Below are 144179 nucleotides of genomic sequence, written 5' to 3' on the forward strand. Positions count from 1 at the left end.
ACGGACGCCAGTGTTGCCTTTGTTCGGGCTATTTCCACGACCTCTGGCATTTTGTGAATGGGGGACCCTGTCACCCCTTTCCCTACCGATAACCACTTGGAAGTTCTCCACCAGGGCTCTGGTGGACGGGAGCTGTTCCTACCTTTCGAAGCGTCGCTCCATAACTCTCTTTTGGGGGCGTCCTGCCACGGGTGATCCGGTGCCTCAGCCGCTCCTGCATCGCCACCGTCCTGGTCTGCATGACCCAGTCTGCCTTTCCTTCCATCCTTCTACTCAGGGCTCTCTTCTGCGGACTGCTTTTCCATCCTTACCTGTGGTGTTGTTTCCTCCATCTCGTGAGGCCCGGTGGTTGGATTCATGGGGGCGTAACATCTTCGATTCATCCAATGCTGCTTTGCGGGCGCTCAACACTCTTTGTGTGTTGGCAGGGCTACCTCTAGCCTGTGGGATTCTGTGGAGTCCCTTCTTTTTCATGTCTCCCATGAGGGTGCCCGTGATGGGGGGCGTGGCTTGGATGCCGATGCAGACGGCAGCGTGAGGGCTGAGCTCCGCTAGGGAACCCCGCACTTATCCTGAAATATTGGTCCCTCGACCCCCCCAGGCAGCAACTAGGGACGGGAAAGTGGCGGGGAGCTGACCCAGAGTGTTTCCGCCTCACAAGACGGCGAAACCCGGGATTTCTGAGAGGCTTCCTGGTCCGCGTTGATCACTGACGGAGCCCTTAAAATGGCAGCGCCAAACTAACGGGAGGCTCCTGGGCTGCACTACTGGAGCCGCGGACGGCCGTCTTGGGATGTGCTGCAGGGTGGATCCCCTCTAGGAGCGGAGCGACACAGGCGGCAAGAAGAAAAGGACAGCTGCAGCGCAGGGGATGACCCGCATCGGCTGGAGACCCAGGGCCAGGATAGCGGGGGGCCCCCGGGCTGTCCAACTTGAGCTGCGACCTGCTGCCTTGATCTGTGCCGAGGAGTGGATCGCCCCTGGACGTGGAGCGGTATTGGTGGCGGAACGAGATCGGCGATTGTGGCGCGGAAGCGGCTTGCGTCGGCTGGCGCTTCGGGCCGGCCGCGGCTGGGATCAGCACCGCGGAGGGCTCGAGAGCTCAAACTGAGGGTGCGGAAGTCCTAGCCCCTCCTTGGGAGCAGTCCAATGCATCGGAGGACATTGAGGCGGCGGTTGAGGCCCGAGAGCCACCTGAGGGACGTGAGCTGGTTGGCCCTGTGCAGGTGAGTGGAGGGCGGTGGCTGCTGGGGCTGCGGGCCGCGGAGGCGGCAGGGTGGCCCTAGGGCACCGTAGGCCGCGAACCGGGGCGGGGACCGAGGCTGGCGACCTGGGCCTCTTGCCGACCTCCAGAGAAAGGTGAACGCGGCTGGCACTGGCGTAGCCTGGCCAGGAGAAACTTGGGAGCCTGCCCAGCGAAGGTGGGGACATACTGGGTGGCCTTAAGTGTCGACGGAGGGGAGGCCTGTTTTCCAGGAGGGACTGAGCACACACCTACTGTGAGGACCTATGCTCGGATCGCGTTTGAGGAGGAGAAACATTCGCTGGGGGCTGTGACGGCGTACCTGGACGGGTCTGCGGCGACCTGGACCTGGAGCCACTGCAACAATGGGGATTTGATGAGAAGCCACGTGTCGCCGCGTTTGAGTTGGTGAGAGAGGCACGAATCTTATGCTCAGGAGAACATTGGATTGAGCATTCCTGCTGCTTTTGCCCTGACGAAGCCCACGCAGAAGGTGCAGTGGCCTGAAGGTACTAACTAGTGGCGTTGATAGAGGGGGGCAGAGGGGGCAGCTGCCGCGCAACTTTATTTCTAATTAGATCGTATTAGGATCTATAGTATCTATCCTCTCTCCTACAATGGATAGAACCAAGGCAGCAGAGGAACTTTTTGATAATTTTGCGAAAGGAATGTCAACACACACAGCATCCACTAGTGGTGGTCAACCACGTAAGGAAGGGCTTAAAGAGAAATTCCTTAAGCTTGAGAGACTCAAAAAACAAGAGAACTCCAGGTGGTGGGACGGCACCACCCTCAAACAATACATGAGGTTAAAACGTATTCCTAGGAGGCCCAGAACCCAAATCTTCCCCACATATGACGACCTGGACACAGACTTGATGGGCAAATGAGAAGAGGCTCTGACCATTAACTCCATGACCCTCATGGATATACTTATCAAGAGTGCCGAACGCAAGACCATTAAACTTCAAACAGAAATCGCTGTGCTAGAGCAAGAAATTAAAGATCTCAATCTCCCTGAGGCCACCGTCAAGAATTATACTATCCTTGACGAGATCCTTCTCAAACACCAGTCTGAGATCAAAAATAGGAAGGCAAGACAGCTCAAGAGAGACGAAACAGATTATAAAGAGCGTAGAATCTTCACTTATGCTCAAAAATACTACGCCATGATACCTAATCTCTCACGTACAGATAGGAACCGTAAGACGGTTACCGAAGCCAGTTCCATCTCCTCCAGCACTACCTCGCTGAGCGTTACAAGTGCTAGCGAATCAGAAAATGAGAATGCAGACAGCGCAGCACAGGGTAGTTCTGCTTTTTTACTTGAGGTACAACGAATAAGGAAGGGCAACAGGGGGGCAACCCCCAAGAGACAAATCAGAGCCAAAACCCGCAGGGGCAGGAGGGCAAAACACAGAGGACTATCGGAGGAAATTGAGATCGGGAACGACAAAGAACTGATCTCGGTAGACTCAGAAGTTCAAGTAATTAACCTTTCCTCTCTAGTCCTTACCCCTGATATGACCTCTCTACTGAGCAAGGGCCTTAATTTCAACCCCTTTGCTACAGAAGATATTTGTAAGACTAAAATGTATCTCTTTAAATTTGTCACGAACTTGAAACTAAAAAAACACTTTTCCTGTATTGACAAGACGAGCAAAGTAACCAGTAATATTCCTGTATCTGTTGAACCTGATGCTTTATCAATAAAAGATATACAAGCAACACATTTGCTTTTGTCTATGACTGATCTAGAAGAAACACCTTATGACATGGACAGGCTTCTTGACGAACTGAACATCGAATCACACTTTAGCATTGCCAGCGGGCTAAAATCTAAATCCAAATGGATCCTTAACCTCCCCGGCGGCAATGCTATAGACAATTTTCACAAACACATTCTGGTGGACCTGAACAAACTGAACACCAAACATTGCAAACGTGCGTTTAAATATAGAGACAACCTCACACAGGGGGAAAGCTCGGCACTCGCAACGCTGGCTAACAACCAAGATATAATCATAAGAGAAGCGGACAAGGGGGGGGAATGTCGTGGTTATGGATGTGCTAGATTGCCACGAAGAAATCTCCAACCAACTCAGTGATCATACCTGTTATGAAAAACTGTCACATAACCCTATAGGACCACTTACCTTAGAAATCAATGGCAAAATACTTATCTGGAAACAGTCAGGTTTACTCAACAACGACGAATACCTCTATTTGAAAGTCTTCAGGCCATCTTGCCCTTGGCTATATACCTTGCCTAAAGTCCACAAACACCTCCCATATCCACCGGGGAGGCCTATTGTGTCTGGCATGGGGTACTCACAGAGAGGTTGGCTGAATATGTAGACCTCTTTCTGGGCCCTCTCGTACCCAATTTACCATCGCACATACAGGACACAAAGCATATTCTTAGTACACTAGCAGACATACAGTGGCAACCAGGTACCATTCTAGCAACCATGGATGTAGTTTCACTCTACACTAGCATTAACTCTACACTGGGCATTCAAGCGGTAAACAAATTGCTCTACAATAGACCGGCCTCCATGTGGTAACATACCAATATGCTTATGACCATGATGGAACTTATCCTTAACAATACTTTTTTCATCTTTGAACGCATCTGGTATCGGCAAAAGAGGGGAGTGGCAATGGGGTCGAAATTTTCGCCTTTATTTGCCAATCTCTTCTTGGGCGCATTAGAGGCAGACCTCATTTGGGGACCCAAGGAGGCACAATATATCGACTCCATATTTTTTGGGGTCGATATATAGATGACTGCATTCTACTCTGGTCGGGCACCCAAGAACTCCTACAGGACTTTTTCAAACACTTGAATACCAATACTTGGGAAATGAGTTTCACCATGGAACATAGCACAACACACATAGAGTTCTTGGATGTAGAATTATATGTTGCACATGACACGCTGCACAGCAAACTCTTCAGAAAACAACTGCCTGTAATGCAGTTCTTCATACATCCAGCTCGCACCCACCGCACCAGATACGCTCCATACCATATGGGGAATTCATTAGGACTAGACGGAATTGTAGTGAAGAGGTAGAATTCTAAAGATGTCTAGGTAACATGAAGGGCAGATTTTCAAAGAGAGGGTATTCTGAGGCTACAATACAGACGGCACAGAACAAACTGACAAAGGTCAAACGAGCGGACACCTTAAGAACAGTGGAGGCAAAAAAACCCGCTGACAACTGTATACGCCCGATCACTGACTATAATTCCATGCATCACGCAATTCGAAAAAGCCTCACTAAACACTGGAATATCTTGAAATCAGACAAAACAATCAGTGAATATATTCCAGAGTCACCACAGATCACATTCAGAAAAGGTAAAACATTGAGAAACAGGTTGAGCCCCACAATTCCACATAACACCAGCACGAGCACCTGGATGACCCAACATAGTGTGGGTTTCTTTAAATGTGAGTTCTTCTCAATATGCAGGTGGGCAAAACATGGAACCAGAAATGTCAGTGGCACGAATGGAGACTAGTTCACCATTAAACAGAATGTGAACTGCACATCCAAATTTGTAGTCTATGTAATCGAATGCTCCTGTGGCAAATACTACGTGGGCAGCACCATAAGAGCATTAAAAGAAAGAATTGCTGAACATATGAGGGCCATACAAAAACAGGACCCCAAATATCCCGTGGCACTACATGTGGCAGCATGCCATGCACAGGAAGATGACATTAGGGTACGGTTCTTTGGGATCGAAACAGACGCAAACAGCGTCAGGGGAGGTAAACGGGAACTAAACCTACGACGCAAGGAAGCAATGTGGATAATGCGCTTGCGGTCTGTTGAACAGGGTCTCAATTACGATCACAAACTTCAATATTTCTTGGGGGATTGAAGCATGACTACAAATAAGATTATGAATCCAGTGTGACCACCATTATGCTTCATCACTTTTCTGTAATTGATAACTGTACATGTGCTCCTTTGTACTGCACCACACACCATGTTTTGTCATTTTGAGTTTCAATATAATTTGCTGCTGGGACATAATGAATGTAAAACACGCCAAATTTTTCATACAAAAATGAGTTCCATTAACTCCTGGCCAATTAGGGTATATGATTGACCTTTGTGCCTAACTATGTAATTTGTTATTTATAACTGATTTTATATGTCCATGAGTTTGAGCAACGCGCTTTCCTTACTTTACCCCGGAACAGACACACACTGTCACAGGATATGTGACCAACCTTTGTTCCTCACCATGCAACGTGTCATATGCAACAGATTTTATGTGCTTATGAAGTGTCAAACATTGGCTCATTTTGCTTTCCGAACTTAGTGATATTCGATTGCAATCTGTAAATGTATTACAAAAACATGCATATGATGGATTACGTTTCAAGCACGAGTTGTGATTTAATATACACGTGTTTGCGCGATGCATTCTTTTTATGGTACCCCGAAACCGACACTCACTGTCACGGTAAGCGCACAATCTGGGTGCCGTTTTTTGAAAATTTCTTTGCAATCGTCTGCACAGATTATGGCAGGTTACATATGCACCCTTAACCTTTACTTCTGCCTATTGATACTCATTTTTCCTTTTATACCATGGATCCGTACCATTTCCACTCAAACGCTCTTGGTATGGTCTTTCTTTCTTCCCTTGAAACAGAAGAGGTTTCTGTCTTTCGATCCCGAGGGCAGCGCTCTAGTCTTTCAACTATGGGCGTACCCACTAATACTTAAGCTTCTCCTATTTCCGGTCACGTGTCCACCATTTGGAACACGGCGACCCTGAAGGATTACTCTAAGCTCACTCCTAACATACCAAGTAAGTCCCCACACGGTGTATTTTAACAAATCGCATACCGATCATGCAGGAACTCTTTCCCTGAATAGCGAGAACGAACTATAATACTCATGGGTATCTCTACTACAGAACAAACGCCCCCACTGGAGGTTATCCGCCACCAGTCGGATGGTCAGCAACATATCCCGGGCATACCACGTAGAGACCCCACCATAAGAGGTAATTACGACCCGCATTCAACTTTTTTGTGGCAACAAAAGATCTCCACCTTTTAAGACAGTCTACTTTCAGACTGATGTACTACCACACACCAAGGGAGTGTACACTTACATGGTCACATTCCCCTTTTTGTCAGTACGAACTCTACTGTGAATCGCCTCCGATACCGCTTATCCTCGCGGTATCATCACAGCATGAATACTAAACGCAGAACCTACATTAACACAAGGGTACGTCATCCAACTAAACTATCTGGCTCTTACTCGGCCACCTCTGTTTTGAAACGTTTGAACAACTCTTTATTCAAACCACTCCTCTCACTCCCTGTTGTTTACTCTTTATTCTTGCTCCATAGCAACCTCTTTACAAGAGTTTCCTCTCAATTGGTCACGGGCCCCGCCAGGGCGGAATTATCACCGTGGGAGCGGTGAGCCCATTTTTAACCTCTACACCGTCCTTTTGACAAACTTTTCTGGCACTCATTTTGTCTTTGTCCACTCTTCGACCCCTTTTTTATTCTTGACCCCTGTCTCCTTTTCTTTCTTGTTTTTCTTTCTCTTACGAACAGACCTTTCCCTTTTCGGTTCACATACCGCAGGTATGGCTTTTTAAAACTACATTTTTCTTACCAAGCATGAGCACTGATAGGCACCTTAGAAACGTATGATGTTCCGTCACGTTTATGCACTTCGCTGTACACCTGGTGGTGCATCTCTACTCAGATGCATCAGCAGATAGTATAGGTCCCCTTCTTTATCTGTTCCACCAAATTTCATCTGTGCATACGGGAATAAATGAGGGAAACACAAAGTTTTCGATTAGACAACAATCTCAATACTACACCCGATGTCCGTCCAAACCGGGTGACACTTATGTTTTTGACCAAGGACACGAATGGATGTTTTGTAAACACACCATCTGTATAACATCATATCAAATGTTCCACTGTATACTTTTTGTATCCTTCCCAGCCCTGAGGAGTCGCGAACACACTATTCCTAACGCGACGAAACACGTGTCAGCAGGTTGTGGAACCAATAAAAAAAACTCCAAGTATTATAGCGACAAGAACTTACAAATTTTGATTACTACTGTTGCCTTTGGCGTATTTGAAATTTGTCTTTATGATTTAGACATAACTGCAAAGAAAAATTTCAAGTGTGTTCATTTATGAATTTGATAGAGGCAGTATCAGCAGAGGAAGAGAAGAGCAGCTGATAGATACTCTAGTTGAGACTTCTTCCCTGGGGACTGGTCTTCATAACCACCTGATAATTACCGTGTGATCCAGCGCTGTAGGCCCTTCGAGTGAGTTCTGGTAACCGTCAATATGGTAAGCCCCGCGGGAAGAAGGAGGAAGATCACCAACCCTCTGACACCAAGTCCCCACTCCAAGCTAAACAGGACACACGCGAACTGTCAGAAGCACCTGGGCTGGAACGACAACTTAATAAGATCCTATCTGCCATTGCAGACTCTCGCACTGCCCTGCAGCAGGACATTGCCCAGGTGGCGACGGGTCTTGGCCTTCTGCGGGCGGATCACTCGAAGATGTCGGACAGGGTAAAGCGCGTGGAGGAAGTAGTCCAAGAGCTTGCGCCTTCACAGACTGCACTGGCTGCAACGGTGAGAAGCGCCCTGGACCAGATTGCAGCTCTGGAGAAGCGTGCTGAGGATGCAGAAGTGAGAAACAGGCGGAACAACATTTGAGTGGTGGGTTTGCCTGAAGAAACAGAGGGATCAGACATGGTACGCTACTTGGAAGACTGGTTGAGAACGGTGGTGGCTCCTGAGGGCTTGTCTGCCTTCTACACTCTTGAACGGGCGCACTGAGTCTCTGCGTGGCCTCCACAGCAGGGCCCCCCGGCCCGTGGTGGCATGCCTGTTGCACTTTAGGGATAGAGACTTGCTTCTTCAAAAGGCTCGCACGGAGGGCCCGTTCCAGGTCGGAAATAGTACGGTCACTCTGTTCCCAGATTATTCCTTCTAAACTCAGCGGCGCCGTGCGTCCTTCCAGTCAGTCAAGAAAGAACTGCGAGCAGAGGGGATCCTATACTCCCTGTTATTCCCGGCCAAACTGCACATAATTCTGGATGCGAAAACCTACTTCCAGGATACACCGGAGGATGCATGGACATGGCTGTAATCTTATGGAGCTGGCAAGGATGGTCTAGAATGGGAAGCACGAGAACTTGCTGGAGAATCTCAGCTCTGTAGGTCACAGCGAATAAGGCGCCGTCGCCGGGGATTGCAGAAACCGTCGACTTCACAAACAGAGTTGGAGCACAGCGGAGCATTAGAAGCGGTGTCGGCGATATCTGGAGATTTGCTGATGACTTCGCCAAGAGGCTCAGATCTGGAGAATGACAAGGACCGATCGGAGGCGGACTCTTCTGCGTCAGATAGTGTGCATTTGCCGCTGGTCACACCGGGAATGGTGGATGGGGGCGTGGATGAGTAGAATCTGTATTACATGTGGGTGTGGGGGGGTCGGTTGCGACTGGATGTGGAAAGGTGAATATTGTTGTGGGCTCCCTAGGATACTACCTAGATATACAGAACGACGGGACCCAGGGCCGGGCTTTTTAATGGCATAGCAGAACACTGCCCTGGTAGTTGAGGAGCATGGAATTATGCATGGGGGAACTGGGAAGGATGTGTCTCTGGGGGGCTCCCGGGGCGGTAACTGGGTGCTGTACTGAATAATTGCAGTTTACTTGCTAGGCTCTTTCCAACCCCCACCGGATGTTCCCCAGTTAGTCAGCCTTAGCACTTTTTGAGGCAATTGTTGGGCTGGTTTGGATGGGATTCACTACGTTAGTGCTGTTCTTGGGGGTGGGACGGGATTGTTGGGCGAGGGGGATGTCTTGAATGGGGGATGGCACTCGCCGGCGCATCTAGGGGGGAACAGAGAGTTCCTGTGTTTTTTGCATCTGTACTATGGGTCCATTACCTGATGTAAAATGTGTGACTTGGAATGTGAGGGGATTGCACTCCATGCAGCGCAAAATAAATTCCATTTCTACTTGGTTTACAGGGGCGTGCAGATAGCACTTCTGCAGGAGACACACTTGACTAGTGCAGAGGGGTTGGCGCTGCAGCGTAGATGGCGAGGGCAGCTTTGTTACACCACTTATTCAGCTTTCGCGTGAGGGGTGTTGATTTGCGTTCGAGCCGGGGTCCCCTTTCAGATGACTGATCAACTGATAAACTCTTGCTGGGCAGGAGGTAACCCGCTGCAGTGTTTATGCCCTAGTGTAGAGCAGGTACCCTTCTTTGCGCACTTGTCTGACGCCCTGGCGGTTTATTTCACAAACCCAGTATTGATAGGTGGGGATTTTAACTCCATCGCGGATGTGGCCATGGATAGATCCCACCCTCCGTCACCTACAGCCCCAATTCATAAATTAGCAAAGATCAGAGCCCAATGGCAAGATCACTGGGGTTTTGTGGATGCTTGGCGAGCGCAACACCCTGTTGAACGGGATTACTCTTATTTCTCGGCTTTACACGATTTACATGTGCAGCTCGACGCGGTTTTGTGTAGTCCTGGTCTGGCCACTATGGTAGCTGGTAGCGAATATTTATCGCGTACCATCTCGGATCACAATCCACTGCTGGGGAGCTTCTGTTGGGCTATGGAGCGCCTTACTATCCCGACCTGGAGATTACGCCCTGAGTTGCTGGAAGATCCGGCCTTCCGCGCCGAACTGGGAATGGGAATTGAGCAACACTTTGTTGAGAATGAAGGCACGGCTACGACAGCTGCCTTGGAATGGGACGCCTTCAATGTGGTGATTCGTGGGCTTTGTATTGCTAAATGGGTGGGAGTGTGGAAGCTGCTAATGCAAGAAATTGAAGCTGCAGGGAAAGCCCTTAGGGAGGCCGAGCGTGCCCACTCCGCTAACTCTGAGGCGAGGGACACGGTTCGGACCTTGAAGGAAGCAGTGGCAGCGGTTGTGGAGCGCTTGAGGTGCTTTGACCACAGAGCTTATCTGGCCCGTGCGCATGCTGAAATGGAGAAGGCGGGCACCTTGCTGGCATGGTTGGCCAACCCCATCCCTATATGCGTTCCCATTTTGGCGCTGACCTCCTCATCGAGGCGATTGAACACACACAACACAAGATAAATGCCCGATTTTGTTCCTTTTATGCTGACCTATATACTAGCTAAGCTGGGGAAACGGACATACAGGCGTTCTTGGAGGACTTGGAGCTGCCTACCTTGGATGCGGTACAAAAGGGGGAGGAAACTTTGGAACTCACTGGATATATACTTCAAAACCCATAAACCTCCATGATTACCCATACCCTGTACTGCTTTGCCGTATCGTGGTGTCTCACCTTACTTCTCACATCTTATATCGTGTATTTTCCCCTTTACCTCTTACACCTATCCTTTGCTCTCTCTCTCTATTCTGCTCTTTTTCCTCCTATCTACTTCATTTCCTTTCATTTCCTATTGAATTCTATCATCTCAGGTGCCTGGCATAGAAAGGCTTCACGGCTGATTGCCACAATTCCATAGAGACCGTCTCCCATCGCCATGAACACCAACGAGGGACCCATAGCCTCTCTATGCGGATATTCACGCTATATCCTCTTTGAATACTGTATAATGACACGTACTGATCATATGTACATGGCTACTTCTGATTTGTATGCTACGAATCCCTGAAATTTCCAATAAAAGATTTTGAAATCCAAAAGGGGGTGGCGATGGACAGAGCATCTGAACCAATCAAACACTCACACCCAGTCAAAAGATCTGGGTTTGATCCATCACCGTTCTTTAGCCCACTCTGCCACCCCAGTTCAGACATGGCTATATGCAAATCAGTCTGACCCTGTGCCTCATGGGAACAGTCCAGCTCGAACTGCCAAGCCATGCCTTCCCTGGACCGGAAACAAGCTTCCAAGAACCGGTTTCTGGCATTACAGCCGTCTTCAGCCCGGCTTGCTTGAATCCAGTGGCAAAGTGAGCAAGGGACTCACGTCTGAGCATACTCTGCCACACTTATGGCGGCCAAAGCGGTACAAAAGGGGGTGGCGATGGACAGAGCATCTGAACCAATCAAACACTCACACCCAGTCAAAAGATCTGGGTTTGATCACTTGGCCACTGGATTCAAGATAGCCTGGCTGATGAGGATTATGAATCCGAAAGCGGTCCCAGGATGCTGGTTTCCGGTCCAGGGAAGACATGGCTTGGCAGTTCGGGCAGGACTGTTCCCATGAGGCACAGGGTCAGACTGATTTGCATATAGCCATGTCTGAACTGGGGTGGCTGAGTGAGCTAAAGAATGGTGATGGATTAAACCCAGATCAGTTGACTGGGGGTGAGTATTTGATTTGTTCAAACGCTCCTTCCATCATCCCCTTTTATATTACCTTGGATGCGGAACAGGCGGATTCCCTCGGCCAAGATATCACGATTGCTGAAATCCGATGCGCCATTAAACAGTTGGCGCGCAACAAAACTCTGGGTATTGATGGGCTACCCATTGAGTTTTACTCGGCTTTTGATGTCCTGGCTCCTAGGTTACTGTTGGTGAACAGAGAGGCCAAACAGCTGGGAGTACTGCCGACCTCAACTAGAGAGGCCATCTTCATCCCTCTCCTTCAACCGGGAAAAACCCTTACGGACCCGTACGCGTATCGCCCATTATCTATGCTCACCACTGACTATAAGATTCTGAGTCGTGTGCTGGCTACTCGACTCCTTCATTAATACACAGAAAGAGAAGACCAGGTCTAAGGTGGTGTGCTGCCCTGACCAGTGAACGAGGGTCACAGGTACATGTGTTTCATTGAGTCACACTGGGCCAGACAATTCCCATCAGACCACCCCTGTGGCGGCATTTCATCATATGGGGATAAGTGGTCGCTCCATGCACCGCCCATATCTTAGCGTGGCGGTGCGACAGTGGAGAGCGGCACACTGAGCCACAGTCATGCTCCAAGAAAAAGAAATAGTGAGATAAGTGCAGTGCTCTAGAAAAAATGTGCTAACTAAAATTGACTACCTAAACTAGGGAAAGTACCTATAGAGGTTGGCGTAGGTGTCAAGATTAAAAACACGCCTAGTAGTGGATGAGTGAAACTACATATTGGCGCTGTGTAGAGTGGTCAACTAGTTTCAGCTTAGCGGAGTATTACTCCAGCTTTCATCAGGACCTTATGGTAATAAGCTACTGCGACAAGGTGTGTTAAGTGTACAGAAGAAATGGTAGGGTACATGCATTTACGCTGAAGGCAGTAATATATCTCCCCACAGCTTGGAACTTCAATGTCCACAGGAGACAGAAAGGGAATCTTCTTCCTGTCTGGAAAATACAAAACATACCATGTGACCCATTGCACACATAAAAACCAACTCACCCCACAAACACCATCAAAACAAAGCACACCTGCAGGAACAATTTGCGTTCCGCACAATACATAAGCATACTAGCTTCATCACATGGAGGCATTTCCTCCTAGTGATACTCACCCAGCTTTGTGTGGGTGAAAGCCCCACCTCGCCCGGCAACCGCTCGGGAGAATGAGGCCCCGCTCTGATGTGTAGAAAAAGGACACAATTAGCATGCGATACTTATGTGTCCAACCTAATAGTTACACGTACAACCCAATAGACGTATGATAGACTGCCCTCTGAACTGCCATAAAACACCCCCATCCCTAAACTGACACTGATTACTCAAGTTAGGAACCTTGGCCTAGGGGAGAGGATAATATCCATGCCACAGACGACCATATGTGTCACCATATATAATACTAGGACTGCGTGTCACATGGTATATAGCAGCAAACAGTTTGCAGGAAACACATTGCTATAGCTAGCCAAAAAAGACCCAAGTCTGAGCGAATTGGTTAACTACTTCATATAGGGCAGTATTGCTATCACATCCTCACTGGACTTACCTATCCGTCGGTACCCGTTACTCTGTGTCGAGCGGAAGGGAAGGCACCGAGGGAAACGCCTACTCCGTTTAAGTGTCGGGGCTTGTTGACTGTGCAGCCAATAGTGGCCATCCCCTTCAGAGTAAGCAAAACTTGTTTGAAATAAAATGCAAGTGTGATCACCTGTGTGAGCTGAAGTCGCGCAGCGGACCTCACATAGGCGCCGGACTCAGTGAGCCTGGTGCTAATCTTACCGCGCATGCGCAGAAGACATCAGGCGAAGTCAGAATGATACTACACACTCGCGCGTGCGCCTAGATATTACGGAGCGCTTCACATAATAGAATTTATAAATGTATAAATCAGCCCGTGTCAGTGCACCTTTAATAAGTTTTTAGAAAAAATGGAAAGGAGGGGGAAGGGAAGATGGTAGCAGGCAGGCAGAGGGAGTCGCACACAAATGAATTGGGTGAGCTGATGATGTAAACAAAGAGTTTACAACTTGAATATACAGACCCGCAACTGAAAAGTTGCTCTAAATACTGAAAAACAAACTGTGAGGAGGGTCAAAGGGGAAATGATTTAAAGACCTGTCAACTCATGCCCCTATAGTCAGAATTAATACACAGAAGGAGAAGACCAGGTCTAAGGTGGTGTGCTGCCCTGACCAGTGAACGAGGGTCACAGGTACATGTGTTTCATTGAGTCACACTGGGCCAGACAATTCCCATCAGACCACCCCTGTGGCGGCATTTCATCATATGGGGATAAGTGGTCGCTCCATGCACCGCCCATATCTTAGCGTGGCGGTGCGACAGTGGAGAGCGGCACACTGAGCCACAGTCATGCTCCAAGAAAAAGAAATAGTGAGATAAGTGCAGTGCTCTAGAAAAAATGTGCTAACTAAAAATGACTACCTAAACTAGGGAAAGTACCTATAGAGGTTGGCGTAGGTGTCAAGATTAAAAACACGCCTAGTAGTGGATGAGTGAAACTACATATTGGCGCTGTGTAGAGTGGTCAACTAGTTTCAGCTTAGCGGAGTATTACTCCAGCTTTCATCAGGACCTTATGGTAATAAGCTACTGCGACAAGGTGTGTTAAGTGTACAGAAGAAATGGTAGGGTACATGCATTTACGCTGAAGGCAGTAATATATCTCCCCACAGCTTGGAACTTCAATGTCCACAGGAGACAGAAAGGGAATCTTCTTCCTGTCTGGAAAATACAAAACATACCATGTGACCCATTGCACACATGAAACCAACTCACCCCACAAACACCATCAAAACAAAGCACACCTGCAGGAACAATTTGCGTTCCGCACAATACATAAGCATACTAGCTTCATCACATGGAGGCATTTCCTCCTAGTGATACTCACCCAGCTTTGTGTGGGTGAAAGCCCCACCTCGCCCGGCAACCGCTCGGGAGAATGAGGCCCCGCTCTGATGTGTAGAAAAAGGACACAATTAGCATGCGATACTTATGTGTCCAACCTAATAGTTACACGTACAACCCAATAGACGTATGATAGACTGCCCTCTGAACTGCCATAAAACACCCCCATCCCTAAACTGACACTGATTACTCAAGTTAGGAACCTTGGCCTAGGGGAGAGGATAATATCCATGCCACAGACGACCATATGTGTCACCATATATAATACTAGGACTGCGTGTCACATGGTATATAGCAGCAAACAGTTTGCAGGAAACACATTGCTATAGCTAGCCAAAAAAGACCCAAGTCTGAGCGAATTGGTTAACTACTTCATATAGGGCAGTATTGCTATCACATCCTCACTGGACTTACCTATCCGTCGGTACCCGTTACTCTGTGTCGAGCGGAAGGGAAGGCACCGAGGGAAACGCCTACTCCGTTTAAGTGTCGGGGCTTGTTGACTGTGCAGCCAATAGTGGCCATCCCCTTCAGAGTAAGCAAAACTTGTTTGAAATAAAATGCAAGTGTGATCACCTGTGTGAGCTGAAGTCGCGCAGCGGACCTCACATAGGCGCCGGACTCAGTGAGCCTGGTGCTAATCTTACCGCGCATGCGCAGAAGACATCAGGCGAAGTCAGAATGATACTACACACTCGCGCGTGCGCCTAGCTATTACGGAGCGCTTCACATAATAGAATTTATAAATGTATAAATCAGCCCGTGTCAGTGCACCTTTAATAAGTTTTTAGAAAAAATGGAAAGGAGGGGGAAGGGAAGATGGTAGCAGGCAGGCAGAGGGAGTCGCACACAAATGAATTGGGTGAGCTGATGATGTAAACAAAGAGTTTACAACTTGAATATACAGACCCGCAACTGAAAAGTTGCTCTAAATACCGAAAAACAAACTGTGAGGAGGGTCAAAGGGGAAATGATTTAAAGACCTGTCAACTCATGCCCCTATAGTCAGAATTAATACACAGAAAGAGAAGACCAGGTCTAAGGTGGTGTGCTGCCCTGACCAGTGAACGAGGGTCACAGGTACATGTGTTTCATTGAGTCACACTGGGCCAGACAATTCCCATCAGACCACCCCTGTGGCAGCATTTCATCATATGGGGATAAGTGGTCGCTCCATGCACCGCCCATATCTTAGCGTGGCGGTGCGACAGTGGAGAGCGGCACACTGAGCCACAGTCATGCTCCAAGAAAAAGAAATAGTGAGATAAGTGCAGTGCTCTAGAAAAAATTTGCTAACTAAAATTGACTACCTAAACTAGGGAAAGTACCTATAGAGGTTGGCGTAGGTGTCAAGATTAAAAACACGCCTAGTAGTGGATGAGTGAAACTACATATTGGCGCTGTGTAGAGTGGTCAACTAGTTTCAGCTTAGCGGAGTATTACTCCAGCTTTCATCAGGACCTTATGGTAATAAGCTACTGCGACAAGGTGTGTTAAGTGTACAGAAGAAATGGTAGGGTCTTTTTTGGCTAGCTATAGCAATGTGTTTCCTGCAAACTGTTTGCTGCTATATACCATGTGACACGCAGTCCTAGTATTATATATGGTGACACATATGGTCGTCTGTGGCATGGATATTATCCACTCCCCTAGGCCAAGGTTCCTAACTTGAGTAATCAGTGTCAGTTTAGGGATGGGGGTGTTTTATGGCAGTTCAGAGGGCAGTCTATCCTACGTCTATTGGGTTGTACGTGTAACTATTAGGTTGGACACATAAGTATCGCATGCTAATTGTGTCCTTTTTCTACACATCAGAGCGGGGCCTCATTCTCCCGAGCGGTTGCCGGGCGAGGTGGGGCTTTCACCCACACAAAGCTGGGTGAGTATCACTAGGAGGAAATGCCTCCATGTGATGAAGCTAGTATGCTTATGTATTGTGCGGAACGCAAATTGTTCCTGCAGGTGTGCTTTGTTTTGATGGTGTTTGTGGGGTGAGTTGGTTTCATGTGTGCAATGGGTCACATGGTATGTTTTGTATTTTCCAGACAGGAAGAAGATTCCCTTTCTGTCTCCTGTGGACATTGAAGTTCCAAGCTGTGGGGAGATATATTACTGCCTTCAGCGTAAATGCATGTACCCTACCATTTCTTCTGTACACTTAACACACCTTGTCGCAGTAGCTTATTACCATAAGGTCCTGATGAAAGCTGGAGTAATACTCCGCTAAGCTGAAACTAGTTGACCACTCTACACAGCGCCAATATGTAGTTTCACTCATCCACTACTAGGCGTGTTTTTAATCTTGACACCTACGCCAACCTCTATAGGTACTTTCCCTAGTTTAGGTAGTCAATTTTAGTTAGCACATTTTTTCTAGAGCACTGCACTTATCTCACTATTTCTTTTTCTTGGAGCATGACTGTGGCTCAGTGTGCCGCTCTCCACTGTCGCACCGCCACGCTAAGATATAAGCGGTGCATGGAGCGACCACTTATCCCCATATGATGAAATGCCGCCACAGGGGTGGTCTGATGGGAATTGTCTGGCCCAGTGAGACTCAATGAAACACATGTACCTGTGACCCTCGTTCACTGGTCAGGGCAGCACACCACCTTAGACCTGGTCTTCTCTTTCTGTGTATTAATTCTGACTATAGGGGCATGAGTTGACAGGTCTTTAAATCATTTCCCCTTTGACCCTCCTCACAGTTTGTTTTTCAGTATTTAGAGCAACTTTTCAGTTGCGGGTCTGTATATTCAAGTTGTAAACTCTTTGTTTACATCATCAGCTCACCCAATTCATTTGTGTGCGACTCCCTCTGCCTGCCTGCTACCATCTTCCCTTCCCCCTCCTTTCCATTTTTTCTAAAAACTTATTAAAGGTGCACTGACACGGGCTGATTTATACATTTATAAATTCTATTATGTGAAGCGCTCCGTAATAGCTAGGCGCACGCGCGAGTGTGTAGTATCATTCTGACTTCGCCTGATGTCTTCTGCGCATGCGCGGTAAGATTAGCACCAGGCTCACTGAGTCCGGCGCCTATGTGAGGTCCGCTGCGCGACTTCAGCTCACACAGGTGATCACACTTGCATTTTATTTCAAACAAGTTTTGCTTACTCTGAAGGGGATGGCCACTATTGGCTGCACAGTCAACAAGCCCCGACACTTAAACGGAGTAGGCGTTTCCCTCGGTGCCTTCCCTTCCGCTCGACACAGAGTAACGGGTACCGACGGATAGGTAAGTCCAGTGAGGATGTGATAGCAATACTGCCCTATATGAAGTAGTTAACCAATTCGCTCAGACTTGGGTCTTTTTTGGCTAGCTATAGCAATGTGTTTCCTGCAAACTGTTTGCTGCTATATACCATGTGACACGCAGTCCTAGTATTATATATGGTGACACATATGGTCGTCTGTGGCATGGATATTATCCTCTCCCCTAGGCCAAGGTTCCTAACTTGAGTAATCAGTGTCAGTTTAGGGATGGGGGTGTTTTATGGCAGTTCAGAGGGCAGTCTATCATACGTCTATTGGGTTGTACGTGTAACTATTAGGTTGGACACATAAGTATCGCATGCTAATTGTGTCCTTTTTCTACACATCAGAGCGGGGCCTCATTCTCCCGAGCGGTTGCCGGGCGAGGTGGGGCTTTCACCCACACAAAGCTGGGTGAGTATCACTAGGAGGAAATGCCTCCATGTGATGAAGCTAGTATGCTTATGTATTGTGCGGAACGCAAATTGTTCCTGCAGGTGTGCTTTGTTTTGATGGTGTTTGTGGGGTGAGTTGGTTTCATGTGTGCAATGGGTCACATGGTATGTGTTGTATTTTCCAGACAGGAAGAAGATTCCCTTTCTGTCTCCTGTGGACATTGAAGTTCCAAGCTGTGGGGAGATATATTACTGCCTTCAGCGTAAATGCATGTACTCTACCATTTCTTCTGTACACTTAACACACCTTGTCGCAGTAGCTTATTACCATAAGGTCCTGATGAAAGCTGGAGTAATACTCCGCTAAGCTGAAACTAGTTGACCACTCTACACAGCGCCAATATGTAGTTTCACTCATCCACTACTAGGCGTGTTTTTAATCTTGACACCTACGCCAACCTCTATAGGTACTTTCCCTAGTTTAGGTAGTCAATTTTAGTTAGCACATTTTTTCTAGAGCTCGGCACTTATCTCACTATTTCTTTTTCTTGGTGCATGACTGTGGCTCAGTGTGCCGCTCTCCACTGTCGCACCGCCACGCTAAGATATGGGCGGTGCATGGAGCGACCACTTATCCCCATATGATGAAATGCCGCCACAGGGGTGGTCTGATGGGAATTGTCTGGCCCAGTGTGACTCAATGAAACACATGTACCTGTGACCCTCGTTCACTGGTCAGGGCAGCACACCACCTTAGACCTGGTCTTCTCTTTCTGTGTATTAATTCTGACTATAGGGGCATGAGTTGACAGGTCTTTAAATCATTTCCCCTTTGACCCTCCTCACAGTTTGTTTTTCAGTATTTAGAGCAACTTTTCAGTTGCGGGTCTGTATATTCAAGTTGTAAACTCTTTGTTTACATCATCAGCTCACCCAATTCATTTGTGTGCAACTCCCTCTGCCTGCCTGCTACCATCTTCCCTTCCCCCTCCTTTCCATTTTTTCTAAAAACTTATTAAAGGTGCACTGACACGGGCTGATTTATACATTTATAAATTCTATTATGTGAAGCGCTCCGTAATAGCTAGGCGCACGCGCGAGTGTGTAATATCATTCTGACTTCGCCTGATGTCTTCTGCGCATGCGCGGTAAGATTAGCACCAGGCTCACTGAATCCGGCGCCTATGTGAGGTCCGCTGCGCGACTTCAGCTCACACAGGTGATCACACTTGCATTTTATTTCAAACAAGTTTTGCTTACTCTGAAGGGGATGGCCACTATTGGCTGCACAGTCAACAAGCCCCGACACTTAAACGGAGTAGGCGTTTCCCTCGGTGCCTTCCCTTCCGCTCGACACAGAGTAACGGGTACCGACGGATAGGTAAGTCCAGTGAGGATGTGATAGCAATACTGCCCTATATGAAGTAGTTAACCAATTCGCTCAGACTTGGGTCTTTTTTGGCTAGCTATAGCAATGTGTTTCCTGCAAACTGTTTGCTGCTATATACCATGTGACACGCAGTCCTAGTATTATATATGGTGACACATATGGTCGTCTGTGGCATGGATATTATCCTCTCCCCTAGGCCAAGGTTCCTAACTTGAGTAATCAGTGTCAGTTTAGGGATGGGGGTGTTTTATGGCAGTTCAGAGGGCAGTCTATCATACGTCTATTGGGTTGTACGTGTAACTATTAGGTTGGACACATAAGTATCGCATGCTAATTGTGTCCTTTTTCTACACATCAGAGCGGGGCCTCATTCTCCCGAGCGGTTGCCGGGCGAGGTGGGGCTTTCACCCACACAAAGCTGGGTGAGTATCACTAGGAGGAAATGCCTCCATGTGATGAAGCTAGTATGCTTATGTATTGTGCGGAACGCAAATTGTTCCTGCAGGTGTGCTTTGTTTTGATGGTGTTTGTGGGGTGAGTTGGTTTCATGTGTGCAATGGGTCACATGGTATGTTTTGTATTTTCCAGACAGGAAGAAGATTCCCTTTCTGTCTCCTGTGGACATTGAAGTTCCAAGCTGTGGGGAGATATATTACTGCCTTCAGCGTAAATGCATGTACCCTACCATTTCTTCTGTACACTTAACACACCTTGTCGCAGTAGCTTATTACCATCAGGTCCTGATGAAAGCTGGAGTAATACTCCGCTAAGCTGAAACTAGTTGACCACTCTACACAGCGCCAATATGTAATTTCACTCATCCACTACTAGGCGTGTTTTTAATCTTGACACCTACGCCAACCTCTATAGGTACTTTCCCTAGTTTAGGTAGTCAATTTTAGTTAGCACATTTTTTCTAGAGCTCGGCACTTATCTCACTATTTCTTTTTCTTGGTGCATGACTGTGGCTCAGTGTGCCGCTCTCCACTGTCGCACCGCCACGCTAAGATATGGGCGGTGCATGGAGCGACCACTTATCCCCATATGATGAAATGCCGCCACAGGGGTGGTCTGATGGGAATTGTCTGGCCCAGTGTGACTCAATGAAACACATGTACCTGTGACCCTCGTTCACTGGTCAGGGCAGCACACCACCTTAGACCTGGTCTTCTCTTTCTGTGTATTAATTCTGACTATAGGGGCATGAGTTGACAGGTCTTTAAATCATTTCCCCTTTGACCCTCCTCACAGTTTGTTTTTCAGTATTTAGAGCAACTTTTCAGTTGCGGGTCTGTATATTCAAGTTGTAAACTCTTTGTTTACATCATCAGCTCACCCAATTCATTTGTGTGCGACTCCCTCTGCCTGCCTGCTACCATCTTATCTTCCCCCTCCTTTCCATTTTTTCTAAAAACTTATTAAAGGTGCACTGACACGGGCTGATTTATACATTTATAAATTCTATTATGTGAAGCGCTCCGTAATAGCTAGGCGCACGCACGAGTGTGTAGTATCATTCTGACTTCGCCTGATGTCTTCTGCGCATGCGCGGTAAGATTAGCACCAGGCTCACTGAGTCCGGCGCCTATGTGAGGTCCGCTGCGCGACTTCAGCTCACACAGGTGATCACACTTGCATTTTATTTCAAACAAGTTTTGCTTACTCTGAAGGGGATGGCCACTATTGGCTGCACAGTCAACAAGCCCCGACACTTAAACGGAGTAGGCGTTTCCCTCGGTGCCTTCCCTTCCGCTCGACACAGAGTAACGGGTACCGACGGATAGGTAAGTCCAGTGAGGATGTGATAGCAATACTGCCCTATATGAAGTAGTTAACCAATTCGCTCAGACTTGGGTCTTTTTTGGCTAGCTATAGCAATGTGTTTCCTGCAAACTGTTTGCTGCTATATACCATGTGACACGCAGTCCTAGTATTATATATGGTGACACATATGGTCGTCTGTGGCATGGATATTATCCTCTCCCCTAGGCCAAGGTTCCTAACTTGAGTAATCAGTGTCAGTTTAGGGATGGGGGTGTTTTATGGCAGTTCAGAGGGCAGTCTATCATACGTCTATTGGGTTGTACGTGTAACTATTAGGTTGGACACATAAGTATCGCATGCTAATTGTGTCCTTTTTCTACACATCAGAGCGGGGCCTCATTCTCCCGAGCGGTTGCCGGGCGAGGTGGGGCTTTCACCCACACAAAGCTGGGTGAGTATCACTAGGAGGAAATGCCTCCATGTGATGAAGCTAGTATGCTTATGTATTGTGCGGAACGCAAATTGTTCCTGCAGGTGTGCTTTGTTTTGATGGTGTTTGTGGGGTGAGTTGGTTTCATGTGTGCAATGGGTCAAATGGTATGTTTTGTATTTTCCAGACAGGAAGAAGATTCCCTTTCTGTCTCCTGTGGACATTGAAGTTCCAAGCTGTGGGGAGATATATTACTGCCTTCAGCGTAAATGCATGTACCCTACCATTTCTTCTGTACACTTAACACACCTTGTCGCAGTAGCTTATTACCATAAGGTCCTGATGAAAGCTGGAGTAATACTCCGCTAAGCTGAAACTAGTTGACCACTCTACACAGCGCCAATATGTAGTTTCACTCATCCACTACTAGGCGTGTTTTTAATCTTGACACCTACGCCAACCTCTATAGGTACTTTCCCTAGTTTGGGTAGTCAATTTTAGTTAGCACATTTTTTCTAGAGCACTGCACTTATCTCACTATTTCTTTTTCTTGGAGCATGACTGTGGCTCAGTGTGCTGCTCTCCACTGTCGCACCGCCACGCTAAGATATGGGCGGTGCATGGAGCGACCACTTATCCCCATATGATGAAATGCCGCCACAGGGGTGGTCTGATGGGAATTGTCTGGCCCAGTGTGACTCAATGAAACACATGTACCTGTGACCCTCGTTCACTGGTCAGGGCAGCACACCACCTTAGACCTGGTCTTCTCTTTCTGTGTATTAATTCTGACTATAGGGGCATGAGTTGACAGGTCTTTAAATCATTTCCCCTTTGACCCTCCTCACAGTTTGTTTTTCAGTATTTAGAGCAACTTTTCAGTTGCGGGTCTGTATATTCAAGTTGTAAACTCTTTGTTTACATCATCAGCTCACCCAATTCATTTGTGTGCGACTCCCTCTGCCTGCCTGCTACCATCTTCCCTTCCCCCTCCTTTCCATTTTTTCTAAAAACTTATTAAAGGTGCACTGACACGGGCTGATTTATACATTTATAAATTCTATTATGTGAAGCGCTCCGTAATATCTAGGCGCACGCGCGAGTGTGTAGTATCATCTGACTTCGCCTGATGTCTTCTGCGCATGCGCGGTAAGATTAGCACCAGGCTCACTGAGTCCGGCGCCTATGTGAGGTCCGCTGCGCGACTTCAGCTCACACAGGTGATCACACTTGCATTTTATTTCAAACAATTTTTGCTTACTCTGAAGGGGATGGCCACTATTGGCTGCACAGTCAACAAGCCCCGACACTTAAACGGAGTAGGCGTTTCCCTCGGTGCCTTCCCTTCCGCTCGACACAGAGTAACGGGTACCGACGGATAGGTAAGTCCAGTGAGGATGTGATAGCAATACTGCCCTATATGAAGTAGTTAACCAATTCGCTCAGACTTGGGTCTTTTTTGGCTAGCTATAGCAATGTGTTTCCTGCAAACTGTTTGCTGCTATATACCATGTGACACGCAGTCCTAGTATTATATATGGTGACACATATGGTCGTCTGTGGCATGGATATTATCCTCTCCCCTAGGCCAAGGTTCCTAACTTGAGTAATCAGTGTCAGTTTAGGGATGGGGGTGTTTTATGGCAGTTCAGAGGGCAGTCTATCATACGTCTATTGGGTTGTACGTGTAACTATTAGGTTGGACACATAAGTATCGCATGCTAATTGTGTCCTTTTTCTACACATCAGAGCGGGGCCTCATTCTCCCGAGCGGTTGCCGGGCGAGGTGGGGCTTTCACCCACACAAAGCTGGGTGAGTATCACTAGGAGGAAATGCCTCCATGTGATGAAGCTAGTATGCTTATGTATTGTGCGGAACGCAAATTGTTCCTGCAGGTGTGCTTTGTTTTGATGGTGTTTGTGGGGTGAGTTGGTTTCATGTGTGCAATGGGTCAAATGGTATGTTTTGTATTTTCCAGACAGGAAGAAGATTCCCTTTCTGTCTCCTGTGGACATTGAAGTTCCAAGCTGTGGGGAGATATATTACTGCCTTCAGCGTAAATGCATGTACCCTACCATTTCTTCTGTACACTTAACACACCTTGTCGCAGTAGCTTATTACCATAAGGTCCTGATGAAAGCTGGAGTAATACTCCGCTAAGCTGAAACTAGTTGACCACTCTACACAGCGCCAATATGTAGTTTCACTCATCCACTACTAGGCGTGTTTTTAATCTTGACACCTACGCCAACCTCTATAGGTACTTTCCCTAGTTTGGGTAGTCAATTTTAGTTAGCAAATTTTTTCTAGAGCACTGCACTTATCTCACTATTTCTTTTTCTTGGAGCATGACTGTGGCTCAGTGTGCTGCTCTCCACTGTCGCACCGCCACGCTAAGATATGGGCGGTGCATGGAGCGACCACTTATCCCCATATGATGAAATGCCGCCACAGGGGTGGTCTGATGGGAATTGTCTGGCCCAGTGTGACTCAATGAAACACATGTACCTGTGACCCTCGTTCACTGGTCAGGGCAGCACACCACCTTAGACCTGGTCTTCTCTTTCTGTGTATTAATTCTGACTATAGGGGCATGAGTTGACAGGTCTTTAAATCATTTCCCCTTTGACCCTCCTCACAGTTTGTTTTTCAGTATTTAGAGCAACTTTTCAGTTGCGGGTCTGTATATTCAAGTTGTAAACTCTTTGTTTACATCATCAGCTCACCCAATTCATTTGTGTGCGACTCCCTCTGCCTGCCTGCTACCATCTTCCCTTCCCCCTCCTTTCCATTTTTTCTAAAAACTTATTAAAGGTGCACTGACACGGGCTGATTTATACATTTATAAATTCTATTATGTGAAGCGCTCCGTAATATCTAGGCGCACGCGCGAGTGTGTAGTATCATCTGACTTCGCCTGATGTCTTCTGCGCATGCGCGGTAAGATTAGCACCAGGCTCACTGAGTCCGGCGCCTATGTGAGGTCCGCTGCGCGACTTCAGCTCACACAGGTGATCACACTTGCATTTTATTTCAAACAATTTTTGCTTACTCTGAAGGGGATGGCCACTATTGGCTGCACAGTCAACAAGCCCCGACACTTAAACGGAGTAGGCGTTTCCCTCGGTGCCTTCCCTTCCGCTCGACACAGAGTAACGGGTACCGACGGATAGGTAAGTCCAGTGAGGATGTGATAGCAATACTGCCCTATATGAAGTAGTTAACCAATTCGCTCAGACTTGGGTCTTTTTTGGCTAGCTATAGCAATGTGTTTCCTGCAAACTGTTTGCTGCTATATACCATGTGACACGCAGTCCTAGTATTATATATGGTGACACATATGGTCGTCTGTGGCATGGATATTATCCTCTCCCCTAGGCCAAGGTTCCTAACTTGAGTAATCAGTGTCAGTTTAGGGATGGGGGTGTTTTATGGCAGTTCAGAGGGCAGTCTATCATACGTCTATTGGGTTGTACGTGTAACTATTAGGTTGGACACATAAGTATCGCATGCTAATTGTGTCCTTTTTCTACACATCAGAGCGGGGCCTCATTCTCCCGAGCGGTTGCCGGGCGAGGTGGGGCTTTCACCCACACAAAGCTGGGTGAGTATCACTAGGAGGAAATGCCTCCATGTGATGAAGCTAGTATGCTTATGTATTGTGCGGAACGCAAATTGTTCCTGCAGGTGTGCTTTGTTTTGATGGTGTTTGTGGGGTGAGTTGGTTTCATGTGTGCAATGGGTCACATGGTATGTTTTGTATTTTCCAGACAGGAAGAAGATTCCCTTTCTGTCTCCTGTGGACATTGAAGTTCCAAGCTGTGGGGAGATATATTACTGCCTTCAGCGTAAATGCATGTACCCTACCATTTCTTCTGTACACTTAACACACCTTGTCGCAGTAGCTTATTACCATAAGGTCCTGATGAAAGCTGGAGTAATACTCCGCTAAGCTGAAACTAGTTGACCACTCTACACAGCGCCAATATGTAGTTTCACTCATCCACTACTAGGCGTGTTTTTAATCTTGACACCTACGCCAACCTCTATAGGTACTTTCCCTAGTTTAGGTAGTCAATTTTAGTTAGCACATTTTTTTCTAGAACACTGCACTTATCTCACTATTTCTTTTTCTTGGAGCATGACTGTGGCTCAGTGTGCCGCTCTCCACTGTCGCACCGCCACGCTAAGATATGGGCGGTGCATGGAGCGACCACTTATCCCCATATGATGAAATGCCGCCACAGGGGTGGTCTGATGGGAATTGTCTGGCCCAGTGTGACTCAATGAAACACATGTACCTGTGACCCTCGTTCACTGGTCAGGGCAGCACACCACCTTAGACCTGGTCTTCTCTTTCTGTGTATTAATTCTGACTATAGGGGCATGAGTTGACAGGTCTTTAAATCATTTCCCCTTTGACCCTCCTCACAGTTTGTTTTTCAGTACTCGACTCCTTCCCCTTATGACGCGTTTGGTTCATCCTGATCAGGCTGGCTTCATCCCTACTCCCAACACTGCTGGCAGTATACGCAGGCTGATACGCATATTGGGCGGGGACCATGGCGAGAATAGTCAGGCAACAGTCCTCTCGGTGGACATTGCAAAAGCATTCGGTAGTTTGGAGTGGCCTTATTTGTTTTCAGTCATGAGAGCCTTCGGGCTTGGAGAAGGGTATGTCCATTGGACTGAAATGTTATACTCCTCGGCAAGCGCTAGGGTGAGGGTTGGTAGGGTCATCTCCTCCTCATACCCAGTGGGGCATGACACTAGGTAGGGCTGCCCACTTTCCCTGTTGCTATTTGCCCTTGCCATAGAGTCACTGGCCACACGGGCTAGACTGGGGCGGGTGTTCCAAGGCCTGGGGCTTTGTGGCTGGACACATTATATCTCGCTGTATGCGGACGACCTCTTGCTGTTCTTGAGGGATGCTGGAGGGGCTTTGGAGCGGACGCGTGCCCTACTCCTCCGATTCGGGGATATATCTGGTCTATGAGTCAACTGGGCAAAGACTTGCGTCTTTCCAGTAATCCAAGCGTGCGACCCGCCTGCACCTCTGCCTGACGTGGCGTGGGAGCCCAGGTGCCTCCCCTATTTAGGGACGCATGTCTACCATACCCAGGACGATTTGCTTGAAGGTAATATAGGCAGAGCAATAAGGGGACTTAAGGGCAGCATGCAGTTCTGGGGAACTTTGCCATTGTCGGTGGCGGGCCGAGTGGCACTGTTGAAAATGGTGGCGCTTCCTCGGCTGCTATATTTTTTCCGAACCTTGCCTATACGAATACCCGTCGCATTATTTCGGCAGCTCCGCTCTGTGGTGGGTAGCTTTATCTGGGGGACGGGGAGGCGTCGGGTGGCATTGGTTACTTTGATGCACCCACGAGCTGAGGGGGGACTCGCAGTCCCCGATTTTGAGTTATATTATCTGACTGCACAGTTCCAGGGCCTTACCCAGGCAGTGGTGCAGGAATTTAGAGGGCTGTAGCGAGACTTCGAACCAGATGTGCCGCGACATGTACTGTCATTTGTGGTTCTACAACAAAAACTACAGGCTGATGGGCTATCGGTTGAGGAATGCGCTCTGAGACATTGTTGGAAACGATACCCAGAGATACCACTGGGCATGTTTACGGCCCTACCACATGGTGGAGATTGATCTGCCCTTGCGGAGTGGGAGACATTGGGGTTACAGGTGGTAGGGGACTTGTTTGAAGATGGCGTGATATTGCCCCATAACGCTCTGCAGGAGAGTTTTGGGCTTCTGCGAGGCCATTTCTTATTACATGCGGCTCTAGTTGCTGCCATCAAAAACACTGGGGCACCGGTCTTTTAGAGCCACCGGTAAGTGAGGCGTGTTAATACGTAGTGATGGCAGCGGGCACTTATAAAGCGGACACCTGCTTATATAAACGCATGCTTGGAGAGGGGCTGACACCGCTGCAGAGGCTACGCGATCAGTGGGCGGCAGATATGGATAGAGAGATACCCGACTCGACCTGGTCGCACATACTTAAAAGGGCATGGAAGGGCACTAGAAATGCCAGATTCCAATTGATCCAAATTTTTATTCTGCACAGGGCAGATCTTACACCGGCAAAAAGCAACCAATATTTCCATGTAGATACAGCACAATGCCCCCGATGTAGGTTGAGGGACGCAGACCTACTGAACATGCTGTGGGATTGTCCACAACTGGGAGGATATAAATACTTTACTCTGTAGTATAACGGAGCGACAGCTTACTCCGGATAAGGGAACCTCTTTGTTACATTGGTTTCCACATACTAAAAAAACTAATTTGACGAGTAAGTTCTTGGACTTAGGATTGTTGCTCACCAAGAGAGAAATCACGTCCCACTGGAAAGCCGCGGCGGGGCCCAGCTACCTCAGATGGAAGGCTGCACTACTTATGTGGGCAGACAGCGAGAGCACAGTTCACCTACAACAGGCCCACAGATCCCACAACGACAAGGTGTTAGAGGCGGCGCGAGCATGGGAGGCCCTAGTCAAAGAGCTGAAGGCGGCGGATATAGATTCTGATTGAGAGATGAGTGCTCTAACTGGGGATGAGGACCTGTAGAATAATTGCCCAGACGACAATGAGAAAAGCGCGGGAGGTGTTTCCCCACTTCTGTAATAGTCAAAATATTTGATAATGCTGTAAATATGATAACATGTATGGACACAATAGATAAGACTTGCCATTCTGTTACACTCAGCTTTAGAGATGACGTGCCAGCGGGAGGGTGGGTACGGGGAGGGTGAGTTGAGGGTGGGAATGTGAATGGATCCGATGCATGAAGCATTATGGCATAGATGTACGATTTTACATAGTTATCCTGATACTGTTATGATCACCAATGACGACAGGTGAATCCGTGAAAATTGGGTCAGTTTTTTGTCAGTTAGCCTATCTTGACTGTAAAATCAAGTGTCACATAATTGTTCAACTATCTTGGAATGCCATGCTTTCTGTAGATATGATCAGCCATCTTTATGTCTGTTGTTTGGGTTTGAAATCAATAAAAAGATCTTTAAAAAAAAAAAAAATGAGGGTGCCCTCGCTGATCTACGACACCATGTGTTGAATGGTCGAGAGCTGGCCACGTTTATTCTCTGTGTGGCCTTGGATGTTGCTGATGCTCTCGGCCGGGCTATGGCCAGTTCTGTGGCTCTCCATTGCCATGCTTGGCTGCGTGATGCTGTTTTTCCTGAGAATATTAGGGAGCGTCTGGTTGACCTGCCCTTTGATGGGGTCCTTTTGTTTAACACTCATGCGGACTCTGCCATTCAGCATCTCCTTGCGGGGTTCCACCCTCCTCCCCCTCCGTAGGCTGGCTTGTTGATCCTCAGTGCTTGATGGGAGGTGTTATCCCACCTGCTTCCTGGAATCTGGTGTTTGGAGTGGCCGTTTGTATGTTCTGTGTGGCTTGTCGTGCCTTAGGGGTCCCTTGGTGGGCCCCTCTCTTCTGTTGGCTGCTGGTTGAGCCCTTTTGTCAAGTGTGTATTTTTTGGCCGATTGCTAAGCCGTCTGTGGTTCCTACCACAGGTCTTATGTTCTTGTTCTCTGATGCTGGATTTTTTTCCCTAAGAGTGGTTCCCATGTTTTCTTTGGGACGTGTCATACCCTAAGTGGGGTACTTATAGCTGTTGTATAGTCTGTCCTGGGAGGGTGCCGATTCTGGCATGGCTGTATACCGCTGGTGCAGTTTCTTTGACCTTGTCTGGGCGCAGCTTGCGTTGCACCAGGTTCTGTCATTCTCAGTATCTGCTGCATCGCTGGACCAGCATTGGCATGCCGTGCTGTGGTGTTTCCGACCCCTTTTTTGCCCGCCGTTTCGGCCTGGTCCTCAGTCTGGTGTTCCAGGGGGGATGGGATTCCTGGTATTTTCCTATGTTCTGGCTGATGGCGTGTCCGTCCTACGTATTTCTCCTCTTCTCTTCTGGTTGGTCCCACTTCTTTTTGTGGGTTGGTTTATGTACAGGATGGTCTCCTTTTACGGGTTGTTCTGGATATCCCTGGCCTTTGCCTTCTTCTTGTGCTCGGCTTGCTCTGGGCACTCGGTTTCATGGTACTTGCCAGCTGCCGGCTGCGCCCACCTGCTCTTTCTGGTCCACGGCCGGGGGCCTTGGCGTAGGCCCTTGTGCTCCTGCCTCTTGTTCTGCTGGAGCCTTGTGAAGCAACGTCCTTCTTCTCATGCCTGCCTTTCTTCACTGTGGAGCCGTTTCTGCTTGGTCTGCTGGCCCGAGGCTGTGGCCAGTTCAGCTTTCCCCTTCACTGTGTGTGTGTTTTCCTGTGGGGGGCTTTGCCTCCATTTCTACCTCTTCTCCTTGGAACCTTGGGGTGATCTTTCTTCCCTGCTACTCCCCTGCCGTTGTCTGTCCCTCCGGGGGTTTCTGGCGGATGCCCCTGGTACCTTGGCTGGGCTTAGGGTGTCCTGGCCTCCCTTCACCTCGTCCTTGCTTCCTTCTGCTTGGTGGGGGCTGGGCCGCCCTTCTTGTCCCCATTACACATCCCCTGCTGGGGTGCTGTGTTTCTCCCTACTGGGATGCTCTCTCGCAGGCCCTCCTCCTTCTGGGTATGGCTGGGGTATCTATTCTATGTTAAGGAATCTGCGGCTAGTAGTCTCTATCAGATGTATGAGTTACTTACCTTCGGTAACGATGTATCTGGTAGAGACAATGTTAGCCGCAAATTCCTTCACAACCCGCCCTTCCTTCCCGGTCTGCGAGGACCTCCAGCTTAGTCTTCTGTACTTGCCTGCCTCTGGGTGGTTTTGCCTTCTGCGAGTGCCCTCCTTCACTTCCTCCCTAATGGGACACTTCGTTCTGTTTGTTTGATCAACTCCTTCCTTTCTGGTGATTTTTTGGTGCGTTCCTGGGTACTTCTGCGTCCCCACACACTGGTCTTCCACTGTGGGGCCTACTCACGCTCTTCCCCTTTTCATTGCTTAAAATTCTACTCCTATGTAGTCCTCTGAGTTGTGGTCTCTTGGCTGCGCCTCTGCCCATATCTCTTAAAGGGGATGCGCCTCCCCTTGCTGGGGTTGTCTGGGGATGCTTGTTGTTACTCTTCTGGCCTTGTTGTCCTTCACTGTTTATGGACTGTGATCGCAGGTCTCTTCGTCTGCTGTGACATTTTTACATACTTTTCTGCCCTCCACCCTGATTGACAACCTCGCGAACCTCAGCCTCAAACAACTCGTCACTGCACCCATCCACGCCGCCGGCCACAAGCTGGACTCCGTCTTCTCCACAGGCACCCACGTCGCCATCGACCACACCACCGAACTCCATTGGACTGACCACCGCTGCATTCATTTCACCTTCAAGAAACCAACCACGCACTACCGAACCCAACAGCTGCCTCGCGGCTGCTGGAGCAAAGTCACCGAAGACCGGCTGATCACCACCCTCGACCAGAACCCACCCACCGACCCCACCAACCCAGACGCCGCAGCCCGCAACCTCAGACAGTGGATCGATGACTGCGCCAACACCCTCGCCCGCTCAAGAAACCCTCCAACAGCCACGCCAGCAAGAGAGCCACCTGGTTCACCGACGAGCTCCAGACCTCCAAACGCACATGCCGGAAACTGGAGAAAATATGGCTCCACGAACGCACACCAGACAACCTCGCAGCCCACAAGGATGCCACCCGCAGACATCACCACCTCATCAGATTAGCCAAGAGATCCTCCTTCAAAGACCGCTTGGACAACAACGCACACGACAGCAAAGAGCACTTCAGCATCGTAAAGGAACTCTCCAACCCCAGCGCCAACCCCAACGACATCCCGCCCTCCTCACAAGAATTGTGCGACTCACTAGCCATGTTCTTCCACCGCAAGATCACAGACATCCACGACAGCTTCAGCACCACAACTACGCCAGACTCCACCTCCCCTGCGAACACCACCAGCGCCTTCCGCCTGACCTCCTGGTCCAACGTCAACGACGACGAGACACGCAAGGTCATGAACTCCATCCACTCAGGATCTCTGTCAGACCGTTCCCACACCACATATTAAACAAAGCAGACGCAGCCACCGCACCCCAACTACGGAAGGTCATCAACATCTCCTTCGAAACCGCGACATTCCCGGAGAGCTGGAAGCACGCCGAAATCAACACCCTCCTCAAGAAGCCCAAGGCGGACCCCAAGGACCTCAAGAACTTCCGGCCGATCTCCCTGCTCCCGTTTCCGGCAAAGGTAATGGAGAAAATCGTCAACAGGCAATTGGCCCGGCACCTGGAATACAACATCATCTTGGACCTTTCCCAGTCCGGATTCAGACGGAACCACAGCACTGAGACAGCCCTCATCGCCACCATAGACGACATCAGGCACCAACTAGACAACGGCGAAACATCAGCCCTCATTCTCCAGGACCTGTCGGCCGCCTTCGACACGGTCTGCCATCACACTCTAAGGACACGCCTCCTAAAAGCTGGAATCCAAGAGAAGGCCCTTGACTGGACCACGTACTTCCTCTCCGGCAGAACCCAGAGTGTCCGCCTCTCACCCTTCCGATCCGAAGCCACCGACATCATCTGCGGTGTCCCCCAGGGCTCATCCCTCAGCCCGACACTGTTCAACATCTACATGACCCCCCTCGCACAAGTGGCCCACCAACACGACCTCAACATCATCTCCTACGCTGACGACACCCAGCTCATCCTCTCCCTCACCAAGGACCCACACACCACCAAACCCAACTTCCACGAGAGAATGAAGGCTGTCGCCGACTGGATGAGGAGCAACCGTCTGAAGCTGAGCTCAGACAAGACGGAGGTAATCATCCTCGGACCCACCCCCTCATCCTGGGATGACTCTTGGTGGCCGACTACACTGGGAACAGCACCAACACCCACCTACCATGCACGCAACCTAGGATTCATCCTCGACTCCTCCCTCTCCATGGCTAAGCAGGTCAACGCCGTCTCCTACTCCTGCTACAACACCCTCCGCATGCTCCACAGGATCTACAAGTGGATTCCGACAGAAACAAGAAGAACGGTGACAGAAGCCCTTATCAGCAGCAGACTGGACTACGGCAATGCACTCTACGCAGGAATCCCAGTCAAACACCTACAGCGACTACAACACATCCAAAACACCTCTGCCCGATTAATCGTCAACGTCCCCCGCCACAGCCACATCAGGCCCCCACCTGAGAGACCTACACTGGCTCCCCGTCGACAAGAGGATCACCTTCAAGCTCCTCACCCACGCACATAAAGCACTCCACAATGCCGGACCAGCCTACCTTAACAGCAGACTCCGCTCTACAACCCCACGCGCCAGCTCCGCTCCGCCAGCCTCACCCTCGCCGCTGTCCCCCGCATCCAACGAACGACCTCCGGTGGCAGATCCTTCTCCTACCTCACCGCCAAGACCTGGAACACCCTCCCTACCCACATACGGCAGACCCAAGACCTACTCACCTTCAGAAGACTCCTCAAGACCTGGCTCTTCGAGCAGTAGCAGCACCCCCTCCCCTCAGCACCTTGAGACCCTCACGGGTAAGTAGCGCGCTCTACAAGTACTCTGATTGATTGATTGCCCTCAGGGAGGATGTTGTATTTGCTATCAGGGTTGCTTCGCAGTAGCTGAGCTCTACTCTTCCCTTCTATGACTATTAGGTGCCACAGTGCCTGGCACTCTCCCGAATGGTGCTGTTCCTCACCATTTGCTTTTTTCTTTCTGTTTATCTGTATTTTTCGTACACTGGTCCTATACTCTCCACAGTTTTGTTTGTGATGGCTCCAGGTTGTAACGCAGAAAAGTTTTCCGAAAAAAACTGACGTCAGCGCGCCGGGGTGGGGCTTATGTGACCTCGCTTATGTTACACCTGCGGACGACGTCAGGGCAGAGTCACGTGGTACCACCCCCCAGCGCGCAGAGATGCTGTGGCAAAAAGCATTTTCTGGATCTAGTCTTACGCCTGGGGATAATTCTACGTTAAGGAATTTGCGGCTAGAATCGTCTCTACCAGATACATCGTTACCGAAGGTAAGTAACTCGTACGTTAGGAGTATTCTTGGATTGTTGTTTGGTAAAAAGGGTCAGTGCTGGAGCTTGTCTTAAGTATGGATCCAATGTGTTTGCTTAGCCCTTGCATTGATTTGCCAGTTTGTCAGTGAAATCTTTAGCAACGGGATGACTCCTTCTAGGCTATTTGGTTTACGAAAATCATTGAGAATTTTATAGATTTCTTTATTACCACATTTATCATTTTGAATTCTGTCTGAATAGTATCTATTCTTCACTTTTATGATAGCTGACTTGTATAATCTGTTAATTTTCTGTAAGCGAAGTTTGTCTTAATAGGCGTTTGTTCTGGGCCAGGCACGTTGCAGCTGTTGTTTTATCTCTTTATTTCTCCAAGTTGCTTGTTATCTTTTGTTCTTTTGTTGTTTTTTTAGTGGTATCACGATATTAAAAGCTTCCTGTAGCCCCTCATAGTTTTTAACAGAATGTATTGTTTCTAGATCTGACCTGGATGTTAGTTGTGTTTCTAAGTGTTCCAAATTGAGTTTGTTCTACAGTCGCCAGGTGGATGTATTTAAGGTGGTTTAGCTGCGTCGCTTAGTGTTGGTTTATGTTGGGAAGCAAGCAAATGGTAGACTGACCATGTGACCGGAGTTATTGTTTGAAAGGTAACTAGTTCAGTATTAGCAAAATTGACATTTAGGATATGTTCAGCGATGTGTGGGTTTGTGGAGAATCTGATGCAGGTTCAGTGTGTCTAGGCCAGCGATGACTGTTTTTGGATGGGGCATATTGGGTTTATCAAAACAAATGTTAAGGTCACCCAGAATGCATAGGTTGGAGTGTAGTCATTAGGTTTGAAACTGTGTCTGGAAGTATGTCTGGGAATGTTGCATTGCTAGGTGGAGGTGTTTAAAGGAGCAGGAAGTTACAGGAGGAAGACGGTGTAGGTTTGAATCTGGTGAAAATGGTTTACAATCTTTTATGGAGAAGTCGTCAACTTTAGTGATATGTAGTGTGTGACTGAAGACAACAGCTAGGCCACCTCAGTTTTGCCTAAACGATTTTCGGTGATCGTTTAATAGCCTAAAGGAACGGCTTCATGCAGAACTGGAGCAATATCATCTCCCAACCATGATTCAATTATGAATAGTATGTCTGATTTTGCATCAGGTAGACGGTTGTGGATGAGATGTTTGTTTTTAGAGAGCGATTTAGCATTTATTAGTACACAGTTTAGAGAATGTGCTTTAGCAATAGTGTGACTTTGTTTTGTAGAAGAGTGAGCAGTATTTTTTGGGCTTGTAGCAGGTGTGTCCCTAGAATTGGTATTAGGTATAGGAGGATAGCAATCGTGAATCTATTCTGGATCGTGTTCCTCGTCCAGCAGGCTAAGAAGGCATTTTGATGGGTATGCGCGTGTAGGTGGTGGAGACGGTGTTTGAGAGTGAGTTGTTGTGTTGTTTTGTGGTGTAACCTTGTAGTGCAGTAGACATGGAGTTATGAGGTGTGGCACGTTGCCTATTTTGTTTGCATCTGTTTAGGCGGAAGGTGTATGAGTTAGGGGTATAGGTGCAGCATACTTATGGCTCTTCACAGTGACGTCACTGGCTTACTGGTGAGGGAAGAGATAGCCATGAGGCGGGGGGGATCAGTGGCACCTTCCCTCCTTGATTGATCCTACGCCTGTATGTGAGGATACTGAAGGCTCCATATTCATTATGTCCGTGACTATGTAAGAGGTGTGTTCTGAATCGGGTCTCCTCCCACTGCAGATCGCTGGGGAATGTATTAACGGCAAACCTAAATGTAGTGTACCGATCCGTATACAAATACTGCTGTTCTGATGAATGTAACATAACTATCATGCTTTCTTGAAGTGTTATTGCTGTAACTGTCATGTATCTCTGTTGACCGCAACTAATAAAGGTTTAAATAAAAAAAAAACATAGGTGCAGCATATGGGCCATGTAATAAGGTTCTAAATTGTCCAATGGATAAGAGGTGGTTAAGAGTTGCTGTGTTGCCATATATGTGTTAGTTGTGGTAGAAGAAAGAAAGCTCGGCATTGGAGTTTGTTTATTTGTGTTCTTTGAAAGGCAGGTGTGTTTGTAATGGTAAGTGTTAGACCTGTCTGGTTTTTTTGCGTAGTCCCTCCAATTTATTATTTATTTTGTCCCCTTTTTGCCCTCATACCCTTAATAATTTTTGTCCACTGACTTTTTAAAGGTGTTGGCCAAGGGGATAGGTGTTCTTTTGTCCCTCATAGTTTTTCACCTTAGGCCCAGAGGCCTGTTCTGTCAGGAAACTGCTGTAATTCACAAAATGGTGGGCCTTAACTGTTTCCAACTGCCACATCTTAGACAGCCCCATAGGATAACCTTAGGCCTTCCAGAACGTTCTGGACCCTACTGGACCCTGGGTGGATTGTCTATAAAAGGGCAGGGGGTCAGGAAGCCATTTTGTGTTGACCAGAGAGTGGAGGAGTGAGGCAGTGGTGAGAGGAGGAGGACGCACTGGGAGCAGTTAGTTTGTCCTTGTGACAGACAACCACTACAGGGAGACGTTCCCCCTTCAACCCCTGACCAATCCCTCCCAACCGCCTTCTTCTACTGCCAAGATCGATCTATCTGCGGTGGAAGGCCCCCCCCCCCTCTAATCCCTGGCCCCATTGATCCCTGTCGGGACGCTCCTGCTGAGAGACTTCACCCTATTCCCCCATTGGCGGAGCTTTGCCTACCAGCGTTGTGGAGGAAGTGAATCCAAGCCGGGTGCTGTATTTCCCCGCAGCTGTGAGGGGGAGGCGAGTGTCTGCGAAGCCTTTGTGGCCCTGAGAAGTGAGCGTTCCGCTCTGACAGGGCCTTCTGTGAAGCCAGGTGAGAGGAGAGACTGCGGGCATAGGAGCGGTGACAGGCGGCGCCAGGCGGGAACACTAGTCCCTCGCGCCCGCGCTGCCCCGCTCCGTGACTGAGGAAGCAGAGCCGGTGACGCGAGGCCTGCGGGAGGCGGGGCCGACAGAGGAGTGTGTCTCAGAGGCGAGTCGCCTCGGTGTACAAGCGGCCTGAGACGCGTGTTGGAAGCGTCAGGGAGACGCGCAGGCCCAGTGAGAGGAGGCGGACCCCTGTGTAGCGTCTCGGAGGGGAGCGGAGAGCTGCTCTTCTGCCCTCCTTCTTTGCCGCTAAGGGAGCCCTCGCCTAGCGCTGTGACGAGGTAGCGTGGCTGCACTGAGGGGATCGGCGGAGAAAGCAAGCCGCCCTCCAGGAGCTCCTCCTTCGATCCTTTTGTTCCTCTCTTTCCCCAGCAGTACTGTTCAGCTGAGAGGGGACCCTCAACGAAGTAAGGAGAGTGGGGGTGTGGGAAACCAGAGAGCAGGGAGTCTCTACTGTCAGCATAGAGTCTCTGACACAGGAGGGGATTTCAAGAAGCCTCACAGATTGCCATTAGGGATTACAGGCTACAGGAATCTAAGGAGCTTTGTAATAAGGTGTCAGAGGAGTGATCCTAGCCAATCTACTGGGTGCCATCTTTGGGATTGACTGCTTGGAAGAAACCTACCTTGTGTTTGATCTTGCCAGGGTGCCCCTAGCGTAACTGAAGTTATAGATCTTCCCCACTCTAGTTAATTGCTCAGGAGTTGTACCCTCTTTACTGTAAAGTGTATGGAGCAGCAGGGTATACGTGGAGGAAGTCTTCAGTGTGCAGTTGTTCTGCTTCCCCCTCTTTATTGAACTGTAATGTCATGAAATTGTAGAACATAGAAGGTCTATTGTGATTCCTAATGAAGCTGAACATGTATTGAAATTGTGACTTCTACTGAAATTGAATATGTATTGAATTGAACTGTTGATGCCAGTAATGTATTGATTTGGTAATCTGGAAAGTAACAACATCTATTCTCAAAATAAGCTGTAAAATACTAAACTGCATTTCTGAACCAGAGAACAGAATATATATTATTTTTATAAAGCAGTACTTATTTTCCTATACTTTGGTGTAGTGTTGTTTTTGTGTGCTATTGCGTGGATTTATTATTGGGTGGTTTGCAACCTTCACACTGTGCCTCTAGAATTGCATGCCTTACCCCTAGGCCAGGCTACCCTAGGTGACCTGACATCCCAGGTTCTAACATTTGGTGCCTAGCGGTGGGATTCTGACTTGGTTGCAGCTACTCATTAGTAATTCAACGCAATACACTGACCTACACCAGGAGTTTTCTCCTTGCGGCCCTCCTAATTTGAATTTTGTTTTTCCAAATTTATTTCTGGTGGTGGGTGGAGGTTAACCTCAGGTCACTTCTTGGTTTTCTCCTGTGTGTTAATTTTATTCCATAAGTGAAAGATGGAGTTGAATTTTAAAGAGCTAGAATCCAATACTGTGGCCCAACTCAGAGAATGGTGTCAGCAACAAGGGGTATTCTTTAACAAAGGTGCCAAGAGAGGCGAGTTGCTGACAAGCATAAGGGCATGGGTGGAAGCTCATTTAAGGGAAGAACCAGATACCGAAGAGAGTGACGGGGACACTGTCCTTGAGATTGCAATGTTGAACCAAGCTGGAAGGGGGAATCTGCTGACAGGTCCCAGGACACCTTCGAGGGAGGGCAGCAGCGTCTCAGACAGGGGTTTAACTGACGCCGAGCTAGAAGATAGGAGGGAGGAGAGGAGAATGAAGTTGGAATTAGCTAGGATGGAGATGGAAAGGGAGGAAAGGAGGTTAGCCCATGAGCGAACCATCAAAGAGATGGACCTACAAGCCTTAATACAAAGGCCTCCCAATCCAGATAATGGTGGCAGCGAAAATAAAGTGAACACCAGGGAACCCAGACCCTATTTACCCAAAGATGTCATCGCTAGTTACACCCCAGGCGATGACATTGCCAAATGGCTGGCCGCCTACGAAGTTTCTCTAAGGGCTCACGGGATCTTAGAAACTCACTGGGGAGGTGGGCTGTATAAATACATGCCACCTGCTGGCAGAGACACCTTGTTGGCTCTGGAGCAGGATGAGCAAACCCACTACCCTACAATGAAGGTGGCACTGGTGAAAAAGTTTGGACTTACCCCTGAAAGGTACAGACAGAAATTCAGGGGAAGTCACAAACTGAGTACCCAGAATTGGGTAGACTTTTTAGACTACGCCAAGAAAGCTTTGGAGGGTTGGGTCAAGGGCAGCGAGGTGAAAGATTATGAGGGGCTGTACAATCTATTTTTGAAAGAACACCTCCTCGAGAAATGTTTTCCCGAGTTGCGCCAACACCTGGTGGATAGCAAGCTGACCAATCCCCGGAAGCTTGCAGAGGAGGCGGATACTTGGGTAAGTACCCGGGTGTCCTCAAAGGGGACAGGAGGGGATTCTCAAAAAGCCGGACAGGGCGCCCCCCAGAAGAAGGAGGGGGGAGATAAAAAGAAGGAGTTCTCCAAAGGTCCCCAAAATAATTTCCAAGGTAAGGGAGCAGGTTTCACCCCTAGGGCAAACCCGCCCCGAAACCCTAATCCTGGCCAAAGCCAGCAGCCAAGGGTTCTCCACTGTTTTGAATGCGGGGGTGTTGGACATTATAAGGGAGATGTCAGATGCCCAAAGAGACCACCCCCTCCCACCGGAGGAAAGTCACCGGGAGTAGCTAGTGTAGCGCTCGGGGAGGAGTTGCCCTTAGATAAGGGGGGTGAGTGGGCGGGTGTCACCTTAGTGTCCCTGGGAGAACGTGAGATGGTTCCAAAGATCCAGGTGCCCCCAAATACTACAAAGTATGGGCAATGGGTTACCATCAATGGCCAAAGAGGGGAGGCTCTGAGAGATACAGGAGCCAGTATGACTAAGGTGAGAAGTCAACTGGTGTCTCCAGAGCAGGTGATTCCCAATGTACTCCACCCCGCCGCGATGGCTGACGGCAGAATGGGCCACTATCCAGTGGCTGAGGTTCCCTTTGAGTGGGAGGGGGTTGCAGGTTCACTTCGAGTTGCCGTAAGCCCTGCCGTGCCAGTCGATTGTCTGTTGGGGAATGACATTGAGCACAACACTTGGAGAGAGGTGGAATACCGGACGCATTCTGCGATGCTGGGTACACCTGACTGGGCCTGTGTAAGCACACGGTCTGCGACTGCCCGGAGAGGGAGTTCGCCTGGGTTGGAGCCTGGAACAATGGCCCAACCCGCTGCTAAAAAGGGACAGACCCGGAGACAGGAAGAGCCTGCTCCGGCTTCCACGCCCCATGTGACAGATCGGCCACCTGCGGTGGTGGACCAGGAGTCCGTGGAAGGGGAAGTAGACTCTCTGGAGGATTTACCCATCCTGTCATGACTGGTGCTGCATATGGGCATCGGCTCCATTGTTAGATTGTTTTCTGCATGGTGGGTGAGGAAGATAAAAAAGAGCATAGAAAAGGATCAGTGAATGACCATGGAAAAGGTGAAAAAGAAAAGAACATATTCAACAACCAGAGGCTTCCAGGGAGGAAGATGAGAGCATGTGAATCTACAGCCCTTCCTGCCATGAACAAATGCTTTGAGGAAAAGTAACTTTCTGTTTGTGACATGTATAGTTGTTGATACGCATGCTCTGCATAGACTGCAAAGCAATACTCGCCTATGTGGTGGTTAGCCAGAGGATGTTGCAGAGGACTGAAAATGTTTGTAGCACAGCATAGCCAACCTTTGCTTGTTTGCTTACTAACACGTCCACACAGTAGTGTCTAGTAAATATTTGTGAAGTAGACCATGTAGCTGCTTTACATATGCCACTTATGGGGATATTGGCAAGGAAGGCCATAGAAGCCTCCTTGTAAGTAGAGTGCAATCTGGGCAGGAATTTGCTTTTTGTCCTTGGTGTAGCAAGTATGAATATGCTTGACAAGCCATCTGGCTATGCCCCCTTTGGTCTGAAGTAAGCGACTAAAAGTTACTCAGTTTTATGAAAGGGCTTGGTTTTACATGAGAACACACTCGACATCTACAGTCTGGATGGCCCTCTCTGCCGCAGAGTCTGGCTGTGGGAAGAAAACCAGTAGTTCAATGGTTTGATTAAGATGGAAGGGGGATACCCCATACCCGCTTAGGTAGACACTTTGGGGTGATCATAAGGACAACTGTCATATGAACATGGAAGAAGGGTTCCTCCAGGGTAAGAGCTTGGAGTTCGCTCGCACACCTTAAAGATGTGGTAGCAACCAAAAAGGCAACATTCCAAGACAATAACTGCAGAGGGGACTGGTTTAACCACATGCGTGCGACGCATTTTCCCGCGGTGCGCTGAAGTTTTTAAAAACCCGCGGTTCATGACGAGCTCAGCTTGTCATGAGCGTACGAGAGGTGTACCTCATGACGAGCTGAGCTCGTCATGAGCGTCGAAGGGGTTAAAAGGAGGGTCCATGAGTCGAGTATGTACTATATTGAGGTTCCAGGCCGGGGTCGGCGGTACCTTGGGTGGGATAACACATTTAAGACCTTCTATGAAAGTTTTGATGATGGGGACTCTGAACAAGGAAAACGCTCTCTATTTTGCAAGTAAGCAGTGACTGCAGACAGATAAGGGCTTCGTATGGAAGTGTAGGCAAGGCCCAATGTCTGAAGTTGAACAAAGTAGCAAACTATGCCTTGGACCGCCGGTTTGAGTGGATCTATTTGATTTAAAAGGAAGCAGTTGGCAAACCTTTTCCACTTTCCCCCATAGCAGGCCCTAGTGGTGGGTCTTCAGTGCCCTTTAAGGATATACATTCTGCTGGCAGATTAAGGTAACAGAGTTCTAGAACCTCAGGAGCCAGATCTCGAGATTGAACTGCCTGGGGTTCGGATGCCTGATGGCGCCTTGGTTCTGTGTGAATACATCTGGTCTATTGGCCAGTTTCATGGTGAACTACTGACAAGTCTAGAAGGGTCGAGAACCAGGGTTGTCTGGCTTACATGGGAGCCACCAGGATGAGGGTGAGTGATGTTTGACAAAGCTTTTGTACCAGGTGTGGAAGAAGTGTGAGAGGCGCAAAAGTGTAGGCAAATATCCCTGACCAGTTCATCCACAGAGCATTGCCAATGGACTGTGTGTGTGGAAACCTGGAGGCGAAGCTTGAGCATTTTGAGCAGTTGTAAATAACATCAGGAAACACCCAGTGAAAGAAGTACAGGAGTAGGACTGGAAGGCAATTTGCTAGGGGATGTATCTGGTGGTGAAGTGCCCAACGCCAAGTGCCCCATTGCTGCTGGGAGTGTGTGCCTACCTTTTATTGAAGGTAACATGTGGGTTTTATGTTGTCAGTCCAGAAGGTCTTGAGTTGTAGCTGGGTGGGCAGCTGCTCTAAGTAATTGATGTGGAAGCCCTGCTGGTTGGGTGCTCACATGCAGAGGACGGTCATAGTCTGCAGATCCACCCCCCACCCTGTAGAACAGAGGTCTTCAAACTTTTGATTCCGAGACCCCCTTGTAAAACCTTTTTAGGCTTAAGGACCCCCTTCCAACAAATGTTTCTAGAAACTGGTACTCCTCATCATCAACAACTATCGACAACCATAAATGTGCCTGTTAGACCTCATCACATCCATCATTCATCCACCCACCTTTTCACACATCCATCATTCATCCATGCAACCTTTTATCCATCCATACATCCATCCACCCTTTCATCCTTCCATCCATACATCCATCATCCATCCACCCTTTCATCCGTACATCCATCCTTCATCCATCCACCCTTTCATCCTTCCATCCATACATCCATCCATCCTTCATCCATCCACCCTTTCATCCTTCCATCCATCCATACATCCATCCTTCACCCATCCACCCTTTCATCCTTACATCCATCCTTTACCCATCCACCCTTCCATCCATCCATCCATCCATCATTCTTCCACCCACCTTTTCACATATCCATCCATCATTCATCCATGCAACCTTTTATCCATCCATACATTGATCCTTCATCCATCCACCCTTTCATCCTTCCATCCATACATCCATCCTTCATCCATCCACCCTTTCATTCTTCCATCTATACATCCATCCTTCATCCATCCACCCTTTCATCCATACATCCACCCTTTCATCCATACAACCATCCTTCATCCATCCACCCTTTCATCCTTCCATCCATACATCCATCCTTCATCCATCCATCCTTTCATTCTTCCATCTATACATCCATCCTTCATTCATCCATACATCCATCCTTCATCCATCCACCCTTTCATCCTTCCATCCATACATCCATCCTTCATCCATCCACCCTTTCATCCTTCCATCCATCCATCATCCATCCATCCATCATCCATCCACCCTTTCATCCTTCCATCCATCCATCCATCCTCCCTTTCATCCTTACATCCATCCTTTACCCATCCACCCTTCCATCCATCCATCCATCATTCATCCACCCACCTTTTCACACATCCATCCATCATTCATGCAACCTTTTATCCATCCATACATCCTTCATCCATCCACCCTTTCATCCTTTCATCCATCCTTCATCCATCCACCCTTTCATCCATCCATCCTTCACCCATCTACCGTTTCATCCTTCCTTCCAGCCATCCATTCATCCTTCATCCATCCACCCATCCATCCATCCATCCATCCACTCATCATTCATCCACCCACCTTTTCACATATCCATCCATCCTTCATCCATCCACCCTTTCATCCTTACATCCATACATTCATCCTTCATCCTTCCACCCTTTCATCCATCCATTCACCCATCATTCATCCACCCACCTTTTCATACATCCATCCATCATGATCCATGCAACCTTTTATCCATCCATCCTTCATCCATCCACCTTTCCATCCATTCATCCACCCACCTTTTCTGTGCCTCTGGGGGAGCGGAGGCGGGAGGGGGTCAGTATCTCTCTTCGTCTTCTTCCTCTCTCATGGGAGGGCATCTCTATGCCTCACTGCTGGGGGCTGACAGGCTGTAACAACATCTCACCTGAAGAACAGACTCTCGGGCACATTTCTCCTGCACAGGCGCCAAGTATGAGGGTTCGTGCTTTGTGCTTTACAGGCAGGACCCACAGCTCCAGGCATGCAACGTTAATTGAACTCAAAGTGCTACACCCTCCTCCCCCAGCCACCCTCCCCTGCCCCCCATCCCTTCCCCTCCTCGTGTATGTGAGCCGGGCTTGAACACCTTCAGGGACACACACACACAAAGCCCCACCAGAGTACTTCACAGGTCTTTAAAAGACCTTTTACTTGTTAATGAGACTTTGTTGTTTTTCACCCCTCGGTGTGAATTAGGCCTCCGCCTTGAGCACCCTCAATCAGCCCGACGCCACTAAGGCAAACTGACAATTTGCGACCCCCTTCCCAGGACTCCACGACCCCCCTGGGGGTCGGGCCCCACAGATTGAAGACCCCTGCTGTAGAACATCTGCAGTGATGGTCACCTGCAGAACTGGCTCTAGAAAGGGCTTGTGCTGCAACAGGTTGTTTTTTGCTGTTTCCCCCCCACTGCAGCGAATGATGGTGCCTGCCCGTGTCAACACTGGGTCCTCCCAACGACCCTCAATTTCTGGCCATTGTGCTGCTAGGCACTCTTGAAGAGGACGCATGGTAACATCCTGCAAGGGGGCTACTGCAATACGAAAGGGCTCCATGCCAAGAAGGCGCCTGTCTGTTCTGACCAATAAATGGTAATCGGGCTGACAAAGAGGCAGTAACAGTTGGACAGATCGTGCCCGTGCTTGGCTAGGTTCAGCGTTCCTGATGACTGTTGAGAACAGCGCCCAGGAAAGGCTGGACCTGGAGGGGCTGAGGGGGAAACTTGACTGTGTTGATAGTGAAGCCTAGATTGTTTTGAGGGTCTGCGGTGGTCGGAGTGTGTGAAAGACAATGTTGTCTGATTGCACTCTTGATTTGCCAGTCATCCAATTAAGGGACAATGTGGATGTTGTTCCACCTGAGATGTGTGACTACCAGGACAAGGCATTGTGTAAATACCCTGGGGCCATAATAACCCTAAAGGTCAGCACCTTGAGTTAATAATGCTGGCCACTTACCATAAACCACAAAGCGCGGCGGTGAGCAGGTTAGATGGTTATGAGGAAGCATTTCCATGTCCTTCAGATCGACAGCGGTCAGGAAGTTGCCTTATTGCAGCAGAGCGATGACATCATGTATAGCGACCATATGGAAATGTTCAGACAGGATGTATTTGTTGAGTGGCCTCAGGTAGAGTATGGGCCTCAGAGTTCTTCCTATTTTGGGTATGAGGAAGTAGAGGGAGTACATTGCCTTGCCGTGCTGGTGGGTTGACACAGTTTCTGTTGTTCCTTTGAGAATGAGCACCTGCATGTCTTCTTGGAGGCACTGATGTTCTGCAGAGAGGGTGTGTTTGCGGGGTCAGATGTTTGGTGGGGATACAGGGGAGCTCTAGACAGTAGCCCTGTTGTAGGATGGAGAGGACTCACTGGTCAGAGGCGAGTCTTTCAAACTGCAGGAGAATCCCCAGGTATGTCCCCCGACAGGTGTAATGCAACAGGGGAAAGAAAAACAGTCACTGCTTTACTGGGGCAGCCCCGCCAGATGCAACCTCTTTGCCTCCGGCCCTAGTGTGGTTACCCCTGTAGTCCCTCCGAGAGTAACCCCATATTAGTTACTGCTAGTAACTAGACCTGGTGAGGTGGTTTTAGTACCCCCCACCCCCTTCCTCTATTAAGAGATGGGAAAGGAGCCTCAGGGAGAGGGTTTCTGGAGAGCCCCCATTACAATGACTGTCTTAGTATCTTTTTTAAAACCTGATCCAACTGTGGCAGACATCCAAAGCCAAGCGTGGTACCTAATAAGGATGCTCAAGTTGATCCCTCAAGTCGCAGTACCAGCTGCGTCAAGGGTGCAGTGGATGGTGGGGTTTGAAATAATCTTCCCCTCTGGGACCAGATCATGGCCATGCTGCCTGTATTGGTCAGGAGGGTGGAGACGTTCCTCCATGTCGATCCCGAAGGCTTGGTCTTAGTGAGAGAGCAAGCCGATTACATTTGTAATCCTCCATTGTGTTGCAAATTGCGCCGCGACCCTCTTGCCTGCTGCATCAATATTCTTGTTTTCCCTAGTGGGGTGGAGTGCCACCAGTTCCCCAAGGAATTTGATGGAAGCTGTCCACACAAGTTGGGGAGGAGTAGCTTTATATTTATTACCAGCCCTTTGTGTGATGATCCTAGCTCTGACGGGCGCCTTAAGAGTGTCTGATGCAGCTGAGCATGGGCATGAAACGACAGGGTGCACCTCATGGTGGGCAGTGTCTCAACCAGGAAATCTTTCTGGACAGTTTGTAGATCAACTTTGTGGAAGATGGAAGCTCTATGCATTACCGTGCAATACAGGTAGCATTGTCAGGAGGGGAGGGATTGGTAGGATAGAGACCAGGATATGCGTCCTTGACATTATCATCATCATCATCCTACAGTCTCCCCTACTGTCAAGGACTTAAGGGGCCTCATAGTGGGCTGTGCCCTCCATAAGACGAATGCGGAGAACCCTCTTGGGAAGGGGGTGCAGGTGGCACACATGGTGGTGGTAACGGGGGATGGAGGAGGAGAAGGTTGATGAGGAGGGACAGTGGGACGAGTTGACTTGTGCTGCTGTCCTGATGTTTTACGCTTGGGAGGAGGTCTGTCTCCAAGGCAAACTGCACCTTGAAAGGGAGTTTCCGGTTTCTTCGAAGGTGATTGCCTGACAGAGATCTTCCCAGGCTGTGGGTGGATATACAGTGTGATCTTCCCACAGCTGTGGTTGTGCAATACAACTTTCTAAGGCATGCAACCATATCTGTCCTACTTTTTGTCAAACCATGAGAAATTCTTATTAAAAAGATTCAGTTTTAATACTTTCTTTCGTTTAGTCTCTTTTCCGGAAACCCATAACTGGTCCCGCAACCTGTTGAACTGTCCATGCGATGGAATTTCTCCACAGACAACGATCCATGTCACCCTGTTCTGTAAATATTATAAATCTCCACGCAAATCCTGGATTATTCCACTTCTCCGATCCAGCGGCCATAGACAGTGTCATTCTGCATTTCTTTTTTTGCAGTCCTTGAATACCCCACACGAAGCCAAACTCATAGCGACCTTCCTCAAAGCAACCATCACAATACGCCAAAAACTTTTAAACTAACTAGAAATATCTAAACTGTAAATTTTTTACCCTGTTCTCTTTTTTAAATTTACGCTTGTGTTGTAAACTGTTTTACTATGTACTTTTTATGATTATACAATTGATAATCGAATAAAAGTTATTGAATGAATGGATATACAGTGCCTCTTTTGGTGTGACTCCAGCTCCTTCTGGGGCACCTGGAGTATCAGATGCACCAAATCCTTGGAACTCTTAAGTGATGGGGAGTGCTTGTCCGAGAAGGACTCCACGTCGAAGGACTCTTCTGGCACCAAGCTGGGCTTCAGGGCCAATTGAGGTTCCATATAGGATCTGAATGGAGTTTCATTGCTGAATCAGTGCAGGCATCGATGGAGTTGTCAGGGCCAAGGGTGGTCAAGGCTTTTAAGACATCTTCAGTGGAGCGAGCATTATCGTCTTCGAGTCCCTTTGTCGGTGTAAAGAGTGATCTGCAGGCAGTGAGGGAACTGGGACATGTTGATGGGTCTCTGGGCTCAGAGCCTGCCCCTTCCCCCTGCTTGGGGAGGTACTCACCCTTTGCAGGGTGACAGTGCAAATAGAAGGTGGGAGGCAGTATTCACCGTCAAATACTTCAAGACCTGCTGAGCCTCTATTCATCTGCTCCTTCATCTTTGAATCAGACTCTGAGCTGGGTTCAGAGCTTAACCATTGAATCTGGGCTGCGGATGGACCACCACTGATTCCACCTCGATCTCCTGCTCCATGAAGAAGTCGGAGTATCATCAATTCTCCTGGCACTGCATTTTTTTAGTGTGCAAGTCTCTGATTACGCCTGTATTTGGGAATCTTCTTGGAGCGGAAGGCTTTTTCTAGCCAACTGAGGAGGAACGGCCAAAGGAGTCCAAACACCATGAGGTGTCAATATAGAGCTTGATCAGTAAAACGTCTGATTGAGAAAAACAATCTAACAATGGAGCCGATGCCCATTACCAGTCATAGGAGCAGGTCCTATACCTTGTGACGCGAAAGACTGCTGTTGTAATGTACCTTTTACTCAATGCACTCTCCCGACATAAGTTCTCTCCTTTTCTGCTCAGCCTATGATGAGGTCAGATAGAATGTTGATTGTGTTTGGATTGGAAGAGTGAATCAGTTGGTGTGAATGGGCTGAGCAGTGAAGAGCCTGCCCCTTACTTGTAATATCTTATACCTGTAACTAAGAAGTGATCCTGTGAATAAAGCTGAGAACTTATCTACATCTTCGCAACAATGGAGAGAGAGAGGGATAATAATAATGACAGGCACTATGTGAGGTGGGAACTCCTGGTCCCCCAATTAATATGAAAAAACAATAGAGGAGTAACCCCTCGTAGGTAGAGAGAAATAACTCTCTAACAATGAGCACAAAAGCTCTGGTCAGCACATTTTGCCCCAACCTGTTGCTGGATAATGCATATCCTTATAGAAAACCCCTCACTCACCAACCTGGTTGGTGACATGCTTCATCATCGGGGTCCCACCCCATAGGCCGAGTGCCTACAGGGTGTGCTGCGACACCTGATTACAGTGGAGCTGGTTTCGTTTTTTAACAGAAACCCTAGAATTAAGCCTCAGCAAAACGAGCGCTGTTCGCCCGAGATCTCAATACATCGTTACCATAGCGATGTACACAATGACTCATTTGGGCAAGTCCTTTTACAGTGTTTACCAAAACATCATGAGTGGCTATCACTAGATCACGTGCTCAACACACGTGACCCGGCCACGCCCAACTAGGAAGTGCTCACATTACCGGCAAGATTCAGGTACCGGAGACACTCCACGGGGCACGCCGAGCAAGAACCAAGTAGGTTTTTCGGTCTGATGAACAGAAGCGACAAGTAAGTACACTTGATGGATCGTAATGCGGTAATGATTTACCGCATTTTTCTCTTGAGGCAATACTCGATTGTCAGCGCTCAATGACCACAGAGCCGACACTAGATACATGTTTTTCTACCTACAGGAGACGGAATCCTGTCAACTTGGTAACGCTGGTGCCCATGAAGCGATAGTTCCGCTTCTAAGCGTAAGCACTAAAAAACTAGCCGCCTCCATGCAATCGAGACGGTTTCTTGCACGACTGCTCACAAATGTTTGGCAGCCGTTCACATCGCAGCACGCTAATAGGTCACTCTCCCATTTACCGACCCCTGATTTTCACATATTCCAGACGCCAAAACCATATCGACACCTCTCATTTTGGCGCCTGCCCTTCGATTGAAAGGCACTACCCGGCAACTTATCACTGTAGTTCTGTTGCCACCCACGCAATAGATATGTTCTACTCACGATATTGATATGCTGGCATGATTCCACATGTGGATGTTACGATTGTGCTACTGACCATGAACATATGTGTTATATGTGGTATAATCCAATTTGTCTACCCCAGTGTGTGACCCCTTCCTGTTCTTTGTTTCACTGTCTTTTCACAGGTTTTTTTCAAAAGAGAAAAACGCACCTTTTTTCACGAGATCACTATTTATGGTCTCTAAATTGAACTAGGGCAGGACGCTCCTTAGCGTGGGTGGACCACCCAGTTCAAATCACCACGGTCCTGACGAAAACCCTTGAATCCATGTATGGGTTGAAACATGTAGACCTTTTTAAACAATAGTTTTGTATATTCACATTCACATAGCACACTCTCGCTATTTTTATATATTTTAATACGACTTTTGACACCAAAGCCTTCCTAATTAGGCAAAGGTGCCACACTTTAATTTTACTAAGGGTTCAAGCACTCAAGAATAAAATACTTGAAGTGAGTAGTGTTGGCCCTTTTTAAACACAATTTTGATAGTCTTGAACACATAAAAAACGAAACCAGCTCCACTGTAATCAGGTGTCGCAGCACACCCTGTAGGCACTCGGCCTATGGGGTGGGACCCCGATGATGAAGCATGTCACCAACCAGGTTGGTGAGTGAGGGGTCTTCTATAACTTATCTACATCGCCTGGTCTACGCAACCTTCTTCCTTGTAACACTGGCGACGATAGAAAGAACCTGCGTGAGCTACCTTGGATGGACTTGTACTTAAGAAACTGAAGAAGCGCATATAAAAGAAGCAAGCTGTCAGTCCAGAAGCCCCACCAGTGACCTGTAGACCGGTCGGCCCCGTCGTGGAACTGCCAGTGCCTGCTGGACTTGGGTGAGTGTCTCCATCATTGGAGTTCCCCAAACCTCTACTAGTTTATCAGATAACAGCCTTGAGGAGGTTTTCCTATGTCAGAAAAGTGATGTCTACATATTCATCACCTTGGACTGGTCAGCCCTTACCTGAGCCTGCCAGTTCCTGCTGTTAATTCTGTTGGAGGTTATTGTGCTGGTCTTTTTCTCCAAACAATTTGTGTGGATTTGCTTACTGCGTCACGTTGTTGGATGGATCTTTATGCACAAGAGGAGTGTCATGATATCATGTGCCACCTGTGTTGAATTGTGCCAAGCTTAACTCTGAAGTTACTGTGGTGGAGAACTCACACCAGAATATTTCATTCTGTGAGCTGTTTGATCTTGTACACTATCCAATTCGTACTGGCTGACCATTGGCATTTGGACTGCACCACTAAGTTGCTGTAAGTTTAAGTTATTAGTGGAACTGTTTGGGCATTGTTTTTTTTTGTTAGCACAAATTTGGACAAGTTTGAGCAATTGACAGTTTGACAGAGATTCCTGCTATTTGAAAATACACAAAACAACAGAGGGAAAATGCCAATACTGATGTTTTTATTTAGCAGAAACTTTTTTTTTCCAAAGTACAAACAACAGTTCAATACCCGGAGGGGCTATTCAATAGCTCTTTATTCAAAAATTATTCAAAAATGAGCACAATTTATACTTTACTGCGCCATTTCGGGTTATATCCTTATCAAACAGTGAAAACAGGCCGTGTTGGGTCTACCTTTGTGATCCTGGTGCCTAACCAATTGGCTCTAGGACTTGCACCTATACACTCATCTAGTGCTAAAAGTTTGTTTGACAATCAATTATCAAGAAGTGAAATAATAGCAGTGTATTGTTTGCAACTTTTAGGAATTGTCCAATAATCTGATAGTAGACCCGACAATTTCCAACTGGCTCACTTATTTCCAGTTTGTGTGTTTTTTATGGATGTGTGAATGAAAGTGGATTGAACGTGATATGCCTGAAGAGTGATGATATAGTTGAAGTCTTTTTATTGTCTTTTGTGTCCTAATTTTCACTGTTTGATAAGAATATAACCCGAAATGGCACAGTAAAGTATAAATTGTGCTTATTTTTGAATAAAGAGCTATTGAATAGCCCCTCCGGGTATTGAACTGTTTGTACTTTGGAAAAAAGTTTCTGCTAAATGAAAACATCAGTACTGGCATTTTCCCTACGTTGTTTTGCTTTCAAGGCTCAGCCTTACTGATTAGAGCCAGCCCTATTCGTTATTAGAATTTGAAAATACACAGCACGCGATCCTACCTGCTGTGCCTCGAGCGCCGCTGTGATGCCTTCATTGGATTCTTTCTTCTGACGTGATTGTATCCAGTTTGTGACTGCCTGAAGGCGCTTTGCTGCCCTGACATGCCGAGAGCCACCCGGCACGACGTGCGCTGCGTGCCGCCATCTTGTGGTGGGCAGCCTTCCTTTCTCTTTCTCCTGTATGTTTACCGCCAACCACGGTGTGTTTTCATTCTTGCCGCAATAAAAAAATAAATAAGGAGAAATGTTTTGGAGAAAGAAAGGTTTTGGCATGGCGGATTCCGGGACTACACAAGGAGTAAGCTATCTCCGTTATTTGAACAACGCAAGGTCTTTTGGTGAAGCGTGACAGACTGTTGGCGTAAAGGAAAAGACTTCTATTCTTTTATTGCACATACAGTGCAGAGAGGTTCAAAAGTTGCACTCGTAAGTCTGTATGTTCTATTGCCTCATCTATGGTATTTTCAACCACAAATTGTGTGATCCTGGGCACATTCGAGATTCATTGGGCATTTTACGGGGAGTTTGTGCCTCGGTTGCTGCAAACCCTGGACTTTGCTGGCATATGGTGTGCCATTAAGAAGGACTACATGACTAGGAATTTCGGGTGAGTGATCGCTCACCAGAGTAATAGACTTTCTTTTCTTTATTTTATTAATGTGATGTTTCTTTCTGGTTTGTATTTGAGTGTTTGCAGTATCTCTCACTTGTGTCTTTTCTGGGCGTAGGGTATGGGGTGGTGAGTGCACATTAGATGATGTGTTCTTTGTTATGTGAGTTATGACTGTACGCTAGATTTTCTATTTTTTCATGTGTTTATCAGTTTGTTTTGGGTTCAAAGATACCCTAGATTGACGTGGGTTTAAGGATACCCATAGTATGTGCGAGAGTGTTTTGAGGTTTAAGGTTACCCTAGATTGTCATGGGTTAGAATTACCTATAATGTTTGTTTTGGGTTTATAGTTACCCAAAGGACATTTCGAGTGTGTTCTGGGTTAAGGGATACCCTGGTTTGATTTTATGTCTTTGGACTGTGCAATTTTGGTTGTGCACGTTGGGTTTGGTGATTCTCATAATAGGTATGCTTTGGGTTTAAGCAGAGCTATGATACGTTTGCTTTGGGTTAAGGGATACCTATATAAAGTATTTTGGGGTTTTATTACCCGGTCTTGGTTTGGGTTGTGTCTTATTCCATTTATTTGGGGTAGACCTGTTCTGTCATTGGTTTGTGCAGTTGAGGGTTGTAGATCCCTGTTCTGCCACAGTTTTGTGCCTTAGTTTGTGGTGCATTGGCTACTCATTATTGTACCCACAGTTTGGGGCGTGAGTTATGTGGATAGTATCCACTGGTTTTGAAGGATGTTTTTATTTAATTTGCATTTGTTGTTATGATCATTATAAAGGGGAGATGGGTGTAGTATCTTAGTTATCTCATGCATCTTCCTTTGCCCTCATTTGTATGTTTGGCAACTTTCATGCATTTGTTGTTATGATCATTATAGCAAGGGGTGATGTATAATTTTGTTATTATTGCATCCTCCTTTGCTGGAACGTGTGTTTTCTCATCTTCACACATGTTGATTGTTTTCCATCACTATAAAGAGGGGAGATGTGTTGTAATGTACCTTTTACTCAATGCACTCTCCCTACAGAAGATCTCTCCTTTGCTGCTCAGCCTAGGATGAGGTCAGATAGAATGTGGATTGTGTTTGGATTGTAAGAGTGAATCAGTTGGTGTGAATGGGCTGAGCAGTGAAGAGCCTGCTCCTGGTGGGGCACTTTAAAGGATCTTACTTGTAATATCTTATAACTGTAACTAAGAAGTGATCCTGTGAATAAAGCTGAGAACTTATCTACATCACCTGGTCTACGCAACCTTCTTCCTTGTAACAACTGCTTTGAACAAAACAAGTTGCACACACCCAATCCCAACACTAGATGGCTAAAGGAAGTGTTGCTACATCAACAGATGTCCAAATATATAGATAGATATTCAAAGTTTGTCAACATAAATTTTTGAAAACTGACAGATTTTCACCAAATTACATAAATCATTCTTTCTGCACTTGCTGTAATTCTGTTTAGCTGTTTTGGTTGTAGCGCTTTTACAAATATGGAAGTTGCATGCGGAAACTGCATTTTGGGACACCGTCCCCCCTTTTCTTAGCCCCCAATTAATCACCCGGGGTAGAAAACACTTTTTTGGAAACTTTTTAAGAAGACTCGTCAAACGATGCCAAACTTATTAGCAAACCAAAAGTAATTTCCAATAGAAATATAGTCCCAACTACAACTACCCAGACAGCCACTGGCAGGCAGTAAGGGGTGAAGGCGGGGGAAGGGGATATGTGAAGGCAGAGGGGGAGGAAAGAAGGCGGGGGCGAATGAAGGAACAGAGATATATTATGTCCATGAAAAAAAAGTTAGGTCCATCAAACCATGTACCTGTGCAGATACAAATTATATACAATGCTTAGGGCTCTCTGAAAAGATCACAACATATTAAAACATTCGGTTTATAAAATGCAATGGTTTAAGAGTATAAAAATACGTCTAGAAAAGGAACAATTGATGCGATCCTCTGGGCGCCAGCGCTCGTCGGCTCTCGTTTTCCAACAGGACAGCTCCTAGAAGCCCAGATATGCGTTAACAGCCATAGGAATGTGTTGGCTAGAGTTTTAACATACGTTAACATTTCTGGCGGGTTTCATGAAAACAGACATTCTTCATAAACAGTTTGCTAGTGGCTGCTGTAAAAACATCATCTGTTATTTTAAGTATTTTTAGGATGAATGAAAACAATAAAAAATGACATATTTTAATCCGGAGTTGAAAAATGCACTTTCCTGCGCCAGTTAATAAACCTAACACCAGAAATACAAGCTTGCCGCCAAACATACAACGCTCAAATACGTATAAGGGTTTGGAAAAACACAAACCATTGCCAAGGTCGCTCAAGAAGGGGACAAGAGCACATTGTCCAGTCTCTGCTTCTTTCATCACAAAAATCCAAAATGGTCTGTAAACTAATCTGCACAACATGTTCTCCAAGTGGTCTCTTAAAATTATGCATGCTCTCACTGCAGACAGTCCAAGGGAAGCAGCAATACATTTATTTAAAACCTCTCTGTAAGAGCCATATGTATCTAAAGGACCCTGCGAGCAATTCTTGATCCAAAAAGCGATCCAATAAACTTTTCAAAGTCATGGAACGTCCAATAGCAGCAAATCATGATATGTATATACAGATGTGCAAATTCATCGCGTGAAGAAAACGCATTGCAAACAACCCTGGTTGGGGACAGCACACAGTTTTCATGAAGTATCTCAAAACCTGCCCACTAAGGACTTGTACAACTAGGGATGGTGAGGCTGTTGCTATGGACACCATTGTGCTGTATCATCCTGGTGGTTGCATTTGGAACCCTAGCCAACCTGGAAGAGTTTGGTCAGCCTGACTCTTTAAAAATGCCAATTGACACATTTGGCTACAGTGGTCATTCAAGCCCATGCACATTGCAGTGATGCCCCCATTACGACGAGTTCCATTTCACACCATTTTGCTGACCCACAGAGCCGATGAAATTGATGGACGTGATCAGATGCATGCCGATAGGGGCCATTGACCAAAATGTGAGCCATTTGATTGGAGAGGATCATATGGCTAAGACCCTACAAATTCTGCGATGCTCTCACAGTTTATCAAAATGGCCGCGGCCCTGCAAGATCTGTGCCGTTGGGGAATGGGGGAAGGCCGAAAAATGGTGGCAAGAGGAGTACGTCTCCTGGGTGGCTTGTCCAGACATCGAAGACACTCTTGTTGGGTGGTACTGCCTGCAGCATGCTGTCCAAATCCATTGGCGCAGGAGGTCGATGGCTCTGCTGCCCAGCGCTTCGATGTGCAGGCATTACCCCCCAGTAGGCAGCTGGCTTGTAGGAGTAATGAGGTAAACCAGGCAGGCTGGAGAACTGAAAGAAAGGGTGAGCGCTTGGTGGGGCAACAGCGTTGGGTGGCACACACTTGGTGTAGGAAGTCGGCAGCTCCCATGGCATAAGGGGGGCACTTTTGGGAGACTGTGATGGAGCTTGGTCATCTGTGTCCTCAGAGTCGGATCTGGAGCTGCTGCTGACCCCGTTCTCCACCCGGGGGCGCTTTGTGGGCCTCTTGCGAGGCTGCATTTGCTGCCTAATGTTCCTGGACTCCTTCTCGTCATCGGAGACGGAGCTAATGGAGGAGATGGTGGACAGGCTGGATGAGGATGAGAAAGTTCTAGGGTCCACCGGTGTGCTGTAGGTATAGCTAAGGCTGCAAGATGGCCGCCAGGAAAGAGACGGCGAGTAAAGGTACTGGGTAGGGATCCAGACACGGTCATTGGTGCTGAAGCCATTTCCGGTGGGCGTATACTGCTGTGAATCCGTCGACTGGGGGCTGCTCTCAGGTGCAGGAGATTTCCCTGGAATACTCATGCCTTCCAAGCCCTGCAGCAGGGAATCGATCATGAAGGAGTTATTGGTCTTCCCAACAGTGACAGGCGGGTGGTCATTTTCAACCGAACAAGGGGGTAGGCCAGGCAGAGCTTCATGTTGTTGAGTCAGTCCTTCCAAGTTGTACCTCTCCCCATGGAGGATGTAGGGTGCAAGGTCATCGACTAGGATGGTGCAGCCCTGGCGAGCAATGGCGGTGTTCTGCAGCTTGAGGGCTTCCAGCGGGATACGGGAGACATCCACCGCCCAGAAGTTCCCCTTCAACTGGGGTTTCCCTGGATCCTTCAGCACCTGGAGGAGACCAAAGACAGGCAATTAAAGAGGGAGGAAAAGTACACAAATCATGAATCAGTTCTCCTATAGAAAGGTTGATGCTGCAACCCAATGTAGAGACCTTTGTGTCTTAATGGAAGTCTGGTTTGCTTCATAGAACATTCTTGCAAACAGTAGGAGAGTATGTGTGAATATTTAGTTGTAGGATCACCTTTCCTACAGTGTGAATAGGAGATGAATGCCGGGGGTGTAATGTTTTACACAGTTAATGCGAGCTGTAGGCCTTTGAAGACGCGACATATATATCCCACTGAAGGAAAGGTGAGAGAAGCATTGGGCGCAACGGAGCCACCTGGTGAATGATGTCAAAATTGGTACCAAAACCCCAGCTGACGTCAAAAAAGGAAGCATTCTAGAACGCCTACTGTTGGCCGCGCAGGACTGGGAGGAGAGAACTGGGTTTCTTCTGCACTGGTTGGCCACTTTAGTGGAGATTCACAGCTACGATTGGTGAACTTTCCATGACATCAAAGATAAGAAAGGAGTGAATTGTTCAGCATTAGCAGCGATCCGACCAGACCTCAGAAGTGTTAGTAGGCGCTTGTAGGTACTGTCCATGGGCCAACTGTACAGTGCTCTGGCTGAGCCAGGCCGGACATCGGTGGCAGGGTGATCTGAGCCATCCTTCGGGAGGTACCTTTAGAAAGGGACATCCTCCCCCTTTGGAGGGAGGGAGGGAGGGGGCTGGGGGGAGAAGATTCAAGCTACTTGAAGACAGTGTAAGTTTTATGGACTGTGGGCCCTGTAAATAGGAAAGATGAGAATCTAAGTGACAGGGCGCAGAGCAAACAAATGAACGTCTTACATTGATTTCCCCCCAACCTTTCCAAACCTACATCATTCAACACAGGAGCACTTAAGAGAAAGTTTCAGGAAGGGACAGGGAATGACCCTAGAAAGGAGCGCGGTGTAGTGTTGCGAAGTCCACCATCCGAATACAGAGCAGAGATGGCTGCTGGGTTACGCAGCACGGATGTCTCCCCCATCCAGTCACCAGGGCCTGGCCTTCAAGACAATTCCTAAATACAATTACATAATGTACAATATCACAAATTTGTCTGTGTGTTAGGAATGCTATTATATATGTGACGTCCATGTGTTTTATTAACAGATGTACACTGTGATATCACACATGATGCAATCTGGTTGCCTTTTTAAAACAGGGAAATGTTACATTTAAGAATCAGTACGCGAAATTCTGGACTAACATTTAATATATTTATATATTTAGGAAGGTTGGGATATAGTAAAATACATTCTGGTCCATCAAAAATATATTCTGCCTCTAGAACTGCGAGATGTTGAAGCTTTTACCTGCAAGGTACAGCAAACAAGGGACCCTGCTTTCAAATAGAATGCCCAGGCTTCGCTGAGCTGTTAGAAGAGGTTTTCTAAGCAAAGGGTAAGGGTGAAGCACTTCAGTGTTATTTTTCATTATTGTTATGTTGTACATGCCTCATGTTATGTTGCACAACCTTTTATTCCCACGTAGGGTGATCCCTCTCTCAAGTGGGAAGAATGGCGTGAATATTTTGAGAACTACATTTCTACCTTTGACAATGACGATCTTACTCCAGAAAGGAAGACGAAAATATTACTTTAGTGTTTAGGAGCACAAGTAATGAAAATTTACAATCATATCAACAAGAAACCCAGACCGGCATATTAAAGTGATGTACACACCAAAGCACTTGAAGATTTGTCTAAATACTTTAAACCTACAGTGTGAGCATCTGTTGATAGATTAAAAGTTTTCATCGCTAACAAGGAACTGAAGAATCTGTTGAGGATTTTGTTGTTGCACTAAAAATTTGCATTATCGTGTCGTTTTGGCACACTACATGATGAATTTATCCGTGATGCGGGCTGCAAATCGCAACATTCAAGTGAAATTGTGGGTGAAAGGTGAATCATCTCTTCAAGAAGTCATTGACATTGTCAAAGGTGCAGAGTTGACAGGAAGATGTGCCAAAGCAGTCTTGTTGGAAGAAAAAAACAAAACCTGTGTTGAGGAACAGCCGACGGTCACTAGAGTCAGGAACTCGTGACACAAAAATCTAATTAGGATACGAATTCTCAGAAGAAGGATTTTTGTCCCAAAACTAAATTAGCAAAAGACGGGAAATGTTTTAGGTGTGGTAGCAAGTTTCACCTAGCAAATGATAAGAAATGCCCTGCACTTAAACAAAAGTGTTCTAAATGTGGTATTACAGGACATTTTTTAAAAAAATGTGTCAAAGTAAACCAAAAAGAAATGCAAACATGACATTTGTTGTACCAGAAGACTATGATGATATATATTCTTCTGATGAGGATGACGTGAACCTATTTGTTTTACAAGTTGATGAACACATGCTAAATGTGAATGGTAAAAGTAAGAAACCAATGTGTGATTTAAATCTCCGGGGTATTGAAATCTCCATAGTAGCAGACTCTGGTTCACCGTAGACCATTATTAACAAAAATGGGTAGGAACATTTTTACCCGTCATAGGAAAACATTTAGTCAATCCTGACATCTCTCTCAAGATGTTCACAGTTAAACCCATGGATGTTTCAGGATACAGGGAACTGTGCTTTCAATTCAAAGACAGCCAAATGTTGAGTTAATTGTATGTTTCTGCTGTTGGTCCTTCAGTACTTGGTTGGATGGACCAAGGAAAATTGGGCATCATTTTGGATCCTAATAGCCCAGATCCTGTGCTATCCTTACAATCCGAGGATGAATATAAGAACATCATTGTTAAAAAGTATCCCAGATTTTTTTCAGATAACATTAGAAAATTAAAAGTTTTCCATCACAAAATTCAACAACAACAAAAAATGAGGTTCTATGTATTCGTAAGTCCAGGAATATTGCTTTGTCCATTAAAAGTGAAGTTGAAGCTGAGCTTTGCAAATTAAAGGACATATGGCATAATTGAACCTGTTGAATCAGCAGAATGGGTCGCACCCTTAGTCGTTGTTAAAAAAACCTAATAGCAAACTTCGCTTATGTGTGGACCTCCACAATCACAATAAAAATACCAAAATCATTTAGATGTCACACACTAATGGCATCAAGTGTTTTTCCACTATCGATCTCACTACAGCATATCATCCGGTCGCACTACACCCCGACAGTAGGTGCCTCACTACATTTGTGACACTATTTGGTCGCTTTAGATTTAAAAGAGTACTTTTTCAGTTGGTCTCCACGGCGGCTATGTTGCAAAGATTAATGCAGATACTTTTTAAAGATGAACCCAATCTTTTAATTTTTCAGGTTGACATTATGGTCATGGGCGCTAACAGAGTTGAACATGATGCCAAACCAGCCAGAGTTCTAGGTATCCTCGAAAACAATGGTCTCGCTGCTGATATTCGTGAATGAAAATTTTCTGACACCAGCGTCACATATTTAGGAGACAAGATTTGTGGGAAGGGCATCAAAACAATAAGAGAACTGCTGTCTGCCATAAGAGAAGTTCCCTCCCCCAAAAATAAAAATGACGTTAGAGCCTTCTTAGGTCTCCTGGAGTTTTTTGCTAATTTGTGCAAGATTTCTCCACTAAAAAACTTTCATTTTAAGACAACTTATAAAACAAAAGAATAAGTCTGAATGGTCTATTGCTTGTGAAGAAGCCTTTACTAGGATTAAGAACGACATTTGCGATGCACCACCTTTTCAGGGGTTTAATCCTTCCTTACATAGCATTGTTACCACAGATGCCAGTGGTAGAGGTCTTGGAGCGGTTCTTAGTCAACCAATGAGATGGGAAACAATAGAAGCATTGCATTTGCCTCTCGCTCTATTAAACCCACCGAAGAAATGGGATAGAGCATGAGGCTCTTGCATGCGCATGGGACTTGGAACTTTCTGGCAATACATATGGGGGTACCGTGTCACGCTTAGAAGTAATCCTAAGACTCTTGTCAAGGTCCTCACCACCAAGGGACTACAAAGTGCTTCACCTCGCCTTGCACGAATATCTGTCAAAATGATGGATTTCAATTATGAGTTACAATACGTTCCAGGTGTCAAAAACACTGATGCTGACCGTAAGTCATTTGCCTCTGCCTGATGTGGACGAATCTACCTCAGATATTGAGTAACACTGTGTAGCAAACATATTAGAAGAAATACCCTGCATTTCCCAGTCAGATTGGTTGTTAGCCCAGGTGGCTGATACCATTTTATGTGAAGTGAGAGGGCATTTAAAAGATGGCTGGCCCATTAAAAAAAACATTCCCACTCACTTACATACTTTCTGAGAGTTAAGACATGAACTGTCATGTGAAGGAGGCCTCATCCTAAGAAATGGAAATGTCATACCCCCTGCTTGCCTTTGGTCTAAACTCCTCGAAATTTGCCACAGAGGGCATTTGAAAAACTAAAACTAGAGTCAAAAATTCCTACTGGTGGCCAGGATTAGATCTTGAAATAGAAGAAAAGTAAGAAATTGCTCAGCTTGTGAGAATTCTGACGAATGCCAATGCACTTTTAGACCACCTTTACAACATCTTTCCAGCCCCAGCATGCCTTGGACTAGATTAGGTATGAACATTTGTGGCCCCATTTGGGAGAACGGTGAATAGTTGTTTTTCATCGTTCTAGTAGTTGATCACTTATTCAAAGGCCTGAAGTAGAGGTTGTACATAAAACTGATACCAAGACCATCATTATTTTTAAGAGAAAGTTTACCCAAGTGCATTGTGACTGACAATGGTCCCCAATTTGCCTCTGATGATTTCAAGAGATTCATGATGGATAATGGTATCACTCAGAAAACCACCTCTCTGTACCACCCGGCTGGTAAAGGTGAAGTTAAGAGATTTACCTGAGTCTTAAAAGGCATTATCCAACTTGCCAAACACAATGACCTTTCTTGGAGGAAAGAATTGATGCACAACTATGGGCTTTCTGAGTTAAACCATCTGAGTCTACAGGCTCGTCCACAGAAGGGGTCCACAGAAGGGGTTAAGGAAAAATTGTTACACTCTCAATTTACTAGCAAGAAGTATTACGATTCCAGACATGGTTGTAAACCTGTTAGAATTCGCATAGATGACAAAGTTAGAGTAGAAAAAAGTGGTTTTGTCAAAAAGAGACAGAGTCACTTTTCACAACCATTTGTAGTTAAGAAAAATTTCTGCAATTTGGCTCTCTTAAGTGACGGAAAGATTTGGCATTTTTCGTTCTTATCCTTGTGCAGAGAAGAAAAGATGGTGGTTCAACAGCAAACCGGTTCCGAGTATCACAGGCCCACTACCTCCCTTAAATACGATTGGCTTTTGGATTGTGACACCAGTGGGGATTGTAACCTTGATGAAACTATAGGCCGATCTTCAAGTAGAATGGTTGTTCAGAGTGGTGATGTTGTTCAGAATGAGAAAAGTGGTAATTCTCTCAGTAAGGAGAGACTGAAGATGAGACACTAAGTGACCCCGTCACCAGTAGAGAAAATAATATACAAAACAAAGAAGATGTTAATGCTGAACAAGGATGTTCCTTTCACAATGATCCACACGGGAGGGGAGTAGCACCAAGGGAACCAGTTGTGCGCAGACACCGTACAAAAGACAGATTACCCGCAAGGTTGTGAGATTTTGTGTGTGAATAACCTCCCCTTTTTAGGTCTTGGCCTGCGTAGGCTGCGCTTGCGCAGTCTCGCCAGCGAGATCTTATGTTTTTCAGAGTGGGGCTGGAACATGCCCCTCTTCTCCATTGGCTGGCTTCCTAAACGGAAGCCAGCCATTGGAGGAGAGGGGCACCTGTCCATTTAAGCCCAGTCTTTTTGGGATTCGGGGCTGTGTTTTTAATTTCTTCCTCTCCTCTTCCCATTGGCTGGAATTTTACATTCCAGCCAATGGGAAGAGGAGAGAAAGAAAAACACGCCCCGAATCCGAAAATGACGGGGCGTTTCTTCGAGGCATTTCTGCTTCACGTCAGAGAAACATGGTGGTGTTCATGGCGTGGTCCGCTTTCCTGCCGGAGCTCACAGTGCTGGCTTTGGGGGCAAGGGAGCTGAATTTATAAAAGAAATGTAGGGGATTCGGAAAGTGTGGGAAGCATTGGAAATACACCGGTTATTGAATGGTGGCGGTGCCATTGTCGCTTTTATATGCAGTGCTGGAATCGGCCTTAATTCTGTACAAAGAAAAAAGAATGAGCCTCATCACCTGCAGCTGCTCTCCCGTGGCCTGGGAAGGGCGTTTGCCACCGCCGCTGCGCACGCAGAAGTTTCAGAGACTGCGACGAGCAGGATTCAGCAGCTCCGAGGATTGTGCGAGCGCCGGTGCGGACACGACGCCGGGGCTGCCCGCCGGAGAGGCTCCCCTGCTGCAGCCGCAGAGTTCAGGGCGCAAGTAAGCAGTACCCGGGGCGCCTTCTCGAGCCAGTGTCCCGGTAGAAGCTTCTCCAGTAATTATTTGTATAATCCAGTAAGTAGCCTCTTGCTGTTGTTAAAGGGATCCTCTGGCTGGGTGGGTGGGTTGGGGCTCAGTCAAGCTGGGGGTTCGTATTTGGAGTTGGTTCTTGTTTTATTGTTGGGCGTGTTTTCCTGGTACGGTTTGGTTGAGGTAGTTGTGGGTCTGGATAGGAACTGAGAGGCGATCTAACCGGAAACGTCCCGCTAGTGATAACTTGGTATAAGTGGTTATAATTAAGGCTGCTGTGTTTCTGACAGACGAGGGGCTCAAGGATGAGCCTTATTTCGTGAGATCTCCGTTTCACCTAATCTCTGGTATGTGGCGATATATTTTATTTTAAGGTCAATTGAACATAGCAAACAGGGCACACTAGTCGGGAGGTTGACGGACCCACGCGCCCACTATTTTTGGAAAGAGGGCTATGTTCCCCTTAGACCGAGGCTGAGCGGCGACACTTTAGCCCCAGCACTGCGGCTGTTTGTATTTCCAAAATGTGTTTGTGTATAACCGGACCTCGGGATGTTATTAAACCTCTGTCCTTCCGGCAAGAATGCTCCAACAGTGAGTTATGTTCTGTCTCTGTGGCTGTGTGTGGCTCTGTGTGTGTGGCTCTCTGTGTGTGTGTGTGTGTGTGGCTCTGTGTGTGTGTGTGCGTGTGTGTGTGCGTGTGTGTGTGGCTGTGTGTGTGTGTGTCTCTGTGTGTGTGTGTGTGGCTGTGTGTGTGTGTGTGTGTGTATTACACATGGTTATTGTATGGTCCACCAGCTCATATTCTCCCCTGTTTTTTTCCTCATTCTCTCTCCAATCCTCTTCCCCACTATTCCTTCCTTACTTACTTCTCATCCACCCACTCTATTGCATTGCACTTTTTTCTGTTGATAAAAAGGAGATGTGTTATGTTGTACATGTCTCGTGTTATGTTGCACATGCCTTGCGCTGTCTCCCTGGCCGCGAGCACATGCCCAAGGTTCTAGAGCTGGACGGCGGTTGGGAGGACAGTTGAGGTGTATTTCTTGTACCGAGAGGACACGCATCCCAGTGTCAGGGCATTTACTGAATAAAGACTATTAATCTTACCTGCTATGCCTCATTGGTCTTTACAATTTTCTAAATGTAAGCAAGGTTACGCTTGGATACCAGTTAAATCGAGCAAAAGAAATACCCCCCTCCACCCAATTGAATGAGATCTGTTATTCACAGACATTACGCCATAACTGCTGAATTACCTTGCACCCTGAAACAGGGGCTGCCTTTTGTGCACTAAAAATGACCAAAACGTGATATATATATATATATATAATATCATATCACACACACACACACACAATCCTTTAAAATCATACAAAAACCAGCCACCCTGTACACATCGCCTACTATCTACAGATCATGTCCCACCATCACATAATTTACAGGACAGTGAACATAATCTGAAGGCACGTCCTCCCTAGAAGAGGCCTGTTGCATAGTAATCTGTACTGCCTACAACTGCACATTGGCATACCTCGCTCCTACAATATATTCTGGTCCCACCACAAATTTAACACGCCTGGAATGCAAGATGCCCATTACAAGCTCACTTACACCAAGCAGGCGCCATCGCACCAAGATGCTCATCTTCTAATTTGCATTGCACCGATAAACTAGCATCGTACCCTGTGGGACCGTATCTCAGATCTGGTTGCAAGAAGCAATCAAAAACAACAATTGATGGACAGAATGCTGAACAATTTCATACATTCACCACAGTACAGAGATCTGGCCTAAATCCATCGTTTTGTTGCTCTCCACACCACCCCACGTCAGACATGCAAGAAGCAATCACAGACTTATATCCCAACTGATCCATTCCGATCAGCCGATCTCAGGTTCATAAAACTCATTTGGGATCCTGATACTACTGGTATTTACTACACTTTGAAGGTGAAAAGCCGTGGCGCTATGAGAAGTCCATAGATTTTTATTACCAAACTCCACAAACACAACCCCCCCATCTCTACCAGTCAAGACAGTAGGTACTGGCTGCACATGGCATTCAGTCTTCAACTCAGATTTTCCATGCCAACGTCAAGTCCACCAGTCTTACCTTTCGGAAGCAGTCGTTGGAGGATAAGTTGTGCCTGATTGAGTCTTTCCAACCCTGGTAGTCTCCTTTAAATAAAGGGAAGAGGGTGCTGATCTCTTTCAGTATCTGGAAAACAAAAATATATTAAAAAACACACTTTAAAAGGCTGACCGGTGACTACAAACCTGGGTGAGCAGAGCTTTTTGTGGTTATGTAAAAAGCTGGAATACCACCTAATAGTCTCATCTTACAGTATTCGTTAACTATAAGCTCACAACTAGAGTGGAGCTATTTTTCCTGTGTGAATCTCTCTTGTTTTAACTGCTTATCTGTATGAGCAGCGCCGCGTATGATAATCTATCAGTGTGATAGCTTCTACACCCATCGCCCTCATAAGCGACACTTTTGAGCTAGCAGAATCCGGTCTGGTGTTATTGGCACACCCACAGTCCATTATTTGAAGCTCACACACCAACAAATACAGAAAGATTTTGTGGCCCTCCTGATGAAGGCACTCACAGTGGCAAAACGCGCGTAGAGAACATTCATCTTCCAGCCACCTCACATTACTTGTCGATTATAAAGATTGTTATGGATTAGGTGTATGTATATGTATTAATGTGTTTCTTCGATTTTAGACCAATTCTGGTTTTGTAATATCAAATAACAATTATATTGCACCTAAATCATGATGCATCAAAATGTTGCTTCGTCTTTTTCATGTCAATTTTTATTTTAAAAAAATGAATAAAATAATGTTCCGATATGTTTTAAAGTAGTTATATTACTTCCACACTGAGTTCTTGGAATCATGTTGTTCATGTTGATGATTTATTGAAATAGTCTAAACCCCTAGGAATTTTGCTTTCTATTCGGTTTGCAAGGCTGACAGGTGATGGTGTTTGTGTGTTAGCCTCACATTCAGAGTCAAGAGTTCACTTCTTCCATCATTTCTGCAACAATGTAACCTGGTTATACAAGCAGGGAGGGAAAGAATACAGTGTGGAGAAGGCAGGGGTTTAGAAGAAACATAGCGGCCATTCTGTAACCGTACCAGCCAGAAGGCGACCCAACACCCGATGAGCAGGCAGTACTTCGATGCAGTGGCATTAAACAGACTCATGGTGCCCTTTAGATTGTTGAAACTGCAGCCCTGTCCTAAGTCAGCAATGCTCTGGTCCAGCCAAACTCATGGTTCTCCCGCTCCGTTTAGAGTCACTTACCATTTACAGACGTACACCCTCTGCTGGCTCCAGAGCCACCGGGTCACATAGATGGCCACCCTCAGATTAGATCTTAGATTTCTGTGCCCCTGACTTATATGTTTTACATGGCAGCCCAAAGTAAAAGAATCACTCAATAACCACCACATGCATGGACAAAACTGGTGTTGGCCCATTCTTTTTTTTGGTATTCAAGTACAAACTCATGCTTTGGAAATTTGTTCTTAAAAAACAAAGCATGTTCTTGTTTGGCAGCCTAAAACATGGTGGACGCTCAAAGCTGCAGTCTCTTCAGCAGCGCCAACATAAGGGCAGGTTCAGTGGAGGCGCACAGATTCCCGTCTACCTCACAGGGAACTCGAAATACAGTGGACAGTACCCCACCAATGAAAGGATGGTCACAGCCTCTCTGCGGGGTCTAAAAGACATATTAACAAGACCAAGATGCTGGTTGTAAAATGGTGCTGGAGACTACGTCCACCACACCAGCGAAATGTGGACAGTAGGCGACAGAACTGGCAAGGTGACTTGCACAATGGGCCCGTCTGTGTTACACTGTGGGGTTTCATGGAAACATTGTACTCATATCAAAACGGCCTTTTGACACCGACACCAGGGTAGGAGTCGGAACTTTGAGAGTGGAATGACCAAAGAAACAGGTTTTAAATGGGCTACAATACCTCAAGTGATGTGCAATGTCCCACATTAACAGTGGGATATAGTTACAAAATTATTTTTAAAAACACAACACATTTTAAACCGTCCCTGAGTGACTATAAACAATAGAAACATCCCAACTCTCCAACCTTAGATCTTTCATAGATTCACATGGTCGAATACTCCCCATCATCAGGGTGGGGATATTTGGAAGTCAGTTGTACTTGGGCAGTGTCCCATATGCTCAAGCAACACCGAAACAACCATGTGGTGAAGGGGCTCCGAGCCCAAGCTTCCCACCGAGTCAGAGCTGTGCTGATTTTCTCCCCAAGTCATGCTGACAGAAAGGGAATCCTCAGAGCTGTGCTTTTTTCCTCGTTCCAGCACTTGACTAAATTTTTTGTGTTCTTCTTTGACACTTGGGCTCCCCCTAGCACCGTCTAACAAGGTAACCAGCTTCCTAACCTCTTTCCATCTGGTTGGCTGTGCCTGTTTCTTAGCTCATGTGCAACACAAGTTCAGACACAGTTATATGCAAATCAGTCTGACCCTGTGCCTCATGGAACTGCCAAGCCATGTCTTTCCTGGGCCAGAAGCAAGCATCCTGGGACCAGTTTCAGGCTAGCAACCCTCATCAGCCAGGCTAGCTTGAATCCAGTGGCAACGTGAGCAACGGACCCACTTCTGGGCATACCCTGCCAACTTAGGGTGAACAAATCAAACACAAGGAGATGATGGATGGAGCACTGAAACTTTTCAGACACTCGCCAGAGACTTCCTCAACCCATGCCAAAGCTGCGAGGCAAGGAAGATGTACCATGATCAACCCCATGAAGGCAAAGAGGTGCTCAATTTCCCAAAATGACAATAGCGAGACTCTTAACAGCAGAGCAGCAGAGACCTCATGTATCTCCAGTGGGTTGTTGCCAGGTGTAAATTCATCGGACGGTGTGGCTCTTCCTAAAGACGGTAAATTAAGGCTGGAGCAGGTCTAAGCCTCATCTTTTGATTCTTTTATTTTTTATTTCAACAATCTTTTATTAGCAAGTTATATATATATATATATATATATATATATATATATACACACACATATATATACACACAGTACAGTGATAGCATTGCCTCGCGGACTCCGTAAGAGTTACAACGGGCTTGGCGGGCTTCAAGTTGGAGCATATATCACAAGATCGGTAGTGTAGGCACATTGTAAAATCTTGTTGCACCCTTGTTGAAAAAGAAGGTGAGTGAGAGATGAAGAGAAGAGGGTGAAAAGGAGAAAGAAGTGGAGATAGAGATGAGTTATCGCATGGTTGTGCTGTGCCATGCACAGGTGGTCAGTGGTGAAGTGGAGACTCCTATAGGACCATCTCATGGAGGTTTGTACGTACCCATATGTATGTCTAGGGATGACCACATTTCGCCTCTCGCTGTGTGGTTGGGCGCATGTGTTGCCGCTATGTTGTCGGCCCCTCTTAGAAAGGTGATCCAGTTGACCCATCCCTTGAAAGTGGCCTTCCCTGTGTTTTTCCAGTTTGCTAGAATTGTTTTGACTGCTGCCGTGAGGAGGAGGTCTATCAGGTGTCTGTCCTCTTTTGAGTGGAGGTCTGGGGCCATGAAGGCCATCACTAGTCCTACAAAGCGTGGCTGTATGTCCCTCCCCACTGCCTTTGTGATGAAATCTGTGATTTTGGCCCAAAAGGCCCTGACTCAAGTACAGTGGAAGATTAGGTGCGCACGGTCTCCTCTCTCTTTTTTGCAGTTCCAGCAGGTGTCGCTCTCTCTAACCCCTACCTCTGCAAGTCTGGCTGGCGTCCAGTAGGCTTTGTGTAGCAGCCATTATTTTGTCTGTGCTTGACTCTTACTCTGAAACCCTCTGTGTCTCTCCCCGTGTAGATAGATAATCTTTAAAGAAGGAAATTTAAAAAAATAAATAAAAAAAAATTCGAAGACCAGCATAGGCACTTCACAGCATCTCCTTGGCCTGCCACTTATAAGATGCCATCTAAATCAATGATTAAACTCATCAAAAACTGCAGGCAAGCCCTTGCACCAGTCCTCTAAGAAGCAGTCCAAGTCCACTGAGACTCATCAATAACTACACTGTCTATGCCTGCCAGCAAGCATGCTTGGTGATAACAAGATCACCATCCTGGGCACCGAAGTCATACCTTGAGCATAGACTATAGCCTCATTGACTATCACTGCGTCTTTGATGGTGACAACTGCCTAAACTCGGTCAACTTTGCTGATTAGCCAGAAACCGGTCCCAGGATGCTTATTTCCAGTCCAGGGAAGACATAGCTTGGCAGTTCGGGCTGGACTGTTCCCATGAGGCACAGGGTCAGACTGATTTGCATAAGGCCATGTCTGAACTGGGGTGGCGGAGTGAGCTAAAGAAAGATGATGGACTAAACCCAGATCAGTTGACTGGGGGTGAGTGTTTGATTTGCTCCAACGCTCCGTCCATCATCCCCTTTGGTATCGCTTTGTTCGCCCTAAGTTGGCAGGGTATGCCCAGACGTGCGTCCCTTGCTCACTTTGTCACTGGATTCAAACTATCCTGGCTGATGACGGCTAATTAGCCAGAAACAGTCCCAGGATGCTGGTTTTCGGTCCAGGGAAGACATGGCTTTGCAGTTCGGGCTGGACTGTTCCCATGAGGCACAGGGTCAGACTGATTTGCATATGGCCATGTCTGAACTGGGGTGGCGGAGTGAGCTAAAGAATGATAATGGATTAAACCCAAATCAGTTGACTGGGGATGAGTGCTTGCATTGTTCAACACTCCGTCCATCACCCCCTTTGGTTTTGCTCAACTCAGTCAACGGCCATAGTTGAAGGCACCTTCATTGACGGCTATTTTTCCAGTGAAACCTGAGTCGTTAGGCCTATAGAATGTCCTTCAGAAAAACTCTCACCCCAATAAAGCCAGCAGCTAGGCTTCCTTCGCCTGGCTCAGAGGGCAAAGACATCAGCGAACTGAACAGATATCATGAAGGGCCCATCTTAGGATCAGAATGCTCCAAGGCAACGATGATGGAGACACCCTGATGTACAGACTGCTACTGCTCCACAGAGACATGGGTGCTCCCTCAGAGAAACAGTGCAATGTAGAGACACAAAGAGAGCTCCACAGAGCAGATACCTCATTTGACGGTAGCGACAGCGGCGGCTCCTCTGCTATGGAGAAGGAGCATCGCCCCACTGCTTTTGAGCAGTGTAAAGTGAAGTAAATATAAAATGATAATAACTTTGAGTTATCATTTTAGGTTTCCTTTGCGGGTGGGTTGGCGGGGCTCAGAGCAGGGGATGAGTGGTTAGCCCTCTCCTAAGTGCACAGTGACTGTTTGGTTGGCCTTCTCAGGCCGCCCAAACCAGTCATGCGCACTTCCCTGTTTTCCATGCAGGCTGCATTACAGCCGGTGTGGACAACATGTCCAGGCCCCCATTCCCTGGTTGAGCATTGCACAAAAACGCTCAAAACCAATTACAATGCTGCATTGCAGCGTTATGATTGGTCTGGGGAGCCTGGCTGTTCTTCATGTCACATGATGAGAGCAGAGATGCAGGACCCAGTGGATGGATGAATATATATGTCCTATTGCGCAACCCCCTTTGCAAGTGAGAGAAAGGAAAGTAAACACCAATCCCCGTGTCAAAAACATAAGCAGCAATTTGTCAGAGGGCATGACCTGTGCCCTCGAAGCCCAGCAAATGTGGCAAGATAAAAGCAAAAATGTAAAGTGATTTTTGTTGTTCTTGCATTTTCTGAACCCCGAACTTTATTTTTGGGGTGCTGCCCCCCCCCCCCCAGCGCTCATGCCCAGTGTGCGTAGGTTAAGTCTACTCCCCCCCCCCCCCCTCCATTAACACGCGGCAGCCCCCCTCTCTTTGCTGTCACGTTAGTGTTAGAGGGTCTCCTGCCCTCTCTTCTATGAGCCTCCGTCACGCTGCCCCCGCTTCTCCCTCGGTTACTGAAGTTACTTTCCAGGCCTCAGTGCCGGTCACGGTCTCGTCGAGCTCGGCGGCTCACTCTGCTCTGCTTGTGCCCTTCAGCACACACCGCTCTGCGCAGCTCTCACATTCCATTCCACGGGCCTCACTTTCTTGACTCCTGGCTGTCTCGTCAGCCCCTCTCTGTGACCGGGACCCCGCGGGGAGCTTCTGCTGCTGATACCGCCGTCTCCAGAGCCTGTAATCTCGCCTGTCAGATCCGAGCTCACCCCCTTATCACCACCTTTGAACGGCGGAATTAAGTCGAGCCGTGTGATCCTTGACACAATGGCCGGCCCAGGATCCAATCCCGCTAAGACTCTTAGAAGATGCACCTCGGGCCTGAGCCGCCGCCGCCCCCCGCTGCGCCCCGCAAGAGGGGATTAAAAGGGACGCTTCAAGCGCGGCGAGGAGGTGAAGCGAGGCGGCAACTTCCATCCTCTGGACTCCGCAGCAAAGGCGCAACCCCCTCTGCTACCTCGGGGCGGGATGGAAAACCCCACAGCGTCACCCGGGGCAGAAGCACCCGAGTCTACAGAGGGGAGCGAGGTACAGAGGGGAGAAGGGTGAAGGGTGTTGTACAGCAGAGTCTATAGAAAGGAGCTGGGTGTAGTACACACCCGAGTCTACGCATGAGCTGGGTGTTGTACACACCCGAGTCTGCAGAGAGGACCTGGGTGTTGTACACACCCGAGTCTACAGAGAGGAGCTGGGTGTTGTACACACCCGAGTCTACAGAGAGGAGCTGGGTGCTGTACACACCCGAGTCTACAGAGAGGAGCTGGGTGCTGTACACACCCGTACACACCCGAGTCTACAGAGGGGAGCTGGGTGCTGTACACACCCGAGTCTACAGAGAGGAGCTGGGTGCTGTACACACCCGTACACACCCGAGTCTACAGAGGGGAGCTGGGTGCTGTACACACCCGAGTCTACAGAGGGGAGCTGGGTGCTGTACACACCCGAGTCTACAGAGGGGAGCTGGGTGCTGTACACACCCGAGTCTACAGAGGGGAGCTGGGTGCTGTACACACCAGAGTCTACAAGGGATGAGCTGGGTGCTGTTTACACCAGAGTCTACAGAGGGGAGCTGGGTGCTGTACACACCAGAGTCTACAGAGGGGAGCTGGGTGCTGTACACACCCGAGTCTACAGAGGGGAGCTGGGTGCTGTACACACCCGAGTCTAAAGAGAGGAGCTGGGTGCTGTACACACCCGAGTCGACAGAGAGGAGCTGGGTGCTGTACACACCCGAGTTTACAGAGAGGAGCTGGGTGCTGAAAACACCCGAGTCTACAGAGAGGAGCTGGGTGCTGTACACACCCGAGACTACAAGGGATGAACTGGGTGCTGTACACACCTGAGTCTGCAGTGAGGAGCTGGGTGCTGTACACACCTGAGTCTGCAGAGAGGAGCTGGGTGTTGTACACACCTGAGTGTACAGAGGGGAGCTGGGTGCTGTACACACCCGAGTTTACAGAGAGGAGCTGGGTGCTGAAAACACCCGAGTCTACAGAGAGGATCTGGGTGCTGTACACACCCGAGTCTACAAGGGATGAACTGGGTGCTGTACACACCTGAGTCTGCAGAGAGGAGCTGGGTGCTGTACACACCTGAGTCTGCAGAGAGGAGCTGGGTGCTGTACACACCTGAGTGTACAGAGGGGAGCTGGGTGCTGTACAGCTGAGTCTACAGAGAGGAGCTGGTTGCTGTACAGCTGAGTCTACAGAGAGGAGCTGGGTGCTGTACACACCCGAGTCTACAGAGGGGAGCTGGGTGCTGTACACACCCGTACACACCCGAGTCTACAGAGGGGAGCTGGGTGCTGTACACACCAGAGTCTACAGAGGGGAGCTGGGTGCTGTACACACCCGAGTCTACAGAGAGGAGCTGGGTGCTGTAAACATCCAAGTCTACAGGGAGGAGCTGGGTGCTGTAAACATCCGAGTTTACAGAGAGGAGCTGGGTGCTGTACACACCAGAGTCTACAGAGGGGAGCTGGGTGCTGTACACACCCGAGTCTACAGAGAGGAGCTGGGTGCTGTAAACATCCAAGTCTACAGGGAGGAGCTGGGTGCTGTAAACATCCGAGTTTACAGAGAGGAGCTGGGTGCTGAAAACACCCGAGTCTACAGAGAGGAGCTGGGTGCTATACACACACGAGTCTGTAGAGAGGAGCTGGGTGCTGTACACACCTGAGTCTGCAGTGAGGAGCTGGGTGCTGTACACACCTGAGTCTGCAGAGAGGAGCTGGGTGTTGTACACACCTGAGTGTACAGAGGGGAGCTGGGTGCTGTACACACCCGAGTTTACAGAGAGGAGCTGGGTGCTGAAAACACCCGAGTCTACAGAGAGGATCTGGGTGCTGTTTACACCAGAGTCTACAGAGGGGAGCTGGGTGCTGTACACACCAGAGTCTACAGAGGGGAGCTGGGTGCTGTACACACCCGAGTCTACAGAGGGGAGCTGGGTGCTGTACACACCCGAGTCTAAAGAGAGGAGCTGGGTGCTGTACACACCCGAGTCGACAGAGAGGAGCTGGGTGCTGTACACACCCGAGTTTACAGAGAGGAGCTGGGTGCTGAAAACACCCGAGTCTACAGAGAGGAGCTGGGTGCTGTACACACCCGAGACTACAAGGGATGAACTGGGTGCTGTACACACCTGAGTCTGCAGTGAGGAGCTGGGTGCTGTACACACCTGAGTCTGCAGAGAGGAGCTGGGTGTTGTACACACCTGAGTGTACAGAGGGGAGCTGGGTGCTGTACACACCCGAGTTTACAGAGAGGAGCTGGGTGCTGAAAACACCCGAGTCTACAGAGAGGATCTGGGTGCTGTACACACCCGAGTCTACAAGGGATGAACTGGGTGCTGTACACACCTGAGTCTGCAGAGAGGAGCTGGGTGCTGTACACACCTGAGTCTGCAGAGAGGAGCTGGGTGCTGTACACACCTGAGTGTACAGAGGGGAGCTGGGTGCTGTACAGCTGAGTCTACAGAGAGGAGCTGGTTGCTGTACAGCTGAGTCTACAGAGAGGAGCTGGGTGCTGTACACACCCGAGTCTACAGAGGGGAGCTGGGTGCTGTACACACCCGTACACACCCGAGTCTACAGAGGGGAGCTGGGTGCTGTACACACCAGAGTCTACAGAGGGGAGCTGGGTGCTGTACACACCCGAGTCTACAGAGAGGAGCTGGGTGCTGTAAACATCCAAGTCTACAGGGAGGAGCTGGGTGCTGTAAACATCCGAGTTTACAGAGAGGAGCTGGGTGCTGTACACACCAGAGTCTACAGAGGGGAGCTGGGTGCTGTACACACCCGAGTCTACAGAGAGGAGCTGGGTGCTGTAAACATCCAAGTCTACAGGGAGGAGCTGGGTGCTGTAAACATCCGAGTTTACAGAGAGGAGCTGGGTGCTGTACACACCCGAGTCTACAGAGGAGCTGGGTGCTGTACACACCCGAGTCTACAAGGGATGAGCTGGGCGCTGTACACACCCGAGTCTGCAGAGAGGAGATGGTTGCTGTACACACACACACGAGTCTACAGAGAGGAGCTGGGTGCTGTAAACACCCGAGTCTACAGAGAGGAGCTGGGTGCTATACACACACGAGTCTGTAGAGAGGAGCTGGGTGCTGTACACACCTGAGTCTACAGAGGAGCTGGGTGCTGTAAACACCCGAGTCTACAGAGAGGAGCTGGGTGCTATACACACCCGAGTCTACAGAGAGGAGCTGGGTGCTGTACACACACACACACGAGTCTACAGAGAGGAGCTGGGTGCTGTAAACACCCGAGTCTACAGAGAGGAGCTGGGTGCTATACACACCCGAGTCTGTAGAGAGGAGCTGGGTGCTGTACACACACACACACACACACACACACACACGAGTCTACAGAGAGGAGCTGGGTGCTGTAAACACCCGAGTCTACAGAGATGAACTGGGTGCTATACACACCCGAGTCTGTAGAGAGGAGCTGGGTGCTGTACACACACACAAGTCTACAGAGAGGAGCTGGGTGCTATACACACCCGAGCTTGCCACCCGGTAGCACCACCAACTGATCCGAGCCACCAAGAAAACTGCATACAAGGACCGGCTGGACAACAACGCACACAACTGCAAGGAACTCTTCAACATCGTGAAAGAGCTCTCCAACCCCAACGCCGGAAACAACGACATCACCCCATCGCAAGACCTCTGCAACTCCCTCGCCTCCTTGTTGTGGAAGTAGATCGCGGACATACACAACAGCTTAAGCATCCAACCGACGCACGCCACGACCGCAGCAACGCCACCCACCACCACCCTCCGCGCCTGGACTCCGATCAGCACCGAAGACACCGTCCGCACAATGAACTCCGTCCACTCCGGATCTCCGACCGACCCCTACCCTCACCACGTCTTCAACAAGGCCGACGCTGTCATCGCACCCCACCTGCGGGACATTATCAACACCTCCTTCGACACCGCCACCTTCCCTAAGAGCTGGAAGCACGCCGAGCTCAGCGCCCTACTCAAGAAACCTACAGCGGACCCCACCGAACTCAAGAATTACCGCCCCATCTCGCTCCTCCCGTTCCCGGCCAAAGTCATCGAGGAGACAGTCAACAAACAGCTGGCCGCCTTCCTCGAGTCAAATGGATCCCTCGACCCCTCACAGTCTGGCTTCCGAGCCAACCACAGCACCGAGACCGCCCTCGTCGCTGCCACCGATGACATCCGAGCCCTGATGGACAACGGAGAAACAGCGGCACTCATCCTCCTAGACCTCTCCGCGGCATTCGACACTGTCTGCCACCGCACCCTAGTGCAGCGCCTCAGCATGGTCGGAATCCAGGAGAAGGCACTGGAATGGATCACCTCCTTCCTCGACGGAAGAACACAGAGAGTCCGCCTACCACCGTACAAGTCAGAGGCCACCGAAGTCATCTGCGGCGTCCCTCAAGGATCCTCGCTGAGTCCCACCCTCTTCAACGTCTACATGAGCCCCCTCGCGGCCATCGCACGCCAACACAACCTCAACATAATCTCCTACGCCGACGACACCCAGCTGATCCTCTCCCTGACCAACGACCCCGCCGCCGCCAGAGCCAACCTGCACGAAGGGATGAAAGATGTAGCCGAGTGGATGACGACCAGCCGCCTGAAACTGAACTCAGACAAGACGGAGGTCCTCATCCTGGGCTCCTCGCCCTCCGCCTGGGACGACTCCTGGTGGCCCCCCGCCCTGGGCACCGCACCCAAACCGACGGACCACGCACGCAACCTGGGCTTCATCCTGGACTCCTCCCTCTCCATGACCAGACAAGTCAACGCCGTCTCCTCGTCATGCTTCAACATCCTGCGCATGCTACGGAAGATCTTCTGGTGGATCCCCACCAAGACCAGGAAGACTGTCACCCAGGCCCTCGTCACCAGCCGACTGGACTACGGCAACGCCCTCTACGCCGGAACCACCGCCAAGCTCCAGAAGAGACTCCAGCGGATCCAGAACGCCTCAGCCAGACTCATCCTCGACATCCCACGAAACAGCCACATCTCCGGACATCTGAGAGACCTGCATTGGCTCCCCGTCAACAAAAGAATCACCTTCCGTCTCCTCACCCACGCACACAAAGCCCTACACGATCAAGGCCCGAGCTACCTCAACAACCGAATCAACTTCTACGCTCCCAAACGCCACCTCCGATCAACCAGCCACGCCCTCGCCGCCGTCCCCCGCATCCGAAGAGCGACAACAGGAGGAAGGTCCTTCTCCTACCTGGCCGCCAAGACCTGGAACTCCCTCCCGACCGACCTGCGCCTGACCCAAGACCACCTCTCCTTCAGGAAGAAGCTCAAGACCTGGCTGTTCGAGCAGTAACGGCACCCCCCCCCCCCCAAGCGCCTTGAGACCCTACGGGTGAGTAGCGCGCTCTATAAATGTCTTTGATTGATTGAGTCTGTAGAGAGGAGCTGGGTGCTCTACACACACACACACGAGTCTACAGAGAGGAGCTGGGTGCTGTACACACCAATCTACGAGAGTAATATTCTTTGTTTCCAGGAGACCTGGCAGAGGAACCTGGGCACATTAGTGGGTATAAGAATTATTATACTGCATCGGTACATGGGAGATCCAAAGGAGGGCTAACCATGTATGTATCAAACTATATGAACATGAATAGGATAACCCTGGCAATCTCTGATACCCACTACCAACGTACTATCATTGAAACAAACATCACTGTACAGTCATGATGTATTTTTATAATAATGCCCTGCCGGACCACATTTTGGATATCTTGAAGAAAATGAGTATAGATCTTAATGTATTAAATCGATCCGTAAAAGACACAATAGTTCTTTGGGGTGGAGACTTTAATAGTGGGTTGTGTGCATTTAAAGGGGGGGGGGGGAATTGTGGTATACTATCCGATGACAACAAGAACTACACCCACCTCCCACAGTCAAACTATGGGGATTGTTTAAATGAGATCCTGTTTAGGTTTGATTTATGCTTGGCTAACGATTTATGTACTCCCTCGGTGCCTTTTGATTTTACGTTTAATGAGAGAGGTGTGAAATCAATTATTGATTATATAAGAATCTCAAATAGACATCTAACTTAACTTAAAGGCTTTAAAACACAAGAATGCTTTAAGTGACCACTTCCCCTGAGTGTAGCCATTCAACTGCCAAGAAAGGCGATAAAGACCATGGGCAAGTCCACACGCTCGTTGAATAAAATGAGTGGGTATGCCCTTCGGTGGTCGATGGGGGACCCAGTAGAATTCACTAAGAATATAGGGCCGGATGTATCAAAGGGTTTTGCCCATTCTGTGTCTATGGGGAAATGTGTTGATACACATGGCCCATAGTGTGTAAGCCTCAATCAGCCTTTATAGCCGGTCTAGATGAGGCCACCGCTCATCCGGAAGTTTTAGAAGCCTATGCACTGATCACTAGAGGAATTAAGGAGGACATAACAATGGAAAATAAAAAAGGAACATAAGAGGCCCCAAGGATGGTTTAATTCTAGATGCACGAAAGCATGCACGAAGCTGAAGCATGCTCTACAAAAAACAACAAGAAATAGTGGCGAGATAAAAGAGTGAAAATGGGAATACAGGCAGGCCTTGAAAGAGCGCATGGTGGAAGCGGGGGGGGGGCGGAGCATGGGCAGCCCTACATGAAGCTACATTGGCCAGAGATAACACTGCCTTTTGGCAAGCGGTCAATGCTCCCTTCCTGGTACCTGAGGATACCCCCACTATGGAAATCGCCATTGGAGAAGACAAATAGGTGTAACACTACTCACACATGTACAAATCCACACAAGACCAGCTAGATTTTGTTGAAAATCAGCCAGCCCAGGGATCAACTGCTCTAAGTGTGTACCCAATAGATCGCCACGTCACTTTAGATGAGGTAAACACTGCAATTAAGTCTAGCAAGGGTGGTAAAGCACCTGGCCCGGACGGTGTGCCTTGGATCTATTTAAAGCCAATTTGCTATGGGCACCATTCCTGACCCTTGTTGCTCTTCAGGGTTCACTACATGATGTTCAGAATCACTCCTGGTACCGATCTTCGAGAAAGGGGATCGACAGAACCCTGTTATCGGCCAATATCACTCCTTGATTCTCTGATCAAGGTGGTGGGGTGCATAGTACTTAACAGACTTCAGGATTGGTACGAGGACAATAACTTTATCAGAGTTGCAGTTTTGTTTACGGGCTGGCCTGGGTATGGCCAAGCAGGGATTCAACCTAAATTTGTTAATCAGAAAGTTTGTAGTGGCCAAACAGGGCAGACTATATCTGACCTTCGTTGACCTAAATGCAGCTTTCGATTGCGTAGAACATGATAAATGATGGACCATACTGGCCAATGTGGCGTGGAAGTCCCACTCCTACATATTCTGAGACAACTATATTCAAACATGAGAGCTAGGGCACGCTATGAAGTAAAAGGCGAATGTACGGCTTCATTCACAGTAGAGAAGGGGGTAAGACAGGGTTGTATCCTGGCACCTTTCTTATTTGCGCTTTACACCAATGGATTGGAAAAAGCATTGGTGGATCAGTACCAGGACTTGCCACAAATTGCCAGCCGCCCTATACTGGCCCTCCTCCAAGCTTATGACGCAGTCTCGATGTCACTCACACAATTGGGGCTCCAATGGTTGTTAACGTATTTCACCGTATATATGCAGAAGTTGGGTCTCTGAGTAAACATTTCAAAGACATTTATTATGAAGTGTGGTAGAGGGAGCACTAAGTGCAGAGACATATACATAGACAATAAAAAGATAGAACCCACAAAGACATTTCCATATTTAGGCATCCTTTTCGATCACAGGGACCATGGTACCAGACAGGTAAATCCAGGAAGCTTTTATTCCTGAATTCTACAGCTGCCCTAGCAAAAGTTGCAAGAAAACTGGGAAAAAGACCTCCTGAGGAATTTCTAAGCATATATAGGGCAAAATGCATTACCACCACCATATACGCGGTGGCTTTATGCGGATATACTGATGTCCAGCCCCCACAGATGGTGGAGAATGCCTTTCTAAGATTTGTTCTAGTCGTCCCAGGTAGTTCTCCCACATATATATGCCACGAAGAGTTGGGGTTACCCTATGTAACTGATTTAATAAAATACAACCAGTTCTTCTATGGCACAGAATATGGACCAACATGAAAACCATCTTTAACAGGGACTTCATAGGAGACTGTATTAAGCTTGATACCATGGCTCAAATATATAATATATTTTATGCACAATTTAGGAAATCCAGAACACTATGAGGACCCAAGCTCTACACTCTTACTAGAAAAGGATTTTAAAAGAGCGTATGACTCTTTTAAAGGCAATCGCATTTTCTGCAGAAATAGGTAGGCCAACAGTCCAGTCTAATCAATAGATACTGACTACATACCATATGCAGCCATACCTAAAAAAATAAGAAAAGAAAAGTAAGAAAACATTTTTGGGAAGGTATACACTATACAGGATAGATTTGTCCTGACCCGATTAACATCTTTTCCTGCAATGGATGACTGGTCAAAAACGAAAAGTAAATATCCACGTGATGACGTGTCAGTGCAGTCCACAATACACGTGGTACTTTTTTTTTTTTTAATTCTACTCAGTAAAAAGAAAGAGGTGAATTTTACCAATTTTAAATATATTTGGTTTTAGACAATGTCGTCAAGCATCGTTGTTTTTGCAATTTTTAAACAATGAGGGTTTTACCAGGCTTATAGCAGGATTTTTTAAGGAATGTAATTGGAGGCAGAAAAACTAGGATATACATTTTAATTATAAATGTTTTTAGGACAACTGTATAAGATTAGCAGTCTGATTAGATAATTGTATTTGTAAACATGTTTTATTAGATATGAAATATACAGGACAGATACTTGATTTTATTGCTACTGCTTTTATGATTTTTTGTAAATAAAAAAATAAAGCATATTGAATTGAAACCTTTGGTGTTGATGGAGAGAACATTTGAAGTACTCACTCATTAAATAATAAAATGCAACAAGTGACTTCCTAGTGTGACAGATATGGCTAAGATCTATTAAGAGTGTTTTCTCTTTTTTTTTTTTTTTAAACAGGGGAACCCTTCATCACAGAGGAATGGCTCAATTTTCGTGGTAAAGTAAATGCAAAGTTGCTAATGCACACGTACAAGTACAAACCTGAAGCTGATAAGTGTAGCGAACTACCGCTTGAAGAAAATCCAAAAGGATAGAAAAGCCATAATCCCTACGTTTTTAAAATCTGCCCTCTTCCCTCTCCTACACCATACTTCTAAAGGTCCCGCTAAAAATCAGTTTCCTCACCCATCATAAGTTCAATACAATAAATTGCTCCAATACGAAACAGCCATATCATGACTGGAAAACAGAATTACCACATAAATAAATCCGTAAATTTGGTAAAATCAGTTATACCATGTAAACAAGACGAATCGGCTCAGAAAACCCACAATTATAAGCAGATAACAAATTAATTAGATCAACACAAACTCCCTCTATGTATATCTCAAGAAGGCATACATGCCAACTGGCACATCAGGAAAAACTGCTTCGTCAATAACTAATGTGGAAGCAATCCAGCATTACCAAAAGGATGAATTCTTACTTGTGGGTTACAAAGAATATGAAATCAGAGACATCATCAACAGCTCATCAACTCAAGGCACAAACAGTCCTTAGTCAAGTGGCCTTATCAGATTCTGGAATGCTGGTAAAAAAAGTCTAAAATACTGGGAGCTCATGAAACACTAGATTTCCCCGCAAACTCCCCCCCCACCATTGTGCACAACCCTAAATCTGGAGGGATCCACTAAATAAACCAGGAAATTGAAACCCTTCAACTTATTCCGAAGGGACAGAGAACCCTTTCACCTTGAACTGGTCCCTGTACATGAGTCTACGAAATGTCTTTTTTTGCACTTTACCAGACAACATTTTTCTATGTTTTCCTCATACCAGATAAAATGTGTTCCACACTGACATCGCAATGGCTTAAAGATCGCATATCTGGGAAACGTTCCTGAATTTGTTTGTCTGATGGTATCCTGAACATTCTTTTGATGTGTGGGGTGCAGGGATCCAAGCTTTCAGTTGTTCTTACCATCTTCCACCCCAAAGGCAGGCCAAACATTCTACGGTTGTCTCTCCTATTGGGATCTTCCAGATCATCAATCTCTCTCCAAGTCAGTAGACTTAGCAGTAGATCGATACCAATATATTTTCAGTTACTGATTAGTCATCTGATCTATATGCATGAGGTCTTTGCTAATTTTCGTAACACGTACTAGATGGTGGAGAGCTGCAGGTTTCTATAGCAACAAATCCATATTTACGCCCTGCCCAAGATGATAGAATCGGGGCTGGGAGGCCAGCTTGGATTCCTTCGAGGCTTGCCTTGGATTTTTTGGATTAAGCTATGGTCAGACGCTTGAGACTGTTGCAAGCAATGCCTTTTTATTGCTGTATTTAGGCATTGAGTGGTGTAGTGTTGGTAAGTTACTGTATTGAGCATTGGAACGCTGTAGCATGAACCCTTTACCACAGTCCACACACTGGTAAGACTCAACCAAGGACAACAGTAAAGTGGTCATATGCAGCGCAATATTGTGGAACAAGCTCAGTTTCCTCATCCCCTCCCTCTGAAGTAGGGATGGCCAGCTCAGGCACAGTTCCCTGGCTGATAACCATAAAACCAGCTATGGGGTCCTGACGTGCTGTGGTGCCATGGGTTTTGCTTAGAGATGTTGCCTGACCACCACCTTGGAAGAAGAACTCTTTTGCACGATTGATAGGGCGGTCTATTGAGGTGTCGTGGATGGGCATGTCAGGTTAGTGCCAACATCACTCACTACATTTCTACAAAAGAGGCTTCCATGTCCGTGGGAACAGATCAGTATGTCGGTATTCCACTTTGGGAGACACGAACACAGTGGAGCAGCTAGGCAGTCCTCTTCTTGGGTACAGATAACACCTATCCACCTAAAAACTGAACTGAATGTCTGTCGGACCCCATGTAGAAGTCCTCTTCTCTACCGTCGCCAGACCCCATCTTTAAATCAATGTCTCTGCTGTCCGTCGGACCCCTTCTTTTGTACTCTGGATCCATCATGGGTGTTCCAGTGAACCGCTCCATCCCCTCATGCCCTAATGGGAAGAGAGGATTCTCACAGTAAACATGCCTGTGGTCATTATGGCACTGAATCAGCAGAACGTAAAACAACTTAAATTCTCCCAAGCCTCTGATTCTAGATGTGCATGGGACTGTTTCCCATTTTTGAAATACGGCATGTACCTAGATATCTTTCTGGTGGAACTTGCCAAGCAACAGCCCCTGAAATCAGGAACCCCCATTATGTTGGAAGTTCCATACCCATAATAGAAACAATTGTCGCTCACACCTGGGGTAGGATAGAAGTGACAATTCTCAAACATCTGTGCTTGTTCCCTCCTTTCACAGGATTTGAATTGAATGGAGGTCTGCATTACGTCTTTGACATAAACCAACATATCAGAGCATACCTGGGGATTAGCTTCTTGTTAAGTGAAAGCTTTGGGGTCCAGGGTACTTGTGGGGTCGTAGTAACTCAGACCGGCTAGCCATCATAATCTCTCAACCCTTTCGATTATATATCTGAGCAATCACCATAAAGCCATATTGAATACATGCCTCTAGAATGACCCAGAGGCAAAAAGACAGTACAGTGCATCCATTAAAGCATATTACAGGCTATTATGTAAGTCTAGGGCTGATTATTTTGCCTTTAAAATCATGGATAGTAATAACCCCTCAAAGACAATCTTCTCTCTTCTTAAAGACTTGAAGATGTCCAACTCAGGAGATAAACCACCAGTCACTTCAAATATCCAGTGCGATGAGTTGGCTATCTATTTCATTAACAAGGTAGAGAATATAAAAAAAAAAAAAAAACAACAATGAGTGGTAAAGCAAAGGACAATGACAGGTCGAAGGACATTGTGAACTGTAAGGAAGGGATTACCCCCCTGGCTCCTTCATTGCTCTCTTTTCCTTTACTATCCCAGTCAGAGATGGAGATCTTATGCAATAAACTTAAAACTGGTTCTCCAGCAGACCCTATGAAACCTGATCAAATCTGTAAATTTCAGAAACATTTCCTTCCGACATATGGTGAACTGATTAATCTATCCTTGGCTATGGCAACAGTACCGGGCACATGGAAGCATGCCAAAGTTGTGCCACTGCTGAAGAAACCTTCTTGGGGTGTATCCAACCCAGAAAATTACCACCCCCATTTCTCGTCTCCTGTTTTTGGCTAAAGCAACTGAATTTTATGTCAATTCCACCAAGCCGAAATTTATAGAGTCAGATGAGATATTGGACACCTCTCAGAATGGTTTTAGATCACTCATAGCACTGAATCCGCCTTATTGACAGTTACAGAAAATCTACAGAACTTGTTCAATGAGTAAAAGACTGTAGCCTTAATTCTTCTCGATCTTCGCACCCCGGTTGACACGGTATGTCATGAGATCCTGCTACGTTGCTTGCAGGAGATATGGGTTAGTGGTGCTGTATTTGCCTGGATTGCATCATTTTTGGATGGCAGATCATTTCAGGTTACTGCACCCCCTTACTTCTCACGGAAGTTCGCGGTTCAGCATGGTGTTCCACAGCGATAAGCACAGAGTCCCGCGCTCTTTAATATTTACATCAAAACTCTTGCGGTGGTGGCGAAAAGCGGAGGACTGTCATTAGTATCTTATGCTGATGACACTCAGCTGGTTATTTCCTTTATTAACAAATCCGATCACAAATTAATTAAATTTCACAAATTAATTAAATTTCAGGATGATATGCTGGCTATAGCGGATTGGATGTCAGCGTTTGCAGAGGGTACAAAATGCAGCAGCACGCACTCTCTTTGCGCTCCCCAAGTCTTGCTAGTTTCAAAACTCATCTCCAAATTACACCGGTTGCCAAGAGAATTCATTTCAAGACCCTATGCATTTTGCCCACAAAATTTTCATCCACCAAGCACCCCATATTATATCTGACCTGCTCCACCATAGAGCTATTGGCATTGCAAATGTCATTTTTTTCCATGTATTTTTTTTTTCAAACTGATAAATATATGGTATTGTCATTTACAATGGAATAGGTAAGCATTAGAGAGTAGTGGAGAGTAATAGCTTAATCTCTCGCAAATGCGAGACCTATTGCATTTGCACCCACAGACACACACAGAGCCCCACACACACACACAGAGCCCCACACACACTAGCCCTAAAGTAATTGAAGTGAAGTGCTGATCTTCTATACCTAGTTTTGTTATTTGTTTTATATCTCGAATTGACGTAAATGCACTTTGTATTGTCAGAACTGTCTCCAGCTAAGACCAATCAACTGTTTTACATGATTATATTCTTTCACATGCACAATCAGGGGGGCAGAGGCAAGAAAAACCGAGCACAATCAGGGAGGCAGAGGCAAGAAAACCGAGCACAATCAGGGAACAGAGGCAAGAAAAACGAGCACAATCAGGGGGCAGAAGGCAAGAAAAATTAGCACAATCAGGGGGGCAGAGGCAAGAAAAACCGAGCACAATCAGGGAGGCAGAGGCAAGAAAACCGAGCACAACCAGGGAACAGAGGCAAGAAAAACAAGCACAACCAGGGGGCAGAGACAATAAAAGCGAGTGCAACAGGGGAACAGAGGCAAGAAAAGCGAGCACAACCAGGGAACAGAGGCAAGAAAAACCAGCACAGCCAGGGAACAGAGGCAAGAAAAGCGAGCACAACCAGGGAACAGAGGCGAGAAAAACAATCACAGTCAGGAGGCAGAAGGCAAGAAAACGGGCACAATCAGGGAACAGAGGCAAGAAAAACGAGCACAACCAGGGAACAGAGGCTAGGAGCCTATCAAGTGTTCTCGTATGTTGAAATCAAGCATTCATTCTCGATTATGTCTGCACCCAAGCATCCTTTTACTCCTTAGGCTGAGGCTACCAATTCGGTCAATTGCTCGGTCTTCCATTTTGCTCACAGAACTGAAAAGCCTGAGGCAGAAGAATTGACATTGGCACCTTACCTCACCAATGACTGGCGTTATTTTGTCTTAGAGACCATTTGCTCCTACGTTTGTATGCCAGGATGCGTTTAGCCTGAAAAACGATTTCTCACATTTTAGACATTGAATTTTATGACTCCTTGTCAAAAAAAATGGCACTCTGCACTCTACTACAACAACCTTCAGTGTATCCACAAAGGAAGAGAATCCGAGACGAAGCTGGTAAGGTCCAGTGACCGCATTATTTAGATTGGAGTGTAGGAAAGAAAGGACACGTTGGCAATAAAAACTGCCATGACTGGGCTCCCACTGCAGCCTGAGGTCACCGAGGCTCGAGACCTCGTCCTAATGAGTGGGACGTCCAATTTAAATTCATTACGCCATTGTCAGGCGGGGCTTCAAGGCCGCCTCCATTTTGAAATGTGGAAGCTTTGCAACCGGGCAAAACCGGCTTACTTTTTAAAGTACTTTGAAATAAAAAACTCCAGAGTTTAACGCGACGTTTTTTAGAATCCTAAAACACACAAAGACGTTCGGCGCTCTGTGAAACCGGCTGAATGCGTGTCAAGGCTGCAATTGCGTGGCCTTGTATGTGCTTCGAGTCATATTCGTCTGCCGCCAGAAGTATGAATAATTATCATAAAGAATACCTTAAAGCAGGCTTATCAAAATAAATACAGCGCGCTCAATGGTCACACAGTCTCAAGCTGTCTCAGAAGCGATAAGGAACAAGCGCTGGCCATTTGCTCTAAGCCCCGTCCTTTGGGGGTGTGTTTTTCTTTCTCCCCACTTCTCCATTGGCTGGAGGAGAGGAGAGAAAGAAACGGAAAAAACACGCCCCTCAATCCGAAAAGGACAGGGCGTAAATTTACAAACAAACCTCTTCTTCAATGGCTGGCCACCGTTTAGGCAGCCAGCCAATGGAGAAGAGGGGCGGGTTTAAGCCCCACTACTAGAAACATAAGAACTCGCAGGCGCAGCCTACGCTAGCCGAGACCTAATAAAATCTCACCAGCGAGACTGCGCAAGCACAGCCCACACTAGCCGAGACCTAAAAAGTAAAACAAAGTCTGGGTTTTACTTCTTATACTTTGTCTAAAAAGCCATACTGATCCTCAGGAAGGAGCTATTTATGCCAAAAAGTTTTTTCCTGACCGTTGGTACAAGATAGGCAAGAAATCATCTGACAGTTGCTTTAATTTCTGAGCTAAAGCATTTTTTAACTAAGTTACATTAAACTGATTCTAATTGTTTTTCCCAACAAATGTCTGCTTTTTAGGTCTCGCCTGTCGATGCGCATGCGCATCGAGCAAGCGAGAGTATTGGGACTTATCCACTCTTTATCCACTGCAAGGAATCGTGGCGATTCCTTGCAGTGCCCGTGACTTTTAAGCTCAATGCGCATGCGCATTGAGCTTAAAAGCGCGTGCACGTCCGTCTTGGTTTACCCGCTCCGCCCCCTCCCCTTCCCGCCGTGTCGCATTTCTCCTCCCCCCTCCCCTCTCTTCCCTCCGTCTTGTTTGTTATTTTACCCGCTCCGCCCCCTCCCCTTCCCGCCGTGTCGCATTTCTCCTCCCCCCTCCCCTCTCTTCCCTCCGTCTTGTTTGTTATTTTACCCGCTCCGCCCCCTCCCCTTCCCGCCGTGTCGCATTTCTCCTACTTCTACCGTGAGGTGAGTACGATTTGTTTCATGCTTCTACACGGAGGCACTGCTACTTTTACTTATGGCATAGGCGGGCTGACGTGTTATAACGATTGCCGTTTGCTACTGAACACCGTCAAAGTCGCTCCAAACGTGTCCTGTGTGGGTCACAACAAGACACTTTCATGAGCGTGTGTTTTCTGCTTTGCATGCTGGTTAAATTAGGCAGTCGGCTTTAGCAAGCGCATGCAGCCTTTTAACTTTTCCTGAGGGCTCATTCTTGTTCTGTGTTCCCATGATGGGCTCCCGAGATCCGCCTGGACCTGCCAGTGTTGTAATGCCGCGTCGGTCTTGGTTGCATCGACGTGCGGTGTGTGTGTGCGCGCAGCTGACGTCACTGGTCCTGGGCCTCCTGCACTGGCAGCGTAATGTCGCCACCCGCAAGGGAGGCACCGTGCAGCTGTTGGCATGGTGCCGCGAACCTCACTGAAAGCGTTAAATACTGCGCATGTCTAGTGGTGCTCATTCAAAAGGATACGTTGCAAGCATACTAGAGTTAAGCGCTTCTTTCGGTTTTTTCGTTTTCCTCAGCACGAAGAAGAAACGTGCTTTTAGGGAGCATTAACCTTTTATGAAACCTAGATGCTTTATTATGTATGTGACTTTGCGACTTTCTTGGCCGCTAGCTGATCAGACTTTATTTTCAGTGGCATTGGCCTACTGTACGTCACCCAGCCCACTTTTTAACATCTACACCGCCGGCGGTGCGTGTAAGTAAAGAGGAGTTAACATTCAGGGCATGTCATCTCACTCTGAGCGGTGCATTGGAGTTCTGTCACTGTGAGTTGAACCCCGTGACGTGTGGGGTTTCAAATGGAACCAATTTTCCCTGCAACAGCACGAATCCTTTCAGTAGGGTTTCCCTTTATCGGATATTTAAAAACGCCTGCTGTGACGGCGTATAGAATGTATTTAATGAGCTGAGAGGTTTATTAATAGATCTTCGGAGTGAGACCATTATTTCTAATTAGTTATTAACCTTTAAATCCTTTATAAGGCAGGTGACCTAATACATTTCACGTCTCATTCGCTGTTCAAGTAATGTGTTTTTAGAGTTGCCGATCTGTGCTACCCCGATGAGGATGTTTGCAGAACCTCATGTGCTAATTTTCACTTTGTTAAACGCTTTCCATCTACGCTATTTCCTGTTCTAATTTCCTGTAATTACTAGCACCCTCACCCTCACTCACCCTCACACTCACCCTCACTCACCCTCACTCACCCTCACTCACCCTCACTCTCACTCACCCTCACTCACCCTCACCCACCCTCACCCTCACTCACCCTCACCCACCCTCACCCACCCTCACCCTCACTCACCCTCACTCACCCTCACTCACCCACCCTCACTCTCACACGGTGCAATAGGTCTCGGAGCATTTGAGTTAGAGCTTTTAGAAATGTTTATGGCTTTTTTTTTTTAATTCTTTAGCATTGGCTACAGGAAACAAAAATGCTAAAGATTTACAAAAAAAACCATAAACAATTCTAAAAGCACTAACTCTAATGCTGCGAGACCTATTGCATTTCCAATGCTTGTTATGGTGTGCTAAAGTTTGCACGAGATTCCTCGTGCCTACAAACATCCCACCTCTTTTATTTATTTATTCATGTGATAAAGCAACACACGAAGGACTCAGTTGCCAATGTGGGCGTGTATGTGGGATATGACTCTTTAATAGGAGAGTCATTACATCGGGTGTCTTCACAACGAGGTTGTTACAACGACCGTATGGTTGCCACGCAATGCCATTACTACGCGTCATTACATCGACTTGCAGTAGATGGCGACGTAACATTAGGAATGTATAATTTACTATTCCATTCCCAGCCTACGCAACAGCAGAGAAGGTGTTGGAATAGTAAACTATACTATTCCTTATGTTAGAGCGCCATCTACTGCAAGGCGGTGTGAATGTGTAATGGATATTGTTACAATGCCTCATTGAAGGTAGTAAGCGCTATATATACATACAATTACCGTAGGAAGAACATGAGGTAAGTGGGTGGCAGTGCTGGCTTTAACTTTGGTGTCGCCCTGTGCAACAGTGTCTTTTGGCGACCCTCGCCCCAAGTTAGCGCCTGGTGCGGTGGCACGCATCGCACCGCCCTAGAGCTGGCCCTGGTGGGTGGTGTAGATTAGGCAATGGGTTAATGCGCCTGCGGCTGATTTTAACGTGCCGCCAGCTCCGCATTTCATTCGCCCAGGGTCTGCAATTGAAACATCGCGCTCTTTCAAAAAGCAGAATATTACTGTGGGCCAAACCTCGAGGTGGGGTCAGGGAGGGGCCTTAAAATCAAAAATAAGTAATGGCCACCCCGAGGCCATTTACCCTTCCTGACTACCCCTCCAACCCCAATTCCACACAGCAATTACCAAACCTGATCTATTAGAGTTGAAGGGGGGGGGGGAGGGGGGTATTCTGCACCACAATGGGCGCCGCTCACCTTGTACTTCAGAGACAAAGACAGAGCCAGGCGATGAGATGGGCGGGCTGGGGCCGGCTCCAGACACCTTCCTATGGGCACTGAGGACATGTCTGTGGCGTGTGATGGAGGGGCCGGCTCCAGACACCGCCCTATTGGCACGGAGGACATGTCTGTGGCGTGTGATGGGCGGGCTGGGGCCGGCTCCAGACACCGTCCTATGGGCACTGAGGACATGTCTGTGGCGTGTGATGGAGGGGCTGGGGCCAGCTCCAGGGACCGTCCTATGGGCACTGAAGACATGTCAGTGGCATGTGATGGGCGGGCTGGGGTCGGCTCCAGACACCGTCCTATGGGCACTGAGGACATGTCTGTGGCATGTGACGGGCGGGCTGGGGCTGGGGTCAGACACCGTCCTATGGGCACTGAGGACATGTCTGTGGCATGTGATGGAGGGGCTGGGGCGGGCTCCAGACACCGCCCTATTGGCACTGAGGACATGTCTGTGGCGTGTGATGGGCGGGCTGGGGCCGGCTCCAGACACCGTCCTATGGGCACTGAAGACATGTCTGTGGCGTGTGATGGAGGGGCTGGGTTCAGACACCGCCCTATGGGCACTGAGGACATGTCTGTGGCGTGTGATGGAGGGGCTGGGGCTGGCTCCAGACACCGCCCTATGGGCACTGAGGACATGTCTGTGGCGTGTGATGGAGGGGCTGGGGCGGGCTCCAGACACCGTCCTATGGGCACTGAGGACATGTCTGTGGCGTGTGATGGAGGGGCTGGGGCGGGCTCCAGACACCGTCCTATGGGCACTGAAGACATGTCTGTGGCGTGTGATGGAAGGGCTGGGGTCAGACACCGTCCTTTGGGCACTGAGGACATGTCTGTGGCATGTGATGGAGGGGCTGGGTTCAGACACAGTCCTATGGGCACTGAAGACATGTCTGTGGCATGTGATGGGGGGCTGGCTCCAGACACCGCCCTATGGGCACTGAAGACATGTCTGTGGCATGTGATGGAGGGGCTGGGGCGGGCTCCAGACACCGCCCTATGGGCACTGAAAACATGTCTGAGGCGTGTGATGGAGGGGGCACAGACCGTCCTATGGGCACTGAAGACAGGTTTGTGACAATCGAGGGTGGGTCAAGAACCCCAGGATGTGCTTCAAACATGCTTTCATATTTTGAGCTACAATCCATTAAACCTCCTCTCATGCACAAGTAGTTGGGACAGAGACACGGCTTCCTAGTGAAAAGACGGGGGGGGGGGGGGTTGGGAGGAGGCGAAAATATTCAATTAAGACTGAAGAGGAAGGGGAAAGCTGGGGTCCCTGAGATTAAAGCGAGCAAATGAGCAGAGGACCACACGTGCAGGCGGATCGCCGTTCGCCAGAGCTGCCAAGTGATGCCATGGCATGATGTCACGCGACACCCCCTGCCCCTTTTGGCTTTTACCCAACAGCATTCTCGGACTTGAAAGCCCATGTCGACCATGAAATACAAAAGGGCTGTAAACTTAGCTTATGAGTGACAGTGAAACTACAAGTCCCAGAATGCAAAGTTGACTGAAAGCCCGACTGTTGTTTTTTTTGCATATTTACATAGCGCGAACTCGACCCAAAGGTATTGGAGCGGTTTACATGAGCACCGTATTTACATTACACATTCAGGCCGCGACCCCGAGGCTCCAACCCTGTCTCCAGGACCAAAGTCGGCAGTTTTAATGTGTCACATCGTAGGTGGCAGTTATGTAGCCCCCAATTCTAGGTTTGCTTGTTATCGATTCTAGAAGTCTGTAGGGGTTGCAAGGACCCGCTTTATCAAGCAGTTGCCGGGCAGCACAGCCGTGAGCTAGTCCTACGTCACGAGAGTGACGTTAGGTCACAGGCACCACGCATGCGAGCCACTATGGATCCATACTCGGCGCAAGGAAAGGAAAACTACAGGTCCCAGCATGCTCTGTAAGGCTTCCGTTTGTGTTAATACATGTAATGCCTCATTCCATATTTCAATCTGTGTTGTGCCTAAACCAGAGACTCATTCGCCACAGTTACAATGTTCGTTGCCAGCTCCACATCTTAACATGAAGAGCGGCGCTGAAATGAGGAGCGCATTCTTCGTCAGAAAGGGTTCACGTTCAAGGGATAGACAGTAACCCCGAGGCCTGGCGGGCCCGGGGCAGAGGAGCTGTGTGAACCAACTCCCCCGTACATAGGGGCACGGACTTGCTTCCAAATAGGTGCCATTAAAGGGTGTCTTGGAAAAGATAAGGTTGTGTTAAAAAGTGGGATGTGTTGGGTAGCAGAAGCGCTGCGAATGGGTTCAGGCTCTGCATTGTGATCTGTGAGGCCCAAGGGGGGTGGGGGGGAAGGGTGTAGTGTATGGACACGGAATCCTTTTGCACAATTAACTTTGGGCCGATTTGCAAGCCCCTTGTGTCACTTTTAACGCGGGGAAAGTGACGCAAAAGTGGCGCAAGGAGCTTGTAAATCGGCCCCTCTGTGTCTTGGGATGAGAGGGGTGCATCGCTACAATCACAAGGGCACTGTTAACAGTACTTGGCTTTCGCGTCACAACAGGATTCTGGGAGTTATAGTTTATGTAGACTGGCCTGAAAAGAAGCGTTTCCTAAAGAAAAGCGGAGTCCTGATGACAGTGCCCTGGAAGGGGTGAGAGCGGGTCATGGCAGCCTGTGTGACCCCGGAAGCGGGGGTTGGCGGTGTTAGCATGCAGTGAGCCCGGTGGAGGGGGCACCTTACCTGGGACAGCGTCAGCCTCTTCTCCGGGGAGTTCCGGATCACCAGCGCGATCATGGCCAGGTAGGAGTAGGGGGGCTTGGCGTGGCGCCGGTAGTTCTTCTTCCGTTTGACCTTCTCCTTCTGGGCCTGCTCCCCCCGGGCGGGGTCCCCTTCCGCCCCGGAGCCCCCTCTCCCCGGGGTCTCCTTCTCGGAGTCCATGACCTCTACTGGGGCCTGGTCCACTCCATTGCACATGGGGTGGGGGGAGCCCCCGACCTCTGGGGGCAAGGGGTGTCCAGGGTAGGGCCCCTTGGGCGCGCCCGAGTCCCTGCCCTGGGCTGCCACTGGCCCCATGATGCCCGGGGGCTGCTGGGGCCCGGGCGTACTTCTGGGCCCAGGAAACTAAAGTCCCGATTCGTCCAGGGTGCCAGGGGCCGGTGCCGCAGCTTGTTCCAGGGTGCTAGGTTAGTCCCAAGGTGTTGCGCCTCTCATGGCTTCAAGGCGCTATCCATCTGCTACGCTTTGGTGCTGGGTTACTGATTGGTCCAGGGTGTTTTGTCTTTGCTTGACCCCATGCTGCTGGCTTCATGGCGCTACCTTCCGCTACGGCTTTATCCAGGGTGCGGTGCCTCTGCAGGTCCCGGGGCTGCTGGCTTCATGGCGCTAGCCGTTTGCTCCAAGGTGAGTGGCCACAACGTGGTGTGCGGCCCGAATTCCCTGCTGGGTCGAAGGGATGCTAGTAAACGCTGCTGCTTAGTCCAGGCCTGAGCCCTTGCTGCTGGAGCCAGGCCTCTGCTGCTCCATGTTGCTGGGGCGCTTGATAGCGCTGCTGCTGAGCCCTTGCTGCTGGCGTTAAGCTAGGCTTCAGCTGCTGCTAGTCCGGGTTGCCTGGCCCCTACTATGCTTGGCCTCTCGGTCGTCCCGGCTGCTCCAGACCTGTTCCAGGTCCGGCCTCTCCGAAAGTTGGGTCGCGCTTGCTAAGGATGATGGGATATGTTGAAGGAAGCCCCCCCTCATGCTTCTGCACCCCCAGGGCTTTGTTATGCTGATGACCCCACAACTGGAATCATAGATTGGTGGCACGCAGGGGTGGGGGCTTGTTGGATAAACAAGGCCTTTGGCTCTGGAAAGCGCCCCGTGATGGCCAGGTTAAGCGCTGGGCATCAAGCGCCTTGATTGGAGGAGGGGGCGTCGAGGCAGGGGGTGGGGCAGCCCAGCCAGGGATGGAGACAGATGCTCTCTAGACCTGTCTGTGGACAGGGCAAACACCAAGGGAAACAACACACACTGTTTGTGTCGAGGTAGAACAACACGAAAATAAAGGCAAACAAAGGGTGCAGGCGGCAGATTACACCACAAATCCGGGATCTGGGGGGGGGGATTTACCCAGGGATTTGGGAAGGGGGTGCAAAGACATGAAGGGGTGCCCTGCAGGGGGTCGCCATCTTGTTTGTGCTGGCATTAGCTCGACCTTCTCTGAGTAGAAAAGACTCTGCCTCTTATCAGGAGTCAGTCTCGGCGTGGGGGCGCCTGGAAACCCTCCCTGGAAGAAAGAACCCCTGGGTGGGGGCGGCGAGGAGGCATAGAAACCTGGCCCAAATGGAGAGGGGGGTCAAGAAACCTCTGAATCGATCTGCAATAATCCGGCTAATTAGTCGTTCCAATGCAGGGAAACTTTTGTTTTCTGACCTACTTTTATTTGCCACATCGGTGCATTCTGGGACTTGTATTTTATTCAAAGTCATTAGAGCTTCACACATGCGTGTAATGAGATGTGAAAGGAAGGTCAGGGACCGGGCAACAGCGACCTCGTGACGTGGAATTAGCCTACAGTGCCCTGAAACCCTTGCAAAAACGTAGGCACTATCCTAAACAAAATGAGTAAGTATGCTGCCGGACATACTTATCAGCAGTGATCTAATATTGAAATAATGCCCCCTGCACACCACACACAAAATGTCATACATTGCATGTTACATTTTCAAAATGCAGTGTATAAAATCCCGTATAGCACAGCGAACCGTGAAACATGGCAATATTTCATGGTTCACTGCGCAACACTGCTTCCAACTTCGTAATGACAGGCCTCAAACCACTTTACAGGGGGTTTCCGTTACCTGTGCTTCTCGAATTATGCGGCACAGAGGACCAAATAACCCTGCAAACGCCCTACAAAAAACAGGCAGAAGTAAAAAAAAAAAAAAAAGCTGTGTTTATTATTTAATTCGTGGCTTGTAAAATACAGTAAAGGCCGGGCAAGTCGCAGGAGGAAAATGCAGCGATTCGGCCCCCAGAGCCAGCAGCTGTCACCCCTAAATCCTGAACAAATGGGCGCTGCGTTATCTGGAAAAGGCGACAGCTCTCGAGAAATGTCACACTGCAGCGTGGAGGGTGGCCGGCGAGAGGGGGGTGCTGACGGGGATGACTGATGGAGTGAAGGGAAGAGAAGAGGCGGGAATTAATTATACCCCCTCCTGCAGTTTACTGTCCTTCCTAAAATTACAATTTTCGAGAACCACACTTTACAATGCTCATTTACAATAAACCTTATGTCAGCATTTAAAATGGATGGCTGATCCAATTGAGCTCTTCATCCTTCAAAAGTCGATACACTGGCACTAAGTAATTCAATACCGTAACAACCATTAAATAAAGCGCTTAGAAAAAAACAAATTCAGGTCCAAATCGGTGTATAAACCACATGTTTATATTGTTTGTGGTTACCTTTCTTCAAGTAACTGCTGTGTGTAATATCTTACTAACTGGCACCAGGTCGTGACATAGCGGTGACATGTATATGTTTAAATTACCGTAGGTCGTCTTGGTTGGTCAATTGAGGAGCCCCAAAGCCTGGTGTCGCACCTTATACAAGCCCCGTTTTTTACCCAGCAGCATGCTGTGATTCTTATGTCATACTTCTAGTTGTGAAGAGAAAACTACGAGTCCCAGAATGCTGTTTGCTAATAGCCAATAATGTCGGGTGGTGTTACAGCAGACCGCTGAGTGCCTCATGTTGTGACAGATGTGATTAAGATCCCGAGGGAGCCGCGGGCCGTGGAGGGAGTTACGGTGGGGCAGGGAGGCGGGGAGGGGGCGGGGCAGGGTGGAAAGGGCTAAAAACCGGCACCTGGATAATTACAGGTAAGTAAACAATTTGATTAATAAAACGAATTTCGTAGGGCGCACTGCATCGCATTTTGCGATGCAGTGCGCGCTGCGAGGGCCCCATGTCCTACCATCGTTCCTCAAAACATTATTTTGAGAGCGTAGCACATGCCAGACTGGCTTTGAGCAGGTGCTGCGATCCAAGGGCTGACCTTTGACCTTTTAAGTTCAACTGAGATGTTCATGTCCAGCAACATTTTCAGCATTGTTAGAACAATAGCATGAATAGCAAAACAAATTACTATTAAGGGAAAACTATTGTTGAAATTATTCTGGTCAGAGGGTTTGTTGCTATGAATATATATATTTATTGGGGCAGATTTATGAAGGCCTTGCGCCGCCGGTGCGTCACTTTTTCCCATGTTAAAAATGACGCACCGGCGGCGCAAGGCCTTCATAAATCTGCACCATTGTTTTAAAGATCATCTTCTGGCATATTCGGGTAACATCCGCGCACACGTGTTTCACCCCCTAATGCACAATACGCCTGGGTAGGGCGACCAGATGACTCCCTGCGAGCGTGACACATCTTTGCATTTCGATTTAGCATATCAGTGCATCCTGGGAGTTGTAGTCTTTGATAATTTTCATTGAGCCAATTGGACCAACATGGTCATGATTACATGGAAAAACAAGCATTGGAAATGCAATAGGTCTCGCACCATTAGAGTTAGTGCTTTTAGAATTGTTTATGGTTTTTTTTTGTAAATGTTTAGCATTTTTGTTTCCTGTAGCCAATGCTAAAGAATTACAAATAAAAAAAGCCATAAACATTTCTTAAAGCTCTAACTGAAATGGTCTGAGACCTAGTGCACTGTGTGAGGGTGAGGGGTTGAGGATGAGTGAGGGTGAGAGTGGGTGAGGGTGAGTGAGGGTGAGGGGTTGAGGGTGAGTGAGGGTGAGGGGTTGAGGGTGAGTGAGAGTGAGGGTGAGTGAGGGTGAGTGAGGGTGAGTGAGGGTGAGGGGTTGAGGGTGAGTGAGGGTGAGGGGTTGAGGTTGAGGGTGAGGTGTTGAGGGTGAGTGAGGGTGAGGGTGAGTGAGGGTGAGGGTGAGTGAGGTGTTGAGGGTGAGTGAGGGTGAGGGTGAGTTAGGGTGAGGGGTTGAGGGTGAGTGAGAGTAGTTGAGGCTGAGTGAGGGTGAGTGAGGGGTTGAGGGTGAAGGTTTGAGGGTGAGGGTGAGCACACAAGCTTAGGAGTATGTCTTAGCACAACTTGCCCTCACCAATCACCTTTCACTTCTCAGGGCCTATGGACTTTCAAGGCTACAGATAGCATCTGCCATGTGCCTTAGAGGAACATTTATGTTTTAAAAATGTATTTGACAAATAATTATCGATCCATAGTTCAGCGCCGGCGAGATTATGCATTTTTGATATTTTTTGTTGCTGCACAGGCACTCGTGAGCATCATCTTTACCAGACTATACTATGGGTGGGCCGAGAGTTAGGCAGTCCAGGATCTGGGTGTTGCCATTTTAGAATGGCCCCTTACTTGCCAACTGATGGAGAATTGTTGGGTGGTCTCACTACTACTCGCTGATCTTGTAATTCATGCTCTAATACAAATGAACACTAAATAGCTTTTTATTCACCATCTCAGCAAGAGGCCAACAATTGAATAAGCAGAGTGTGAACCCTTCAGTGAACAGCACCAGTGTAAGTTGTGGATGACTTGAGGATTGTCGCTCATATTTTAACAGATTCGTAACTATTTCACATACATCTTTTTAGTACGAAAGATTCGCTGTTTTTTATTTTCTCATCTCTGATGCATTTTACTTGTTTCTTTTCATTCCTGCATAAACCATAGAGCCAACTCGGCACAAACGTGTTATAATGTGGTCAGAGGGAGGGGCACTAGATGACGAGATGTGGACTACCGCCACATTATGCAAGCTTGCCAGAGCCTCTGTGCCTTGTGGTAAACTACAGCTGTTCTTGAAGTGCTCAGAGCTGCTTCTTCATTCAACGTAAGCCATCGCTTCACTCCAATGAGAGCATCTGAGCATCCTGAAATTGACGTCCTTTGCATAATAAAAGTGTTTACATACCTCAAGCTTCTTTCTCTAGGATTCTTTCTGTAGGATTTCCTTCTGTTTCCTGCTCAATGGTTTCTTCAATGAAATGTTCTTAATTGCTTGTTTCTTTGCTGATTTTTTGGAGAGCAGAACTAGAGCACAGCTTGTAGCTACTCCTTTCAGTCTTTCGTCATATTTCAGTTACTGGTGCGTGTACTGCATCATTGAGGCACACGGCCCTGGTGCTGGGTGTGCAGGGTCGATTTTTACATTGACACAAACATGGGAAATAAGTGGTGCAAATTGAAATTATACTGTTTTCGTGCATGCTATTTAAAAAACAAAAATACGCTATTCCCTCAAAGTTATTACCAGCAAAATAACGAGAGTGTAGTTTGCACAAAGCTCTAAAATAGCACTGGAAACAAAGACAACAAGTGAAAGCAAGTTGCGGTAAAGCGGGTTTGGGCTTTCATTTAATGTTATTCCCGAAATGTGCTCCAGGCAACACGTTAATCTCTTTGTACGTCGTGTTTGTGCTGCATATTTGGAGGCTTGACAATAACATGCTAGTTGGGGCTGAGCAACACCAAAATGGTTAAAGGGACTGTAAGAAGGGACGGTGCAAGGAAAACAAACTGCGAGGGGCGGAAGGAAGGAGACAATGTAAAAAAAATTCAAATGAAAAGAAGCGAGACGGGTCAATTACATGTTCCCTCCAAGCGCAATGCCGCTGCCAGCAGCGGCAGAGCAAGAAAGTCAGCACAAACAAACGGTGCGAAGAGGTGGCTCAACATATAACGATGCCGACTTTGGAGAAGGAGAACAGGGTTCGAGCCTCAGCGTGGGCGGCATCATTAATTATAAATTAAATAAACTGAGATCTCCTGCATATTAAATATAAATAAATAAACAGCGTGCGTGGGGTGAGGGCAGGAAGCTGCCAGCTATTTAAAAAACAAAAATACGCTATTCCCTCAAAGTTATTACCAGCAAAATAACGAGAGTGTAGTTTGCACAAAGCTCTAAAATAGCACTGGAAACAAAGACAACAAGTGAAAGCAAGTTGCGGTAAAGCGTGTTTGGGCTTTCATTTAATGTTATTCCCGAAATGTGCTCCAGGCAACACGTTAATCTCTTTGTACGTCGTGTTTGTGCTGCATATTTGGAGGCTTGACAATAACATGCTAGTTGGGGCTGAGCAACACCAAAATGGTTAAAGGGACTGTAAGAAGGGACGGTGCAAGGAAAACAAACTGCGAGGGGCAGAAGGAAGGAGACAATGTAAAAAAAATTCAAATGAAAAGAAGCGAGACGGGTCAATTACATGTTCCCTCCAAGCGCAATGCCGCTGCCAGCAGCGGCAGAGCAAGAAAGTCAGCACAAACAAACGGTGCGAAGAGGTGGCTCAACATATAACGATGCCGACTTTGGAGAAGGAGAACAGGGTTCGAGCCTCAGCGTGGGCGGCATCATTAATTATAAATTAAATAAACTGAGATCTCCTGCATATTAAATATAAATAAATAAACAGCGTGCGTGGGGTGAGGGCAGGAAGCTGCCAGATATGGAAATACCAGCATCAAAGAAAACAAGACGGAGGGAAGAGAGGGGAGAGGGGAGGGGGGAGGAGAAATGCGACACGGCGGGAAGGGGCAGGCAGGATGACTCAGGGGAGGGGGCGGAGCGGGGCAGAGCGGCATGTGGGTGTGAAGAAGCCGGGTCTTTGAAGTGAAGCTAAGCTTCACTTCAAAGGTGTCGGAGGAATGCGGGCGGCTGTGCACGCGCTTTTAAGCTCAATGCACATGCGCATTGAGCTTAAAAGTCACGGGCACTGCAAGGAATCGCCACGATTCCTTGCAAGTTAGATAAAGAGTAGATGAGCCCCTATAGTCTCGCTTGCTCGATGCGCATGCGCATCGACAGGCGAGACCTAACAAAGAGCAGGAATGGAAAAGTGTCTCCTGCGATGTAGCCTTCTGGTCACCCGAATATGGTATTTTTTAAGGCTTAAATATAGTAGTGATCTGCTCGGTCACGTGAGAGCCCGGGGCAGGAAGTCGTCCAGTCGGTAAGGGTGGAGAGCTTCTGCAACCTAGCTGGTCGATCAGTTCTTGATCTGCTGAATGCCTCGCCTGGTGGCACATTCTCCCACTGAGCTATCTTTCTGGTTTGGGAGTATGAGCATTTTTCATGCAGTTTTAAGCAAAGCATGCTTCCCTCAGCTGTTAGGCTTGGTCTGCCAAGGCCATATGTTGCGGAAATATGGAAACGAAATTTACGTCCATGGGATGCAGCATTCACGCCTAAATGTACCGCCTCGTCAGGGGTTGGTATTTTTTTTTATTTATTTAATGCATTTTTATAAAGCGCGGACTTTACCCGAAGGTGTCAGAGCACTGTACAATAGAACCAGTTAAAGAAGAAAGAAAAGAACGGACCGAATTTAGTGAAAAGTTAATGTTTACTCTAGACATCAAGTCATAAGCATAGCTTCAGGGGAGGGATTCAAGAGAAGCTATTTACAATCAATCACTCGGGACTTGTATAGCGGTTAATTACCCGTGAGGATATCCAGGCGCTTTAATTCAGGAACGTGTTTGGCCGGTTGATAGCCGAAAAGCTGTTTATGGCACTTTCAGTCGGACATTTAATATTTTAGCGAACTATATGTTAAAAGTGAAACTACAAGTAATAAATAAATAAATAAACAAGTCACAGAACTCAACTTGCTGCTGGCTAAAAGCCAGGCCGAGGTTGTCACGCATCACTAGTCAGCCATATAGTGGAATTCTGCGACTGTCCCGATTGTAGATGTGAGGTGCTCCAATTCTGGCTTTCCAGCTTATGTGCCTCTTTACAAACTGGTTATTGGGGTTTAGCTTTTTAAATGTATATATTGTGTTATGCAGCGCCAACTTCGCTCGAGGGCAGGGCACTTTACAAGAGAACCTCACCATGTTTCCACATTCTCATGGGCCGGAAGGCTACGTTTTAGTAGCAACTAGTGCAGGATGCGACCGTAAAAATGTGTCTCATCCCCATATCGAGTTGGCCTGTGCGGTAGGTCCTAGTGACATGTGGGTGTGGCGTAGGGGCCAGAGCAGCAGCCATTGGAGCTGGGAAACCAGGTTCAAGTCTCGTTGGCTCAACATCTTGTGATTCTGGGCAAATCACTTAATCTCCTCCTGTATACCAAACATTAATGTGTCCATGTTTAACGAACCCGGTGCTCATGGAAAGCTGTCAGTACCTTCGGGTCGAATTCGCGTTATATAAAAATGCGCCAAAGTTTGGGTCCTATTTGGGCCACTATGTCCCATTGGACCGGAAATGGGTAGGCTGCACGCGCTTATCTGCCATTAAATCCTGGTTTCTGTAAATCCGGGTGAGCCCCCCTCCGATTCGCGGGGACGCAGATACTATTGCCCAGTAAGTGCCCCGCTATCAGGGTAAGTGGCTGCCCCCTGGGGGCGGGCGGGGGCTCTTCCAGCCCCTTTTGTCCCCGCACAGCCAGAGGGTGCGGCGGGAAGAGCTGATAATGGGGCAGTGGAAGCGGCTTCAGCGGCCAGAAGAGGCCCATCGGGTGACAACGACTCTGACCGCGGGTGGCCCGGGGGCAGGGCAGGCCCTGGGGTCCATGGTGGCGGGGGCAGGGCAGACCGTGGGGGCAACCGGTGAGGGCTCTCGAAAACATCCAATGTGCGCAGAAGATGGCCGCACGTGGGAAGCTGCGTATTTTCCCCTATCGGTGTGTTTTAGGCGCTATGACCAAATCACTGACTTTGATTGTCTCCCACGCAACACACACACTCACTTTCCTCTCATTCTCTCGCTCTCTTTCTTCTCTCTCTTTAACTTTAAATCGTCGTCTTATTTTCTTCCTCGCTCGCTCCTACCCTCTTTTTCTTTCTTCTTCTATATCTTTGCATCTTTCTCCCCCTTCTCTTTTTGTATCTTACTCCATCCTCTTCCCTTTATATTACACTTGCTCTATTCCTTCCTTTTCTCTGTTTCACACTTTCTCTTCATTTTGTCCTCTATATTTTTCTTCGCTCGCATTCGTTTTTTTCTCTTTGCTTGTATTTCACTTTCTCCATTTTACTCTTTCTTCGCTCTCTATTTCACACTCTCTCGCCTTTAACATCGAGCTCTATATATCCCTTGTTCTTTTTCACCAATTCTTTTTGCATGTCGCGCTAGTTTTCTCTCTCTCGTCACCTCTACTTTCTACCTCTTTGTTTCTCTCTCTGGCCTTCTCTGTTTAACCCACCCAGGCCTCCGTTGCTCTCCATCTAAGCCTCTCTCTTCCAACATTTTAAATCGTGCGTCTATGCAGTATCTTCCCCACGGGCGCATCGCCAGGCAGGAGGCAGCACGCGCCTCCCGGAACCCGAGGACGTCTCGTGACCATCTCTTTGCCTCATCATGATATAGTTGTCATCCATTTGCTTACAACAGGTTTCCTGGAAATACCATATATTTCCAAATCTTCCTTAAATAAGATGGTATCCGCCTAGGCGCTGTATTGAACTGCTTTGAAATTACATTTATGTAGCGCTTGGCACCCCTGACGAGACGCGGAAGCGCTATATTTTGTGTTAAGTAAAAAATGAAGCACGTGCTGTGCTGATCAGTGTTGGTCAAGGTGGGTTAATGGCAGCCGGTGTATGACAGGTCTCTGTTTCAAACACCGATGTCGTTGTCCAGGTATATCCACCCAGTGGGCACAGCCGGGGGGGGGGGGGGGGGGGGACGGGGGGGCTTAGCTTGGCTCTGCGGCTGGGTTCTCTCTTACATTCTCAGGTGCAACATGAAACCAGAGGAAACCGTACATTGTGGCACGGGTACCAGCTGTCCTTAATCAAGTGTGCCCCCCTACATGCAACAATTCACTGTTGCCACACTACCCTCTCGAAAAATATTTCGGAGTAAAAAACAGAGCACAGTGGTCCGATTTCTGCCCCTGTAATATAGATTTGCCCGCATTTAATGCACACACGAGTGAACTTTTCTCACTGACATCTGTGGGTACGTGCAGTTCCTTCCTCCATATGCAATCACCTCACGTGCAATATTGTATATATTTTATTTCACGTGTTATTGGGGTATCTGCCTATTAGGAAACAACTGATTCATAAAATGATAATTTATTTTTCACTAAAACATTTTAAGTGTATTAATGAGAAGAACTACTTAACAGATATAAAACACTTTATGTGAGATCTAGGCAAACACAGGCGCAGAACAAAACTCTCAGCAACACCCAGGCTTCAGAAAAGGTCATACCTGTTTTGGAGAAAATCACTCCATCCCTAAAGGTTGCACTTTCTTCCTCAGTCCCATATCGGTTATTTTCCCTTGTCTCTGTTCCTCTGTTTCATTTCTCCTGTTCCTCCTGAAGGCTTCGAGTTAATCTTACAGAGTGCATAAAGTGCTGGGCAAACACTCAGCATAGCTTAATTAAAAACAAACACACTCTCACTCAATCACTCTCTCCTCTCTCTCTCTCTCTCTCTCTCTCTCTCTTCTCCCTCTCTCCCTCCATTTTCCCTCTCCCTCTCACACCCGCATTCTTTCTCTTTCTCTTCTTCCCTCTTTCTCTGTTTCACCCTACCTCCTCTCTTTCCCTCTTCCCTCTCTTCTTCTTCCCTCTCTCTCGCCCTCTTCCCCCTCTCTGTCTCTCTTCTCCTTCTCTCCAACTCCCCCTCTCTCGTTCCCTACCTCTCTCCTCACTCTCCCCCTCTTCCCGCTCTCTCCCCCTCCTCTCTCTCCCCCTCCTCTCTCTCCCCCTCCTCTCTCTCCCCCTCCTCTCTCTCCCCCCTCTTCACCCTCCCTCTTTATCTTTCTCTCCCTCTTCCTGTGCTCTCTCTTCATCTTCTCTCTCCCCCCCTCTTCCCTCTCTTTCCCTCTTCCCTCTCTCTTTCCCTTTTCCCTCTCTCTTTCCCTCTCTCCTCTCTCTCTACCCTCTTCCCTCTCTCCCACTCCCTTTCTCTCCCTCTTCCCCCTCTCCCTCTCCCCCTCTATCTTGTACTCCCCTCTCTCTCCCTCTTCCCTCTCTTTCTTCTTCACTCTCTCTCTCCCTCTTCCCTCTCTCTCTCTCCCTCTTCCCTCTCTTTCTTCTTCCCTCTCTCTCTCGCTCTCTTCCCCTCTCTCGCTCTCCCTCCTCCCTCTCTTTCTTCTTCCCTCTCTCTCTCGCTCTCTTCCCCTCTCTCGCTCTCCCTCTTCCCTCTCTTTCTTCTTCCCTCTCTCTCTCGCTCTCTTCCCTGTCTCCCACTCCCTCTCTCTCCCACTTCTTTCTCTCTCTCTCCGTTTCTCCTCCGTCTTCTTTCTCACTCTCTCCCCTCTCCCCTCTCTCCTTCCCTTCCTCTCCCTTTCTTCTTTCTCTCCTTCCCTCCCTCTCTCTCTCCCAATATACAAAGAAGCATATGGACTGCACCGAGGTAGGCAGAAACAATAGAAGTAGAGGCGACCTGAAGCCTACAATGAGTGATAAAAGGGCCGAGAGAGACCCTGATAGCTGCCCCGCATATCTCCAGAAGCGAAACTCCTTGATATTCAGACCACGAGACAGCCTTCCCACATGACCCTGACCCGGAAAAAAGAAGGAGAAATCGAAAGGACTTGTAGGTCAAGCAAATTACAAATGTTACCACCCACTAAGGTGGAAATGGAGGATTCACTGCCCTGAAGGTCCAGTTCACAAGCATCGAGCAAATAATTCGTTTAACTGAACGATTGAGCTCTGGAAATCTGAACCGCCCCTCCCAGGTTCAAGAACTGAAGCCTAGCCCAGCTGGGTCTGCACCATGAGAAGGAAATGTGAGAAGCACGTTTTCCTTTCATCTAACCAATCCAAGATGGCTGAAAGGAAGTGTTGAGGAGAGCTTCCTTCCGGACAGGTATATTAAGCTGAAACCTGTGGAAGGCAGAGTGCTGTAACACTTTCTGAGTATTTTCCCTTGCTTTCATCACCTGCTTATTTCGTTCCCCTTTTTTCCCCAGCAGTTTCCAGAACTTTCTGCCTCCTTGGTCTCCAGCCGGTCCTTCAGTCAGGGTCTTCCTGGATCTTCTCGGCCCTGATCATCTTCATTCTGAGAGGTTTTTCTGCCACTTGGCGTTTTCTTTCTGTTCCAGGGTTCATGCTGGGGCGACACCCTCTGCATGGTTAGTTTAAGCACTGGACAGTACCGTGGCTACTGGAAGGTGTCACACACATCTCTGGTGGTTGTAAGACAGAACCACGCATGCATTTATCACGCATGCCTCTACAGCACGTGCAATGCAACAAACTTAATTTGGGGAAGCGCTGGACTTTGGAATAGTATAATTTACTATTCAACTCCAGTCTTAGCAACAGTAGGAAATGTGTTGGGATTAAAATCCAACCTGGGTCCAAAAATGTGTTCCCTAAAGCAAGTCATTCTAATGACTTGAGTGGTAAAGGAATGTCTGAAAATGATGTGTTTGTTGTATTGCCCGCGTTGCATAGGCACTGCGTGGCTCCGGTTGCGTGCTAGAGGCTGGTTCTCCTCTCTGGCAGTTCCACTGGAAGAAGAAGAACCCACAAGGTTAGTGTCCAGCCCTTGACAGGATCCGTCCAAGGACAGCTCCCAACTCACCCAAACAACTGGAGAAGGAGGAGATGGCCACCAGGAATGCAACCTTAGAGGTGAAGTTTTTCCAATTCACCATTTTCAAAGGGGTCAACGGGTGAGACTTGAAGGCCCCTCAGGAGAAACCGCTTCTTCCATGAGGGACCATCAGCTGCCCTCTAGGTGCAGAGAGGCCAAAGTACGGGAGAAGATGAGAGACAATCCCATCTTCCACCTCCAAGCCTCCCCATGGATCCATGGACACCCTGAAGTAGACACATAGGCTCGTAGAGAAGCGCTGGCATTTAAAACGCAATGCTTTATTTTATTGGATGTGCCTAAATCCAAAACTAGACACATTGCACCTTGGCACCCAAGATGTGAACTTTTCAAGCCAGCTTGCTGAGCTGACACTCTACATTTTTCTGACTCTTGAAGGCATTTTATTCATTCTTTGGGGCTTCGCCAGGCACTTGCATATATTCTTGAGGAGAGTTTAGTAATGTGAGCAATGCTAGATACCATATGCGTAGGAGTGTATATGGTTCCTGTCCTTCCTCGGGCAGTTTACCTCCATTGCCAGTTTCTGGGGATCCTCGTCTCGGTGATTTATGTGATTCACAAATCATTATTGTTTGCAATCAACAGACTCAGCTGAAATGTAAGGCAGTATTTTCTTTGCTTGATCTTGGTGCAAAGAATGGGAATCACTGCCACTTGACCAGGAGCGGTGACCAGCAACAATGACTGGCAGTGGGGACCAGGCCTCTCCACGACAACACTAGGCGCAAAGGTAAGGCAGAGGGTTTTCCGTGAGGTGGACTTGGTTAGAGGATGGCCCAGTGCTCGGCTTGAAAGTCAGGTGAGATAGCCTCATTCAGTTCAATTTTGAAATATGAGTCTGTTTTGTTCTTGTTGATTAGGCACTAGGCCTTTTTTTGTTACTTAAAATTTTGATTGCAGATCATTTTGGTTAGGGTTTATTGGAAGAAAATTGTTTGATAGGAAACGGGGGAATAAAGGAGCTAGGAGATAAAGGTGGCATTTAGGCTTGGGTGAAGTTTGCGGAGTCACGCTACGTGGAACTCTGCGAAGTGACCCAAAAACTCTGCTGCGCTAGGTGGAGTTTCGCAATCGGCGGAGGGCTTTACATTGCAATGATTTTTAGCACCGGGTGTTTGTCCAGCGATGTAAAATCAGCACAAACAGCTCCATGCACAGCATAAGAGGGCACAGCTTCTTTCTGCCGCTGTAGAGTTGAGTTCAGCCATGGGGACAAAAGGGGGGATGAAATGTCCCCCCCGGGTATAGGTTGTAGAAAGTAAACCGGTGTCTCTGTCGTACTCGCACTCTAGTGCATGTGTCTTGTGTTGTGGCGAGCAACAGGTTCAGTGCTAAGAACACTGATGGGGCATAGAGTGTATTGTGTTTGTCGTGTCTGCGCATGCCTTCCCACACCCGGCGCATACACTCCACCATGTCAACGATCCCCACCGGATGCTTATAGCGCTGGTAGGCAGCTGTGGTAATGGCCAGGGGGAGGTAGTATTCACCTTTGCTGCTATGTGAGGTTGAACCTGTACTGGGTATAGCCCATAGTGGAAGTACTGGGCTTGGGTGCAAAGAGCATAGAGGTGTAAGTCAGCCGCCCCCAGACCTCCCTGGTGAAATGGGAGGGTCAGAATCTCCCATGCTTTGCGAGGTTGCTTACCAGCCCACGTGCGGAATATGAGATTGGAGTGCAGACGCTTGTAAATGGAGGCAGTGAGGGGGACCGGCACATTATTAAAGGGATATAGGAATTTGGGCAGTACTACAATCTTGGCTATCGCCAAGCATCCTGTTAAGGTGAGGGGGAGTCTGTTCCATGTTGGGTGAGGTAAGGTAACGTTTATTTGTACATAGTTAATTAAAACCTTTACAAAAATTATAAAAACACCAGTATGTACATTTAAAAGGCCTTTGTACTTAAGCGTATCAAGTTAAATTAGATTAAAAATAAGAAGTTAATTGAGATCAGTTCGTGGTTATCCTCAGAGCCGTATAATTTTCGTCAAACGCTGTTTAGTCTTTTCTTTGTCAAATCAAAGAACCCCACGACCTGGCAGTTCAATTTAGTGTTATTGGTGTTAAAAAACAGTTTGACTGCCTGCCTGGAGGTCCGAACGGCATGTAGTTTAAAGGATGGTTGTAAAAAGTTATGCCTCAGGTCCTTTAGTCTAGGACGGATGCAGATCACAGGGACGATGTCCTCCTTGGTGGTTTGACACAGGCGACACTGCTGTGATGAGTTGTTTCTTTCCCAGGGTGGGAGATGGGGGAGTATGGGAATTACGCCTAGGCGTAGTTTTAGCAGCTTTTCTTTAAGTTTCCTTTTGATACTGATGTTAAGGTATGCTTACGGTTGTGTTTATCCATAGTCACCCAGCGTTATCCAGCCGTGCGCCCTGTTTGCTAGATTCTGCTTGTCTTCGATCACTGAGACAATGCGTGCCGATTTTTTGCCGATTTTTTTTTTAAGGGACAAAAGGTCTATTGATGTTTCCCAGATGTCAGTCAGGCCTAGAACTTGGAGTGATTCAAATAGGTAGTCTCTGGGCAGGGATTTGTGTTGCCGAAGTAGCTCTTCACATACGTTGGAGCTTAGGGAGCCCGTCTCTGCTGTGCGGATCTTGTGCCAGCTGGCTACGCACACGCTCTGCCTTTCTAGGGTTTGTTTGAGGATGCCGAATTCTAGTCAAATTTGGGCTGGAGAGACGTATTTTGGGAGGTTGAAAATAGCCCTATAAGTGTTGGCTATGACTTTATCCAATAATGCGGCATCCTTCCCATGGAGCGATTCGCTGCCGTTTGTAAGGGTAGGCTGTAGTTTTGCACGCAAAATTTCAAGGAGAGGTTTAAAGGTGAGATCGGGGAGTTTGGCCTTTAGTGGTTTTAATGCCAGGGAGATAGTCGTTGCCTTACCTCGTAAGGAGTCAAGTTGTACCCTAGACGTGTTTTTGGAGTCCAGGATTACTCCCAGGTACTTATAAGAGGTCACCCGATCAAGCTGTTCTCCATTCAGATGCCAACAGAGATTCCTTCTTTTCCTGTAATTCACGGCCATGACCTTTGATTTGCTGAAATTTATTTGAAGGGAGTTTTTTACTGAAAAAGTGTAAGTTACGTTTAAAAGGTGCTGAAGGCCCGTTGGTGTCCGACTTATCAGCACCAGGTCGTCCGCAAATAGGAGATTGGAGAGGGTGATTTTCCCCAATTTGGGTGCGTGGTTAGGGCTTTTGTCGAGGTCCCCAGGTAGGTCGGCTAGAAAGAGGTTGAATAGTAGTGGTGCTAATACGCACCCCTGTTTTAGCCCTTTTGTTGTCCTGATGGCATTCGAAAGGTGCGTACCTGCCCCAAGTTTAATTTTGATCCAGGTTTTTGAGTGGAGCTTTATTAGCACATCTAGGAGGCGTTTCGGTATTCCCCAATTGTCCAGTTTCTGCCAAAGTTTATTGCGGTCCACATGTTTGAATGCCGCGGTATAATCAATGAACGAGAGGTATAAAGATGACTTGATCTCTTTTGCTGCTCCCATCAGCAAGGACAATGCCATGATGTTAGTTGTGGTCCCTTGGCCTTTGGAGAAACCCGTTTGGTTAATTGGGATAATTGAGTTTTCGGATGCCCATGATGTTAGTTCCTCCAGGATGACTCCAGCGAAGTATTTTGCCTCCACATCTAGTAGGGCAATGAGCCGATAGCTGCTGGGATGCTTCTTGCTATCGCGTTTGTAAATCGGGCTGATGACTGACCCATGCCAAGACTCTGAAGGAGTCTGGGTGTGTCTTATATTATTAAATATTGGTGCCAACGATTCACTCCAAAACTCCAAGTCTGATTTATACAGTATCGGTGGTATGCCATCCGGCCCCGGTGCCCCAGTGGGTCGCCCCCTGGATATTTTTCGTTTGATGTCTACTGGCAAGATTTCGTTTGATGGGCCTAGCTCGATAGCCTTTGCAGGGTCTTCATCCGTGTTGGATTTATCACGTTGTGATGAGCTAGTGGCCCCGTGCACACACTTTCCTTGGGTTTCTATACCCGTGTGGTGGTTCGAATTTCCTTTTGTTTCCGACCTTGTGGCTTTTGTACCAGGATTGTTTGTGACGGCGCCCTCCATAGTATCATCGTTATTGAAATGCGTTAATAGGTATTTTGTCCATACCTCCTCTGAAATGTATGAGTTTTGACCTAGGTGATCAGGGTTCTGTAATCTTTTGACCATTTGCCAAAACTTGAAGCTGTTTTTCTGTTTCCCTTCATAAAGAAGTTTTACCCACAGGTCTTCATTTCTTAGTTTCTGTTTTTCCCATTTCAACCGTTTGAGCTGTTTTTTTGCTACCCGTAGATCTCTTTGTAGGCTCTGATTTGTTTGATCCTTTCGCAATTGTCTCAATTTTTGATTTATTAGTCGTTTTTGTGTTTTCATTTCTATGGTTGGTTCGTTTGAATTTCCCTTCCCTTGACGTGAGTTTTTAGGTATAATTTTTTCCATTTTCTCTCTGATGGCATGAATAAAGTTTTGCCAAACATCCGACACCTTGGTTGAAGAGCTGGCAATTTCGTTAAAAAGGGTTTTCGCTTTGCAGCTTATGGAGTCAATATTGCCGACAATACAACTTAGCCGCTTTAAGTTTGAACTGACTTCTGTGTCGGGGCTTATAAATGGTGCTGTTTCCAGTTGGCAGTTTGATCTTAATTTGGTCTATAAAGGCAAGTGGTCACTGAGGTCGCTCGTCCCTATTCTGAAAGTTGTTACCCAGAAAAACATGTTTAAAGATATAAACATGTAATCGAGATGAGAATATTGTTTATTGGAATGGAAGGTGGCTACTGGTGGATCATCCTCGGCGTAGCAACCATTTAAGGCCCTTAAATTAAGTTGCCCCAAAAGTCGTAGTAAGTTTTTTGAGTGCTTTGTTGATTTCTGATTTTTTGTTGGGCCTTGTGTTGGTACGCCCCATGCTGCATTCAGATCTTGGATAAGGTCATTGTCTTGATCTTTGTTGATGAGGTGCATGTTAAAGTCACCGGTCAAGATGAATGAGTCGGACTCCCTTGCTTCCATTATTTTTTCCAGCACTTTTGCCAGGTCTTCCACCGCTTTTTGTTTCTGCTTAGGGTGAATGTATGTATTAATTATAATTACTACCTGGACCTGCTTTTTTGACCGGAGCAAGATCTTTACCACCTGTATAGCGCTTGGGAGAGGTATGTAAAAATCCATTATCTCAAATTCGCCTATTGTCGGTATTGAGGTGAAGAACATTAAGCCTCCTGACCTTTGCCCAAAGATGGCGGTTTTGTTTGCCGGAATGCAGCACGAAGTAAACCCTTGGAGCTCGAATGCTTTCTCTTCCCAAGTTTCTTGGAGCAATAGAAGGTCAAATGCACTCAGGTATTGAAGAAATTCGGGATCGTTGCCTTTACTGGCTAAGCCGTTGATGTTCCAGGAGCAGATTCTGGTTTCCCTGGGCTTGCCTGAATGGGTGGTAAGTTCTTCCCTTTTTTGTCAGTTATCGGCAGTCGTTGTTGTGATTGTACATTGTATTGACTTCCAGTTATGGATGTTTTTTGGCGAAAAACAACTACCTTGAGTTTGGTTTTGACCAGGTCGAGGACTTTTTATTTCTAGCGGGAACATCTTGGGCGAACTGCTCCTGGCTCCCTTAAGTATAGAATTAGTGATTTTTTGTACCGAGGGTCTTGTCGATGGTAAAAGAGGTGTCGGACAGCGTGGTCGCTTTTCCAAGTCTCAGTTCAATCCCCCATTGCATAAGGTCAGTGGAGCTAATGGTTGCTAGGTTGGTTACTGAGCATAGGAGTCTTAGTATATTACTCCTGTTCAGAGTATCATCCCTCCCTCGAGAGGTATATTCAGGGATGAATAAGATTGATGTTGGGCTATTCAAATACTCTGGTGGTGTTGGATTAGTTGGAGGTCTCTCATAACCCTGTTGAATAGGTTGAGGGGAATTTATTTATTTTTATTTATTTATTTTTAAAATTTATAAAGCACATCATATGCCCTTGGGCGTCTTGGCGCTAAGACTCAGGGGAACCGCCAAATACTCAATTTGCCGATTTAATCGTGGAAATGGTAACGGTGGAAGAGAGGCTCATTGATCAAACAGCCAAGTCTTCACCAATTTTCTAAATTGCAACAATGTGGGAGTGGCTATAATTTCCGGTGGAAGGGTGTTCCAAAGTTTAGCTGCCGCATTGGTGAAGCATCTGTCTCCCCAAGTGACTGTCTTTGTTCTTGGCACAATGAGATGGAGCGCATTTGCTGATCTTAATTGTCGAGCAGGGCGGTAGAACATGAGCTTCTGTCTAAGAAACGCCGGTCCTAGCTGATGGATGGCTTTAAAGGTGAGGCACAGTGTCTTAAACTTAATTCTATTTTTCACCGTCAGCCAGTGATAGCCCCTGATAACCTGTTTAATCGGTTTATATTTGGGGGTCCCAGACAGCAGCCTTGCTGCCGCATTCTGGATCAGCTGCAACTTAGCAACCACCCGAGCTTGAGCATTCAAAAATAAACCATTACAGTAGTCCAAGGCGGATAGTACCAACGAACTCACCACCGTTTTCCCTCCATTGTCCGAAAGGAATGGAATTATTTTTCGTAGTAGTTTGAGTTTGAAAAATGCAGTGGATGCTATTTGATTGGCATGGTTGGCGAAGTTTAACTTGTCGTCGAAGACAACTCCAAGATTTCGCACCTTCTGCACCGGAGAGGGTAGTTCCCCAAGCAACGGAGGCCACCAGATTGATGACCAGATGGGAAAAAGTTTACCAAAAATGATCACCTCCGTTTTCTCGGAGTTCAGCCTTAAGCAGTTGCAGGCCATCCACTCCTTGATTGCCAACATGCCTTCCTGAAACCGAGCTGCCACCTCATCTCCGTCATTATTAATGGCTATCACCAGCTGCGTGTCATCGGCATAAGTGGTAAGGCTCATCCGGTAGATCTAATGACGTGGGCGTACCATATCCAAGTAATTTGGTTGCTCATTTTGATCGCGGTCTGTCCTTGGTTCCCGGGTTTTGCTGTTCAACTTACGTACAGATTGCTGAGTTGGCTCCGCATTGATAGCCATGGCGTTTTCATCTCTTCCTGTTATTGGAACACTTTCAGATGATGTTGGTTCAGCGTTATAAGTGTTACGTACTGTTTGGGTTGGTTTGAATTGTAAAAGTTTCTGTTGGAGGGTTTTTGTTTTTTTTGGTACGTGTTTCTTAGTAACGCTGGCTGTCAGTTTTGCGCAATGTGGTGGGGACTCTGATGGAATGTTTTCAGAGACCTTGCACGTGGGAGATGATTGTTCGTTATCATTTGGTGTCCTGCCGTAGGTGGCTGGTTGAGGAGGAGAGTTCGATTGTATTTCAATTGTGTTTAGTCTTGCATCCGTTAGTAGTCGATTTCTTCCTTTCCTTTTTTTCTTTTTGCGGGTCCTACTAGAGGCCTGATTGTTTGCTGACGATGGTTCGGATATAGTCGCAGTAGTAATTATTAACTCTGTTTCCGTTAGTCTGGACAATGGTGTTTGAACTGAGGGCAGAGTGGTTACTGAGCTCTGCTCAGCCCGCTGCTTCGTCGTTAGGCCTGTTGGTGCCACTGAGAGCTCTAGAAGTAGATCCGAGGTTTGCCGGATCCTGGTTTGTTAAACTGTTGATTTTAGGTCGGATATCAAGTCCCCTAACATAGATAGCAAGAATGATAGTTTATCTAAGATTAGATCACAGGATAGTGACTGTGGTGGAACTATTTGAGCAGCAGAAACGGCATCTTGACCCCTCCTTATGAGACCATTTAGTTCCGAAATTTTCCAGTCGATTCCTGAGATGGAATCGGCCATTGTCTGCAGAACAGAAAGCTGCAGGTCCATTTTATGAGACCGAAATTCCAAGGCTGTAGCCGAGTGTTGTAGGGTGTTCAAGATAGTTAACCATATAGTCTCGGGAGCTGGCTTTCCTGGGTTATAACTCCTCTCTAGTGTCGGAGATGCATCGATGGATGGTTTCGCTTCCGATGATTTGAGGCTGTAAGTGGCAACTAGTTCTTCCCACTCCAGTGCTGCTATGGAGGACATGTTATATGTTATGTTATAACCCATTTGTAAAGTGCACGTAGACCAAGGTTTCATGGCGCTGTTCAGAGTAGGATGCGGGCAGGACTAATTTACTCATATGCCTGTGTGAACAGCCAGGTCTTAAGTTGCTTTCTGAATCGGAGTAACTCAGAGCAGGAGCGGATCTCTAATGGAAGTGTGTTCCAGAGTTGTGGTGCCAGGAACCCGAAGCGACGACCGCCATGTCGCTTCCGTTTGAACCTGGCACTCACTAACAGATTTTGGTATTTGGAACGGAGATCGCGAGTGGGAGTGTGCCTTAATATCAGGTTATTAATAAAGATGGGGCTATAGCAATTTAAGGACTTGAATGTTAGGCAAGCTGTTTTAAAAATGGACCGTTGGAGCAGTGGAAGCCAATGTAGCTTCTTTATTAGGGGTCTTACCGATTGCCATTTCGGCTGCTGATAGATCAATCTCGCAGCCTGGTTCTGTACCAGCTGGAGCCTCTTGATCTGATACAAAGGGAGTCCTAGATAGATTGAATTTGCATAGTCTAGGTGAGACAGGACCAATCCTATCACAACTTGTATCAGTGCTGCCTGGGTGAGCAGGTGGTGTATCTTCTGGATCTTTCGCAATTGAAAGAAGCATTTAGATATTACTGTACCCACCTGAGTATTCAGAGAGAGATCTCTATCAATAGTTACCCCTAGACTTTTTACAGAGGAGGAGGGTTTGGGAAAAGGCCCTAATTCTGTAGGCCAATAGTGGGGGCCCCAAGCTGTCTCCTATCAATAGCACCTCCGTCTTCCCGGGGTTGAGCTTTAATTGATTATGATCCATCCAATGGCGGATAAACACCATAGTTTCCTGAAAATTAGTGATAGACTCAGTTGAATTATCTATGGTGAAAGAGAGCTGCAAGTCGTCCGCATAATTAAATGTGGATACTTTCCTCTGTTTTAAAGCTTTAATCAGGGGAAGAAGGTAGAGATTGAACAAATGTGGGGACAAAGAAGATCCCTGTGGGACCCCACATGTGGTGTTTGACCTAGAAGCAGTGAAATTCGCTAAGCGAACTGCCTGCGTACGATCTTCCAAAAAGGAGGCTATCCATTTTAAGGCCTTGCCCTGAAAGCCTGCCCGTCCGACACGGTCCACCAAGATCTTGTGGTCCACCGTGTCGAACGCGGCAGACAGATCTAAAAGGACCAGTGCTTGGGGGATTCCAGCATCAGCCTTCCTTCGGAGCTCGTCCAGGACTGCCAAGATAACCACCTCCGTGGAGTGACCTGGCCGGAAGCCGGCTTGGTGGGAGTCCAGATATCCAGTATGTTCCATAAAGTCGGACATACATTTTGCCACGTGTGCCTCCAGCACCATAGCCAGGTAAGGGAGCAAGGAGATGGGGCGATAATTGGAAGGTTCCGAAAGATCGGCACCGACCTTTTTTAACAAAGGAACCACTATGGCATCTTTAAACGATTTAGGGACACAGCCTTGAGTTAATGAGGAGTTGAGCAAGGACAAGGCAGGCTGAGGAGTGATGGAAAAAACCTCCCTCAGTATGTGCGGTGGACAACAATCCCGGGGGGAACCTGATTTTACTTTAGACAGTAGATGAGAGAGTGATTCAGCATTAATTATAGGGAAGATGTCCATTGTAGAAGTATTCATGATAGTATCAGGCGGAGGCTCAGTTAATGGAGAGCATACAATGCTAGCTTTGATAGCTACAATCTTTTCCAGAAAGAAAGTGTTTAGCTGGTCGCATAGCTCCAATGAAGGAGTTGGTTTAAGTGACAGTCTATCCGGGTTAGATAGCTCATCCACAATCGAGAAGATCTCTCTCGACTTGTTGGAAGAGGTAAGGATCCTCGAGGAAAAGTGTTCTACCGTAGCTGCTTTAATGGCTCTATTATATTTTACCTGCTCTTGTTTATAAAGGATCCTGTCCCTAAGTCATAACGAGCTCTCCATTTTCTCTCCCTCTGGCGGAGTAACAGTTTCATTTCTTTTAATTCCTTGGTAAACCACTTATGAGCTTCTGCCTTTCGATTAATCCTGATCTTTTTTAGTGGTGCAGAGTGGTCGCTCGCTGTTGTTAGCCACAGTGAGATCTGAGAATCATAAATGTCCACATTCTGGACAGGACTTGGCATAGAGCTAGTTAGAATGTTCATAAATTCTGGCTTGTCAATAGTATTCCAGCATCTCACTGAGCCACCCTCAACTAGGGGGGGGCTTGACTCTTATGGGCAGAGTTAGTTGGAATGTGACCAAAAAATGGTCAGACCATATGCATGGGAGTACCCTCAGGGCAGAAATAACCAGGTTTGTCATCCAGATCTGGTCCAGTATATGGCCTTTCTGATGCGTTGGGGTTAAGAGATGTTGTGTAAGATTAAAATTTGTTAAGAGGTTAGTGAATTTGAGAGAATGAGGGCCGCCTTACGGATCGCCGAACCAGTAGTTAAAATCACCAATGAGCAAAATATTTGAGTATTTAGTTGCTAAGTTTGCTATCTGCTCGCTCAAGGTGAGGGGGAAGAGGGACATAGGCTGAGGGGGCCTGTAGACAATGATGCAGATCAGAGAAGTGTGATCAGAATCTAACTTGATCACTACATTGTCTGCAACAACCAAATTAAGGGGCGTAATAGTCGTAAAAGTATGTTTACGCTGAATAATAGCAGCCACTCCACCACCCACTTTTCCTGGAGAGCGATCAGTGTGGAGTATATAGTAATCTGTAGGGAGAGCGGTCAGTATATCTGGAATGGAATCAGGAGTCAGCCATGTTTCGGTAAGAAACAGAATGTCCGGTGATTCATTCGAGAGTAGTGTAAAAATCTCCAATTTATGTTTCACTAAGGAGCTTGTGTTTAAGTAGGAGATCCGAAGAGTCACCTGTTTTGAGGGGATAGTTGTGGAGTTTTTCCCCTGGACACGCAATAACTCTGGAAATCTGCCACGTGATTGCAGTAATCCCAGATTTGCAAGGCAGTCCTGTATATCCGCGTCTAACGTTAGAGGTGTCTTGTGTAGACTGCAGAGGTCCTCAGAGGAGTATGTAAAAAATTGCACAGAGTGAGGTGCCCCTTGCCCCGTACTGGCACGGACGGGCGCAGACGGGCTTGCCTTTGGCGCGCCGCTGGCGCGCCCGCTGGGCGGGCGAATGGATGATGTCATTTATAGTGGAGGAGGTTGGAAGGGACCAGGCTGCTAGAGCGCAACCCGAGTTCTACCCCCAAGATGGCGGCCAGCTAGAGTATCGGTCTCAACAGCAGCTATTCGGCTGCGAGACCAAACAATGTGGGGGTGAGCAGGGTTCGAGTACCCGTGATGGTGCCACAGATTAAAAAGCAATTCAATATTTTAAAAACACAGTAAGCAATAAAATAACACTGTCACGAGTGCTAAGTGAAAATAATGTAGCTCCTGGCTAAGGCCTCCTCTCAACACCTAAAGCTCATGTCATTGTTTATGGAGTTGTTTATTGATTGGAAATCGTTGTATGGTAGTAAGGTACGCCATTGAGATGGATTTGGCGTTACTAACTTGTTATTTAGAGCTATTTGTTCAGGAGTGTTACACAGGTTTAGTTGAAGTGTCTTGATTTGGGTCAAGGATGTGTTTGAAAATTGAAGTGATTGAGTTCCACTTCCTTGCTCTTCAATTACTGTAAATGGTTTTGGTCGTGGGTCTCCAGTTTCCTTCGTTGAGTTGAATGAACTGCTAAGTAGTTGAGAAGGTGATATGTCTTCTCTTCGCTCCTCATTGTGGATCAGTACCTTGACTTCCACTAACGCATCTTGATTTCCTATGGAGGGTGATCTGAACTTCCATGGATGAGTCTCACCCTGATCCATTGAATGTGCATCAGTTACTGTCTCTAGGGGCTCAGCTTTCTTTGGTAAACTCCATTCTTTGATGGAAATTTTTCTAGTAGATGCCATTTCCAAAGTATTGTAATTAGTAGGATCTAGGTCTGCTAGGTGAGTGTCTGCTGCCACTCTTCTAGAAGCAGGTGATGCTGGTGTTGGTGCGACAGCGGCAGCCTCAATTCTGGGTGAGTAGAGGACTTCGGCTAGTCGGGGTTGAACTATTTGATTACTGTTAGTCCGACTACAGTCTAATTCGCTTTGTAAAAGCGGTGTGTGAAGACCTCTAATGTTTCCTGTCTTGGAATAAATAGCTGTCCCAGGATCTTTTGTGAACGAGAACTTAGTATAAATCTGTGGTTGGTGGGAACATATCCTTTTTCTTTGCTGGCATTCCATCAATCATTACTAGGTTATCAGAAACTGTTGGTGTTGATTTTGATGCTGAAGGTAATGTAGTTTGTGTGGATCTCTGCGGTTGCTGAAGGGCTGTAACTAGACAACGGTATGCTGCAGAGGACTTGGCTTGAGCGTTTTTGTTTGTTAATTAAATTGAGATTGAATTTTGGTTCGCTATTAGTATTGGCATTTCCACTACTGTGAGAGTTGTGTCCTCTTTTATTTTACTGCAGGCGGTTTGGCTGTCTTCCTGCGAGTTGTTTGGATGTAGTGGAGATGCTGGCTCCAGTTTCCCCAGTTTCCTTTTCTGTGATTTAGATTTAGATTTAGAGTTGGATTTTGGATTTGGTAACTGCCTAATTCTTCCTGATCTCATCGTTCTGCTTATGCCTGCTTTCTCCCTTTCCTCTTCCCTTCTTTTTGGCTTGTTGTGTCTGGTCACTGGTAGTTTTTTATTATTTTTGAATTGGACAAACGAGTCAAATGGGGTCAGCTGCAGGGTTCCTGCTTGCGCTTTCCGTTGTTTTTTTTCCCCAGTTGATACTCTGGTTTTGACAATAGCAGGCTGGTGGCGGATTAGTATCTGCTGGGGAGTAGTTGCCTCTGGTTGCTGGCTAGTGGCTAGTGGGCGATTTTAAATTTTGATTTGGGGGCGGGCACAGAGAGGGTACAGTGGAGGCAAGCGGTGCTCACGGGGAGGACTGCGGATCAGCTGGACCTAGTCGAGCTGTCTTTCTGTCACTCCCCGGGCTCTTACTTAGCAGCTGCCTCTATCGGCAGCCGCGGTCACGCTCTCCCCCCTCCTGCTCTTGGCGCCATGCACAGTCACGGTCACGCAACTCCCACGCCTCACCTCCAGTGACCGAGAGCTGAGTCCGGGTGTAAAGATTCTTCTTTCTCCCTGGCACGAAGAACAGAGAAATCACAAGACCCGCAGCCTGGCGAGGTCAAGGGGTGTAGGTGAAGGGGTGCAGGGGGGATGACAGATGGCAAATGGTCAGGTGCTCTCCGGATGTACTGAACCGATAGTCTCCTTCTCCTTCTCCTCTTTTCTGGCGAACAGGCGCTGGTAATGCAGTGTTGTAGTACCGGCACCGATACCGGCAGTATGGGGCGGTTTTCTCATTAGGGCGGCAGGGCTCCGCCCCGCTTACATTTCTGCTTCAATTAGGGTCTCCGTTTTATTTAGAAGAATTCCAAATCCATTACACCTGCGACCCTCGCTCTGCGCAAGGATCAGGCAAAACCAGGCACATGTGGTGTTAGAGCGCATGTGCGGGGCGTCGCAGGATTTTAAGAGCTGGCCTTATTTCAGCCCCGTCCCCCGGTGGCTTCCAACAATTGAAGTCTCTGCCCTCTGATGACGCACTGCAGCCTCGCTGATTGCAAGCAGCCTGGGCGCTTTAAGCAGAAGCCCTGGGTTTCCAAGTCTGCTTGTCAATCAGGGAGGGTGCACTACGTACGTCACTGCACCCTACTCCATGGCCCCACCCCCTGGGAAGAGCTGGGAAAGGCCTGTGGGCATGGGCGGATCTAGCGGATCTCGCGTACGCGAAATTGCGGATTTACGGATTCGCAATCCGCGAAGATACGCGAACTCTAGCGGATTTGCGGATTTTCCCGTTTTTTGTGTTGGCGCACGTTCGCGACGATTTTGGGACAAGTTCGCAATTGCGAACTTACTTTTCGGCTCGCAACGGCCGCGACTATGTTGTTTCTACGTCTGGTTTATCATCACAGGTTCACAGCACCCTCTGTTTCACCACTGCCACCCTCTGGTCCACCCATGCCACCCTCTGGTACATCCTCACTGCCACCCATTAGGTTTATTTATCACTGTAGATTATGGTGGTTGAAAAAAGCAAGCACACCTGCCCTTCTTCAACTGCCATCAATTAATTTGTGGGTCATTAATGTGTCAGTAATTTTGAAAGTTCCAGTCTGGCTGGCACCTGCTTCCTTCCTTATCTGTAATTTGCTTGTTGTTGCAGTGACATTTTTTTTCACAGGACCTTTATGGTCTACTTGTAGCTATTCTATGAGCCTGCTGTTTGGGTCATAGCAGGGTCATAGAATAGTTGCAAACTCTGGAGGGGCCCCTCAGGAAGCACTACCTTGAATGTTACTAATGTTAAGTTTGAACTTTTGCACCTGCTCATTGCTTTCAGTTTAGCTAAAATCGTTTTTTCTGCAATTTCGCGCGTTTTTTGGGGCGCGAATCCGTGCGAGATCGATTTCGGAAGCCGCGAATACGTGCGAATACAAAATTGTTTTTTTTGCGACGTGTATGTTCGCGTGCTTTTGCGCGTGTTCGCGAGGCGCTTGTAGCTATACGTTTGCCAAGTTACCCTAGCGGTCGTACACGGGCGCGGCCATCTTGTTTGCGTGACGTAATTCCGTTTCCGGCCGCTATGTGTAATCTCGCAAAGTGTGCTGCTCGCTAGTACAATTTCGCGCGTGCTCGCGAGGAAAATCTCGCGCGAACTTACCCACGCGGTCGTGAACGGGCGCGGCCATCTTGTTTCTCATTCATTGCTATGGTTCTGGGCATGCTTTCTCTATCCTCTCTCAATCTCTGCCATCCTTTGCTTGTTTGAAGTTTATTTGATCTAATTTTACTTATTATCTATCCCTCTATTTTTCTAGCTCTATATTTTTGTGTTTTCTGCTGCTTTTAGTTACTTTTAAACTACTTTTTTAAACTCTTTTCTTTTCTTCTTCACTATTCTATTTCTTGTTTATCATTTAACTGTATTTCTGCCCAGACCATGGTAAAGGGAGCCGGGAAGCACCCTGAGAAGGGGAAGGGTCCCGGCTCCCGTGCGGGCGTTTGAGGGGGGAGCAAGTGGTCCCGCGGGAGATCTTCAGCGCGGAGGAAGTGGCGGCACTCATCTTCCACGTCCAGCGCCGCCTCCCCAAGACGATCCTGGGAGGCGGCAAGATCGCGACTGGCTATGGCATCCGGGAGCGCCGCAAGCGGTGGGAGAAGGTGTGCCGGGCCATGTATAAGCTCTCTGGGGTCCGGCGCACATATAACCAGGCCACCCACCGCTGGACCGATGTCATGGACCGGGAGCGGGACTTGCTGGACGCGCTCGGCGTAGAGGTCCCCGGGCTTGGTGAGTAGTAGTAGCTATTCATTTACTACTCTGTTTTATCCGGCTCTGTTATTTGCAAATCTTTGTTCTTTACCAAGAGCAATAATGCTGCCGATTACATTGAGGTAAATTATATTTCAAAATCTTCTATGCATTTCAGGTGCACTGCTCTCCTTCTCAGTAGCCTTGCTTGCTACTATGCTTCTTTGTTTTGTATGTTGTGTTCAGAAGCATTTCATTGGCCTGAGAAATTATGTATGAGTATAGTGTAAAGATAAGAACTGCGTAATGCTAGACACTAAGGGTCATATTTTCAATTACCGGCGCATCCCTGCAAAGTAGCAGGGATGCGGCAGTAATTGTGTGCCATGCCACCACCACCCATTGGCCCAAAACGTCACAGAAGCCTTACGCATCTGTGCCGTAAAGGCAGCGCATTGCTGGAGTTGCGCGCCAACGATGGCGCAGCTCCAGCAATGCTCTGGGGTACCCTATCTCCCCAATGCTGCATCAAGCCGTACGTCGGCTTCAAGCGCGCAGGGTTTGAGTCATGCATCATTGTCCTAAAAGTGACTGATTGACATCTTGTAGATTTCCCTCAGCCACTTTTAGGATTCGTTCCTGCGCAGGTACGCCCTCCCTTGCGCCGGAACGCCCTCTGATGGCGCAGGGCTTTACAACGTGATGCATCGCCCATATGCCCATATGTGTTTTTTTTTAATATATACGCCGCACCAACACCATGGCGAGTCTTTTGTTCTGCCGCTGCGTCACAAAAGGCACGCAACAATGGAGGAAAATGAGCCGCAAGGGACTTCTAAATCAGCCCCAACAGACTGAAGTCCAGTCCTTCCTTTAGACACATGGCTATAAGAAGAAATAGTGGCGGTGGTGGGTGGATTGATAGTTTGAGTATTCACTGATCTGCAAGCAGGATGGACTTTGTCTGTCACTTCGCGTGCTGCGGACTGCTGCCTGCAGTGCCAGGCCTAGGCAAACCTCTTTAGTAGTCTGTTTATTGAGTTACATAGGAACTTTCTAAGTCAACGTTCCGCAAATCAGGCAATACGAATAACGTAGTATACCACATGAGATAGATCCCGTGGAATAGTTGTCTATCTATTTGCTATTTCTCCAAAATATTTTGTTATTGTTCTTTTGAAATGTTTGATTTGGTTGAAAAATCTCATCCATGTTTTCTGGTTTTTCTTTCTTTCATGTTGTACATCAGCTCCCCCCAAGGGCAAGAGGACACAGGAGGAGGGTGCTGAGGATGCAGGCCAGGATCGGGCAGGCGAGGGCTCCTTTGCTGGCCCCAGTAAGTTTACATTTTAATAAAGAGTACCTATTTTTTCCTAGCGTTCCTCATTCGATTTTTTCTAAATCGTCTTTGATCTTCTTGTAGACTGGATATAAATTCTTATCCTGCCTCGAATATGACTCCCTGTGATATTACTAGACTATTCTTATTAGTCTGTCTGTGTAGCTAACTAAGATTGGACATTTGGCAATTCCATTGGACTCCCATTCTATTCAGCAATAGCTCTATGCACTGTCTCCTTACTGACTAGATAGTGTGGCAGAGTCATTCAGCTCCCGAAGTCACCGATTATTGATCCCCAATGATCTCTAGATTATCGTACGCAGGACAAGAGAGTACGGAGTCACAGCACAGTCAAGAAGTGTCAGAGGCACTCATGCTTGCAAAAATTCCAAAACCTTTAGCTCATCCACTCTAGTCTGGAGGAACAAAAACCACAGAGTCTATTTAAGTTTAAAAGCTTTATTAAAAGTAAACACATTTATTAAAATCTACTTTGTCATAAAACTATTTAACTGAAAACGGAAAAGTGGTTAGTGCTGACGATTAATTGGACACATTTCTTGTGGTCGAGCCGAGCTCTCACCTGGTTTGAACTTGATCCTGGTCGTGTTCTTAGGAGTCAAGCTTCTGTCTGTTAGGAGAAAAAGTGGTGCGTGTTAAAAATCAAAAGCAAGCATTCATCAGTTGTGCATAAAAGTGCAGCAAGACAACAGCCTTCCCTGGAAAATGGGACATTTTTACTTTGGAGTAGACAGTCACAAATTATTACATTGTATTCAGTTTTTTTAACATTTCTCCTAGACCAAATATTATATAGTAGTGAGTGGTGTATTCTAACATTCTTAAATGTACTTTGTAGGTGTAACATCTGGTGACGGGGCCAGCGCGGAGGTGGCTGTGTTGGGCGAGGACTCGGCGGACTCTGGGGAGGAGGCGGTGCAAGAGCCGGCGGACGGTCCTGTGGGGGTTCAAACGGTGGTGGCGGAAACAGGTAAGCTATATATTCCTTACTTATTGAGATTGAAGACTGCATAGTGTGCTTTCTGCACGGGTGTATTACAAATCAACCAGGTAGTAGCCTCCTCGAAATGTACTTCGACTTAGCTGTGAAGTTTTTGGTGAGAAGAATCCCAATAAGTTCTTAGACGAACGTGATGGATGGGATGAACGAAAAGCGAAAGAAGGGTGTAAGTAAGTGGGACGCGAACTTGTATGATGGCTGGCAAAGAAGAACGATATGTGTTTGCTTGGCCCCCGAGGTGGCTGGGAAGGAAAGAATATGGTATGGTGCATGGCTGGGTCAATGATGAAGCAAGGATGGGTGGAAGGACAGCAGCCTGGGTGGGTGAAACAGAAACTGTATGTGTGCGTATACTTTGACTGAATGGATGCCTGGAGCATGGTATTCTCTGACTCTTAGATAGCACATGTGTATCTAGAGAGAGTAGATGGTCGCCAGATGAAGTAAATGTTACCTTGAAGAGCATGTACCACCGCACCCGCACGTCCGTTCCAGTGCAGGGAAGGCAAGGAAAAGAAATTGTAAATGTGTCCAATACTACCATGAATAGTAGCAGTACTTTGTATTGCGTCTGCAATCACAGCATATATCTGGTTATTACGGTGGACACTCCGTACCTCTCTTAATAACTTTAGTTTACTTGTAGTACGTCATTCATGTGTGGGTGTATCACTGTTCACTCAATATTAAGCAAAGCACCTAAAGTCATCCCATATGTCATCAAATACGTCCCATGTGAAGTGATAGATAATCAAATTAGTTAGCTTCTTCATTTTCCTTTTCTAGTACTCATTTACACTGTAGGGTGAAAGGTAAATTAATTAAGCAGTAGCCCTTGTAACAGAGTATTCTCAGTGCCACCCGTAATAGAAAAGTAATAGCTTCACCACCTGCATGTACTGGACCGGTACAGTAACGCAAGTCTGTCTCACTCATCATGGTGTGCAACTTTTTTTCTCGGGTGCAAGTTCACTGTGCTGTCCATGTCATTCTGCCGGCTTGCATAAGATAACGTACCAATTTCCCTAAACAAGAGAGAAGAAGAAGAATAAGACTGGTGTACTGTCATAGTCGACTGTAATGGAAGTCCATACTGGTCGTAGAATTTGTTCATTAAACTACCACTAATGTTAGAGCAAGGATGCAGAAGTGGGAGGTTACATAGATACTGTCCTCAATAGTTATGTACTGTGCTTTCAATTTGCTACTTGTACTGTGACCCAACTTTCGGCTCAATCACTATGTGTTATTAATGCTAAGGAGCATTGGTTACAGACTATGTCTTTCTTTCTTCATATAGTTGCTCCTTCCAAATCAACAACACGGAGGGAGCAGGCTAGAATGGCCCGGCAACGGAGGCTGGAGGCCACTGTCGCCGAATATCGGCGGCTGGTGGCCCTGGAGGAGGAGGAGGACACGCAGTCGAGCGGGGCAACAACAACATCCTCGACTGTGACCACTGCATCGTCCTCCGTGACTAAGCCAGCGGGACCGAGCCGGGCTAACAAAGACAACCGCCACCGCCAAGCAACAGAAATACCAGCTGCCCCCCACAGGAGCTGCAAGGAACGCCAACGCCGCCTACGAGTCTGAATGTCCAACCTGGAGCAGGAGGTCCTGAAGTATAAGAACTTGGTTAAGGGCCTCCGCTCCGAGCTTGCCACCCTCCGCAAGGAGTATGATGCCCATGCCGCAAAATGCACCAGCACCAGCACCCTCCAGTAGTGGAGTGTCCCTTGCCCTTTTTTTATAGACTTTTGGGGGGTGGGATTTGGGAGTTGGGATCGTTTTGGGACGTTTCAAAGACAATCGTTGGGGTTAGGGTGGGTGAGGGAGATTATTTTGTTAGGGCTACATAAATATATTTTTAAACTTTATCTGACCATACCTGTTTTTTACTGCTTTTCAGTCTGGTGGGTGGGGGGCGGGGGTGTAACAGTAACTTTGTTTTCCTGAACAGTCGTAGGACTTTAGTAGTACAACCGTCAATCTCTTGTCTACTCCGAAATAATACTCCATTATACTACCTCCCACCAAACGCTTATCTTACCTGTAATTTGTGTTAGAAATTAGGGCTAGGCCCAGGGCTGGCTCCACGTGAAATGGGGATTAACGTTGTCAATCCTGGGCGGGTGACATTTCCTCATTGCGGTGGTACTAGTGGTGTGACACAGTGGCAGTTGCATGCCTATGGAAAAAAAGAAAACAAAACCTTGTTTGTCCTTACTGTAGCATTACAACGGTTACGGTACGATCGAGAATATAGCAGGTGACAGACAGAACAGTGCCATAATGTAGCCTAACAAATGGTAAAGTATTTGCTTGCAAGTATAACTAGTACTTGCGTTGAATTTATTTGACATTGGCTACTACTACTAGAAGATATAGTACTGAAGCTGAGTAAGTCTAGAAGATATCCTCGTATTCCTTCACCAGCCTGTTGCTATGACCTTATCCTCCCCAGCAAGTGTGTGGAATTATTGATGTCATTTTAGTCAGACATCAAGCAAAACAACACAGCCCGGGGGAAGAGGGTTAGGGTTTGTAAAATGGATGGGAATGGGGGTTTCTTTTTGGGTAGGTTTTGTTGAGAGAAGAAAAAAAAAGCAGAGCCTGGACAAACAATAATTGAAGATAAAGACAATCTTTGGTTACAAAGTAAAGCTAAGCACATGCAGTCACACTCATAGATTAAAACAATGGATACTGTATCTGTATTGCGTATGTTGTTGGAGTTGTCCTTGAATTTGGTAAGTAAGTTGCATGCAGCAAACAATTCCTCTTATTGGCGGCACTCCTCCATTCCAGCTGACGCTTCGTCCATCAATGTTGGTGACCACTGACAGAAGACACCCTGTCCACTGCCTGCCTGGCGGATGTTGACTGAAACCCGGCCTGTAATTATTGAACGGAAAACAGGAAGTGCTATTACAATACCACTGATAAATAAATAAAAGGTATGTACGCTGTGTGGTTCAAAATGTGACACTTTGATTTCCCTAATAGACAGTACAATATTTTTGAAATTGCGTGCTCTGTCTGAGTCACCTTTTTAAGGATAAATAAGTATGGCCAAAATATTATAGCGGATCTTTCCCCTCAAGGTAGGTGTACTGTAAACTGTGTTTTAGAACAAAATGTGACCTTCCCAGCAATGCTCCCACCAAGACCCTTACTAAAGCCAGTCGCAAAAATGTAGAAGAACCCCAATCAGATCTCCAAAAACGATGCCTAGCAGAAAAATGGTTACAAAACGTACTTTGAAAGTAACAGTAGGCCCAAATACAGACCGTGGATTGTATTCAAACCACTTGCAAGCAAGCAAAAGTATCCATAGCCAGCATCGCTCCAACAGTGCTCTACAACACCAGAACTGCGTTGCAATAGAACCCCCCGAAACACATGCAATCCTGCTGCTAGGGCTAACCCTAACGAACCCTAACTTACAAAAAGTGCCAAAACTGGTGTTTCCTTCAGGATTTTGTCCAAAACACTTCTATCCGGTATTAGACCTTCCCAGGAATGCCCCAGGCAAGACCCGCCAACCCACCCGGAAAAAACCACCCGACAACACCCCCAAACAGCGAAAAAGCTAAATCTCATACTTACAATATCTCTCGGCCTTCGGTCCAAACGCGGCGCTGTGCAGCTAGGTCACTCATCATCATCAATCATCATAACTCCTGTTTTCCACCACGGATTTCCTGAAAAGCAAATGCAATCAAGATTAGATTGTCGCAGCAGTGCTTCGACAGAGACCCCGGCCGCAACCCACCCACGAACAGCAGGAAGCCCCCCAAAACGCTACATTGAGCAAGATGACAGAAGAAATAGCAAAAAAAAGGCTGTTCCTTCAGGATTTTGTCCAAAACACTTCTATCCGGTATTAGACCTTCCCAGGAATGCCCCAGGCAAGACCCGCCAACCCACCCGGAAAAAACGACAACACCCCCAAACAGCGAAAAAGCTAAATCTCATACTTACAATATCTCTCGGCCTTCGGTCCAAACGCGGCGCTGTGCAGCTAGGTCACTCATCATCATCAATCATCATAACTCCTGTTTTCCACCACGGATTTCCTGAAAAGCAAATGCAATCAAGATTAGATTGTCGCAGCAGTGCTTCGACAGAGACCCCGGCCGCAACCCACCCACGAACAGCAGGAAGCCCCCCAAAACGCTACATTGAGCAAGATGACAGAAGAAATAGCAAAAAAAAGGCTGTTCCTTCAGGATTTTGTCCAAAACACTTCTATCCGGTATTAGACCTTCCCACGAATGCCCCAGGCAAGACCCGCCAACCCACCCGGAAAAAACCACCCGACAACACCCCCAAACAGCGAAAAAGCTAAATCTCATACTTACAATATCTCTCGGCCTTCGGTCCAAACGCGGCGCTGTGCAGCTAGGTCACTCATCATCATCAATCATCATAACTCCTGTTTTCCACCACGGATTTCCTGAAAAGCAAATGCAATCAAGATTAGACTGTCGCAGCAGTGCTCCCAGACACCAAAAATTACCCACAAACACCCGGAACCCCGCCAAAGAGCACCTCAAAGGCAAGCAAGTCAGCAAAAACGGCAAGAAATTTCCACCTCATATTTGGTTCAAAACACTTTTGTCCATTATTAGAGCTTCACAGCAATGGGCCCAAATCCGTCAACTCACCCGAAAAGAAGTACAACACCCCCACAAGTGCTGAGTCTTTCTTCATTGGGCGTAATCCAGCACTCTGCTTTGAGGGAAATCGCAGTCTGGAGGAGGAGGATAGAGGAGCATGTTCTTCAGAACTTGTGAACCTGAGGAATGTAGACTGCGGCACCTTCAAATCAATAAGCAAACAAGTGAAGACAGTTCTGATGATGGTCTTGTTTTTGGGATTAGGTGATTAAAGTTTGAATTAAATTAACTGTGCAAAACAAAGAAAGAGAGACACAAAGCACACAGGAATAAAAGTGAATAAGGACGAAAAAGAAAGTTCTTGATTGATTGTCTCATTTTCAGGGCTCGGTGTCAGGGAATAAGAACAAGATTTCGTCATCATACTCTGCGAATTCAGGCTGGATGAGGTCAGTGCCATTGAACAGAGAAAAAATCCCCTCATCTACGTTGCCGTCCTCCTCGTCTTCATGCGGCGTGCTTTCTCGTACTTTGTAATCTGGTGGTATGAGGTGCTGATTCATCTTGATCATTGTCAGCCGCTCCACATTTTTGGGCGAGAGGCGGCTCCGTTTGGGAGTTACAATGCCACCAGCAGCACTGAAAACACGTTCAGAAGACACACTTGCGAGTGGGCAAGACAAATAGTTTATAGCCAGGTTGAAGAGCTGTGGCCACAATTGTTTTTTGCCATGCCAATACTGCAATGGCTCATCATTAAGAAAGACCTCTGTTGAGTCATTCAGATAGTCCTGCACCATCGACACAAGGTCATCAACTGTTCCTCCACTTTGCTTACTTTTTGCTGTGCCTGTGACATTTTTTCGAGAATCATACCCCATCAAACTTAGCCAATCCTCCTCCGCAGCCACTGTTAGTGTTGTCATTGTGTGTGGTGCAGATGATCCAGTTGCCGGTGTCTTTAACGGCTGAGAGGTCACTTGTGCCCCAGCCACAGGTGCAGAAGTGGATTCTTGTGACTGGGGATGGCCTGCTGATGCTGATGCTGATGTACTGGCTTCTCCTTCAATAACCTGCCGTTCTTTTTCAAACCTCTTGGCTGACCAGGCTAACCAATGTTTGTACTTTTGAACATCTGCATCAGCAAAAGGAAAGAATGCTTCGCCTGCCAGCGCCTTTTTGTAGCGTGGATCCAGAATAGTAGCACAAATGTAATGCTGATCTGACTTGATCTTTTGAAGACGTTCATCACCACGTAGGCGCTCTAATAATTTCTCAGACAAAATAAAATGGTCTTTTTTTTGTACATCTTTTTCAAACTCAGAAGACACCGCCATCAGTTGGTGCTCCAGCATGCACAACAATGGGATAGCTTTTCCCAAATTACAGTCCTCCTGGCTGACTGCACGCGTGAAGAACTCAAAAGGACGAAGCATGTCTGTCAGGCTTTTAACTATGTCCCATTGCGCCGCACTCATCCGCAGGTCCTCCTTCTGAGATGTACCCTCTGTGAAGAAATAGTGATCGAGTACCGTATACTGCTCATACAGACGCTCAAGCATGTAGAAGGTTGAGTTCCAACGTGTTGCCACCTCCTGGATGAGTGCTTTCACTGGCATTCCACGTTGAAGTAGCAGTCTCCGCAGATGCTTCCGGGCCTTAAAAGAATGGCTGAAATGGTTGCACATTTTGCGGCAGGTGGCCATTACCTCGAACGCTGGACTCTGTTTATCAATCAAGAATTTTTGAACTACCAGGTTGATACAGTGCGCCAAACACGGCACTCTAACATGGTCACCCTTCAACATGGCCTTAACTACATTGGCGCCATTATCCGTGGAAACATAACCAATCTTGCGTTTTAGGGGGGATAGCATTTTCAAGACCTTTTTGTTAAACTCTTCCAAAAGGTTTTCTGCTGTGTGACTTTTCTCCAAGCCAAACATGGCTAGTGTTGCATGTTTCCGAGCAGCTTTGAAAACTTTGTCCGGGTCAACACCTGCGTTTAGCTTTGCTTTAACACCTGAAAAAGAGACCCAGTGTGCAGTGATGCACATGTAATCAGCGCCTGCGCCACTGGTCCACATGTCTGTTGTCAGATGTATTGTGTGAACAGCGCTCTTCTGCAAAGCTGCCCCAATCGCCTCCAGCACATCTTCATGTAGTGCTGGAACCGCAACTCTGGCAAAATAGAACCGGCTCGGAACCTTCCATTTAGGGCAGAGCGTTGCCACTAATTCAAGAAAACCTACCGCTTCTACAAAAGAAAAAGGTAGAAGGTCCACAGCTAGCATTTTAGCCAGCTTAGTGTTATACAGACGCGCCAGTGGGTGGTTGCGTTCATATGGCACGTCTGAAGTAAGCATTGTTCTAATGTTGCCCTGGACCAAGCATTTACGGGCTGATAATGACTTCGTTGACCCAATTTTGCTCGCTGGTGAACTTTTGTGCGTTGGTGTCTCACTCGCTCCAACACTCTTAGTGTGCCTCACATTGGGTGTGCTGCTGACAGGGGTACTGGGTGTAAGGGAAGTGTTTGACACGTCTTCTTCCTGCTCGTCATCATCAGATGAAACATCAACGTTTCCTTGAATTTGGCCTTTCTTGATCGCATCTAGGTGCGCAAACCATTTGACAGTGTGCTGTCTCCTAAGATGACCTCTCTGGCCTCCGGTACCATAGTTGGTACCTGGCTTACCACGACTAACTGCTTGCTTACAAATGGTACAAATGGCAAACTTTGGATTTTTTGGACAAACAGTAAAGAAGTCCCAAACTGGGGACTTGAAGTGTCTGTGGGACATGGAGGAGGCGGCGATACTGGTGGTGGTGGTCATGAAGCTAATGCCAGATGAAGTGGAGGATCTGGATTGCCCAACTTTTGTACGTTTTGCACTTTCACCGCCACTAATTAAGGTCGAGGTTGACGGAGGTCTCTTCTTGCCAGAAAGAAATATGGAAGCGGGACGAGTTGGTGTACTACTTAACTCCAATGATTGTGGTGTTTCCACTGCCTCCTCATCGACAACATCATCATCATCATCACGCTCAGCAGCTCTTTGGGCTAGGGTCAAAATGTCTGTTTGCTGCATGCCCGCTGGGGCTGCAGTGACCTTTATGATGACTGGGTCGTCGTTGGCAGAGTCTTCATCAGCAGCAGTATCCGCCACTTCTTGTTGAGACTCATCACACTCCATAACTCTGAGACTTTGGACGAGCTTCCTTTTACGCTTAACTACCTTTGTCGGATCATGGTGTGCCTCACTCTCAGACGGCTGTGGTGCTGGTTCCCAAGTTTGATCCGTATCATCAGAAGGAGGTGTGCTTGAAGAAGATGTAGACACCACCCTTGATCTCTTCCTTGCTAGGGGTGTGGAAGACAATGAAGGATCATCAGGAGGAGTGGCTTCCTCAAATGATACCTCGCCTTGATTGTCGATTTCCTGATGTGCCCCTACTTCGGGAGGAACAACTATTGTGGGCACTTGTGACCCTCCATGCACCTCTGCTTGCGCATCTCCTTGCGCTGCCTCTCCTTCCACATGTACTTGGGATTGTACTTGCACATGTGATTGTTGTTGCGGCTGTGGTTGTTCAACACTCGTCAGATGAGCTACAACAACCTGTGTTGATTGAGGGACATTGCTGCTGCTTTCTTGCGATGAGCCAACATCACTGGTCGATGGTGATTGAACAACTATACTGGCTGCCTCTGCAGCACTCAAGGGCTTGGACTTAAGTTGGCGTGGTGGTGGTGGTGGCACTGAGCCCAATGGAGCGGGGGTGCTGCTGCCAGCTTGGTCCCCAGCAGATCCCGCTGCTGCTGCTGCAGGCATACTTTTTTTTTTACTCCCAAAAAAAGGGGCGGGCAGCACACCAGTGTCCTTGGTAACTTGCTTCTTCTGCTCCTTACTGGCACCTTTCTTGCTAGAGGAGCTACGGGTTACTTTTTTTGGGGCCATCTTCTTCAGAGCAGGTCAGCAGGCAGCAGTTGCACGAGTTGCAGAGGGTTCTGTGTCCAGACGTGACGTCGCGTGACGTTATGCTGCACACACACACCGCTGCAGGACTTCTTCCTGGCACTGGTGGTTCTCTTGAGTCTTGTGCACCTAAAAGCAATGGAAGACAGAGGAACATCAGTTCAGTTATACACCCCAAAAAATCGAAAAAACACAGAAAAATGAGCACAATCCCATGCCATCCATGATGTTTACATTGAAGACACCCCACAGAAAGACTAGGGACATGCAAGTATGCAACACTCACTACCCCTGGGCATAATGGATGAAAAGTAGGCAAAATAAGTGCAGGCCTCAGACACTGCCTCTCCTCAAAATGGCCCCTTACACCCCACGCACATGTTGCCTGTACCAGCCAGCACTCAAGATGGCCACCACCACCACCCACATGGCCAGTCCACATCAACAGTACACCCCCAAAAAACAGAAAAACAGCCAGAAATCACCACAATCCAATGCCATCCATGATGTTTACATTAAAGAGAGTGAGACCACACCACAGGCACACTAAGTCCATGCACCACCACCCCTGGGCAAAAGGCCACACCAGCAGCCCCCCAAAAACGACAAAAAACAATAAAATAAGCACAATCCCAGCCCATCCATGGCCTCAATTATGTTTAAATTCAAGAAGACACCCCACAGAAAGACTAGGCCCATGCAACACTCACCACCCCTGGGCAAAGAGCCCCACCAGCAGGCCCAAAAAAACGACAAAAAACAATAAAATCAGCACAATCCCAGCCCATCCATGGCCTCAATGGTGTTTAAATTCAAGAAGACACCCCTCAGAAACACTAGGCCCATGCAACACTCACTACCCCTGGGCATAATGGATGAAAAGTAGGCAAAATAAGTGCAGGCCTCAGACACTGCCTCTCCTCAAAATGGCCCCTTACACCCCAAGCACATGTTGCCTGTACCAACCAGCACTCAAGATGGCCACCACCACCACCCACATGGCCAGTCCACATCAACAGTACACCCCCAAAAAACAGAAAAACAGCCAGAAATCACCACAATCCAATGCCATCCATGATGTTTACATTAAAGAGAGTGAGACCACACCACAGGCACACTCAGTCCATGCACCACCACCCCTGGGCAAAAGGCCACACCAGCAGCCCCCCAAAAACGACAAAAAACAATAAAATAAGCACAATCCCAGCCCATCCATGGCCTCAATTATGTTTAAATTCAAGAAGACACCCCACAAAAAGACTAGGCCCATGCAACACTCACCACCCCTGGGCAAAGGGCCCCACCAGCAGGCCCAAAAAAATGACAAAAAACAATAAAATCAGCACAATCCCAGCCCATCCATGGCCTCAATGGTGTTTAAATTCAAGAAGACACCCCTCAGAAACACTAGGCCCATGCAACACTCACTACCCCTGGGCATAATGGATGAAAAGTAGGCAAAATAAGTGCAGGCCTCAGACACTGCCTCTCCTCAAAATGGCCCCTTACACCCCAAGCACATGTTGCCTGTACCAGCCAGCACTCAAGATGGCCACCACCACCACCCACATGGCCAGTCCACATCAACAGTACACCCCCAAAAAACAGAAAAACAGCCAGAAATCACCACAATCCAATGCCATCCATGATGTTTACATTAAAGAGAGTGAGACCACACCACAGGCACACTCAGTCCATGCACCACCACCCCTGGGCAAAAGGCCACACCAGCAGCCCCCCAAAAACGACAAAAAACAATAAAATAAGCACAATCCCAGCCCATCCATGGCCTCAATTATGTTTAAATTCAAGAAGACACCCCACAGAAAGACTAGGCCCATGCAACACTCACCACCCCTGGGCAAAGGGCCCCACCAGCAGGCCCAAAAAAATGACAAAAAACAATAAAATCAGCACAATCCCAGCCCATCCATGGCCTCAATGGTGTTTAAATTCAAGAAGACACCCCTCAGAAACACTAGGCCCATGCAACACTCACTACCCCTGGGCATAATGGATGAAAAGTAGGCAAAATAAGTGCAGGCCTCAGACACGGCCTCTCCTCAAAATGGCCCCTTACACCCCAAGCACATGTTGCCTGTACCAGCCAGCACTCAAGATGGCCACCACCACCACCCACATGGCCAGTCCACATCAACAGTACACCCCCAAAAAACAGAAAAACAGCCAGAAATCACCACAATCCAATGCCATCCATGATGTTTACATTAAAGAGAGTGAGACTACACCACAGGCACACTCAGTCCATGCACCACCACCCCTGGGCAAAAGGCCACACCAGCAGCCCCCCAAAAACGACAAAAAACAATAAAATAAGCACAATCCCAGCCCATCCATGGCCTCAATTATGTTTAAATTCAAGAAGACACCCCACAGAAAGACTAGGCCCATGCAACACTCACCACCCCTGGGCAAAGGGCCCCACCAGCAGGCCCAAAAAAACGACAAAAAACAATAAAATCAGCACAATCCCAGCCCATCCATAGCCTCAATGGTGTTTAAATTCAAGAAGACACCCCTCAGAAACACTAGGCCCATGCAACACTCACTACCCCTGGGCATAATGGATGAAAAGTAGGCAAAATAAGTGCAAGCCTCAGACACTGCCTCTCCTCAAAATGGCCCCTTACACCCCAAGCACATGTTGCCTTAAATTCAAGAAGACACCCCACAGAAAGACTAGGCCCATGCAACACTCACCACCCCTGGGCAAAGGGCCACACCAGCAGGCCCAAAAAAAGGACAAAAAACAGCACAATCCCAGCCCATCCATGGCCTCAATGGTGTTTAAATTCAACAAAACAGTTGTATCATGCACCCCTAACCAACCCTGGTCCTACTGGATACTGTGGCTACCCACAATATAATTTATTTAATGTTCTGAAAAAGTTCCAAAATTTTACTTGCAGCAACTGTAATGCCCCAAACAAACTTACTTGGGAAAGTTGATTTCTAATCCAAAAGTGATCCAAAGACAGTCAAAAAGGCCTCAAATCCAAATATCCAGCAGCACCCACAAAAAGTAATCCTTCCAGCTCCAGATCCAAATGAAAGTGACCAGGAGATGGACAAAGCACTGGGAGGAGCCTGCTGGACAGGAACAGGAAGTTGGAGACTGTGGGGCACTTCCTTCCTCCCCCCCCCCCCAAAACGGACTCCTTGCAAAAAAAAGGCCATGCAAATGTCAACCTGAGGAGTGATTCTGATAAAAATCATAATTTTCTGAAGGTTTATCCTGTTTGCTGGTGATTTTCTTGTGCGAAATTGCAAAATCTCTATTTCGCAAGTGCGAGATTGTTCCTTTCCGCCGCAACTACGTGTTCGGAATTGCGAACTCTCGCGAGTTGTGCTGTGCAAGGTGGCAAGCCGCGATTACGTATTCGCGGGCGCCAAACTCCCGCGGGAACACGCAGCAAGATCTAAAATGGCGCGTCACTTGCAAAGAAAAACAACTCGGCAAACGCTAAATGACGGAAAGTGAACACCGTGCACCACGCCGCGCGCCGCAACCAAGCAAAAAATCCGCCGCGAGCGGATTCACGGATTTTCGACAAATTCGCGAGCGTTCGCGGATTGCGAATTTGCCGAAAATCCGAAAAATCCGCGAGCGGAGCGGATTTTACGCCCATGCTTGAGTCACGACACGAGGCTGTCTGAGGCGACCTGATCTGCAACACTCGTGCTCTTCTTAAAAGCAAGCAGCAAAGTTGCTCGGACCAGAGAGGCTGGCAGTTAGTATCCCAGGCAAGTGCGGGTGGGGGCTTAGAGAGGGTTTTAATGGGCTGTATGATTTAGGCTCTAAGAACCGAAGGAAAAAGCGGGCCTAGAAATGTGTCCTTACCAGGTCCATATTTATAATATCCAAAGGGACCAGCAAATTATATCACGCCAGGTTTTGTTGCTCGGCAGGCAGTGTGTGAATCATCAGTTCTTTGAAAGTTATTTCTTGAAGTCTGATAATTGGAAAATGTCACATTGTGCTAATTTGGGTAATAACTGGTCATGGGCTACTCATGGATGGGGAATATGGAAATGTATCGTAAAAGTAAAACTGTCAGTATTCAGTAAATAATTGTGCGTCATTTATTAAAAGGCCTAAGCATCTGAAGGATAATTACACTTATGCAGTGAGTACCTTGCTCCTAGATGAGCAAAGACAGAAGCCCGTCATAAATCATCAGCTTGTGATGATGGGGCAGGTTTTCAGGAACTTGATTAGTCTTGTGGCTGGTTTGTGAGGATTATTTCCTTATCCTGTGGGGTCTAGATTGAGGGGTGTAGTTAGAAGATAGGAACATTTCATTGTTTAGTAGTGGTGACTTTAGTTTCCTGCGATTTCACTTTAGATGATGTTTTTTTCTGTAAATATAAGACACATTCTAGCACGTAAAAAAGGACTTAATGCACCTTTCTGAATTCAACACACTTGGTAACTGCATCACTGTGAAAAATGTATTTAGTGTCATTTAACTACAGCAAATGTATGAGCATAAATTTAAGTTGGGGGGAGAATTGCCTTTATCCTAAGTGAATCCCACCAATTTATTAACGTGTAGTGGTTTTGCTGCCGTCTTCAACAGTTCATTAATTTACAACCTGTTGAGGACTGCAGCAAAACCACTACTGATGATGCCATCAAGCTATCTTTTCAGTTTTCCACTGTGCTCTTCTTAGATCACTGAGCTGAATGTCTGAGCTCTAGATTTTAGTAATACAAATAAATCTGCAAGTCCTTTTTCTATGACTAGACCTTTGGTTGCTATCATTTTAAATTATTCACCGTTCACTGATTTCTTCTCTTCGCTAAACATCATCTTGACTTGGGGTTCACTGTTTCTCTCAACTTAACTACAATGTACATTTCAAAGAATCAAAACTAAAGGCTTCATCTTCCTAGTGTGAGGTAAACGCAAGCCCAATGCCAGCAGGGCTGTACAGAAGGGCCTTGCTACTCACTTTTAGGCATGCCTTATAGCTTGAGATGACATACTAGTTTGCACACATTATGGTAAATATTGACAGACCTCATTCACTTACTTGTTATTAGTGCTTAATTTAAGCCAGTGGTTGTAGGTGGGACCCGCCATTCAGTAGCACCAGTCGCAAGGTTCTGAGCAAAACGTTGTGCCTGCCACTTATTCTTTTACAAATTAATCACTGCTAGTTAGCCAGGAGCTTAGCACAATACATTCATAGAGTAGGTGTGTTGATACGAAAAATCCTCATTCTGAGGTGCTGTGTGTTTGACTATTTTGTGTTCACACCCTGAACATAGTCTCTTTGCCAGAAACCTTGTTTTAAAGGTGGTTAATAAGATTCTTTTTAATTGAAGCAAACCCTTGGATGATATTCTAATAGTATATCTGCTGAGCTTTGATGACACAAGAATTACTCTATATGTCACCAGTGAACAATGGAGGTTGGTAGATGATGTTGCTTCTGTTGGTGAAAGGCTGATGCTGTAGACCATATGAACCCCAAAGAGGAGGTAGTTGGATCATAATATTTATTTGAGCTCTATTCATGAGATACATTTCTTCCTTTAATGTTTGATTTCACTTTTTGCTGATCTGATCCACCAATATCTGGCTTAGTGTGTGCTGCCTTGGGATGGCATGAAAAGTGACAGATGTCTGCAATGACATGTTAAGTCTTCTGTGGTACTGGGTAGTGACTTGCTACTCACCAAAAAAGCTCTACAACACCCCATCAGGGGTAACAAGCACTATATAAATGAAAACCTTTTTCCTTCATCTATCCCTTTGCTATCCTTCTGATTCCAAATAACTGACTAACCTATCCACCACTCAAATTACTTTCATATTGCACTATACTAATTCAACACTAATCCTTTATGGGTTCACGAGTAGCATGCTACTCGCCGAAAAAGGGCTTCAACGCCTCATCATGGGTAGTAAGCGCTATATAAATGCAATTACAATACAAAGCATGCGCATAAAGGAATCATTTCCTTAGTTACGTTGCCGAACTTACAAGCTCCTCTGCTTTTGTCTATCAAGGGTTGATGGGCATTGATGTGGTCAGAATGTATAATTATAATAAGCATCTAGTTCCAGGTCTAGGACCTCTCCTCTCAAGTCTAGTGAAAACAGATGCCAAAATAACTAGGTTTATTGTGCTGACCATATTGTCACTCTCTAGCAACCCATCTGTTTATCAGAAAAAAGCCTGTTCTGGTTTGTGAAAATGAGGGGCGGACGGTGGATGGAGGTACCCACGTGTTAGACCTGGCACCTTTGGTGTGGTTTCCCCCTATCTTTTTGCCTCTACCTCCTGTATTTTTGATGCTGTGCTGGATTTCATTTTTGCTGGTTTAGATGCTTTGGACACTCTGCTACTGCTGATCAGTGACAGAGTGTAAGTGCTCCCTATGTACATTGTATTATGATTGGATATGCATGATTGGCATATTTGTATCACCATGAAGTCCCTAGTAAAGTGCACTGGGTGTGCCAGGGCTGGTGATGACAAATGCTACTAGTGGGCCTGCAGCCCTGATTGTGCCACCCACATGAGTAGCCCTAAAATGGTGTTCGTTAGTTCTTTTGGGAATGCGGCCCATTTTCAATAGAGAGCACTCTTTTTCTGTGAGCCTTTCATTTTATTTCCAAGGGCGGGAGTGACTTTCAGAGTTTCTAAAGGAAAGTCAGCATTTGTGCAATACGTTATTAACTGTTTATTTATTATTATTGCACTCCACTATTTATGACTAAGGTGTGTTACGATACCCAGAAAACATCCAACACAGCCCACTGCACATTACAGTCAAGTGGTGCGTGCAAGCATCCATGCATAGAGTGTCTGTGTAGTGTAGAAGTCCTGAATGAATCCTAAGTGTCGTAGTAACTAGTGGGTTACATGGCGTGTTGCTCACTAGCAGGGTCATAAAGAATGTTGGTTGTTTTTGGGGTCCACACAAAGCTGTATTCTTTTGTGCATTCATGGGTAGCTAGCAGTAATCATCATCCCCGTGACCGAGACACAGCGTCATGGGGCCTGGCCTGGGCTTTAGATTCAAGCTTCATGATCATCTAAACCAGGAGCAGAGCCGAAGGTATAATTGCTCCACATGTTAAATCTGCAATGTTACCTTTGTCCCTTGATTTTGCGTGGAGTGTGTGTGCTGAACTGGAGCCACACTGGGAAAATAGCTCAGTGAGTTGTACGGGCTCCTGGCATCGTTGTACAGGCTCCTGGCATCTGCTGCAATCTACAGTTCAAGTCAGTGAAGCAAGACGTGTCCATGTTACTAAGACAATAGTATTGTCTTAGTAACATGAACAGGTCTCGCACAATAGTCTTTCAGCAGACAGTTGATTGAGGGTTTCTAAAGCGCTAGAATCGACTCCCGAAGGAGTATCTCTGCGCTGTAGACCACTGGGGAACCCGTCCTGGCTTTCCCTGTGAGATGGTCCCTACTGGGTATCTCCAAGGTGAAACCAGGCATCCCCGGCGTATGTGGGGGGCCGTTGTGGAGATGAGGCAAGCTAATGCCCAGAGTTGCTGAGTGTGATCCCTAGTTAGAGTAGGCACCGAGGCGAGAATTATCGAGTCCGTTGACCCTGGTCCAAGACCCTGGCGCGTCGGGAATTGAACCCTGGTCCCAGGCCGTCCTCTGCTCCCGGGTCTGCCGCCTCTAACCAGTGAGCCACACCACTCCACTCCACAGTTTAGAAGAAAACCGTGTGTTTATGTGGCCTATGACTGAGGGGTGTGGAGGAAGGCAAAAGTAAATAGGTGCAAGTTTATTGCCAGGTACTATGACACTAGTTCTGTCTGCTTGCAAAAAAGTTGGGCCCCTGCACTGTTGACCCATGAAAGGTGGGCACTGGTGCAATTTGAATTGGAAATATGTTCTCCCCGACCTCTCTCCCATTTGCTCCTAAAAATGTGTACTTTGGCCATGATGCAAGAAACTCCTCAAAAATTAGTTACCTCAGTGTTCTTCCAGTATGGTCCCTGTAATGTTTGCTCCTGCAGGTTGGCCCTCTGTGCACTTAGCTAATTCATGCTGAGGCGCTTACAAAGTTTGCTAGTAAATCGTTGGGCCATAGTCCATTTTTAAATATTTGGTCCTTGGTGTCGATTACTCATAATGTTTTGCTTCAAAGATATTCACTCTGTAAAGATGGATTTTATTCTGTGGAGTTCTCTGGTTGGGCAGATCAAGTAGTCTTTTAATGCATTTCTACCACTGGATATAAGTAATTATAGCCTGCCTGCAGTCTAGGAGAGAGCATTGCCAGTTCTAGCGATTTAAGATCAGTTTGGTCAGGTGTGTATCTGCAGCTTGTTAAAATGATAACATCCCTGACTGACATGAATGTGTGGAGACTTGCCACAGCCAAAGTTAGGGCCTTGTAATGGCATGGATGGATGTCAGGGTGGGAGTGTTAACCTGTGAGAAATCTCCTTTCTTGGCTTGCCTTTAAGTTGTTTATTTAAAAAATTATCAATGAGGTATTGAGCAGATATTTATCCAGAGTTAAAGATGTAACTGATGGTAGTTTGAGGGGAGGCAGTGGCCTGTTTCTGTTTAACACAGTGGCTGCCGAAAGTCTTGAAAATGCACCATTTGCCTTCAAATTTCTCAAAATTTTCTCGGGGCGAACCCTCCTTAGGTGGTTCGGGCTCGCTCGCTCGCTTGGTGTGCTCCACAATTAATTTAACGCCCCCACCACTTTCAAATGTCACCAGCCGCCAGATTCGGGAGGGCGGGGGAGCGGGTAGGTGCTCGAGCGGAGTGCGGGTGGGTGTTTGAGCAGGTGTCCCGGCTGCCAGCAGTTACCCGTAGTTACCCATAGCTTGGCTCCGCTCCCCCTCACCACCTCGCTCCTCGCTCCTCCACGCTCCTCCCTTGGTCGGCTCTGCGCTCTGTACTGCGTACTGGACGGCTGAATCTGGTGAGATGTTGGGATTTTCTCTCCGAAAGTTTTCCCACCACAATTCCTCAATGTCTCTGCTGAGCCAAATTCCCAGGTAGCACGCAGGTTCCCTTGCCCAGCGAATTGGAAACACTGATGGTACTATGGAGGTGGATTCTGTTAATGGAAATAATATGGATTTAGCCCAGTTGATGCAAATGCCGGAGAGGCCACCAAACCAAATGATCTCCCGGATAATGGGATCTAGATTCGTGTGGGGATTGCGGATATATAAAGCAATATCGTCTGCATATATCAAGATAACAGTGCGTAGTGTAAAATGCAAGCCTCGATGCTCATGATGTTAATGTAATTGCGCCGCCATAGGCTCCATAGCGATCGCAAATAGGATCTGCGATAGGGTACAGCCCTAGCAAGGGCCTCTGGTTACAGGAAACGGGTCAGATAGCATGCCATTAAGGTGAAGTCTGGCCGTGAGACCTGTAAAAAGTAATTGGATAAGGCAAATATATTTGGGGCTTAAGCCTAAACGGGTTACGAGAAAGAAAAGGTATGGCCATTCCAGCGAGTCAAATGCCTTTGTGGCGTAAAGTAGGGCAGCGAGTGCAGGGAGGTCAGGGTCTATACTGTGGATGACAGAAAAAAGGGTATATAAATTATGTGCGGTGGACCGGCCCGGCACAAACCCCGATTGATCGGGCCGTACGATGTCAGGTAGGATTATGATCAGACAACTGGCCATTAATTTAGCGAGGATCTTGTTCTCGACATTAATCATGCAGAGCAGACTGAAATGTATCAAATAATGATGTGATTGTTCAGGCAGCCGACGTCCTCTGGATCGGGATTACCAATATATCTCTGTTTCATGAGCCTGTATTGTTGTTTCTTAGTTAATGATTGTGGAACTATTTCTGATTTGAGCGGCTAATTTTTCATCTTCATCTGTCAATGATTGGTTCATGTAATCCACATTGTGTTTAAAATGTACTTTTTGCATGACGTTATGGAAAAATCCAATAAAAACAAGTTACAAAAAAAATCATGCAGAGCGGTCGGTAAGTGTCAATTTGCTGGCTTGTCAGATTTGAGTATTGTGACAATAATGGCCTTGCGCAGTGATGGGGGGAGCTCACCAACTAAGAGAGATGCTTCAGACATGTTTTCTAAGTGCAGTATGAGCAAGGGGGAAATTCTTTGTAAAGGGAGGCAGTCAGACCATCTAGGCCCGATGCCTTGTCACTAACTAGACTCTGTATAGCACGCAAGATGTCCTCCTTAGTGAAGGGGGAGTCTAGAAATTCCCGATGTGAGCGGTGAGCCAGAGAAGTAGCACTGCATTCATATATTGTTGGATCTCTGAAGTGTAGGAGGTTACTTTGTGGTGCATAGGTCGCGTAGTACAATGTCATAGTGTGTAGCAGAGTTTCAGAGTTTCAGATGCAGTATGTCACCCCAGCTGCCAATCAAGCAGTTCTACTATATAGCAAGAGGCCTGAGGCCCTTGAAGCATATAGGGTAAAGTTTTCCCAGGGCGATCCCCATCGCATCAAGAAAGTTGAGTTCCCACGCCACCTCGTGATTATATTCATTAAGAACCTCTCTAAATCTTGCCATGGTGGAGGGGGAGTCAGTCTCCCTGCGGTCCAGTTCGTGCAGCAGGAGTTGACCTTCCAAAGTCTCCAATTGGGATAGGATTGCTTTAAGGACCCCAGCCTGTTTAGCGTTACAGATTCCCCTGATCACGACCGTAAAGGTCTCCCACAGCACTCATTGGGAAGAGACAGAGGACTCGATTCACAGAACTAACTTAAGACAAAATCCAAAACTTACTACTTTTGGTATTCACAGAATGCACTTACTACTTTTGGTATTCACAGAATGGATTTACGACTACTAACTTTACGTCCGCACTCGGGCCGGAGCTTCCGGCCCAGAGGCGGAGTTTCCGGCCCAGAGGTAGGACTTCCGGCCCGGAGGTGGAGATTTCGGCCATGGCTAAATCTCCGCCACCGGGCGTAATCCCCACCTCCGGGCCGGAAGCTCCATCTCCGGGCTGGAAGCTCTGCCTCCGGAAGCTCCGGCCCGAGTGCAGACGTAAAGTTAGTAGTCGTAAATCCATTCTGTGAATACCAAAAGTAGTAAGTGCTTTCTGTGAGTACCAAAAGTAGTAAGGTTAGGCTTTTGTCTTAAGTTAATTCTGTGAATCGGGCCCTCAGTTTTTATTATGTTCAAAGAATTTGAGGATCTCTGTGTGGACTTCAGCATGAAATTCTGAGTTGTGGAGTGCATTTGGTGGGAGGAGCCATGTGCATGCGAGTGGGACCGCCAGTGGGAATGTTAATACCAATAGGACAGGAGTATGATCTCACAGGGTCCTATAGAGGTGGTTCACTTCAGTGGTCCATGTAAGTGCATCTCTAAAGAGCAGCCAGTAATCCAGATGGGAGAAAGTGTCAGAGGTAAAACAGGAGCCCCCCGACCCTGTCTGTGCTGGTGTCGCTAACCATCCACCAGGCAATTATCGGATATAATGCTGTGTAGGTATGCGTCCGATTTGGGTTGGGGTCATCGCAATGTGCTAGAGCGGTCCAGTGTGGGGGTCCTACGCGATGTTGAAGTCACCTCCCCATATAATCGTACTGGGGTCTTTGTCTGCAATGCAACATCACGGCACTGTGAAGAAATATGGGTCGTCTTGACTAAGGCCATAAACTGATATGAGCGTCACTGGGCGTTGGTGAAGGATTCCTGTCACACTTGTGAATCTGCGGGAGGTTTTGTTAACAATCTGAGTGGAATACCAATGGATTCCCTTGTGCATTAGAATAGCAGTCCCGCGTGCATAGTTGGTGTATAGAGCGGCATGTGTTTCTGTGCACCATCCCGCCTTAAGCCGCTCTGCGGTGGTCGTTGTGAAATGCAGTTCTTGTAGAAAACCTATGTCTACCCGGTGGTGTGTGATATTAGCATGGACTAGCCTTGCCATGTGTCATTATTAAGGCCTCTCACATTCCAGGAGAGGCAGCGTATCTTGTCAGTCATGTTAGGAGTGGGGGAAGTGTGGTAAATAAAAAACTAATTATTTACGCTGTCGGAATTTCTATAATTACCCAAGAAATGGTAATACATAAAATGAGGAGCAGAGTCCGTGGTCTTCGAGTTGAAAGGGTTTTATTCCAGAACTCGAGTTAAGGGAGAGCTCCTTCACCAAGCGGGTTCAGGAGTAGTCTGCTTTACTTGGAACATAACAGCACTTATATACATTATGAGTACAATCAGAAGAAGGAGTTCCCCCGGACTTGATTCAATCATTCATGATGTAATCATACGGAAGACATAGCATGCTTGTTCTCGTTTAAAGAATAACTTGAATTACATTTACACATAGACAAACATATTGCATTGGAGTGATTGTGGTGACAAGTTACAGAGTTACTAGTGTCTGGGGACAGAGAATCGAGGCATTGTTACAGGGTCGTTTCTGTCGGAAAGGTAAAGAGGACGAGGCATTGTGCGTTCTTTACTTCTTACACAAGGGCGGTGATGTCTCACAATGGTTTGTGTGTGCAGCTGGGAGGAAGGAGAATGGGCTGTGGTTAACTATTCTTCTTCATGGCTGTCTCGTGTGCTTGATCAGGTTTTTCCTTGATTGTTGACCCAACCCGTGGCTGCCCCCGCAAGCTGAGAGATCATTGACGAGCGAGAGCTGCTCGTTCTGTGACAGAGTTGGAGAGGGGGGGTTTTGGCGAGCCAACCATCTTAACTGACTCCGTTCTGCTCTAAGGGAAAATATCGAACGGGACGGAAACCCGTAAGATACACGATGGCTGGCCATTATTTTCTTTGCATGTGCCAGTACAACGAAGAGAAAAATAGGCAAGAGGGGGTATAACAGGATCTGTGCTTGAAGTAGGAAAATCGGCTTGCCTGGTCGGTGTTAGGGTGAATAGGGTGCATGATGGGACACCAGGCGGAAAAGGGAGTTTTTAGTCAACTTCCACATAAGACTGGCAGCTAGGGAGTGGAGTCCCGA

General features: G+C 47.3%; 1 protein-coding gene across 1 annotated transcript; it reads right to left on the minus strand.

Moving 5' to 3' along the window:
- Positions 1-54513: 54513 nt before the first annotated feature.
- On the minus strand, positions 54514-93656 carry LOC144827072 (forkhead box protein H1-like). The gene is made up of 3 exons (XM_078685519.1): positions 92014-93656; positions 64687-64791; positions 54514-56151 (listed from the first exon to the last, which is right to left on the minus strand). The coding sequence occupies exons 1-3, from the start codon at positions 92344-92346 to the stop codon at positions 55078-55080; spliced, it is 1512 nt and encodes a 503-aa protein (XP_078541645.1). The 5' UTR covers positions 92347-93656; the 3' UTR covers positions 54514-55077.
- Positions 93657-144179: the final 50523 nt, after the last annotated feature.

This window comes from Lissotriton helveticus, chromosome 4_1, assembly GCF_964261635.1.
Source record: "Lissotriton helveticus chromosome 4_1, aLisHel1.1, whole genome shotgun sequence".
Lineage (NCBI taxonomy): Eukaryota > Metazoa > Chordata > Amphibia > Caudata > Salamandridae > Lissotriton > Lissotriton helveticus.

Excerpts from the sequence above, each read along its gene's own strand:
- LOC144827072 (XM_078685519.1), bottom strand. The coding sequence starts at position 92,346 with ATGGGGCCAGTGGCAGCCCAGGGCAGGGACTCGGGCGCGCCCAAGGGG. Across the intron at positions 64,792-92,013 it reads AGAGGCTGACGCTGTCCCAG|ATACTGAAAGAGATCAGCAC; the intron begins GTAAGGTGCCCC and ends TTTGTTTTCCAG. Across the intron at positions 56,152-64,686 it reads CCAACGACTGCTTCCGAAAG|GTGCTGAAGGATCCAGGGAA; the intron begins GTAAGACTGGTG and ends GGTCTCCTCCAG.